The 144,179-nt window shown below is 36.2% G+C and overlaps 2 protein-coding genes across 7 annotated transcripts in view; both read left to right on the top strand.

Annotated features, from left to right (window-relative positions):
• Window positions 1–24,315, top strand: part of LOC149807403 (uncharacterized) — a 74,142-nt gene extending 49,827 nt beyond the window's left edge. For both annotated transcript variants that reach the window (XM_089966401.1, XM_089966405.1), the window contains exons 7-12: window positions 3,404–3,538; window positions 5,350–5,487; window positions 6,868–7,005; window positions 9,088–9,222; window positions 12,467–12,604; window positions 20,818–24,315. In XM_089966401.1, the coding sequence (XP_089822527.1) occupies window positions 3,404–3,538; window positions 5,350–5,487; window positions 6,868–7,005; window positions 9,088–9,222; window positions 12,467–12,604; window positions 20,818–21,062 (929 nt within the window). In that variant the 3' untranslated portion in view covers window positions 21,063–24,315. The remainder of the gene's footprint in view (window positions 1–3,403; window positions 3,539–5,349; window positions 5,488–6,867; window positions 7,006–9,087; window positions 9,223–12,466; window positions 12,605–20,817) is intronic.
• An 8,434-nt stretch (window positions 24,316–32,749) lies between these two features.
• LOC149807402 (neutral amino acid transporter 9-like) lies at window positions 32,750–140,013 on the top strand. Of its 5 annotated transcripts, XM_089966362.1 has the most exons (15): window positions 32,751–32,942; window positions 47,743–47,820; window positions 49,525–49,663; window positions 74,996–75,081; window positions 78,192–78,255; window positions 90,988–91,081; window positions 98,293–98,460; window positions 100,272–100,313; window positions 105,435–105,701; window positions 107,640–107,747; window positions 108,243–108,349; window positions 125,275–125,379; window positions 125,932–126,080; window positions 131,823–131,912; window positions 134,123–140,013. In XM_089966362.1, exons 1-15 carry the CDS (start codon window positions 32,860–32,862, stop codon window positions 134,298–134,300), a joined length of 1,758 nt encoding a protein of 585 aa, XP_089822488.1. In that variant the 5' UTR covers window positions 32,751–32,859; the 3' UTR covers window positions 134,301–140,013. The 5 variants fall into 5 exon arrangements, with proteins under 5 accessions (XP_089822502.1, XP_089822510.1, XP_089822497.1 ...); XM_089966376.1 differs by lacking the exon at window positions 98,293–98,460 and having other exon boundaries at window positions 32,750–32,942; XM_089966384.1 differs by lacking the exon at window positions 105,435–105,701 and having other exon boundaries at window positions 32,750–32,942.
• Window positions 140,014–144,179: the final 4,166 nt, after the last annotated feature.

Below are 144,179 nucleotides of genomic sequence, written 5' to 3'. Positions count from 1 at the left end.
TCAACACGGACGACAGTCATCTCCCAGGAACCCACTGGGTAGCCGTCTACTTTCCTCAAGAAGGATGTGTGGAATATTTCGATTCGTACGGATTGCCCCCTTTGGAAGACGATATCATCGACTTTATGAGAAGAAATGCTCAGACCACCCGATTCAATAATGTGAAATTACAAGGCACAGATTCCTTGGTGTGTGGACAGTACTGTGTGTATTTTCTGCATCATCGTAGCCTGGGCTATTCCTTAGAACATTTAGTGACTCATTTTGATCCTCGTTCTTCTTCTAGAAACGATGTGAAAGTAGATCGATGGTTTTGTGACCATTATGCTTAACTTTTGTCTCAAGCTAGGAAACGTAGTGTCCATCAATGGCCTAATGACTTCCAACAGTGGAAATCACAATTTCATTCACAACGTTGTCAGCCCTGTTTAAAGTAGACTGTGAATTGAGAAAAAATGTTTGTCATTTTTGAAAAAATTGTTTGATGTTATAATGTTGGATTATTGTTTAAAATGTTTGAGTTGTTGTTTAGTGTTAAGTGATTTTTGAATAAAAAATGTTGTGTTTTGAAAAAAAATGCCTTTGTCTTTTGTTTAGCTATAAGAATGTTTGATTGATGCTCTTTGATTTCTCTCTATCCCTCTCATGACACTCACTGAACGTTGCGACTCGAAAACCGTCTGGGGGATGTTTTCCTTCACGTCCGCGCTTTGACTTTAAGAACCGGGGTTGTTTCCAGTCTAACCATCCATTGTTGACTCATCCTCCTACGAAGATATGCTCCAAACTAGCTAAGCTCAACGAAGCCTACGTGAATTTGCATAGGGTCAGACACAGTCTGATACCGAAGCCAGAAGAAATAGAGAATGTGAGAATGCTAAAAGTCACTGAAGACCTGATAGAAGAGCTCTTCAGAGAAGAAGTGAACAGGGAGAAAGAAGAATGGACAGAGAAGTACAGACTTCAGAGACAGCAGCAACAGCAGCAACAACAACAACAACAGCAGCAGCAACCTGAAGCTGACAGCGGCTTTGTCGATTGCCGTATCGACACCAAAGAGTTCTTCTTATCTTTCCGAAGAAGCAGACCTATCGCCAGAAAGTCTATCCTCAGAGGACATCGCATTCTTAGAAACTAAAAAAGATTGCCATAGCAAACAAACCCCCCCCCCAAAACAGCCCTTTTCAGGGCTACCCCAATACTCTAGAAAAGAAATAACCATCAATTTGCCAATGTGTATAGGTAGAGTAGTGTGAATATAAACACTAACTCTTTTTTTAAAAAATGTGAGGGTATGTGTTTGTGTGTTTGTGTGTTTGTGTTTGTAAGTGCTCACGTACGTTGGTATGGATAGTAGATTAAAATGATGTCTTTTTTGGTGTTTGAGGTGTAGATTTGGGGTTAGATTGGATTGCTTTGCGTATGTGGATAGTCTATTGAAGTGGTTAATAACAAAAAATTTTTAGAATAGTAATGGGTAGCATAAAAAGTGAGTGAGTGTTTCTTTTAGGTCCGCGCGTTGTTTTTTGGTCATGATCTAGGTAAGATCAATTTTATGTTTTTAGGGGGATGTTTTCCATCACGTCCGCGCTTTCAGTATAAATTGAAACTCGCTCGGCAGTCTAGCTACCCTTGTTGATTGATCAACACCACCAGAAGAATGAATGCCAGAATTGTGAAACTGCTAGAACTCCAGATGCACGTGGAATATGCCAGGCGCATAGTAAATGAACTATCCGCGGAAGCCATAGTAGAAGAGGCAAGAATAAAGAAGGAAGAGGAGGAGAGAAGAGAGAGGGAAGAGGAGGAAAAGAAAATAGGAGAGAGGATGACTTACAAGATACCAGAGACAGAGGATTGGGGTGCTGAAGCCAATCATCCCGCCTCTGCACTCCCAAGAAAAAAGGTGAAAGGAGACTGGGGAAGAAGATGCGTGTGTGGCGCCAGGCCAGGAAGGTGCCATCATTAGATAGGTGCATCTGGAGTTCAACAAAAAAAAAAAAACCAACAGCTCTTTTCAGGGCTACCCAATACTCTAGAAAAAAATAACCATCAATTTGCCAGTGTGTGTAGGTAGAGTAGTGTGAATATAAACACTAACTCTTTTTTTTCATAGTGCGAGGGTATGTGTTTGTGTGTTAGTGTTTGTAAGAGCTCAGGTATGTTTGTGTGAATAGTAGATTATGGGTTTCTTAGCGTATGTGGAGAGTATAGTTTGGGTTTTATTATATGAAATGAGAAAGTAGGGGGATGTTTTCCTTCACGTCCGCGCGTTGTTTGGTCATAATCTAGGTAAGATCAATTTTATGTTTTTAGGGGGGATGTTTTCATTCACGTCCGCGCTTTTCGTATAAGAACCCACAGTATTCGTCGTTCAAACCATTCTACAAAGAAGATGGCTTCGAACCAACTTGACAAAATGCAAACATTACAAGACGTTTTAGACAATTTAGGAATGATGGAGCAGATGTTAGTAAGACTCAATGAAGACCACTATTCCTATAGTCCCCATCGACTAAAGATGGAAATTAATAACTTAAGAAAAGTAAAGGACATGATAAGTGGTGTCATGAAAGAGATAAAGGAGGAGAAGGAGGATGAAGAGGAAAGGATAAGAATACGAAAATGGAATGAAAAAATTGAAAAAGAAGAAGAAAATGAGAAGAGGAAGAAAGAAGAGGAGCAAGAGAAGAAGAAAGAAGAGGAGGAGAAAAAAAAAGAAAGAAAAGAAGAGAAAGAGTGTAGGAGAGAAAATAAGAAGTTGATTGAGAAAAAGAAGAAATTAGAAGCAGAAGAAGAAAAACCAAAGGCCCTTTCCAGGGCCACGCATATTTCTCGAAAAGAGAATGACTTTTCAATTGCCTACCCCATTTTTTAATTTTTTTAAAAAAAAAAAAAAAAAAAAAAATCCCATGTTCAATTCCCCTTGTCCCTAGACAAGCCCAAACTCTATTCCCCCATGTTAACTTCCCTTGTCGCTAAACAGACCCACACTATAGTTCCATGTTAAATTCCCCTTGTCGGTAAAAGTGACCCACGATTTATTCCCATGTTAATTCCCCTTGTACATAAAGTGGCCCACGATTTTTCGCCATGTTAAATTTCCATTGTACGTAAAGTGGCCCGGGGGGGGGGGGTCTGTAATGCTAATTCCCATTGTACGTAAAGTGGCCCCTTTCACTACTTATAATTACCAAAGACACAATACAATTTCATACCGTGCCCAATTTTATAACAAATATGACCAATGCAAAATTCCATCTTGTTTAGGCAAGTCCCGACATTTCTCAATCACCGTTCAATTTTCATGGAAAAATGCCATACTTAGAAGAATTAACTACAGCTCCATTGATGCATACCTCGTCGAACAGAGAATGAAACATTGTTCAGTTTTCTTTCTCAGAGTGCCTTCATCGTTACGGACAAGATTGCAGAAACCGCTGTGGCCACTGTGCAGAAGGTGTTCCATGCGATACTGTGACGGGATTTTGTGCGGACGGCTGCGAACCAGGCTGGACAGGAATCCGTTGTGATCAACGTAATGATACTACTACCAATACTATTAATAATAATAATAATAATAATAATAATAATAATAATAATAATAATAATAAAAGCCAAAAACTTGGATGATGATAATGATTATGATAGATGACAATGAAGGATTGCCCACAACGATGGTGTTAGAGGTGGAAATCCCTTTGAACCAAAGATAACGTGTTCATTGTGTTCATGTGACAAATGTGAAGACAAAAGACTTGAAGATTTTGGATTGAGCCTATCAAACCATCAAACTTTTCCCTATTGTGAAGAAAAGTTGACTCCAGTTTACATATACTGTAACCAATCAGAGATAAATTATTTTCGTCAATTAAAAGGAATCAATAGTTTTTCGAGTATCCATCTTCAAAGAAGTAACTGCAATATATGCATCTATCTATGTATCTATCTATGTATCTATGTATCTAGGATATAGAACGATCTCCTGGCAAGTTTTCTTCATTGTCACATTTATATAGTACACAGAGAAAGCCAGTTTCTTCTTGTACACCAATTTCCCCCGTTCTGAACCAAATCCATGTTGCAACAAAAAGAGATTCTATGACTCTTCTTCTGTTTGATCGAAAATACATGTAAATAGACGCAGAATATGTCTAGCAAAGGAAGAATGGATTCGTTCCTACGTCATGATTAATGTAAATGAATTTGTTTTTCGTCACGAATTAGTAGCACGTTTATATCTGCGATAAAGGATGCTTGTTGTTAAATAGAAAGTAAACATTCGGATTTCCGATGGTTAAATACGAAATGTTTTTCAAAGAGTATCCACTGCTACAATTCGAATTCTTCATTAAGATGCATCTACAAAAATGAACGCACGTTCTGACATAATCCAACCTGTTGCAACTGGTTTGGAGTGACAGATTGTGCGGTTCACGAGAATTCAGTTTGCACATGCTACTTGAAAACTGCTGCTTGTGTTATGTATGCTCTATCGGAACTGCCACATGAGCAGCCGACAAATGTAGCTTAAGATGGGGGCACAAAGAAATGAAAGTGCATATGGTCTCCAGCAATCGGCGTAGAGACACATGTGCATATGAATATGTTAAAATTATTATCAATCCGGTATAAATCTTGTGGAGTAGTGAGGCTTAGTAAATGAGGGATGCCCTTTTAAATGTAGCACCAAAGTGATGGATAAAGCAAGAACAAAGATCACACAACGCTTTGTGAGGTTTACACATTTACACGAAAGAACTGGAACCAAACATGCTTACCTTCAGGTTTAAGTTAGGCGCACTGTTGAAATTTGTAGACAGTGATTAATTTGACACACTGTGAAACAATTCCCATTTGCACATGCGGGCTTTGAATCAGAATAGGCCCTATTAGCACTGAAACATGTTGCAAGGAGCAACATACAGAGGAATTCGTTGTACGATGTGTCCCGTGACGACGTACAGCTGAAAAAGATTTTAGACTTTTAAAATAGCACGGTTCATATTAAAAATATATATTTAAAAAATGAAAAGTTTCAGATATATAAAAAAACAACTGATTTTGTATTTTTTGTGTTTGATTTTACAAAATTTTGCGCTTATTGTTTAGCATGTTTGTTTCACTTTGTTCGGGAGTGGGTGTGGGTGTGTCTAAATTTGCTTAGCACTCTGTTGTCAGGATTGTGTTGAAATGCCATGAAACTCCTATGTGTGGTGTACATATATATATATATATATATATATATATATATATATATATATATATATATATATATATATATATATATATATATATATATATATATATATATATATATATATATATATATATATATTCCATCTGCAGCCTGCGAGAACGGGACGTATGGTGAGAATTGTGTTGGTAAATGTGGACATTGCCGCCAAGATGAAGCTTGTAACACTGTGTCTGGCAGTTGCCGCTTGGGTTGCGAAGCAGGTTACATGGACAACAGGTGTGACATAGGTAAAGTTGGATGTAGGAATTCAAATGTGACATAGTTTGATAATTTTTGAGAGTAGTATCGTCCGTGGTCACGTCTTTGTTACACATGTTTGATATAAATACAATACGTCTCTAACATGGCAAATGCAATGAAATAAAAACTGGAATGGAGTGAGATTGAACAATATATATATATATATATATATATATATATATATATATATATATATATATATATATATATATATATATATATATATATATATATATATATATCTCTGTGTGTGTGTGTGTGTGCAATAATTATAATAAATGAATATTGTTTGGTTTGGCCTGGCTTTGGGTTTTGTTGGTTTAACCGCCATTTTATTAGCATATAATAGGCTATACACGGCGGCCAGAGGAAGAACCCAGAAACACCCGGGAAGAAACAGCAACCAACGGGAAGCTAATGGGGAACTTTCGTTTATTTCTACATTAACCACATGAAGAAGCAGAAAATAAATTGAAAGTTAAGTACGATAATTCGGTAAAAGAGTTTATGGATCCACTGATAAAAAGAAAAGACGAAGAAGATTAGCGATCTTTCATTATTCTATCCCCAGAAACTGAAAAGGTTAAACATAATGATATATTTATCTGTTCAGAATAATTGTCAAAATCAATGGTAGAATTTACATGGGATACAATCAGATTCTGCCTATTATACCCATATTCTAATCTTAGCTACAAAATATTCCCAAACAATTGTTCCTTTTATCTTCTTTCTTTTATGTATTCTCATTATTTATGAATCCCTTAGTTATTCATTTTTATGCTTTATATTATATTTTCTTGATTTAATGCTAATATTAAATTAAGAGACTCTTCACTTTGACTATTCAGAAATTTAACAAATATTTTCATCAAACTCCATTATCATCCGCGAAATATTCAAACAAATTTAAAATTTCATACCGTCAGAAAAGAACGTTTTCAACGATTGGCTTTATTTCTAATCTTCTAATTTATGAAATAAAAACAAGTTTAATCTTAAGTTCTGCGGATACGTTAAAAACGGTAAGTAAGCTCATTTCTACTATAGTTTATTGACATTTGTTCAGTTATAAATTTCGAAATATTTATAACTCAAAGTATTTTAACACTCGGGTTTCCTTGTAGTCATCCTAAATGTTATTTTGTTTTGTTTCTCGCATATAGCGTGGGACAAACTCAACTTTTTCGATAACATTATGAAGAGACTAGTCAATGGGATTTATATTTGCAGTGTTAAATATATCCCAAGTACGAACGAGACTAGAAAATATGTGGAATAAAAGTGTTGACAGAATAATAAAGGGGCATTTTTATTAGAAAATCTCTGGGGCAAGTTTCTTATCTTTTTCTTTTTCCTTTCAACAGTCTGTCCTCACGGTACATATGGCGAGGACTGCGTTTTCGAATGCGGGCACTGTGTACACGGGACAATATGCGACAAAGTGCACGGGTTTTGTCCTGCAGGATGTCACTTCGGCTGGGAAGGGGTCTTTTGCTCACAGAGTGAGTATGCATTGATTCTTGTGTTCAACATTTCTAGCAATTGCACGCTATTCTAACACACACACACACACATACATGTATGTATATATATATATATATATATATATATATATATATATATATATATATATATATATATATATATATATATATATATATATATATATATAAAGTTCATGAAAGTTAAGAGCTCGCTCTTCACCTGTGTGCTTCCGGATTCAATCCTCAATTACCACATGCAAATATATGCTATCTCCAGTATCCCCCAAGTCAAAGACCTCATCACTTACTCCAAATTATGTGCCGTCTAAAACGCATTATTCTTAGAGCGTATTGTGCAACACCGATACAGTTTTCGAAGTGGTTGTTAATAATCTCGCCACAGGGTAATGCGAATGATTTTTTTTTTTATACTTAACCAGTCCGAGTTGGCTTTTTGACGTGTTTATTTCCAAAGATGATCCTCTCGTTTATCTGTCAGACGTTCTACAATGTCATGTGTTTATTTGCCAAATGGTTTTGTAAATGATCTTTTTCTTTTCAAGCAAGGCGCACGAGAAAATGTACAATCGAGCATATGATTTGTACAGAAATAATTTAAATCACAGTGCTTACATTTGTACGTGGATGGGTGTTCCTTTCTGTTGACCTTAATTTATTCACCTGCTTACAAAAGACGAATTTTTTTGTTATAAGCAATTACTGCATTTTTTTTGCATTGTATTGCCAACAGTTTTACATATTATCATAATCTATCAGTGGCACTTCAAGGGTTTTATCTGGAACATAAGGGGTTGGTTGTTAAGGCAATTACACAAGTATTAAAACATAGTTACCACTGATGCAACTTGCATACAACAGGCAGACAGAGATAGGTGGACGCACATGCTAACTTACATGTACCAAAGAAAATTAAAAATTAGGGTTGCAATTCTTACTTCAAGACCTGAAGCTCATGTTTATTTTCATACGGGTAACTTTACGTTTGGGTGTATATTTCAGACTAACTGCTCTGATTTCGTTGAAATGAAACTACTTATTTGTCTGGGGTTTTTTTTGGTGCAGCCTCAAACATATTTTACTAATCGCACTGAAATAGTTCAGAATTCACTTATACTAAAAAGAAGTGTATTGAGCATGAAGTGTGTCAGATTGCAATTCTAAGTACGTGTTTCACATCGTTGTAATAATGTTTAAGTTATTACATTTCACACAAATTTTTTAATATTTATTGAGATATAAAGTAAATTCCCGACACATGTAAAAAGGACAGCGATCTGACGAATACTAGTATTTAGGTATCAACGATGGGATCCTCTTAAGGATGTCATGTACGTCCTTCTTTAATAAAGGGTGACACATTTTTGTCCGTATCTCAAAAATTTGAGTTCGTTCTTCTATGAAACAAAATAAAATTGTTATGTAAAGCTTGACAGTCATTTCTCTCTCACAGAGATAGATAGATAGATAGATAGATAGATAGATAGATAGATAGATAGATAGATACATAGATAGATAGATACATAGATAGATAGATAGATAGATAGATAGATACTGAATTTCATTGTTCTGTAAAGATCGACAGCCATTTCTCTCTCACATAGATAGATAGATAGATAGATAGATAGATAGATAGATAGATAGATAGATACCGAATTTCATTCTCGTTTTCATGCATCTTAATTAAGGCGACGCGTTAAAATTACTCTCTACATTTACGCAGATGTTTTCAGTAGTTATTATTGGATTAATGTCTTGTCTTGTGACGTTTAGTTCTTGGTTCCATTTATAGTGTTGTTTGTTTTTCTTCCCATAACCATTTTATGAATAGCAACGATTCCTATTCTCTGTGAATCAATACTGTTTGGTATTTGTCATACTTTATATAAGACATATCCATCTGCAAGCAGCATAGATCAGAAAATGTTGATGGATAATGCGTCAGCTGGTGAGGTTATACTTTGCTCGCTTGAAATCGTAAGTACACAAAACAGCAATGACCAGCACATTATGCGACAAATATGGGCCTACGCTGTTAACAATTGTGTACGCACGAGTATATACGGTATACTTTTCACACAGCATGTCTCCCAGGGCGTTATGGAAGGAACTGTCATGCCGAGTGTACTGGATGTCTAGAGGGCATTTGTCATCCAGAGACGGGGAAATGTTCCAAAGGATGTACATCTGGAAGATCGGGACACAGCTGTGATGATGGTAGGTTGTCTCCCTTACTAGCGTAAAGGCGTGCAGCCTATACAGCGATCATTCCTATGCAGAGACAATTATTTCTATGCAGCGACAAGCAGAGGCGTAGCTGGGGGGGGGGGGGGGGGGGGCAGGGGGGTACATATGTCCCCGGGCGCCAAGGTACAGGGGCGCCAAAATGAGGCTTACAACGTTACATTATAATAAGTAAACAAGGGTAATATTCAAAAATGTGATTAAACGGGGAGGGGGCTGGGGCACCAATTTTATAGTTCGTCCCCGGGCGCAAAATATCATAGCTACGCCTCTGGTGACAAGTATTCCTACGCAGCGATAGGTAATATTATTATGCAGAGATAAATATTCTAATACTGAGACAAGTATTCCTATGTAGAGATAACTATTCATATGCAGATATAAATATTCCTTTGCAGAGGTGAATATTCATTAATTGACAAAAATAAAAAGTTTGACCAAGTATTAGCTTTCCAAAAATATTGAAGGCTCCGCTTAATATAACTCCTTGTGTGATTTGGGAAGAAGAAAGGTAAGGGCATAGGGAATGGAGAAGTATGTTAGGTAATCTAAGTGATTTATATTTTCTATCAAGCCACAAAACCCAGAACGATGCTAAAAGATTTAATTTTGTTTCTTCATCCACTGGCAGATATTTATACTAATTTTGGCGCCACTAGCAACCGACTTGTTATTTAAATAATCGATGTGTTTAAAAAAAATTAAAACCGAGGTGTCAACAGACACATCTGATAGCATACATACGTGCATTTTTGACGGTGGACCATTACCACAGTTTTTCCAACTTGGGAGTTTCACACACGTGTGCCCCTTCCCTACCCCAAGTAAACGTCCCACGAGGCGAGACATGCAAGACGATAACTTCATCAATGTACTGCACAGCAGATGTTTCCAGTTTCAAATTTATGTGTCTAGAAAAGATATTGCAAACTGAGGTACAGGAGGGAATTGTAATGTTTTTTTTTTATTCTTCTAATTTCTGTTTTAAATTAAGTTACATGGTCTTATAAATTGATTTGAAATGTTACGTGAGACCTGTAATTGGACAGGTTATTTATAACGTAATCTGCCTTCCTTGCATGTGCGTTTAATGTTATATGTCTAACGATTTGCGATTACACCTATTACCAAAGTTTCCGATGCATATCCTGTGGATTTAATTGGACTATGATGCAAGGGACGTTCTTAAATTTTCCAGTGCAACGTAGATTGACATCACAATCTCGTAAATATGCGTGTCAGTACATAAGCTTAGTTAGGTTGCACAAAATGTGAAAATTTCGTTGACTGACGTGAGGTAATATTTTAGTTGTACGCATGTACGTAAAATTAACCGAAATTTATGAAGAAATTAATATACTGCCTGCCTTTACGCAGAACAAACATCGTGTAGAATCCACTTTTGCGCCATTTCAACTACGTTTCTTGCCGATAGAAGTAGTGTCACAATAGCGATTTGTGATCGGCAGGCCGATTACGGTTCCTTACCCCATAACCCCTTCTAATACCCATGATCTTTCCCCACTCGGGAGTTTTGCATACACGTGTGCCCCTCCCTACCCGAAGTGACCGTCCTATGAGGCGTTATTGTGAGCGGGCAAGCCGATTGATATATACAAGCAAAATATTTGACAGATTTTATTGAATAGAAATCAGTCATCTGTTTTTGGCCCCAGCGCCTTTGTTCCGTACCTATCCATTTGAACTAGCAGAGTCTCAAACTCAGCAATGCCAATCTTTTTATCTAAAGTAGCCACCAAGTATAGTTCACTGATAATTTTGAGATTACTTTGTGCCGCCGCAAGAAGTTCTGAATAGAGACGTATTCGTTAATGCAGCGGTAACGAAATTATTTGTCCAGCACCACTTGCATTGGTTACTATGGATATAGCCCCAACAGAATATCTGATTGATGTTCCTGTAATGGTTGCTGTAGTTCCAATTACAGCAACACAATGGCGTATCGTGCCCATCGTTTCGCACGGTATATATGGTTCTACAGTAAACTCTGGTGGATTGTATTTGGTTGTGCAACCAATCAGCATAAAATAAATTTCACCTATGATTATAATTTCCAAACTGTGAGCAGTATTTAGAAAATAAACGTTGTTATTACCACGCTTCAGAAACCGAGGAATCCAATCCAATGGCTTTTGCTGCTTAAACATAATCATTATACGTATCAAATCGCTATTATAACACTACTATGGAAGATTTATATAGATCTGTTAGTACCTGAATAGTTGTTTGATGAATGGTTGGCTTTTGATCATCGAAAAAATGTGCCTTTAATGTATCTATAATGTTCAGTTTCATTGGTGAGAGATAATGGTTAATATAATAATATTTACTTTTTTAAATAAAAGATCTATAGATCTAACCTAAATTTTCTGGGTGTCAAAAGAGGTAGGTTTGTTATAAACTGTGATGACATATGTGGATGCTGTAAGGACGGAGAGGCGTGTGACCCTATTACGGGGAACTGCCCAACCGGATGTATTTTTGGTTTTAGTGTCATTGTTTAACAGGTTAGCATTGCATATTTGTTAAACTTTGCTCACCTCAAAAGAATGGAACACTGTTTGCATTTACCAAGTACCCACCCAAGTAATGAAATTTTTACCGTAACGTGGAAAATTGTATCTGGTTTAACAGTTAACTTTCAAAAAAATGTTCTTGCAATAAAAAGCTGCGCATACGATTATTTCGGCTTTTCAAAGTAACTGTTTCCCAATAGCGCAAGCGCAATATATTTGACTAGCTGATTGTTCATATTAACACCAAAAAGTAAATTTATACAATCACTTTTGTAGATGTAACAATATAGGCCTTGATTCTTTCAGAAATGGAATTTTTAAATATTGATTCTTATTTTTCTTGAATTACACTCTCGTATCAAATGTCGCCTCATGCTGCTCAACTTAAATTAGAATGTCAAATGAAGTCGAATCTTCTCATGCACTCAGCTCATATTGTCAAACGACGCCTTTCCATTCCTCACTCCAATGCTTTATTCCGGCCGCAGTATTTCCTTTGAAAATTAAAAGTGGATCAATTCAGCAACAACATCATATCACAATTTGCTTTATGTCTCCACATATACGAATGCAAGACATTATGCAAGACACAATGTTCATGCCATTTCTTGTCCTTAAGAAACTTGAGGCTACTTAGCAATTAAAAATACAGTATGCATTATTCCATTCACGTTTTATAGGATGTGACGAGGGATTTTACGGTCCAAACTGCACGAAAAAGTGCGGAATTTGTAAGAAGGGAACAGTGTGTGATTCAGCAACTGGATTATGCCCAGATGGTTGTGTCGACGGTTACAGTGGCGACAGATGTATGCAAGGTGACACGCTTGCTCCCTCTTTATTAACATTGTTTAGGAACATTGATTCATCGTAAGTCACGGTTTATACTTTCATATGCAGTGTACTTAATTTTGGTTTGTATACCTTTTCAACATATCAGATGTGTGTGTTTGTGATTAGGTTATTTAACGTAGCTTTAAAAAAAATCAGTCATATCCTTACGATGTCTGCAGTGTGGCAGTTTATAGTGATGTCTAACAGACATGTAGCATGATATCCCACCCAGTCACATTATCCTGACACCAGGCCGACTGGTCCGAGCACAAACCTCTTAATGCTGAGCGCCTATTGAGGTAGTACTATTTTTGTAAGTCTTTGGTATGACTCGGCCGGGGTTCGAACCCACGACCTGCCGCTTCCGAGGCGGACGTTCTAACCACCAGGACACCGGAGCGGTCCATATCAGATGTTAATCCCAATTGAAGTTTGACCTGTTCCCCAAACTATGGCAGCAATGACCATGAGTGTGGGAATAAAGTCGCTCGCGATACGACTAGAATGCCTTGGGGGCAGTTGTAATTCAGTTAAAGTTAAATATAGTGGCTAATTTTCATGTAAAACAAGACCTGAAAATAAAGTGGAATGTTATGGGAAAAAAACTCTAAAATGATTTAGAAGAGTCTACACGAAAATAATAATTTCATGGAAATTTCAACACAAATTATAGCGACCTATATTGGTTTCTTCTTCGAATATAATATCCAGTCATAATACCTTAAGAAACTACCACTACGTCGCGCATCTAGCCCTCTCAGACACTACTTTTAGCTAAAGGGAACGAAAAGTTGTCTGCCGACTCTTGTGACGGTCGGGCTGAGTGATCTCCCATTACCTATAAGACTTTGCGAACTGGCGGCAATATGTAAGGATATGTCAGTTATTACTTCCGTTCGTGCGCAACTGCACGTTCTTTTCACAAGAGACCTCACCATCCATTTTCATCTTGGAAGCATACCTGTTTCAGTTCGAGTAGTCCTTTCACTGAAATGAAACCATGCCCCATCTCTATTTCCTACTTTTCTTTTTCACACTTTTGTCGACATTTGTTCATATTTGTTACACCCACACCCACAGATATATATATACATATATATATATCTTTATAACAGCCCTTCGTCACTTGCACGGGCGGCCATTATATTCCCACTGGATAGGTCTGGGCTGCATTAATTACGTGTGCAAGTTTCTTATACTTTTCAAAACACAGGCAGTCTTAGCGTACGGACACCACGCTTTAATTTTATATCTGTCCACGACATCCTTGACCTCTCCGACTGGTAGGATTGGCTTAAATTCGACTGTTATCACATTTTTCTGGGTAACTTTCTTTTGATCATCTCTGCTTCGTATTGATATTCATACAAGACAGGTGCAGGCATATCGTTCTATATTTATTACCATTATACTCTCTTTACGGTTCGTTGACATTAGACTGCCGGTTTTCACTTACTTGGCCAACGCTAAGATTTAGATCACATAAATAATACCTACAATGTGGCAGGGGTAGGCCCCTCATGTTTATATTTCTGCTCATTATTCTTACAGGTTTGAACTATGGGCAAAGCACAGAAATGGACTTCAAAAGATGATGACGTCATTAGTCTGCAAGCTGACCCATCATCCATACAGGATTTTTTGCATGTAAAGCAACTCAACCTCTCTTCCTTCAGCCATGAAGCGTCGGAAATCTACAAGATCAGAAAGTGCACCTCGGCACATAAGTTATCTCCTCAAGACCCAATGTTACTACCGATTCCTATCGGATCTGCCTCTATTTCTCTTTTGGAACAACAAGGGAAAGAGCTTTACAAACAGCCATCGCTTTCCTCTCATTCTACATATATACAGAGAAGTTTCATGGATCAAGCATCCTGTCATCTATCCCAACATTCTGAGTCGGATGATACTCCTTCCACACGCACGGCTATTTCCGTTGTGACCGGCCAATGCCATATTCGAGTGATCAGGAGCGGAAACAACATCCTCTTTTTAGGGTTCAATCACACAACAGCCCTTATCCAAGTTCGTCGAAACAGACCTACGTAGACATAAATCCTTCTCTGGACTCCCTTCCTGCACGTTGCCGCGTTTGGCTCCTCGGACTTCTACCCTTCTCATTGACTGTCTGAACGTCACGGCTTCTAATTCGGGACGTACTGAGAGTTTCGTGGACGGCAGATCTCATCACTCTTCAGAATCACCTCGTACACCTAAGGACGATGATGCTTGTTCTCAATGAATAGCATCGATGCTGGACTATACGATGTCACATGAATATTCAGCCTTCTGGGCCTCCATTGAGAAAGTATTCTGCCTTTTATCCCCGGAGTTTTGCCCACACCAACACCAAACTGGACTAGAGTCCCAGTTTCTGTTGATCATATGACAAAGAAGGAGGAGTCTGCCTTCAAATTACTACCGCAATCAGGGAGAGTTACAGACATTCTGAGCTGTCTTCACCAATTGCAGGATCTCAGCATTAACAGACTTTTCTTCACACAAAACACCATCCACCTCACTTGCATCGGCATTTCTACCGTTGTCACACCTCAGCCTTTCACTTGGAAACCCCAACATTAGACTGGGATGTCCAAACCACACTCCATACGTATGGACCGAGTAGCCATCAACGATACTCAACAGTCAGTGCGCAATATCGCTGCCATGGGGTCTCTAATGGACTTTGTTTCCATGGCGATTTTTTAATAAGCAGAACATAGCCTCTCTCATCCTACTCCAACTTCTACAGGACATGCATCGGAGTCGATATCACGCATGGCCCGTGTTTTAAATAGGGCAGCACAACACCCCTTGGCCAATGCCGTCATCGCCACTATTAATCTACATTTGGCTGAACTGGACTCTGTACTCACAGCATCCACCTTTCTAACGAACCTTCATGAAGCCAGACACAACCTTTATTATCCAACCTTTTGTTCAACAGCCACATTGAAGAGGGTTGTAAACTGGCTACCAAAGAAACATATTTACCTAACCCACCACCACAGCGTCGTTACCGAGATACTCCGGGAAATCAGGAACGGGATCCAAGAGCCACCGTTAGGACACAAACTTCCGGAAAACTGTCCTACCATAGATTCACTAAGCGTAAGCTACAACCATGGCAAATCAAAGCTAATAAGACACAGAGGGGAGCCTTTCATTCGTCTGAGTGTTTCTCCTCTCGACAGCCTCCTCCCCCTATAAAATGACGCCGTCTCCAATCCGCCTATTTCCAGACATTCCGGTAGGAGGAAAGGCTTATTTTCTTCGCTACCGAATGGGACAAAAATTTCGGAACGACACCTGGACTCGGCAAGTGGTTCACGAGCGACTAATGTTTCTCACTCCTCCACCGCAGTCCAGAGTTCCGATTTGACGTCCCATTGGATCCACTCTAAGCCACCACATAACCACATGTAATAGACAATCTTCTTCTGAAAACGGCATTAGAACGAGTTCGAAACACACACTCACTCTCCGGGACTCTTCTTGGTTCCAAATGCAAACGGCACTCTGCACCCTGTCATCGACCTCAACGCAATCACTTCATTCACTCTCCTTGGTTCTCAATGAAAACAACAAATGCCATCAAAGAGGGAGACTTTGTCATCAGTGTGGACTTGAAAGACGCTTACCTCCATGTCCTTATTCACCAGTCTTTCAGGAAGTTTTCGCGGTTCGCCTACAACGACGTGGCATACCCATCCAGGGCTCTACCATTAGGTCTCAATATCATACCCTGGGTCTTCACTCGTCTCAAGACTCAAGTCATGGCGCATGTCCGGACCATTTATACGGCCGCAACATCAAGTTACCTGGACGACATCCTATAAAAACATCAGGTGATTTCTATTATACATCATGACATGATAACCCTTGTCACATCATTTACCAATCTGGGCTTTCTCGTCAAAGAGAACATATCTGACGTAGTACCCTCCCAAGATTTTGTTCATCTAGGTATCGAATTTAATAGAATGAAAATGAAAACCCCCAACATGGTGGCTTCTTCACTCTTGAGGAGAACCTATCAGCACGGGAATTCCTTCACCCCCTCTCCCGGTTTACTCAAATTGAGAGCTAACCTCCTCGTGCTAGGTCGTCTTTTTATGCGCCTTTTACAAATGCTTCTTCTGTCTCAATGGAGACCCAAAGTGTGCCCACTGGACCAACATATAACTTTTAGCTCGCTACTGAGGCACCATCTCCAGCTTGGACGTCTGTATATCAATCGTCTGGAAATGATGGCCATTGTGAAAGCTTTTTGTTGGTTGCAGGAACACCTCTCTGGCAAGGAAGTCTTGATTCTATTCGACAACTCTGCAGTAGTGACTTATCTCAAACGACACAGAGGAACCAAGCCCCCAGACATATGCATCGTGGTGTGGGACTTTTTAAACTGGAGTTGTCAACAACAAATCCACATACATGTTCGTCATATACCCGGATGCCTTAACGTTCTAACCGACAAGTTGTCACGAAACAATCAACTGATTCAGACGGAACGGTCTTTTCATCCTACGTTTTTCACCAAGATCTATACCCGATGGGACCGACCATTGGTAGACCTTTTTGCAGCAAGGTGAAATACCAAACTCTCAACGGTTATCTCTCCCGTCCTGGATTCAAAAGTATGGGTAGTCGATGCCCTATCTTTGGACTGAAACAAGCTGAACGCATACGCCTACCCTCCAAAATCATTGATTCCGAACGTGAAACAGAAAGCAGAGAAATCAGCCTGTTTTCTCATCCTCATTGCACCACTCAGATGGAGAAGTCGTGGATCAACAACCTCATTAATCTTGCACTGGAAACCCCGCGGAAGATTAAGGTCTTTCATCATCTACTCAAACAACCATGGCGGCAGTTGTTTCATCCCTGCCCGGAGATCCTGAACCTGTACGTCTGGATCATATCAAACAGGCCCTCAGACTTAGTTCTCACAACCAGTCGTGGAGAGAATCGCTCAGGTGCGACGACCCTCCACTCTAAAATCGTATGAAGGTAAATGATTTTCATCCAGTGGTGCGCAACCGAATATATTTTAGTTCTCCAGGCGTCGATATCGCAGATAGCTAATTTCGTCATCTGGCTGTTCGAAGAAATAAAATTAACTCGAGTACTATCAAAGGCTACCGCTACACGATATGTGACACCTTTCGTCATCATGGGCGCGAAGATATTGGACAAAACATGGACTTACTCGCAAACCTTTAGCATACACTAGTTAAAACATTAACTCTCTGCCCCAATTGGAAACTATCTTTGGTATTAACCTGGCTGAACAAGACCTCCTTTAAACCAATTGCAAGGGCAACCCTGGCGCACCTTTCCTACAAGAACTGCTTCCTCTTGGCCTTAACGACGGCAGGTAGAATTAGCGAAATACATGCCCTGTCCGCAGACCCTAATTACCTGCAGTTCCGACAAGATGGGTCAGTCTTACTCATGACAGCTTCCTCATTCTGTCTGGTTCATCTCAATATCTACTCCAGAAACTTCAAAATGTTCAAAACACAGCTGCTCGGATCGTACTTAGAGTACCACGATCAGAGCACACCTCCCCGCTGCTCTCTACCCTACACTGGCTATCCATTCGATCCAGAATCAAACACAAAATTTGTTTTCTGTGCTACGTTTCACTGACGAACTCTAGTCCAACATACCTATCCGACCTCACCCATGTGTACACACCAGCAAGATACTGACACTCCTCTTCTGACAATCGTATACTCATTATTCCCACTTTGAAAATAAAGTCATATGGACATCGTTCTTTTGCATACCAGGGCCCAGCAACGTGGAATGAATTGCCCACTGAACTTAGACACAAAGACACAGTGATCCCATTCAAGAGTGCTCTCAAAACTCACTTAGTTCTACTGCAAGGACAAACTTAAAGACCTAATAATGTTTCCTACCTTACATATTCTCGGCATGTTTTTTATGTTTTCTAATTTCATGGTGTTTGTTTTTGTAATCATATCATTATACATGTTTTTTTATTATCTTATAGGTGTTGTCTAATGTTGGAAAGCGCTTAGAGCTTCTAAAGATTAGGCGCTATACAAAGTCCTCATTATTATTATTTTTATTATTATTATTCATCGGTAAGAACCGTCTCCCTTCCACGGGTAACCAGACTTTTGTCATGAAACCTCTGTCTCTCCTTGGCACATCAACTGAAGGCCACTTACAAGACCCAGTCAGATCTTTGAAGTGGTACCCTAATCGAACAGAGCCGGTGCGTCGAGGGAGATCGCGCCTATTTCTGCCTCTTTAGTCAGGACAAGGCGATGTATCAACTCAGACTGTCTCATCCTGGATCAAGTTGGTTATTCGCTCAGTGTACAAAGAAATTATCCCGGTTCAAATGAATTTATTTCGCATCTTAGCTCATGAGATAAGGGCAGTTGCCACCAGAACATCATTTGAACGAAAATGTTTTCTAAGCGATATCATTCAGGCTGTGGGATGGAGATTGAAGTCCACATTCTCTAGCTTTTATCTCCGAGATCTGTAATCTAAGTGCACGATCTGTTAGGGCCTATCTCCGTAGCTCAGCAGGTCACACTTCCTGGTCGATCAACATCTTCTGAAAGACGCGGATTCACGACTTCCAATGGATATGAGGAGGTACATTTTTTTCCCATTTGAAGCTGCGCCCGACAGGTGGAGTCTTCTCCAGTTATGTTACATATAACCTGTTTCTCTTACCTTAGGGGACCGAATTTTATTTCCGGGGTAAGGGGATGTACCTCCCTACACCTCTTACCTATTCTCATATGGTATTATGATTGGGTAATGTATTTGAAGAAGAAACACTCTCCCATCCTCCCCGCAGTTACATCCATAGGGATCGTGTGCCTACCGCTCCAGAAATTACTGAATATCCGTAAACATCACCGCCAAGTCTTATAGGTTAGAGGAGATCACTTTGTCCGACCGCCACTTGCGTCATTAGACAACTTTTAGTTCCCTTTAGCTAGTATCTGGGAGGGCTGGATTTGCGAGATAGTGGTAGTTCTTTTAATTTATTATGATTGGGTAAGTATTTTCGAAGAAACGTATTTTACTAAGAAAAAAATTGGTTTATATTGTATAATCTCCGTCAGTTCTGGCAATACCCATCCATGTGTTAGTAACAATAACCCGACCGTATGGATGCTAATGATCCAAATTTGTTATCTACCTAAATCCACAGAATATCCTCCACAATGTCAATTTGTGATTCATACTGCATCTAGATGAAATAATCGAAACTAAATTTCTATAAATTAAATTAAACAATCGCTATTTCTCTACACTTAAAATAAACGTTAAATAAAATCTTGCTAGTTCGAAAGGTAGTATTTCTTCATACTATGGGTCGGCTTACTAGTTCGAAAGGTAGTATTTCTTCATACTATGGGCCAGCTTACTAGTTCCAAAAGGCGCCCCGAGTGACCGAGTGGTCTAAAGCGCTCTCCTTTACGGATCGCTGCCATCTCACCTCTGTCTGCGTGGGTTCGAGTCTCGGATTCGGCTAATGTGGGTATGTGAGAGAGCTTGCCAGTAGCTGCTCGTGGGTCGGTGGTTCTTTCCGGGTTCCTCCACCATTAATACTGGCCGCCATGTATAGCCTCTCGTGTGCTGGAAAATGGTGTTAAACCCTACAACAAGCCTATCGTGGCTGAAAAATGGCATTAAACCCTACAACAACAACAACAACTATTTCCGAAAGTAGTATTTCTTCATACTTGGGCTGGCTTACTAGTTCGAAAGGTAATATTTCTTCATACTATGGGTCGGCTTACTAGTTCGAACGGTAGTATTTCTTCATATTATGGGTTGGCTAACTAGTTGCCAACTTTGTTTTCAGTTAAACACCATATAAACTATACCACGTTCTCATCGGTTGGAACAACAAAAGAAAAAAGAATCTTTGTTTTCTTTTAATACAGATCGTTAACATTATTTAAGGGCAGTCGTACATTAGCCCTTATCATTATCTTTCAATATACCTATCAGTACTATTTACCTAAGAATTAAAGCATGTCCTTCACATCATTAGTGAACAGCTAGCTGTACAAGGTGATGCACTCCTCTTCTGTGTTCTGTTCTTTGTTATTTGCCTGTTTCTTCTCTGTAAAAATAATACAAATCGAACACCGCATTAATTTATATTTCATATTTTATCACTTAATAGGTCATCTAATAGGTCACGTGTTCAGCGACGATTCCGGACCTCAGGTTAAGATATTCTTAGGAGTCACCATTGGTGTTGTTGGCACGATGATGACGTTAGTGATCACATGCCTAGTTCTCATATGGCAGAGAGAAAGACTTCCGAAGAAACACCCGCCAAAACAGCATAAGACATCTACTCCCGTTAAAGAAAACAGCAGGTCTATTGGTGACACTGAATTTGGAGACGATGTTGTGATTGTGTGAAAATATCCACGCCCATTCTAATGGAACGGATTGTTTTTACATTTTCCTACATGATTGGCGGACTCAGACCCTCAATAATCTCGTTAATTTGACACAGAAATGGCTGATTGGTACATTTAAAGAGAACCCTGTAAGTCGAGACGTGCACTGAGTTGTCAGCCAAGCATTCATGTGAAAGGCTGATCACTTTAGATGGTGTAGGTAGACAGGTATCTTGACTCTTGAAGTGCGTCAATAAACATGGTATCTTTCTGCAGTCCAATGCTGTGTTGAGAGCTAGACAAGAAGCAAGACATGCCATCTTTGAGGGATCTAAGAATTCTTGTCAGTTTTGTGTACTGTAAAAGTAACACTGATGAATTTTGCACATCTGATTTAAATTCCTGCAAACTTATTCTGTAGAGAATTAAGTTATTAAAGATTTGTTATTGTCTATTACTTGAATATTCCAAACATGGTATAACGTAAATACGTACTAAACTGAACCGTGCCAAAATGCGTTTGGATTGTTCACGGTTCTTCATGTGAACAAAGATTATGATGAAGCGCATTTTATGACCTTTTAATAAATCATGTAAAGAAGAATGTGACTTTGCGATATAGTTTGGCAACGTATAATTAGGTTACGCGTGTGTTTAACTAATTTCCTGTGCGTACATAATCGTGAGTAATTTAAGAAAGTTACATTTCATGAGAGTGTTGGTAACTGATTTTTAATATACATACCGGTGCGCATTTATAAATACAGGAAACAAGCAAGAGATATAAAAATTCCTGCTTTCTCCGCATGTCTGTCGCTAATATAATCTAAATCGTCATCATAGATGCAGTACAATCTGATTAAAATCAGATCTCCACTGTCCTGGGTGAAGTTCTGATAAAGACCACTTTGAGGTCATCTTATGGTGACCTCTGTGCTAGCCAATGGAAATGAAGGTTTAAGAAATTTGAAAGTGAATCAAATCGATAGGCACACACTAAAACTCTTCAGCTATAGCACCCGGTCTCTTAAAACATATAACGCTTCATCTGATTGGCTGATCAAATTAGCGCCTATGATAATAACATAGCATGACCCCTAAGCGGCCGCTGTCATATCTTCACGAAGGACAGTGGAGATCTGATTTTAATCAGATTGGGATGCTGCAAACACTGATAAAGAGCATGGAAAACAAACAAACAAGAAAGGTCTAAAGGGAAGTTAATATCGCCCAACGATGCAGTATTTCAAAACACAACTGCGAAAATAAATAATAAATATTACTAAACAGTTACCGCATTTTGAAGTTAGAAATCAAACATTTATTTCTGACATCATTATACACAAACAGGAAACAAACCCGTTGACCGAATCAACATAAACTGTTAAAATATAGTTGAAGTAATAAATGCGCCCTTGCAAAGAATAATCAGTAAATCGGTTGAAACCAGTATGTTCTCTGCGCAGTAGAAAGTAGATCATGTCATACTTTTTTTTCACAAGAAAGGAGATAAAATTATATCATCTAATTACAAATTTCTCAAATGAGCTGTATTTTCAAGGGTTATGAACAATTCAGATACTTTTTTTTTCACGAACATGATTTTGATGTACAGATATAACTCTGGATTTCTCCAGGCCGTTCAACAACTTGTTAGCTAGTTTAACTTTATCACAAAACATGTTCTTCTCTTGATTCGAATGAAATTACGTGGTTACCGTTCCTTGATGTCAATAAAGATTTTGATAGCGAATGGAGTAAATGGTTGGTTTATAAGTTTCAGAAATGTGGAATTGTCGGTAAACATCTATCAAGGCTCAGATGCTACTTATCAGTGAGTTTTCTACAGAAATTAAAATCATACAAATGTTGAGTAACTGCTGGTGTTTACCAATATTCACTGCTAGGGCCTTTACTATTCCATTTTTATGTCAATGATATAGCAAACAACCTCATCCCGTTTGCGATGTTATTTGCTGATGATATTTTTCTTGCCACTTCATGTACAGACCCTTTACAAGTATAAAGGGAATCGAAAACCTTAATGCACAGGCAAACAGCATGCTTACTACTTTTAAGACTTCGAGAATATACATGTATTATCGCAAGCAAGCGTATCGACTTTACTTATCGGAAGTTTTCTTATCATACCATGCATTTGCCTCATGTTAAAAGTTATAGACACTTCGAACTAACGTTATCCTCTGACGCCAAATGGACTCATGAAATTAGTATGATATACAGAATGTATCTAAATATCTATGTTATGTTTGACTAGAAACTCTTTAAGCAGCGCAGGTAGTTTTGACCAAACAATATATACTTTTCATATGTTCAGTTTTAGAATATGTTTCTCATGTCTGCTTTTGAACTGGAGTATTGGACATATTGAGAAAAAATTTAATTGTAAGCTGCACCCATTTATTGCTAAAGAGAGTCTCATTATGCAGAAACTGGTTGGTAAACTCTTGCACAAAGACGGAAGCAGAGGTTATATATATTGCATTTGATTATAAGAATTCAAGTACTTAACTAAAGCAACCTTCTATTATAAAGGAGATATGTGGCATCTCATTGTCATCTATGTAACTGCCAATGCATCACACCTGTCTCTACTAGACTTTGGTTTTTCTCCTTCTCAGAAGTCCTTTCTCCCAAATACGGTTTGCCTTTTTGGCTCTTTCCCTGAAAATATCCGAAAACTCTTAATCTTTCTATATTTATATAATTCACCTAACGGGCCACTGCCAAATTATGGCATAGATAATCGTCACCTTAATATTCTACATACTAAATTTGGACACTCAGATCCCATCATTACAGAGATTAACTTTTCCGTGTGAACATGTAATTATGATAAAGAAGATGCTGGAAACGGCTTTTTCTATAGCCCCTTATTTAACACTCATATATATTTTGGTTTATCTTTTAAAACATAATTTGTGTTAAACTGGATTGCAATTTGAATGTTGAAGTCGAACTAAGAAAAGAAAAATTCTGTAATATTCCTAAATGTTCAGAAATATATAAACTCAGCTTGAGTTTCTAATGCTTACATCCTAAGCAATAAATTTCTAAATAAAACATATAGACAAACGTGACTATATTCAGTGTAATGTATCATCTCTCATTGATTGCTGGTTTAATAAACAACACAACTACATGTTTATTCCCGTTTCCTTTGGAATGTTTTGTGTCATTTAATATAAAAAATCTGTTACCTTGTTTTCTCGGATGTGCTTGACTTTTTCGAAATAAATGTCATCTTTGAACATTTTTTTGCGTGTTTTGGAAATGTACATTGATGAGTTGGACAACTAGTGTCCAGTCTCATATTGTTCCATTAAACGAGCAGCAGAGAAGGCGAACAGACCACTTGCTGGAAGGTCCATTTTTGAAAACTAAGGCTTCCTACGAAAAAATGGAGAAAAATAAGGGGGGGGGGATGAAGATATCACTGCCGGAGGGTCTATTTTTGAAAACTAAGGCGTCCTACGAAGACGAAAAAAGGTCAATAACGTCAAACTGTTTTTTTTGTTTGTTTTTTAGAAATTTTGTTTACCCGTCAGGACGCTTATTTGTGGTCGCGCCTCCTCTGCTGCTATAATTAGATCAACCAAAATTTTTATCAAGACCTACACGATATCTTGTTCTAGGATCGTGTAAATGTATTGTTATAAATCCGTGTGGTGTAGATTGTGCTTTTGAGAAGGAATTTCTAAATCTAATTATGTCCTTATCTCCGCTGCACCAAGTTTGATGAATATTTCTTAGAGTATGTATATCAACTCCTTTAAATACAACTAAAATTTTACAGCTCGCACAATGATTATTTTGGTGTTGTTTCAGCATCATTATAAATTCAGCATCAAGGTCAAAGTCGCGCTTATTTTTTTGTCACGCTGTTTATAACTAATTTTTTTATAAATATATCATTATCAATAACATCGCCAGTGGTTTCTGTAATGTCTATAATAACCCTCCGCAATTTAGATATTTTTCTAACTCTAGACACTGAGAGATAAACTAAATTTGACCATTCGATACGATCATCGACGATCCAAACTCGCGTATCAGAAATAATTAACCCCTGAGATGAATGAATCGTCATTGCGTATCTTAGCGTCCATGGAGTTTTGTCAATAGATAACGCACTCTCAACAACATTGACAGGAACTTAAACAATATCATTTAGCACAAGATTTTGTTTCTCTGACGATCCTGGTAAATCAACGTCGATATTTTACCGTCGCGTATCAACCAGTCGATAACATAATGGTAGATTTGAGAAATGTTCTTTCTGTAACATAAATAATTGTTGTTGAAGTGTATCACGAACTATCTTTCTACTTGCCACTATCAAATCATCTGGTCTCCACAAATTCCAAAAATTGCTAATACGGGTTTCTGAAATTATATTACGCATTATTTCACACTGAACATTATTCGATTGTAGTCTGATTAATTTCTTAAACTCTCTTAATTCTGGATCAAGAGATCTATGATCATCAGCTATTTCTTCATAATAGTCTACAAAATTCTTTAACCATTTATGTGGAGACAATCCAACAAAAGGTGGCGGTTGACCATGATAGCCGTACATTATTACGCATTATTTTTTGTCAATAACCAATCAAGAAATGTTTTTAATGTTTCTAACGACACTGTTCATATTTCATCCCAAACGATAATGTTTGGAATGTATTTCTCTTCCATTCGATCAGAAGTCCATATATCTCCCTACCATCGAATGAATTTATGATAAGTGCATGATTTAATATTTCTTTCTCTCATTTCTCTTGCGAGTCTGTGTGTTAAAACGATCATATCAAAATTCCGAAATAGTTCAATCACACGAGTTGTTTTACCAGAACAATCACACGAGATGTTTTACCAGAACTTCCAGGCCCATTGAGATAAACTGTTTTATGTCTAGCTACGGGATTATACATTGACGGTGCAGATGATAGCTTTAATGTCTGATAGTTTCTGCAATAAATATATTTAATCGAAATATCTGCGGATTCAGAGTAATCAAGTATATTTTCTTCTTTTATTCTCCATTCACCCCAAGATGCATAAGTGCCGATATTTAATTTTTCCAACAATCCTGAATTTTTTTATTGATATAAATCGAATCTGTAGTAATTCTGACAACAAACTTAGAAACTCTATTTATCATCGATAATAGATTTATCGAAACGTACGCGAGCATTCAAGATCTGATACAAGCAAATCCAGTCAAGTCAAAATCTGGTAATGGTCCGTTTAAGGATAGTCTGCTCATCTCGTGTGTGGGATGACCAAATCGCTCAAAAAACTTTTAACACTCTCCCATACCAATAAAACTTCAGGGATAACATGCAGCCCATATCAACCGAAATAACATCTTTATGATCGTATTTACTATTCCATAATCCATCGTATCTGTATTCGACACAACTCGATATAATACAATTGAGAAAATCATACCGAGTTGGTTTCCACGAATTTTTCTCTCTAGCAAAATGGACCGCAACTGTCGAACAGTAACACAGTTACTGAGTAATTGTTCAGTATCATCGATATATTTTAATGCAAGATTTTTCATTTTTGTGCGAAGATAATCTGTTCGATAAATCTCACAATTATGTCGTACAATCTGATCAAATTCACTTTTTTCTTCGTTGCAGATATTTCCATATGGTTTAATCAATTCATCGTCGTTTTCAGACATCTGAAATAACCAAACTGATACAGGATCGCTTTTACTTATTTCATTAATAAAATCAAATATATAATCGTTATAAAATTTAACAGTTCGATTTTGTGGAAATATTGTTACTGCATTAGTCTCCGCATGCGCATTACGATCAATAATTTCAATCGAAGCTCCTTTTGATTTATATTTCGATTCGTACAAAATCTCTTCGGTTATCGTTTAGTTTCTTTTCTAGCTGAGCGACATCTTTGATAGACGCTCCTTAACTATTTCTCTCCACTCGTTTATTATTGTACGTCTTTTATCCGTTAGACCGTTTCCACGAATCGAAACGGTAAAATGTTCCGTTACTCGTTGGGCTACACAATTTAGTTTTGACAATTTCATCGGTTTTAGATTATTAACGCTGGGTTTAACATTAATCGGATAAATTCCATAAATAACTGCTGTTTCAGGATACGCTCTTTCATAATACGGTTTATCAATACCAGTCAACATTCCAGGTTTGGAATTTTTACTCAGTATGCAATTGTTTTTATTATGAAGGACAGGGTCATATTTGTCACGGATAATCCAATTAATAGTGTCTGTTTCTGCTAATACAAAAAAAAATGTACTTTAAAAAGATATTTTCGATTGCCGAGATAATTAATGATAGTTGCCGCTCGTTTGTCGTTCATCGTAGCATCGACACCATCGGTGATTTTGAATGTTGACCACACATAAGATGCGCCGTCTTTGCTAAATTCTTTCTTGGCGTCGCGAATTTTATTAATCAAAGTTTTGTTCTTCGGATCGACCAGAGATTTTATTGGTAAGTCAGGGGACATTCTGTCAAGATTAAATTTATTTTTAGAAGGCTTGATCGTAGATAATCTCTCAAATTCGTTCATATTTATAATTAAGACAAATATTTAAATTGAAATTGAAGTTTTGTGTTAATATCAACGAGTTTTACGTTAACAGTCAATAGGGTGCCAAAGAAATCATCTGCGATTTCATTAAGTTTTTGAAAGTATCTACGAAGTCCAGAGAGGTTCATAATATCAGCGAGTTCATCTTTAATCGAGTAATTTGCCAATTTAATGTCATCTTTTTTTCTTGTCCTTAGTGGTACCACTAAGAGAAGATCTTCCGTAAATATCGACCATTATACTTTAAGATCTGCTTAAAACGACGCGGTTACTTGTATAATTATGCATGACTTTATGAGGAGCATCGGGAGATTTTGATATAGCATCGAGTACACTAATTACTTCACGACCACATACTGGCGGATCAGTTAGTGTTTGTGTTGGTAATGTTGAATACCAAACTGGAATGTTTCTGGCGTATTTTAAAAATTCTATTAACGGAGAATGGCCTGTATGATTTGAAATAAGTGGAGCCACGCAAGCCCTGAATTATTATCAAGATTTGTAATTCCCCTCTAAATAATGTTTGGTTGTTTTGGCAATTGGTCATGCATAATAACACCTCTGAAATTTTTTATATTTAATTTTTTAGCAGCATCAAGTAAATCAAAGTTAGACATTGGACGGATTAACGACGTGTTCCTGGAAGTCTCAAACCATTTCCATGCCGATAAGGGGTTCCTGGTAATCTTAAACCCCTTCCCTTTTTTATATCCCTGTCATGTTGCTGTCTTTAATGCCATTCCAGCGGCGGTTCCAACAGCACCAAGTGCAGCTGCTTTTGCTACAGCTGGGAATGCAGCGGTTATTAATGCTGGTATAGCTGCAAGAAGTGGAAATAAACCACCTGTTTTAATTGAGTTTTTAATAGCGCTCGGAGAAAGATGAAATTGAACTCCGGGTTTTGATTCTAAAGCCTTATTAAAATGTTTAAGTTGAGTCTTTGTTAATGATAATTTGTTTGGTCCACCACTAGAAATTGTATCCTTTTTAGTGATATTTTTATTCCGCATTTACTCGCAAGTTTTTGTTGTAACTTTTTCACCTGACCGGAAGTCAGAGTGGCATTAACGTGACTATACGACATTTTTATAATACGATAAGTGATTTAATTACATGTTGTCTACTGGTGCGTCAATAACTCGCAATCTTCCACCAGCACCTTCAAGTAACATTGATTTATCTGAAAGAATAACTGCAATTGCTCTGTAAGCACCATGAATAATTGGTGAACCAATTACAGCAACAGGAGAGTGTGTTACTTGAGTTCGAAAGCGAATATCAACGACAGATAGTCTAGATAAATCAAGATGCTCCAGCGAAAAGTAACAAATCGGATACAGCGTCTTAAAATCGAATTGTGATATTTGCAACCATGTGTCTATGTTTTGATCACGTCCCATAAATGTCATTAATCGATGATATGCACGCGCTACATGATTTTGATCAAATTTTAACAATATATCCTCAGCTGGTTCTTGATGCCTTTTTATCCATAAAGAAACTTCATTAACTCCAAGTTTTTCAAGTATCATATGACTACGTGTTCGTGAATTTATTCGCGCAAAATCTGGAAAAGAAAACAAATATATGTCTTGGTGCTGAAACACCCTGCTGTGATGATATGTGCCATGTAAATAAATCATTAACACTAGTTTGAACACTGTCTGTGGTCACTCTCAACCATGATAGTAATGATTTACCACCTGAATCCAGTAGCCTTTCTTACAAGTGCAACTGTATGTCTAGTTCCAAAGACAACTTTTCTAAAATTTCTGCAAAATCCAAAAATATGTGACAGTGGAATTACGCATGAAAATCTTCTACGAACATCTTTCAGCATTGATCGTCGAGATAAAAATGCTATGTTGTAATCTTGATTAGCACTATTAACCACCGTCCACACATCAGCGTCGGCGTTGTCGGCAAAATTTCTTGGTCGTCTTATAGTATACTGTTTGCTCTCAGGAAAGTCTGTGCCGTCTTTGTAGAACATCATTGTCAGGTCAGCTGATCTTGTGTAATCATCAGAATATCTTGCTAGACCTATTATCGTTGTGGCAACGTCAACGTCCTTCTGAATTGATTCAATATTTCTTCCGTCGATGATATACGTGGCACTGTCAAATAACGCCATGATACCGTTGTTGACAAAACCAACTCTATTCATTATTCATTATTCATTATCATCTGCATTTATAATTTCACCTTCTACCTCAATAAATGCTTCAGCGAGTAAGAACTATCTGCTTGTATCTTGAACTTGTAATTCAACTCGCCCACGCTGATTTGGTTGTCGTGCGTCATAAGAATAAAATTGATAATCGCGTATAGATTCATCTTTAAGAACCGGTGCATCTATATCGAACGCTGGATCGGATACACGTTTGAACATTTTATTATAATTGTTATCATCTAACACGAACACCACTTCCTGCTACCAAACTTGAAGCTATATTTTTTTGCTTCACCAGCCAACTCTGATAGTTTCTGGTTTGCGGCTTGATTTATTATTTTACTGACATTTGCAGGCATAACTTCAGTGCTGGCCAGTTTCACTGGTGTTTGTAGTTTTTTTTAGAACTAATAGAGCTTGTCTATCCATGATTGTCGAGAATGCTTTACCGGCAAGATTACCGATGCCTTTATCACGAACAGCCTCAATAGCCTTCATCCCTAATTGTTTTTACAATCGGTATTGCTTTTGGAACTATCCTTTTAAATAGACCTTGAACAACATCCCCAAGTCCATATCCGTAAATGGCTTTGTAAGTTGGTAATAGTGAGTTCACTACCCTGACCATTGCACGTCCACGTTGTGCATTGTGTACAATCATTTTTTAAATGACATGTTGATAAATTTTCTTTCGTCGTTTTTTATTCTTTTTGTTCTTTCATTTCTTGCTGTTTTCGCTTTTCATATTCAATATGCACATCGTCTACCGCCTTGATGTAGTCTATATACGATACACTCTTTGTGTGGGTTCGACCTTTCCCACTTTTAATGTTATAAAACACATAAGCCCAGTGTTGTATACTGGAAATATATTTTCCATATATTGGTCTCAACATTTGTTTTTCTCATTTCAGACTGTGAAACAACAAGAGCTGGAAAATCATTTGCATCGGTTTTATCGATTAATTTTAAAGCATCTTCAGTAAATTTATTACGCATTTCTTCGACTATTTCTTCATCAGTTTTTTTCTCTCTTTAGTAATAGGTTTTGCTGGTAGAGGCATTCGACCAGGAAGATCTTGTAAAAGTCTTGATGTTTCTTCAGTTTTTTCAGCTATTTTTTCAAGCTGAGGAAGAAGGGGTTTAGTTGTTTCAGTAACAGGTTTGAATAATTGCTGAGAACTTTCTGCAAAATCCACCTGAGATTCCTGACGTTCTTGAAGTTTTTGTCTAAGAGAATCACGAACAGGCAAAAACTTTTTGATTGCTTCCAATCTTTCTCTAGCTAATCTAGCTGTATAAGGTTCAGCATCAGGTGCCATTATTGATACAGAAATAATGATCTAATTATAGCAGCAGAGGAGGCGCGACCACAAATAAGTGCCCCGACGAGTAAACAAAGTTTTTTTAAAAAAAAATCAACAGTTCGACGTTATTGACCTTTTATCGTTTTCGTAGGAAGCCTTAGTTTTTAAAAATAGACCTTCCGGCAGTGGTATCTTCACACTCCTTTTTTTTTCTTCATGTTTTCGTAGGAAGCCTTAGTTTTCAAAAATGGACCTTCGAACAAGTGGTCTGATCGCCTCCTCTGCTGCTAAACGAAATGTAATGTTTCAAACAATTAGCATTATTTTCCTTCTTGAGATAATGTGAGATTGGTTTTGACAATACTTTAAAATAGAAAATACAGACTTTTACAGTATATGGTGTGAAATAAGGATGAAAAGTTCAAAGAAACTGTGGACAGCTATGTAACAGAAGAAGCCGAATTTTACCTTGTCCCGAGCGTCCAGCAGGTGGATTTGTAAAGCGATCGACGGTGTTGAGTTTTGAAAATGAAAATAACGCTGTTTGTGGATGGTTCGGTTAATACGTGGTCAGGTGTTGAGTTTGGAAAAAACGGATTTATCATATTCTTGGGTTTGGATTGTTATTCGTTTATCCTGTTTTGTCTGTGAAGGGACGAGGGTATTGGTTTGTGAAACATTAAATGAATCTGTTTCTTGCTATGTTAATTGTTTTGAAAGTTTCGAACGTATTGATCAATGTTGGTTCATTTACAAGGCATTGCTTGGATTTTGAAGTGAAAATATCGGTATTCATATCAAGTTCATATAGTACAGGAAATAGACAACATTATATCTTATCAATTCATTGGGAATATTTTTCATTAAATTAAATTATTCATTTAATATATATGCATCTTTACAAAAATAATTTCCAGATCTAATTTCACAACTTTTGTTTTAAATTTACGTAAAACTAACGACAAGAGGGAAAACTGTTATTACCACGTGCTTTAATTTCTGCATCTTCGTCTAAAACTTCGCAAATAAAATTAAAACCTATTGTTTTCCATCAAGTATATTAAATTACACTGTTTACATATTTAAGAGTAACATATTTAGTTGTGGTGTTAGTGTCAATGAATTTGTCACCATAGCAAACTGGATACCCCCCCCCCAAAAAAGAACCAATTCTCCTTCTTTACTTTGTACGTCATCAATGTACTCATAAACTAACCCCGGGGGATCAGGTATTTATATCGCTTCTCATCATCTTGCAATTTCTCTGGGAAGGGGTCAATACCTCGGTTTTCCAAGAAAAGATCTATCCTACGGTGGGTGTTGTACAACATAGCCCTCGAAATTCAAAATGGACACACTATGTAGGGTTGTATTGTTCGACGTGCATTTCCAGCTTGTCAGACATAGGGTTTGGTCTGGAAGTACGCTCTACATATTGCTGAAAGGACCATTTGAGGTGAAAATATCGGTATTCATATCTAGTCTGGTTCCCTGCTTAGTATGCTCCTTGCATTGCACTCCGATATATAGTCTGGTTCCCTATTTAGTATGCTCCCTTCGTTGCACTCCGCTTAAGTAGAAACCAGACTAGAACGCAACGGAAAACCTTCGTCACATTCCGAGTGGGGAGTTTTGTGGGTCATTTGTTTACTTCCTGCGCTATAGGGAGGTTACTTGCACTTGAAACTGAAATTAAGTAATACTGGGTTATATTTTAAATGGAACGATCTGCAGGAGCCGGTGCTAATGAAAAATCTCCTCTTCTTTCATCAACAGGTGACCATGAGAGCGCTAATACGAGGTAAACATTTAAGTATTCACATCTCCTTGTCCTGAAACATTTCACATCTGTCGAACATGTACAGTAATGGTTCACCATCTTATGACTCAAAACTTTAAATTATGTGCCTCCCCTCCCCATCCCCGTGTGTTGAATGGGTTTTTGTACCTTTGTCACAATTGGAAAAATGCCTACTTATTTAAGAAATATTGAATTAAAATCAAAACGTTAAAAACAGGGCCAAATTGTCAACAAAACTCCAGTTATCTTGTTATGTTACTGCTGCAGTTGAGAAATATAGTTGCCGTTGGTGGCACAGGGGCTCGTATCGGTGCTTACAATTGACCTGTCATACATGTACTATATAATAACTGGCACGTGGGGTCGTATTGGTACTTAAAATTGACCTGTCATACATGTACTATATAATAACTAGCTATTATATAGTACATGTATGACAGGTTAATTTTAAGCACCGAAACGAGCCATTGTGGTTAGTGGTATGGTATGAAAGTAAACTAAAAGTTCCAGAAATGTTACTTAAAGGCTGCACATTTATTAAAGTATTTAAACATTATGTTTATAAATTTCATTAAGATCTATGCCTGATTTGTAAGACATAGAGCTATTAAATAATTATTTGTGATTATTACTTGGCTTATTTGTAGTTAACCCCTACCAATGAAAACTTTAATTTCTAGATTGCATCTTTTACGAATTTGAATGGATGAGATGGCCCTTTTCTTGCTTTTATACTACTTATCAAAGAACCCACACTGAAACAAAATTTGTTTGTTTGACAGTGCACCTGTAATGTGCACCCACACATTAGATAAGTTTTTGAACAGGGTTCTCACGCTATTGGGAAAAAGTTGGGAGAAATGATAATTTTTTTCCCAACCGTGAAAAGTCCTTGAATTTTGCAAATATTGACGAAAGTCTGGAAAAAACGGGGAATTTTACTCCACAACTTGATGGCCGAAACAATTACATAACTGAGTTGTAACTGAACTCATCATGAGTTAAATTTAGTTCTAACCAGAATATTAGGAGGTTGCAGTATGGATCATTTGGGTGCTTACCATAAATAAATTTGTTGAGACAATCCAAACGCTTAGTGGATTAGATTTGTCTGGTAGACTTTTTGTTTCACAGACAGTTTGATATCTGTATATTTTTTCATATGGAAGGTATGAAAACCAGTCTAGAATCACAAGAGGCAGACATGGTGGCATTAAAGCAGAGCCGCTTTGCAGATGGGCTAGCAAACTTAAATGTTGTTAAATCGCGTGAAACCTGCATGAAATCATTATGAAAATTATTTATTTTCTCACAAATTACGAGTATTAAAATCATTATGTCTTTAATCTGCTGAAACACAGTAAAACTAATCTGTTGATGAAATTTGAGCTGGTACTATTGGATTCGATTGCTAGTCTCACGAGCATACAGAATCCCCCAACCGTCATTTTCACATTTTGTAGAAAAAATTTAAATCAAAGTCGTATACTGGTTGTAATAAAAATACAAAAACAAAAGAGCACAAAATTCTCTTTTATTATTCCGAGACCAACTTCCGGAGTTTTGTTGTATCACGTGACTACCATGTTGACATGTGCTCTCTCACGCAGGGAGCATACGAAGCAGGGAACTAGACAACTCTGCTTGATGAATCAGACTGGCAAAGTTCCTTGTAGTTGTACTTGAAATAAATGTGTTGAGAATTATGTTCTTTCTGGTTTTTACAAAAAGTATCTGACTTTCATTTAATTAATTGACAATTGGACAATGACATTAAAAAGAAGTTTGTTGTTGATATCGTGTGACTATTGGACTTCCGATGTCATTGTTTGAGAGTCGTGAAGTCATGTGACTATTAATGCAAATGGCGAGTACCGGGTCAGGTTTCATCTATGCCAAGTTTCGTCTAGTTTATCAATGGATTGAAGACATAATGATTTTAATACTTGCCAATTTTGAGAAAATAAATAATTTTCCTATTGATTTCATGCAAGTATAAGTCGATATAACACAGTTTAAATTTGTTAGGTCACCTGGTAAGCTATGTTACGGTGGCGGCAGATTCCAATTTTTTTAATATGTAATTGCTCTGAACCCACAGTCCATCCTGAATGTCCAAATGTGAAAAATGGGGTTGGAATATTCGGAGGAAACCTGGATTAGAAAAATGTTGAATCTCTGAGCTGAACTTTGGTGCGAATCTGTTACAGTGACATGTAGCTTGAAGCATTGGTTTCAGATCTTAAATAGAATGCAGGTGAAATGGGAAATTGTCGTACCTTGTATTATATATTAAGAAACGATAAGAGCCCATGTATCAATACAGGTTTTGTGACTGGTTTATTGAACTACAAGAAGACAAGTTGATTTACAGAAAATTCAGTCCTTGTTTACATATATAATTTTGAAGGTCTATTGTCAAAATTTAAATCAACCCTTTTGTAAATGTCTTTAAATGATGGAATTTTTAACCAAATCATCTTAAGGAGTTTAGGTTGGTTGAAAAATCTTGTTTGAGATTATATTGGCACACATAAATTAAGGGTTAAATTTTTTTTGTTACAAAATAAGATTCTAATACTTTGTATTTATTAGTTTTTTTTCTTCATACTGTGATAGGAAATGTTTACTTCATATAACATGCACATATATTGGCATTATTATTGCTCTAGAACTGTTTGGAATTAATGGTTTGAAAGGAAACAAAATAATTTATGCTCATTATGTTGTTTCCACGTAGCAACATAATGCAGGTCAGCAAAGTAAAGTTAGAATTTGTATTCTGTACATTGAAATGGTTTTAAATGCCAATTTATAGGAATATAGTCAAATTTGTTTCATGTGACTCATTTTGTTGTTTTGTACATGATTATCTTTTCTGACATATATGTTTTGGAGAGTCTTGACAGAGAAACATCTTCAGATTCGGAAAATGCATGTTTTATAATCCAAAATGTTCTTTAATTCCACTCAGTAATGTTCATATGTTAACCTTGAAAAAATTAATTTCATCCTGGAAAAGACCTGGAAATTTATATTTAGAAAAGCGTATTTTTAAGTGATGAACATAAGTCCTACTACCAGTTCTGCTTGCAATGATTAAATTGTAAAGCTGATGATTTGTTGGCATTATGCTCGGCAAAACTTTATCATTAGTCATTAATGAGTAAATAGATTGGATTGGTCTTGTTATGGATTGAATGGGACTTGACCGCCTATTTAAATTTTCACATGTAAGGGAAATTTAAGATGTCTTTTTCCTATAAATAGAGCATTTCTGCTAAGTTCATGAGTACATGTTTACTTATGGATCATGTGGTACCTGATGACAGTGGTTTTTAGAAATGCTCCAGTGATGTAGTAATATGCATGAAGTAATACTAGGAAGTCTTACTGATGTATATTGCTGTTTCAAAGGTATTAATGTCTGTCCAGATGTAAGAATGCAAACAGTTGAGCTCCTCTCACAGAGGAAAGGAGAGATCTTTGCATATTTTTAGAGATATTCATGAAGAATGGAAAGTGCCTGTGTGCTGTTCTTATGCTTTGGGAGCACCTGCACTGTTGTAACGTTGTGATTCCAACATTATGCATATTATCTCAAAAATTATTGGTGAATGCAGCTGGTATAATTATTATGGTACAGTTTTGTTAATCTGACAAAGAAATTAACTCATTAAAAAACGTATATGTATTTTCATCCCTGTTAGATGTACGGATTGGAGTTTGTTGATGTTTTGGGGTTTAACACCATTTCTCAGTGCAGGGTTGGCTATACATGGCAGAATTTATAACTGGTGGATGAAGATTGGATTTTGAATTAGACCTATATTCCATAAAATTTTCGCAGTACCAAGATTTAATCTACATTGATAGGTTTTTATTGACTGTTGGTGGCTTGCGTACAAGTCAGATCTAACTAAATGCTCATGCAGGTCAGGGTCTTTGCAGCATGTTAGAAGTTGCCAGTAGATCAAATAAGATAATCCCTGACTTGCATGTACATTATATTATGGCAGATGAGGTTTTATGTAGTTTGCACTTGAATTTGAGTATGTATGGTATTTATCACCACTCTGGAGAAATTGGAATATTGGTATACATTCTCTTTGTCCTTCTGTTTGTCAGTGCCTTATCTCTGCTAGCTCAGTCTAAAATGCCAGGAGGATATTCACCAAATTTAGCAAATAATTTACCCAATTATAAACAATCTGCTGCAGAAGTTAACAAAATGTCTGGTTCCATCTTTGGAGTGCCCAGGGGTGAGACCAAAAGCAAATGGTAGATTATAAAAATTTAGTTTATAGTAACAGTCTTGTAATAATTTTGGATATCTTCAGTTATAATAGGAAGACACATATTTAATGGATTTTGGGTATAATTTATCACATTTATCCTTGCATAGTTTCTGCCTGCTCAAACTGTACATGTATTTGCATGGAGAATTTGCAGATGTCATTTGAGGGAAAACGTGACTACAACTGCAACACTAAAACAAAACCAACACGTGCTATGTCTTACATTGTCGGTCTAGGGACAATGCTATGTTGAGGAATTTGCGACATGGATCGTATGGTCTAAGTTGTTTTCTGACTTGACACGTATTTGTGAAAATACAGAAGAAAATAGCAAAGCAGATACTACTTAACCACTGCCTAAAATTGCTTCAAATACATAGACGAATAAATAAACTTTAGATTTGCATCGTGTCAATGGACTGTTGTAATGAAGCTATATTAAAGTGAGAGATTACTGTACGAAAATCTCTCCTTCTAAAACTAGATGCACTCAGGTCTGTTGAAGAATGGTTTAGTTCATATACTGACTACAAATGATCCATGTGTAATTTTATGCATTTTAGTGTGTTATGTATGAATAGTTACAGTAATGTTTTATCCGCAACAAAGAAATGAGGATGAATAGTATAATCTGAAGACACATGCATTTACCCTCATGTTTATGGTACAGGGCTTGTTTCAAACACTTTGAAATCCTTGAAAGTGCCATTATTGTGAACTTTTAGACATAAATAATTAAAAGAATTTTAAAAATTGATAGTTGATTAAGCATTTTTACTAACTGGAAAATACAGTAATATAATCTTGTTACTCAGTTAAAATTTGTTACAATGTAGCTTCTCTTCTCTTTTTGAGTCATATGGCCAAAATAACTCAGAAAATTGTCTACTTGAAAATAAAATATTGCTTAAATCCAAAGTTAAATGCAAATATTAATACTGGGAAATAGAGGGCTTAATTCAAATAAGAGAACATATAAGCATGCGTATGTATGTGTATATATATATATATATATATATATATATATATATATATATATATATATATTGCGTTTCTTGCTTTGTGTCCACTTCTCCCTGTTGAGCTCTCACTTTTGACCCCTGGAGGGGACTGGAACTTTTGCTGGTGGGACTCCTATTTTTACCAAAATGGGAGTCCTGGACTCCTAGTTTTAAAATCCTAGCGAGACCTCTGTTTGTTTTTCTGAGCTTTTTATCACTCTAGAGGTTGTATTTCTGATTTGATTTTATTTGAATTTGGAAGCTATGTTTTTGTCTTTAGGATTTTGGATGAATTCAGAAATGAGTGAGATGATTGCATGCTAATGAGGTTATATTACATCTGATAGGTTGTGCTTGTTACCCATCCGAAAGCCATATTTATGATGCTATTTTGATAAAGCTTGCAATATATATTTGATAATGATGATGATCAGCACACTAATAAGATAATCTTGCATCTGACTGGCTGAGCTAGTTACCATCACTGGGGGGAGGGGGGCATATTTCTGATCCAGTTTTGACAAACAGAATATGTGATTATGTCCTTAAGATCTCTGACAGTTTAAATAATGAGTGACAGATTTTAATTAAATCTAGACTATATCCTTGTATCATTAATATCTTGGATGGTGTTGATCATGATCAAGATTCACACATTTTAAGGATGTGTTCTTGCATTTGATTGCCAGAGCTGTTTACCACACTGGAAACATTTGTTTGTGATCTGATTTTTATCAGACTTCAAATATACGTTTCAGTAATGAGATCAATGGATATGAATGAGGTGATCTTGTATTAGATTATTTTGCTTCTTCCCACACTTGAAACCATATTTATGATCTGTTATGTTTGCATATTAATTTTGTCTTCATCTTTAGAAAGTTCTTGTTTTCTTGATGTAATATATGGTAAAACAAAAATCATACCAAGCAGGAGCAGTGTATCCCCCAGGGGTGTAAAATTTGGGTTAAAGATAAAAAATGTGGGGGTAAAAAATGTACTGACAAATTTTAATCTGACCCATACTTTATCAGCTTGAAATGGGATATTGCAGCTTGCACAACATACTCTCTCTCTATCTCTCAACATACAAATAAACCAACAACATGCACAATTAACAAACAAATGCATTGTCCATTCAAATGATAATTTTATTAGTTCATTTTTCTTTTTGTTTAAAGTCATTCTTTTAAAAGTCTCCTTATAATCTTTTTGAAGCAATGTTATAGACCAACACATTACATGTAAGTCAATACAAAAAGCCAAATAAATCTTTTTAACCAAATGGCAGTTAATTTACTGCCTGTCATAAAATATGTGCTATCTTCGGATTCATTGTACTTGGTCTTAGAACATATTTATCCAAAAATCAATGAGGCTAATGATTCATCTTCTTTCTAATAAGTTACACTTGAACTTAAAAGATCTTTCTATTATTGCAGCAAAGTTAAAAACCAACAAAATCTGCAATGACCCCCGACTTTGTAATCCAGATAACGCATTTGTCTCTGCAAGATTACTGATTTCTTTGTTGTGAAAGAGTTTCTTGGGTTATAATGTGTTCTCCAGATATCTTTTGGCAAATGAGGGCAGATTTTTAAAAATTCTTAAACCTTTCAGGAAAGGATTATTTAATTTTGCAGTCTTCGCAATCACATGATCAGAAATCACACCAATAATCGTAATGGATGTCATAATTCAAGGGAATTATTTCCTTCATTTTTCATTAAAGTTAGATTTATTTGGCTATTTGTATTGACTTATATGTAATGTGTTGGACTATAATATTGCTTCAAAAAGATTATAAGGAGAGTAACCGTTACTCTTTTGTGTTCTGCTTCTTTCACTTTCTCTGCTAATGATTTTTAGTGCACGACGTTTTAATCTGGAGATCAATTTCTAGTGCAACAAGCATTGAAGTTAAACATCTAGACAACATCTTAGGTCTCACTGGACAGTTTATCTGGTGAATTTTCATCCGACAATGACCTATTGCAGAAAAATGAGAATAATTTTACCCTGAAGATACAAATAAAAACAAACTAATGTTTTTTGTTGAAAGCATGCATTTTAGATTTTGACTGCGGCAACCAGGTTAATTCCTTAATCAACTGGTGGCTTTTATGCCGAATCAACACTGCCACTATCCCCTCTTTTATACATTCATTTTTGACAGCAAAGAGCTATTTTTAATATTTTCCTGTGACAAGGCAGCTAAAAGAATCAGTATGTGTCTTATGCATAAATAATGTTCACTAGTACTATAACAAATTAGCATACTTTTCATCACCCCTCAGCAATCTCAATTTTTAGATATTTACCTCTGTAGCAGACATACATAAATACATAAGCCAAGTTGGCTGTTCATTTGCAGCCCAAGTTATGCATTTGATCTCCAGTGCTAGTCTAACTGTGACAGGCAGTCACCAAACAAACCAACCCATTTTCAAGCCTAACTCAAAGTAAATCTAAACCACATTACAGATTTAGCTTCTACGTGAATTTTTAAATGCTAGGCTTATCATAACTAGGCTCATGCCTTCTATCTTAGCTCGATGGAAATTGTGTGAAAGGGGAAGCTACTCCATCATAACATTGCCTATGCTAGTCTGGTTCCCTGTTTCATATGCTCCCTGCATTGCACTCCCCTATACGAATAGAGGTGTGCAACGCATGGAGCAAACAAAGCAGGGAACCAGTCTATGCCTATGCTCGAAGTATACATGATCGAAGTATACATGATGCCATCCCTCATCCAAAGCATTGGATATTAAATAAATCCTGTTCGCATTATGTAAATCCTTTGTTTCAAAAAAATGCATGGCAACAAAATGTGTGCTTCAGTTTTCTCCAGCATGTGTCCCTGATGCACATATGTGTGTAAAGGGAAACACTACATTAGTGTAAAACTTAAATCACAACAAGGTCCACATGAAGTATACAAGATACATGAACCATTGCCCCAAGTGCCTTATCACTGAAACCTTTTCACAAGTGAAAACAGCTCATATAAAAGGTAGCCAGTTGAAATGTTGGAAACAGGAAGTAAACAATGCGACAATACAATTTTTCTCAAAACTGACTGGCTGTGAAGAAAAAATGTTCATTATTAATTACTTTTCCAAATTCTGGGTGTTGCAGGCCACGGGAAATAACTCCATGGGTTGCAAGTTTGAGACCCTTGATATAAAGTTTGGAAGGTAGTTTTCATAGGATGTGTTTTTACATTACATCATGAACCTGCTCATTAAAATGGTCAGTTATTAAGTTATGTAAGACTGGTGAGCAATATCATGCCTAATTTGGCCTCTTGTTATATATTTGACATTATATGCCCTGCCAGGGACTCCAGGTCAGATGCCCCAAAAATATATCCACTTTGCAGATAGTTGTCACATGGGCAACATTTATATAAAGTTTGGTGAATTTCCACCCAGAGGTTTTGAGGAGTTGTGGTTATAGACAGGCAGATAATGGACAGATGGATAATAGACAAATGTATAATGGACGGATGGATAATGGATGGGCCAATAATAGACAAATGGATAATTTGATAATGGACAGATGGAAATGGACAGGCCAATAATGAACAGATGGAAATAGACAGGCCAATAATAGACAAATGGATAATGGACAGGCTAACAATAGACAGGCTGACAGGGAGGGTATCACAGTATCCCTCTGATAAAAACATTCTCAAAATAATATCATTTGTCAAACAGTGAAATTCCATTCTGTGTTTTCATTTTGATGGGCATTTATTGAACAATATTCTATAATGATATCATCTGATGGGTGGTGTTCAGTTTATTAAAAGTTTTGTTGTTGTTTTAGGGTTTAATGCCTTTTTTCAACACAGTATACACTATACATGGCAGCCAGTATAAATGGTGGAGGAAGAACCCTGGAAAGAACCACCCACCCATGAGAAGCTACTGGCAAGCTTTCTCACATGCCCACATTGGCCGAATCTGAGACCTGAACCCATAAAAGTTTTGTAATGGAATTTCAAAAAATCTTTTATCAGCGAAATGTACAATACTGACAAACATTTTCTTTGCAGTTGAACCAGGTTTACAGGTGAGCCAGTACATGGATAAAATATATTGCTTCACTAAGTAGCTCATGTGATGTGTAATTTACATGAATTTAATAGTCATATGATGCATGAAAATGCAAGGGTAAGCATAAAAAACTACTTTGACATTGTAAGATTTATATAATTTTACTGAAAGAAGGCTGTCTTGAAATAGTAAGTCTATAGATGCTAGTGTTGCTTGACTAAACTGTAGTCTCTTTGAGTACAAACCTGGCCTTGCTTTTTGAGTATGTGTGAAAAGTGACTGCAATGCAGAATTTTCATGAGAAAAAATTGTCTCCAGTTTAGCAAGATAACTAAACTATACTGTGTTTTGCTCTAAAAAAATCAGTGTGCACCTTGATGATATTACCAGTGAGCAAGTTGAACATTTAATGTGACAAATATGCTGAATTTACTTAAATTCAAAAATATATATTGTTGTCTGATGAACTGAAATTTGTACAAAATGGTTTAATATTAAATTAGAAAGTTTTTTTGCACAAATAAGACTGAACATGCACTACAAAAATTAATGTAATTTGTCACTATATGAAATATGATATGTTGATGGTTAATACATTATGAAATTATAGTTACATAATCAAAGGAAAACCTGGACAGATTATAGAACTTGAATGCTGGTTGTTAGTCATCTTTTTCTGCTAAAGCAACACATGGATTTAGAGTTTGGTTTTTAAAGGCATGTGATGCTCAAACATTTATTTTATATATTATTGTTATAAGATTAATGTTGTTGTTCTAGGGTTTAACACCATTTTTCAGCACAAGATATGATATACATGGCGGCCAGTATAACTGGTGGAGGAAGAACCCTGGAAAACCCAGGGAAGAACCACCGACCCTGGTTATGTTGCTGTTGTTGTGGGGTTTAATGCCATTTTTCAGCACACGATAGGCTATCTATGGCGGCCAGTATGAATGGTGGTGGAAGAACCGGGAAAACCCCTTGAAGAACCACCGACCCACGAGAGGCTACTGGCAAGCTTTCTCACATACCCACATTGGTCGAATCCTACACTCGAACCCACGCAGACAGAGGTGAGATGGCAGTAATCCGTAATGGAGAGCGCTTTAGACCACTTGGCTACTCGGGGCCCCGACCCACGGTTATAAGATTGAATAAGTATGGTATGTAGTCTTGCATACTCTGTTTAATTCACTCTGGTACAGAGACTTTAGCTAACTTGTATAATGTTAAGTTGTATTACGTTATACAGTAGATCTTGAGATACCATATGTATTCACTTATGAGTCCAACTGCAGACTGCATTGACCCAGATCTGCTGTCGCATAATGTGCTGGCAGATCTGGGTCTATGTAGTTTATTAGGAGCAAACAAGAGAACAAACAACATAGACCCTGATCTTCAAGTGCATTATATTACTGCAGATCAGGATCTTTGTTGCTTGCAGTTGGACTGTACCTGTAAGCAAGTATATATGGTATCCAAGCCCTGACAAGACTGTCATTACTCTATGCAATATATATTAGAAGTTTTGCCGAGTCTCAATTTTATTTTGTATTTTTGTTCATTTTTAGGGGTGAGGGTGGGGTTTAATTTACATCCAGATATGAGTATTGAATGCAATTTATAACCCAATACTAGGACTAAACCTGGAAGTCCTAAACTCTTTTACTCCTGGAACCAAGGAGTCCCCAGACTGTTTCATTGAGTCCCTGGCATAAACTTGAGAGTCCCTTACTTAATTTTTACAAAGAATGAAAAGGAACATGAAAAAAAAATATATAATCATTATTGTAATACAAATTTGGGTTCATTTCTATGACGTTTAGAAGATAATATTGAAAACATGCTATTTTGATTAAAAAATTCTAGTTTTGGGTTGCAACAGGTATATAAAAATTATGACTCAAAATACTGATTATTTATGATTTAAGAAATCATCTTTTGAGAACATTCTCAGTACATGTATTAGGGAAGCGTTCACAACTCAAAATTTCTTTTCTTAATTTCTGAGCCCACATGGGAGGGGTGGGTGTGGGTTTTTCACTGTGGACAAGTATATCTTATGTAGAGGTTAAAGATGCAAGTGATACAGTGGTCCCTCACTATAACACTAATGAGCAGAGCCATACAAGTATTCCATGTTATGTAAGTGAGATGGCTTTATACTGACGTATTTTTTTAATTCATAATGGGATCATTGACTGTAAACCATGATATACTGAGGCACTTTTAATATAAAATTTACCTTTATACCCAAAATGGCTCCAGAAACATTGCCTATGTCATATGAGGGAGCATGTTTTTAATATCAGAACTACATTTATCCTCAGTCTTGGGCCTATGACATCACCCATGGTAAATGAGAGACCATGCTGTACGGAGGCACACTTATAATGAGGGACTCAAATAACACAAAATGAGGGTCTTTACAAACATGTGTCCTTAGTTTGGAGGTGTCTGCTCTTTGCAGTTGAACCACATTTTTGCCCCTTCTCCAAAAAAAGTTCTTTATAAAAGGTGAGGTCTTATGTGACAGGAGCAGAATGTTATTGTCAGACAGCTTGGTCTTTCTTGAAGGAGTCTCTAAAGAGGTGAACTTCTCATAGATATGTTAGACTTACCCCATTTCCCCATCTTGTTTGGGAGGATGCTATTTGACAGACTGCTGTTATTATAGCTCTACCATTTACCATAATGACCCATCCTAAGACTGCCGTTCTTATAGCTCTACCATTTACCATAGTGACCCATCCTATTTGACAGACTGCTGTTATTATAGCTCTACCATTTACCATAATGACCCATCCTATTTGACAGACTGCTGTTCTTATAGCTCTACCATCTACCATAATGACCCATCCTATTTGACAGACTGCTGTTATTATAGCTCTACCATTTACCTTAATGACCCATCCTATTTGACAGACTGCTGTTATTATAGCTCTACCATTTACCATAATGACCCATCCTATTTGACAGACTGCTGTTATTATAGCTCTACCATTTACCATAGTGACTCATTCTATTTGACAGACTGCTGTTATTATAGCTCTACCATTTACCATAATGACCCATCCTATTTGACAGACTGCTGTTATTATAGCTCTACCATTTACCTTAATGACCCATCCTATTTGACAGACTGCTGTTCTTATAGCTCCACCATCTACCATAATGACCCATCCTATTTGACAGACTGCTGTTGCTTTCACCATTGATAGATAGAAAATAAAGTTATACACATTTGATCATGAAATCATGGAAAAATGAAAACATTAACAAGGGAAAAAACCTGTCACCATATTAAAGTATTGATTTCAGATTCTCAAATGATTAAAATGTGTCTTTTAATTTATATTTTTCCTATCATTCTAGTAATTTCCTGTTTTATATTTTTAATTTTTCAAGAATCTGAAAAGCTGATATGCAACAGTGTATATTTTGCTCCAGACATATTTTTGAAAAAGACAAAGTATCAGTAAATATAATTCATTGAAATATTGTAAGAATGAATTAAACAAAAAAATCACTGGAATGATTGCAATCAGCTAAGAATAGAGTAGAGCAATAAAATGAGGAAAAACAATCACTATTCAGTAATTTTTCCACATGCATATTCCATGCATAAGAAAATTGTTTGAAGCAAAATGCTTGATGGCTACTATTGATTTTAAGGCCCTCAGTTATAGTTGCTTCTCATTATTCATTGGATGTTTAAATTCTTTTCTATGACATATCTAATGTTAAAACAGAATAAAAATATAATTATCATGAAAATAATTACCTTGCAATATGAGCATGGTTTTATTAAATAAATCAATTATTGACAACTGTTTTGTCACTAACTTGTTATATTTTCATACAGAAAATATAGAAGTTAATTTTTTTAAAATCCTGCTTGTAATAATTTTTCACTCAAGAATGCAAAAACTAATTCATAGTAAATCAACCTAATGGGGAAATTTTTTCTTCTATTTTCACTCCTGAAGACACAAAAACATACATTCTTAATTAAAAGAGTTTTCTTTTTTTCATTGTCACTCTTTATAACCAACATTCTGAAGCAGATTTTAGCAAGGAACTCTCACCACTTTGTTGAATGAAATAAATATCTGCAGTTTTTTAAGTATAAAATTCAAGCAAAGAAAATTTTCCTATTATTACAGATCAAGGAATGAATGAATTTTGAACATGCCTACCATTTTAGCACTGAAATCCGGTATTGAAATATAAAAATTCCTTGTTTGCCTAAAAATTTCATTAACAAAACCCTACCTATCTGCATGTATATACTTTTAAGAAAAAACTACTTGTGTTATTTGACAAACAGTGAGTCATTTAACATCATGACATGTGCCTCATTTTCCAGCATATTTTGTTATTTTTATCGGTTAAATCATTGATCATGGATATAATTCTTATATTTGATGTCCAAGTGTAAATTGTCATTTTCAATAGTTTACCTTGTTACATTGCTTTAACAGCCTGTTACAGCCAATCATCTGGTTTTGCATCCCAATTTTACTTTACCAAATATCATTGCAGACTATCACTAGTTTTCATTTGGAAGAACTTTACAATTTGCTGAATGTTCATTAATAAACAAATTTTAGCTTGTGTTTTTATAAGAAGACATAGTAATTGTGTTATACTGACATTAAGATAGCTGGAATTATTTGTTTTAGTCTGATGATAATAATTTTGCATTGTCCTGTAATATTGGGAGAAAAAATTAACTGGAATCAAAATTTCCTGAGTTAATTGCTAAAATTATGAAATTTGCTTGAATTTCAAACATTTTTATTGGGACAAGGGTCAATAATCTCTCCTGAGAAAAAAATCCTTGATAGTTACTATGTAATTCAACATCAGTGACATGATTAGGAATGGTCTGTACATTTACACAGCATTTGTAGAATTTTGATTTAGTATTCCTTCCATGAATAACCTATAAAAAATGTCTGACATTCTTCTTTCCAGCAGAGTTTAGTCAGTCAGTCAGCATTTGGTTTATTATGATGTTGCAGAGTGAAAAAAATAAGTGATTTGTAAAATAGAAAAGAAAATAATTGATCTTTAAAGTTCCACATCTTTCAGGTACTTGAATACCATGAAACTCTGTCGATCTGTTTATTCAGATGTCTTGGTATCCATACAACAGTCGCTGGGAATGGGTTTTCTTCATTATTCTACCAAACAAATCTTTCATCCAGATTTTTAGCTTATCTGTAAGAGAGGGATTGGAACAAGTGTTTCAGTGGGTTTTCACTATTTTTCTGAATATTTTTTTTATATTGCAGCCATAGACCTTTCAGAATCAAAGGAGATCAAATTAAGATGAGAGGAGTTCATATTTTGGTAAAAGATATAAAGTTGCATTATGGTATACACATATATCAAAGGCTGATGTAGTGTTGTTTTTAATTTATAGCAAAAGTCTGTCCCCTTCCAATGAGACAAGGCAAGCAAGCAACCCAGACACAAGAAGAAATGGTGGACATGTCTCAAGGTACATATCAAGTGTGCATGTAATGGCTGTGATTGTTTGATCACATAGAAACCTTATTTAATTTTTGGTTTTGTGAATATATACAGTGATAAGCACATATGCATTAAAATTTACATGTAAATTTTAAAATATTATTCATTCTACAGTTGATTTTCTACTTGCTTCTTTGGGATTTTGCTTTGCTGAGTAATGAATATTTTTCAGTTCACAATTTATTAAAAAAATAGAGGATTAACACCATAAAGACACTGTTGTGCTAAAGTGCTGTTAAATGTTGCTACATACATATTTAAAGAAAAGAGGGAATCTTGGTTTTGGCAGACTATATTTTAGTGATTGTTGATCTGGACAAATTATAATATTTAAGTTGCTAAATTGTGACATGTTTTATTTTTGTCTTCTTACTTTCTTACTCCTGTATAACAAAAAATTACACCACTGCTTAAAATTCCTACTTTACATGATAGTAATTTTCTAAGGCATGTTCCTTTAAGGTCTGTTCCTGCCATTATTTTATTACAATCAAATGTGCCTTAGCAGATATCTCCATATAACAGGCACCTACTCATTAAAAACAGTATTTTATGGTCCATGGAATGTTCCCAGTAGACATGTTGAACAGTATGATTGTAGGCATTGGCTACATATACCCATGGGCCAGTTTCTTAGTGTGACGGCGGCTAACAGAATAGACCCATGGGCCAGTTTTACTAAACATCTCACTATTTCTTCCTGAAGCTGAGATCACCTTCGGATAGGTGCATCTGATTTTCCAGTACCATTGTAAGAGGAGTGCCACCATTGGTTGCCTTGTCTAAGGGCAGGTCCAGAATTTTGGCCCCATCTGTCTCTGAGATTTTTCTTATTGCTAGGTTGGTAACAGTGCTTTCTTTGCCAGAACATTCAGCATGCATTAACGATTATGATACATTCATAACATCTTGAATATTCTATCAAGAATTCTTGTCATTACTCTGAGGAAATTTTGAAGAGTTCCTCAAATTGGAGAAATTCCTCAGTTCATTTTTTATAGATTAAAAATGTTTAAGCAAGTTAAAAATTATTTTTTATCATTTCCACTATCTTTACCTCTGACAAAAATATCAGTATGTAAGATAATGTAAAATCTCAATTTCTGCAGGAATTTTGAGTTCATGTGATCTTTATGTAAAGGACAGTCATACAAGAATTTCCAGATGGATCCCTGATTGTGTCCTGTAGGTATGGGTGTCTTTATTTAGTCTTATAAACATGTAAGGCTCCCCTGAAATATGTGTTTCCTATTGCACTGGTTTTAAATTTAAGGTAGATAGGTCATTTTTAACATATATTATAATGATAAATATATATAATGTACTGAGCACTTCAAGTACTAGGTTGAACTGACTCAGATGCCCACATGACTTTCTGAAATTTTGTTTTAAATATATATTTTTTAAAATTTAAGCATTATAAATACTATAATGATATATAATGTACAAAATGCTTCAAGTACTGAGCTAAACCAGCTCAGGTATATGTACACAATTAAGTTTTGGAATTTTTATTTTTTAACCCTGGGGGAAAAAGTGGTAGGATTAGCAGCAGAAAACAGGGACAGTCGGTCGACGACTTAGAAACACACATATTTTGTTTTTTGGCTTACGGTAGTCTTAAATGTATAATAATTTCTCTGAAAAAATGTTTATGAAATATTTTCCACAGACAGCCACTGAGTTATCACTCCATCAATAGTGGTTATTCTGTGCAGAGCGATGGTGAAGAGGACTCTTTGCAGACATCAGCTATCATCAGCAGATACAAGTACTACAATCGACTAGCACCACATCAAGAGAGTCCCCTGGTGGGTATATACAAAAATAAATTATTTATTGTACAGTATTTCCACATTCTTTATTTAAATGTATTTTCAATGCTTGAAAAGTGTATATATATATATATATATATATATATATATATATATATATATATATATATATATATATATATATATATATATAATATTAAGAGAAAGCAGGAGCCTGCAAAAATATTGGGACATTTACACATTACTAACATGATAATCTTAGTTTGCTATCAAACATAATTTTAATAACTAATATCAGGAAATAGCAGTATTTCCCTCAATATAATCCTTGATATATGCACAAAACATGATATATACTTTGAATGAAATATATAGCATATGGATATATCCAGTCCATTAGACTGAGATGTATTCGTTCATATACAATAGCAAAGTGAGCTCTATCCCTGGATGCTGTTTTGTATTTATTACATTACAATGTCTTTCACATGATCCAGATATTTGTAGCTCTTCTTGTGTCAATACAACTCGGAACAAAACTAGAACTTATGAAATTTTAATTCATACATCAAAGAATATTGTTATGTGGATATCAGTGAATAGTTTGGCTTGGTTTTGTGCGGTTTAGCATCACTTTGTACCACTTGACAGGCCATACAGTATATACATGTATTTGATGGATGAGGGAACCTGTGAAGAAACCCATAGGAAACTAATGGCATGTTTTTACACACACCCGCATAGACTTGAAATCGCAAAGACATGAGATGTGTGAATGATCTATAGAGGCAAGCACCTTAGACCACTTAGCCAACTCAGGGCCTTAAGTCATTGAACACACTTAAATAGCTCTAGTGTGGGTGTGCAGTACAGAATGAACAGCCATATTAATGAAATTTCAACCAAGTAAAATTAAATGACTTCATTATAATTAAATTTCAGGTCTAATGAAGACCCTCCTTGGAATCCAAAAGATACACACATATTTTTATCACCTGACATATAACATTCTCCCAGCTATAAAAAGCATAAACTTGGATCTGTCATCAAATCATGTATAACATTTACCCAGCTGTAAACACCATAAACTTGGATCTGTCATCAAATCATTTGTAACATTCACCCAGCTGTAAACACCATAAACTTGGATCTGTCATCAAATCATGAATAACATTCACCCAGCTGTAATCAGCATAAACTTTGATCTGTTATCAAATCATGTATAACATTTCCCCAGCTGTAAACAGCTGTTACATATATCTGATTTAATTTATATTTATTTTAATTTTATTGTTTGCTTGTCAGATGTTTAAAAAAATTAATTCTGTTACATGCTGTTATAATATAATCTTCTTTATGTGATTTGGAAATTTTTTCAGAAAATCTGTTTGACCTGACTCTAATTGTAAACACCTAATGCTGACTTAATTCCTGACCTTAATTCAAAATTAATAACAGCCATGTGAACAAGTTCTTTTTTTGTTTATTTTTATTGTGGGAATAATAAGGGTGAGATTGAGGCTGTATTGGATATGTGACCCTAGACTTGTAAATAGTTTTAGTGAAGTAAACAACTTCTTTAAATTTTATTGTTACAGTAAAATGATTGGTTTTTGTCAGGGTCATGCTGGGAGTACATGATGTAAACATGATCATGTGACCCTTGTACGGGTACCTATTCTGCATCTCTAATTACTGTATAACCATTGTTTTAGGGAAATAATCTCAGTCTGGACTTAAAACACTTGATTTTTTTTTAATTTTAAAAGATTGATTCATTTCTCTGGAAATATTTTAGTACTCATACAGAATTCTTGGACAGAGACATTTCTTAAAAATTTTATTCGAATTTCCATCACCATAGTGTTATTTCTTGTGTTTCTACAAGGAAGTGTAGACAACAGCACTGTACAGAATACATCATACATCATCGCCATCCATCTTTGATTCATTAGAACATTTCATTACTGGGACTTTTAAAATTTAATCGTGGATTATTCTTGGATTATTTTAGGATTTGATTCTTAAAACCCTAAGTTCTTATCTTTTCATTTTTTTATAGTGTTTTCCAGGGAAATAAATTATTTGTAAAGTTTTTCAAAGCTTTTTGTTTTCACTCTTTCTTTTGTTACTGTTTATTGGAGCCTAAACACGTAACATAAGACAGCATAAACTTGGATCTGTGATGAACTCATAAATAGCATTCACCCAGCTGTTAGCACCATAAACACAGGTCTGTCATCAGCTCATGTATAACATTCACCTGGCTGTAAACAGCATAAACTTGGATCTGTCATCAGCTCATGGGTACCATTCTCCCAACTGTAAACATTATAACCCAAGAGATGTCATTGCATAATGTCTTGACAGATCAAGGACAAAACTGTTTTTCTCTACTTTATATATTTAAGCAAACCAATTAGTCAGAAAATTGTTGCCACATTCACACCAGCCAATATTTACACAAAAGACTGCAGACACTTGAATGGAGAACGTGAACCTACACATTTTTTAACAAGCACATGGAAAAGAAGCAAAAGGACACCAAATATGGCTGTGGCATAGTATGTCATAGCACATTCCAGGAAAGCATGGGTCTTCGATAGGACTAACAATGACATGAATAATGCCCCAGTACAGCAGTAAATAGTTTTATTTTCGTATTGATATTTTCCTAGATAGACATAGAAGTTTTTAGGAACACTTTATTTACTAGACAGGGGATAACTATTTTATTTACACACTTGTTTAGACAGATTTAGTTCTTGGTTTAAATGAAGTTGGAAATTCTGCGTAGAATAGAAATAAAAAGATATATTTTCAGAAAAACATCATAAGATGTTGTAATGGAATATTTTTTTATGAAGATGAGTGTACAGTATATATACACAATCAAAATAACAGAAATATATTTTAAAGAATTATTTTATTTTATTTTCTACATCTGAATCAAGATTTCTTGAGAATGACACATGTTTAATAAACCTCTTTGACTGCTGATATAAATATGATATATATAGTTCATTTATTTTATAACTGCTGTTATTATTCCCATATTTCATACAATGATTATTGAGGATGCAGATATTTTGTTGTATGTTTAGAATACGAATAGATCAAACTTTGTGTCGTGTCTTGCATTTCCAATTTTGTCAGTGCAATCATCTGTTCTTGACATTGGAAATGAATCTCTTGGTGACACTGTTGACTTTTCTATAGTCAGTATACATGCATAATGTATTATCTGGTTCAACACAAGAATACATGGTGAACTTTAGTTACTTTTACTTGGTTCAGTAAAATCATTCTTCTACAAACATTTAAGTTCTTTTCTTTCTTTTTTTAACTGTTCCTGCTTGAAAGGATTCATCCTGTAAGGATGTTCTTTCACATGTATATAATCTGCTATCTCAAAATCATGGTAGATTTTATTTGTGTTGGAACATCAGGAAACAAGTTCTCATATTCACATAGTAGTTGTTTTAGCTTCTTCTGGTTGTAGATGTGAAAGTTTGTAGTCCAGATTGTTTAATATTTCTGAAGATTGGTTAGACTAAAGAAACTACTGTCAGATTGTATTCCATCATTTATGTCCTCACTTTGTGGGATAAGTACAACTAAATTGACTGAATGACTAAATGGGCTATCTCTATCAACTTACTCCTTAAATATATTTATCTGACAAAGTTGTTTCTGTTTCTGCCTCCCAGGAGTATTAATGATGAAATTTAAGTCATTTACTTTCTTTTTAATAGTATATGACTATGAAATTTAGCCTGAAGAGGATTTTGAGGTATGAACAATAGAGCCAAAACTCTTATCACCCGGCTGAAAACTCCTTTCCTTTGAATTTCTGTCATACCTTAATTTCATTTTTGATGTAGTAGAGTGAAGGTTATTTCTTCCTACTTCATGAACCTTTGACAACTCATATTTGAAATCAAAGACATAATCAAGAAGATTAATCTTGGAATATTCATTTGAAAGAAGTTTCTCTTTTAATAAATTAAATGGTCCACAGACAGTATGTCCAAAAACTAGTTCAAAATGACTCAAATCCAGTGTTTCTTGAACTGATTCCATAAGAGCAAACAATAGTAAATAAACACGCTCATCTCAATCTTTTCCTGTATCTAAGCAACATGACTGAATCTTATTCTTCAAAGACTTATGAAATCTTTCCAAAGCACCTTGACTTTCAGGGTGATAGGCAGAAGATTAAACTGTTTGATGCCTAATTCATGCATAACTTGTTGAAAAATTATAGAAATAAAATTTGACCCATGATTAGACTGGATAGATTTATGAAGGCCAAAAAGTGTTAAAAAGACTTTATCAAAGCTTAGACTTTGGTTTTATTTTTAATATTTCTCAAAGGAATTTGCCTCTGGAAATCTTGTGGACGAATACATTATGGTCAACAAAAGTATTGTTTGCCTGACATCAGTTTTAAATTTTGTCAAATAACAGTAATTCAGAATCTTGTGATCCATCTTATTGGCTCCTAAACGACCAGCCAAACAGTTAGACTAAGAATTTTGTTAATATTTATATGATGATGGAACAACAATTTGATAGCTCACTGACTACTCATCATCTGTTTGTACTTCTGGCTGGTGTCTTCATTTTCTCATAAGGATCTCATTTTTCTCAAAATAACAAACTGGTACTTGTTTGGCTTCAGTTGCTAATAGCCCTCTGAAACAAACAGGGGAGTTAAGGATCTTTATTGTGTCCAACATTTAGTGATTTTCTTTTGTCACCGTGATTAGCTTAGAGAGAATGAACAGTAAAAAGAGGACCACTGTGATTAAAATGTTTAATGATCAATACTTGGAAGAAAGGTGATCTCATCAAAAGCCAGACCTAATGTGTCAGCTGAATGAATAATTTCCTGATCAACTTCATTCTCTTTGCCATTTTCAGATAACTGCACAAGCATGATATAAATCGTTTATTTCAGTAGGATCAACTCTTGTCAGTCACAAGTGGATTAACCACAACCTTATTTCCAGTTAGGTCATTGCCTAATAATAAACAAATACTTTAAAAAGATAAAGAAGTCACTGCTCAAGCAGTCATGGGTCCTGAGACTAAGTCTGATTCCAGATTGACACAATGGAGAGGAACATTAACAAAACTGCACTCTACTCATTGAATAAGAACACTTTCACTACAACAGTGGTTCCCAAGCTTTTCAAGTAGAGGGCCATATCTACTAATTTTGGTAATTAAGCAGGCCACAACGTTATAAAATTATAAATGTTTATCAGTGTTTATAAAATTATAGAAGTCATGTAATATCATTCTTAAATTTATTAACTTTCAGCAACCAAATTCTAAAACTTTAAAAGCAGTCAGTGTCAGTCCTACACTACAGTCATTTTTGGTTTTAAATCAAATCTGCAGATTAAGCAAACCGGTTTACCACTACGACTAGGCACAAACATAAATTTCTCTGTCCAATCTGTGTTGAATTCACAACAAGCAATGTCCTCACATTTTTGCTTATTAGCATTGTTTGATTCTATGTTATCCTCGTTCATGCTTATCGGCTTTAACAGTAAACTTTTATTTGAAAAATCTAATTTCAACACCAAAATGCAGACTGCTGAACAGTTGTAACAGATGACATCATGGTGTCTTGTGCACTCTGATTGGTCGACAAGGCTGGGAAAAGGGAATTTCCAAATGTTTCGTTCGCTAACTCAGCGGATGCATTCAATAATTATATCCGAGCACAACAACCACATGCAGAGTGAATTATTGAACACTGACGGAGCTCCGAGTGCTCAACCAAAATGACAGACTTCTTAGAAATGACATTCTAGACTCTAGAATACTGTAGATCGCGCATTATTGCAACTTTCGTCTAGTTATTTTTTATTTATTTGAACGTCAAGAAATTTGTGAAATTATTAAAATACATTATAGTAAATATAGAGGCCTCATGGGCCACTTTCTGAGAGTTGACGGGCCACAAGTTGTCTGCTGGCCGTGGTTTGGGAACCTCTGCACTAAAGAAAACTTATCAGACAAAAGCAAAGTACATGATAAGACCCTGAGAAGCTTTTGTGGCCCTTAATATTTTAAAAGGGATAGGTTTGACAGAGTCACCTGTAAGTGATATAGAACCTTTTGACTTGTATGGTTCATATTTATCAATAATAAAGTCAGAGTGGTGTTTGTTTGGCCCAACAAATGTAATGCTTTCAGTATATGACAATGACCTTGACCTCTTAGAAATAAGAACATTTGGAATAGCTCAGTTTTTATTATGTTGCTTATTTTACAATCTGTAGCAAGAGAAAAGGATTTCTGATCAGTACTATCAAAAGTTTTTGATTTCTAGAATTTCTGCCAAATTGAGATTTGGAAGTACTCGTATGAGACAGAGATGATTTTTTTTAAAGAAAAATTCACTGAGAGGCAAATTTATTAGGAAATGAAACTTTATGAGTCAAAGAATAATTAATAACTGTGTGGGTAGCTTTTTGGTTGAACACCACCTATCAAATAGAATTTCTTTTTCCCTAGCTAGTTTGATGTAAGTTTGTCCAGTTTCGTTTTTTTATAGTTCCTAAACTTTTTTCGATATGCCTCAGGTACCAATTCATAACCTGTTGTGATACATTCCTTAACCACATTGTAATCAGCACCTTGTTGTACTGACAAGCGTAGACATAACAAGCTTTGCCAATAAGTACAGTTTGTAATAACGAAGTCCATCACTCTCTTGGCCGTTTCAAGTTTTGAGCAAAAGTGGGTACTAACCTAATATTTCTTGTAACATCAAAACATGAACATGTGTGTAATGGGGGGGGGGCTGTCAGTGCTAATTATTTTAATCTATTTTGCATTTCTCTTTCTTCTTACTCTCTCACTGCATTTGCCTTTCTCTCTCTCTCTTTCTCTCTCTCTCTCTCTCTCTTTGCATTTACCTTTCCTTTTCTCACTGCATTTGCCTTTCTCTCTCTCTCTCTCTCTTCCTTTTCCACATTCTGAATTTGCATTTCTATTATCATTTCTTTCAGAAGCTTAAATTTTGTTAATTTCATTGCCATCTTTTTTTTAACTGTAATTCCTTTAATTTCTTCTCAAAATCATAGACAGATTTACTATTCAAACCAAATTTCCTAACAAATACTGAACCAAAATATTCTTTATCTCTTGTTTTGTTAAAGATGCTTTTGCTTCAGAAAGATCCTAATTTCTGAAAGCTCAAGCAACTTTTTCTTTTTCAGAGACTCTAACTGTACCTGGGTATAATTTAAAACTAAGTTCTCCATTTTAGATTAAATTTTAAAAGCTTGCTGGTATCACTAAAGATTTCACAAAACTAAAACCTTTACCAGGGACAATAAAAATTCCAAAACAAAGTCCAATTAATTTTTGGATTCAGTTTTTTAATATATGTGAAATGTTTTAAAGAAGTTCAGATCCTAATGGGCACCTGATTTCTGTTATGACTCTATATGGTTTTAAACTTAGTAACAGAAAGAAGGCTTATAAAAAAAATATTGGATAGCCCATCATCTGGTGTCCCTCCCTGTCAAGATTGCGCCCCTTTCATCTTTTAAGTGAGATGCCTTTTGGGCTGTGTCCCAAAAGTTACATGTAATTTGTAAGAAACCCTGAATTTGCTGACAAAACGCAATATTTTAATTTTCAAATTGATGAAGGACAAATTATTATTACTCAGCCCCAGTTGTGGCTCCATTTGTATGTCCCTCCACTTGATGAAGATCATGTGCCTAATTGTACCAACAATTATAAACTTTGTCTGCAAAGTGAAGCACATGACCTGTGAATGAGTAACAGTACTGTTAATATTCTTGATATTTCACTGGTTGCCTATAATTAGCACTTACTTGTACTGCATGAATAATAAGATGTCCCTTGTTCATGCTGACTTGGTAATGCATTTCTGGTTAAATATATCGAGCAGTACATTTCTGGTTAAATATATTGAGCAGTACATCTCTGGTTAAATATATCGAGGTGTACATTTCTGGTTAAATATATCAAGCAGTAGATCTCTGTTAAATATATCAAGCAGTGCATCACTGGTTAAATATACTGAGCAGTACATCTCTGGTTAAATACATAGCGTGTTTTTCCCCCTGAATGATTTGAGATCATTAGATTATATTTTAATCCATTAGTTCAAAGAGTTGGTAGCCACTATTGCTTTGATATGGAGTGAGTTTTTTTCTCCAGTTGTGACACATCCACAGTACTACCACATGAACTGATTATGAAACTTGACTCAACTGTTTCTACTCGTTGATATATAAAAAAGATCAAAGCCTCTTTGACTGAATTTCTGGTTTCAACTTTGATAATAACTACTCTGGTGGCCTAAGTGGTTAGAGCATCTGCCTTGGATGCAGGAGTTTGCAGGTTTGAACCCCGGTGAGTCATATCAAAGACTTATAAAATGGTTCAAGCAGCTGCCTTGTCTGGCACTCAGTATTAAGATGTTAATGTTAGGACTGGTTGGTCTGGTGTCAGGATAATGTGACTGGGTGGGACATGATGCTACTTGTCTGTGGCATGAAGCCCTAGTGATAGGCATCACTGTAAACTGCCACATTGCAGACATTGTAGTGATATGACTGCATTTTTGCATGTGGTGAATTTTTAAAAAAAAAGATCAGATAAAAGGGAAAATAAAATGTTAGCATTCAAACTTTTGAGAACTCTTAATTTATTTATTTTAGAAAATGAACATGTATATGTATTGTATTAGTTATTGATCAGCATGCTTGTGGAGAATCAGCTTTTATTATTGACATTAATTAAAAGTGGAAACGTAATTTGTCAGCCTGCTCTATTTCCCATAGTAGTTATGATTTTTTAAATGATATATGATGGGATTGATAACATCCTCTGAAAATGGATGTTTTTATTTTAATGAACTAAAGCCAGGTGCCAGTGCCAATGCATTCAGTATATTCAATATATGGTGCATCCTCTTTTTGATATTATAATACATGATCTAAGTGGTAGATCTCCCAGTGATAACCCTGTTGATGAATGTCACCTCATTTATTTATATCTGGCATGGCTGGCAACTTATAAATTTAAGTTTTAAACCAGTTATTCTGCATTGCTATCTTAAGTTCAGTGAGGCATGCAGAAAAAAATAAATGTGTCTTATTTAACAACCAAACCTTGTGACTTTGTATGAGACAATCTGTTTGCTTTTTACAGACCTTGGATCAATACAAGGTAGTCCCTGTCTTTTCAGTTCTACATTACATACATGCACAATGTACTGTTTTTTGAACCCAAAACACATGATTATCCATTGTGTCTGTATATAGCATACTGGTCCTGCGTTCAAACTGAGAACCCATGTTACAAAAAAAACCCAGCATTTTTACATAAAGAGCAGGTAATGCTTTAGGAGCCAACAGTAGGAATTACACCATTGTCTTAGGTACATACTTCTTACCAACCAAGAGTATTTGCAGAAGGCAACTGATAGAGTATTATTCCAGTTGGCCCTCATTATTTTGAATATTTTCACACACTGGCAATTAAATACTCAGTTACATGTTATATTAGTCTCACTATTCATATTATTTGTAACAGGTTACAAGTCGGAATTAGTTGCATGATTAGCAAAGTAACAGTGTATTACCTCATTTCTAACTTAAAGAGAATCTTATAAAATGAGCCTTGGTGAGCAAATGAAATCATTAAACCACTTTTATACATTTTGTTTGAATTAAAGCAAATACTAGGTTCTACTTATCACATTATGAAACACATTTTTTAGCTCTAGTGGTCATAGACCAAAAGAGCTTATGTGGTGATCTGTTGTTTGTGTGTGTGCGTGTGTGATTTGGATTTTTAACGTAGCTTTAACAATGTTTCATATTGCTACAATGTCGGGGGTATCATGCCATCATGTCCCACCCAGTCACATTATCCTGAAACCAGGCCTATCAGTCCTAACACTAATCTCTTAATGCTGAGTGCCAAGCGAGGCAGCTGCTAGTACCATTTTTGTAAGTCTTTGGTATGACTTGGCCGGGAATCGAATCCATGACCTCCTGCATCTGATGCAGATGCTCTAACCACTAGGCCACCGGAGCAGTCATCTGTGCATGCTTTAGTACAAATTTGTTATTGCAGTGCCCCCTAAACTGCATGGAGAATTGTCTTGAAACTTTACACACATTCATACCATGGTCTAGTTGATCCTAAATGAAATGGTCATGTGTGGAAATCCAGTATGGCTACCATGGCAGCCATATTAAACAATATCATGTTTTCTTTACTCTTCATGAATGGATGGTCATATTAATATGGGGATTTCACAGCAAGGCTTCTTGCATTGTCTAGTTGGTCCTAAATGAAAATGGTGATAATCTGATGCCCTGTATTGCCACCAGTCTGATGACCAATATGACCACCGTGACAAGCATTTTAAAAATCATGTTATTGCTACTTCTCCTGAATGGATGGTCATATCGACATGGGATTTTCGCTAAAAGACATCTTGCAATATTTATTTGTCATGAAAAAGAAGATTTCTTATAAAGTTTCAGTAATTGCAATAACAGTAATGTGAAAGTACATGATAAAGTCAACTGAAAGTAGACAAGATGATGGGAAATCAATAGCATATTTACAGTTTGCTGCAAACAAGTTGCAGAGCATTCTGTTATGAAAACTGATTTGATCTATATAATTATTTCATACTGACAAATTTCACTCACCAAAATAACCTTTCTTTGTGTATGTGGTAAATGGCATCAATGATCTTTAACCTGAGCAAATTTGAATTTTTAAAATACTCCATCAGCTATTATTTTGTGGACAATCAGTGATGGTTCCATTTTCAACTTTCATTTATAAGGAATGATCTTTATTTGAAGATAAAAGTAAGAGTGGCATGAAAGAAATACCAACCATAAATATTTTGTAATTGTTATCATTTGGACACTTAGCTATGTAAAGATAACAGTTTTTCAAAGAGTTAGATATGCCTAATGTTTCACATGCGATCCATAATTAAGTTGTGAAATTTCATGAAATTTTGATGACAGAAACATAGAAGTATTAAAGATTGTAACATGAACAGGTTATATAACCAAAATATTCATTGATTCTCCAGTTTTGGAAAACAGTTTTAGTCTACTCAGGTACCATAATGGTAGGAATGTACATGCCCTGCTTTGTTGTTCATGAATCCAGTACACTTTGAACACAATTGGCTGTATCTTGAGAAAGAAATGGGAGCTAATTGCCTTTTCCAAGGACACGCCTGGTGGCCAACCCAGGCTCTCTGAAACATGTGACTCATGTGATGATCACAATATTGCTAGCATGCTCCAGTTATTATCCAGTTAACATTTTGTGAAGTTTGCATATCTCAGTTTTATGTCTACACTAAGGGTTTGCTCTTAATGCCTGGAAGATTTTCCTGCCTGTAAATGAAGGGAAAAAAAATGGAGTGTGTGGAATTGGAACCTTTACTGAAAAAAGTGTTAAGTTAAGATAGGGATACAAGTTGCAGATTTCTGTTAATTCTTTTTGCAAGATAAGATAGATAAATGCAAATTTTTCATTGGTATTTGAGATGTATCTTTCGTGCAGTAATTTCAAAGTATGAGTAAAATAAATAATTTACGCACTGGAATAAGAAGGTTTAATGTTTTTCAAAGAACACATGAACAAATACACTCATTTTTAGATGAACATAGCTGGGAAGTTATAGGAAAAAATCCATTGCAATAGGTGAAAACTGGGACATAAATACAAATACAAGAATATACGTTGTAATCCAAATGAAATCAGAATTTTTATAGAATTATTTAAGAGATTTTGGAATAATGTGATTGGTACACACAAGAAAACATGGCTTTTGTCGATATTGTTATGTATATTTGATTTAATTTAATTGTTTGTTTGTTAGTTTTAATTTTTTTTATTCCATTACATGCTAATTGTAATATAATTGTATTTTACTGGATTTGATATTTTCCAGAAATTCACTTTAGTTTTTCAAAAACCTAATATTCAAATTTTGTATCAAATTCTGACTTAATTCCTGACCTTGATTCAGAATTAGTAAACAGTTTTTTTAATTTTTTAAAAATTTATTCTTTGTGTGAAATTTAGAGTGAAATTGAGGCTGTACTGGGAGTACGTGACTTTAAACATGTAGAAATTCTGGTTTTATCGGTATGTTGATCCTTATCCAGGCATCTGTTTTGTGCAGTAGCAGGGTTTACTAGTGATGTGATTTTAGTTGGGCTTTTTAACACTTAGACATCAAGGTGTTTATTTTGTTGTGACAAGTCTGAGTTGAAATTCTTTTTTATGGAATTATTAATTCTTTTCCATGGGAATATTGAAGTGCTCATACAGAATTCTTGGATAAAGACATTTATTAAAATTTCATTCGGAATTCAAACACTGGAATATTAATTTCTGTGGTTCAACAAAGAACTGTTGACACTTCAGTACTATACTGACGACAATATATGTCATCACCTTCCATTTTGGATTTTCGTCATGACTTGAACGCAAATTCATTAAAAGATTTTGTTACTAGGACTTCTAATTTTTAATTCTTGGGTTATTCTTGGATTATTTTTGGGTTTGAGTCTTAAAACCATAAGTTCTTTTCATCATTTTTACCTTGTTTTTCTAGGGAAATAAATTATTTGTTAAATTTTACAAAGCATGTTGTCTTCACTTTTTCTTGTTACTGTTTATGAAAGCCTAAACACGTAACAAAGAAATTGTGTTGCTAGTCCTTGGATTTATGAATTTTGACTAAAATATTTCAGAAAAATTCAACACAAAATGGTCCAGCTTATTTTTTTGTAGTTTTAGAATTTTTGCCAATAAGCCTCATGGACTAACTCATAACCCATTAAGATACATTCCTTAACCAGATCATAATCAGTACTTTGCTTTAGTGACAGTGAATAGTAAATATCACTAGCTTACTATCAGTAAGTACACATTGTAATAATAGAGTCCAATGCTCCCTTGGTCATTTCAAATTTTCTGCAATTTTTTCAAAATGAGTGAAATATTTGTGTACTTAGTTTTCTCTGAAAGGGGGCACTAACCTAATATTCAAGTAAGATTAAAACTTGAATTTGTATCCAAAGTGGGAATGTGCTTTTCACTTGCCAGCCCTTTTTCTTTAATTCTAAATTGATATCCCCTATTTTCCTTCTCTCTTTGCATTTGTATCTGTCTCTATCTCACTCTTCTCTTTCTCCAGTTGGAACTGTATTTGTTTCTCTTCTTTCTCTAACTGCATTTGTTCTTTTTGTAACCGCATCTGTTTTTATTGTAACTGCATTTGTCTTTCTCTCTCTTTCTCTTTCTTCCTTATCTATTTACATTTGTTTTTCTTTCTGTATAACATTTGTTCTTTTTCTCCGTTTGTTTTTCTTCTTTATCTTTTTGAAGTTCCAGCTTCCTTAACTCTAATTCCATCTTGTATTTTAATTTTAATTCCTTTACTTTTATGTCAGAGTCTGATACAGACTTACTGATCGAAACCAAAGCACTTTTATCCAAAACACTCTTTTCTGTCAAATACTGGGCCAAAATATTTTTTATTTCTTGCTTCGTTAAGGAAGTTTTTGCCTCAGAAAGATCATATTTTCTGGCACGTTGAATCAATTTATCTTTTTCAAACAGTCCAACTGTTTCTGGGTAGGATTTGAAAGAAAGATTTTCACTTTTGATGACATTGTAATAAAGCTTGCTGATTTCACTAAAGATTTTTAAAATGTAAAATAATACTTGGGATTTAACAATTTAAAAAAACTATTGGAATTTAAATTAAAAAAAACAAAGTTTTCTGAAAATTTTTTTTCCAAAATTCATATATTCAAAGGATGAGCAACCCCAGTTTTCTTGTTACATGTTTAGGCTTTTACAAAGTGTAGCAAGAAAAACAACAAACTGTGTAAAATTTAACAAATAATTTAAGTCCCTAAAAAAACAAGGTAAAAATGAGAAAAAGAACTTAGTTTTATGAATCAAATCCAAAATTAATTTAAGAATTAAAAAATAGAAGTCCTGGTAACAAAAAGTCCTAATGAAACTAAATTTGAATCCCAATGAAATCCATAATGGAAGATGATGATGTCTGTTTTAACCTGTGAAGTGCTGCAGTGTCAACAGTCTCTTGTTGAATCACAGAAAATATTATATAATTTTTGAATTCTGTATAACTCTCGATAAATGTCTTTGTCCAAGAATTAATTTAGAGCACTAGTATTTCCAGGGAAAATGATCTTGAAATCCAAATAATTTGAAGAAAATAAAATAATTAGCACAAAAGTGGTCACAACACTTTAACTTCTCAAGTGTTAAGGCAAAAATAACTTATTTCTCAAAACTTCAGTAATAAATATAACTACCATGTAAAACAGATGCATGGATGTGGGTCAGTCCTCTGGAAAAACCTAATTGATAAATGTTGTATAATACGTAGGCCAAGTATGGCCTTGAATCTACTTTATGAATGTTACTCTGGGAAAGAATATAATTTTTTTTTTTTAAAGTTGTTTACTACTAACTATCACTGGTTCTGAATCAAGGCCAGGAACTAGGTCAGCATTAGATACAATGTTTCTTGTTTCTTTAAAGTTGTTTATGTCAAAAATATTTAAAAAATCAGTTAGAACTGAACTCTATTCCAGTAAATAACGTTACATTACAATAGCAAATAATGGAATAGGAAAATTTAAAACTTACAAACAAACAATTAAATTAAATCAAATTTAAATTAAATAAAATGTACATAACAATGTGTGTGTGTATGTGTGTGTATGTGTGTGTGTGTGTATATATATATATATATATATATATATATATATATATATATATATATATATATATATATATATTTTAAAAAAAGACAAGTTAATAAGGAAATATACATATATGACCTTGTTACAACAGTGTAGGATATTTGCATTACTTAAATGATTGGAAGGTTCAGGCAGCTGGCATCTTAATAATGTATAATGAATCACTATGATACATGCACAGATGAAGTGGTATACTTGGAACATGAAGTTTCTGTTCATTGTGGGATAAGCATTAAATAAATACTATCTTGAATTACAGTTTTTGCAAACAAAATACTGTCAACTATCATTTGCATCTGTTCTGTTAAATGTAGTTTCCTTATATTTTCAATAATTATAAAGTCCCCCATTGATTCCATTCAATTGGTTATAATGACCCTCAGAATACTGATGCCTTCTTATACCCAAAGATTAACCATGAATTCCATTCATTTGATTATAAAGACTCTCAGAATACTGCTGCCCTGAAATACCATAAGAATGACCGTGGATTCCATTCAGTTGGTTAAAATTTGTTTTGTAATTTATTTCACTTCATTTGTGGTCTTAGCTACTGAGGAATATATATTATGTGATTTCTCATCATTAAATACCATAGTTTTGTGTTTATTTACATAATGATGACACCTTTTTTTGTTAGAACATACCTAAGTTTAAGGTGACAGTACATAACTTGGGTCACTTTAATGACTTCAGGGAACACTATTATGACGAGATAGCAATGTATTTTGTTGCAATGAAATTTTGCTGGTCTAACTCCTAAAACTGTTCATATAATTTTCATTTTCATGATAATAAAAAGTATTTTCACAGTATTTCACATTTCAGTTGTGTCAGTAAAGTAAAATGTATGCTATTGAAATTGTATTTGATTATGTAAATAAAAATAAATTGCAAAGTAAAACATAAATGAAAGACAATGTATTTAAGTTGGATCATTACTGTTGAAACCAATTAAAAAAGCTGCAGCTTGTGTTCCTAAATAGTATCAATACCTATCAAATACCAATCACTGAATTTATTTATGAAAATCTGGAAACAAAATAGAATAGACTCCATGCTAAATTTCTATTTGCTATTTCATTTCATTTTCCCCTTTATCTTTTCAGTTTTTGTATGTTGCATATCAAGATAACACCTTTTTCATTGCCAAATGTAAATGAAATTAATTGTTAGAATATTATGTTACAATTTTGGACAATCTTATGAGCAGAAATTAATTTCTATGAATTTGCTCGTTAAATCATAATATAATTATCTCCATTATTATATTGATGATTGGTATTTGGTAGTCACAGCATTTGGTAGTCATCACAATGGTGGGGTAAATGTTCCAACTTCCTCACATCCATTGGATGAAAAGGTAAATAATATATTATTATAGCTTAATAGACGACAAAGTTACAAGAATTATTAAATTATTATTCCTTCTTTTTCATTGGTATTATTTTTCAGGTGGATTTGATGGTTGCAAGAGTCAATAAATGAAAAGCCCAAAATGAACAATGATTTGTCTAGTATTAAGACAATAAAACCTCCTTTTTATGTTACTGGCATTCATCTATGAACTTCGGTGCCAGTGAAAATGCCACTTTTTTTTAATATAAAACAACAAAAATGTATAACTTCAAAAATACCATATATTTAAGGATCTGGGGAAGTTTCTGCATGGTTTAATTTTCAGTTTTCATAACTTAGTTACATATCATGAAAATATAACGTCACTTAATAACAAATTAGAAAGACTAGAAAATGATGAGAAAAAATGCAGATATTTACAAGAAAAACAGTTTGAAAATATTGAATAATGCATAAATTTCACTATATGTTAAGTTTAATTCATGGTACAGAAGTGTCATCTTACAGAATACTTCTTTATACAGTACTCCCTCAGTATAATGTCCCCCAGTTTAAGTTAGTTCCTTTATAAGATAGGTATGGTGGTAGATGTCATTTCATTATTTAATGGTAATACCATGTATTAAATACCTCAGTATAAGGTAACCTCACCTTTAAGGCAGTCCACTTTTATGCCTCCCATGAATAGTAAGTAATATAGTGAGGGAGTGCTGCAATTTGTCGTTGCAAATTTTCCTCAAAGCTTTACAAAAACTAGTCAAAATACATTTTATTATATAAAACCCTGAACATTGAGACATACATGAAAGAAAAATGATATCCCAGTAGAGTTGCTAAAATTTATATATTCCAGCTGAATGGATCAGTCATTTCTTAGCCAATATTAAATAATCAAATTTAAATAAAGATTATAGTTTATAGGGTATTTTATAATACAACTAAAGTCCAAACTTTGGAGGATCAGTGTGTTCAAGAGTTAAAATATATACATGTACATGTACAAGTACTGGTATGTCAGTATTGGACAAGAATAAGAGAAATAAAGTAGATTCTGTTAATGATCGGTTCTATATATCACGTACTTATATCCTACTTAATACATGACGAAGTTAAAAGAATTATTAAATTATTATTCCTTCTTTTTCATTGGCATTATTTTTATGCATACTTACATCCATATTTAAGAATTTCTATCAATGACCAATGTATTAAGAAAAGGTCCTTACTATTTTCAGTAGAATGTAGATTAAACTGAAATGCCATTAATATCATTGTCCTTTTTGTACATCGAAACCATCTGAAATTGGTCTTTACAGTAAAATAATACATACCAGTATCCTTCCTAGGGAGCTAAATAAGGATGAAATGTTGACCACTATTGTTAGCTCCAGCTCACAGACAAGAAGAGATTATAGGATGGCCTGTTGATTGTCATCTGTCATCATTTGATGTCCATCAATCAATTAGCACAAACTTGTTATTGCTACGCCTTCTAAACTACTTGGTAGATTGCCTTTGAACTATACACACTCATTTGATAAATTAAGCTGATTGTATTGAACCTCACTAGTGCCTTAGTGCTCATATAATGCAACATTGTTCATGTGACTGATAAGTCTTGAGAACATAAGAAATGGAAGCCTCAATGTCTTACAGGGTGGGAAGTACCAATTGTGGGCATGTGACAACTAAAGCACTTACAGGCTTCATGAAATTACAATCAAATGTTGACTTAGTAAGTCTTGTTTAATTTATCAACTTCGCTTCCCCCATAAGTACCTCATGATCACATGAGATTTCAGAGAGAGGCTTCCATTTATGGAAAATATTAACACAGAAAACCATATTGTACATTACATCAGCATTATGAAGTTCTGGACGCTGACAAGCCTTTTTTTATATACTGAATTCGTTCTTGTCTGTAACAGATTTATCATAGAATTTCCTGAAAGTACAGGCATCAGCTCAACCAGCTGCCTTCATGATTGTGCCTAATTGTGTGCTTTTAGCACTGGCAGCAGAAAGAGATGCAACCCTAGTGCTATGAGCCAGAAACACCAATGTACCAATCCAGATTTTTTCATATCAGTCTTTTCCAGATTGATATACATGTAGTTCCTTTGGAAACATTTCTGTATGGCGATTGTGTGTTTCAGAAATTTGAAAACTTTATTGGTCCATTTGCGGATAACATTGCAAACAACTTAAAACTTACAATATTGCATAGTATGGATACAATTCAAATACAAAGAGCACCAAACTCAGTTAGATTGTTTCAGCAAGGAAGGAATGTGTATTTGTACAGTATTAGCACCAAAATTAATGCCATTTGTTTGCATAAGATGATGTATCTGACACATCTGTTCTGTTCTCCAGTGGTATTAGTGGTTAGTGCATCTGCCTCAGATGCAGGAGATAGTGGCTTTGAACCCCGTCAGAATCATACCAAAGACTGAAAAATGGGTACTAGCAGCATTAAGAGGTTAGTGTTAGGACTGGTCAACCTGGTGTCAGGATAATGTGACTGGGTGGGACATGATGCTACATGTCTGTGGCATGATGCCTCAGTGCAAGACATCACTATAAACTGTCACATTGCAGACATCATAGCTATATGACTGAAAATTGTTAAAACTACATTAAGAATCCAAATCACAACACACACACACATGCACACTGTAAATAAGGAAAACAGTATAGCTAACATCATACTAAGTTCCTTCAAGGACAACTAGCTGCACATTGCACACACAAGACTACTTTGGGAATGAAGGCTTCACAATGAACAGTTCTCAAATAAAACTCTTTCGTAAAACATTATTGCTTAAAGTGGATTGAGAAGTAAGAATAACTAATGAAATTGCAGATCTAGCTGTAGTTACAGACTGAAACCTAAACATCTGTCTGTTAGTTAAAAATCTCTATAAAAATGTCACAGGTGTGTCAAGTTGATTTATCTGTCTTTTATTTGAAAATAGCATCAACTCTTGGAGTTGAGCCCAGCACTGTATTTTAGTTAATGTTCTACATGAATTATTGTGATGGAGGCAGCCCTGTCTGATAATCCTTGACTGTTAGCTCTCCTGATGAGTGAAAAATTCACTGAACTAAAGGATGACAATTTTAAAATGTTTATGACAAAATCCCGGACTGAATCCAGAGGTAATTCCCATTGGTTTTCCTTTGGTTTTTTAGCAGTTCAGTTACCCTTAAAGTTGGGACCAGTATTTGCAGTTTTTTGCATTGAAAGGTCTGCATTCATTGTCCGTTTGGACATACCATTCCATACCTCAGTGTTCACTCTGGGCACTTTTAAATTGTCACATTTTCCTTATCCAGTATACTTCTTCTCCAAAGGTTTATCTTTGGCAGGAGGTAACACTGAACACAAACCTTTATTCACAAATTCAGCTAGTTTTCCATTCAAATTTGGACCTCCTTTTTGCTGCCTCAACAAGGAAGTTTTGACCTCCACAAACAAATCTTCATCACTTTAACTTCTTTGGAGTCCCTATCATAATTAGCCATGCAACAACATCTACATTGACATCTGAGTCCATCTACCCTTCTTTGTGCTCCAAGTCGAAAGCCTTGTCAAACTGACCCAAGTGTGACATATCTGCAGAAGCCGCAGCTGATGTGGTCGGCATTTGTGTCTTGCTAACAAGGCTGGCCATTATTTCTTCCATTTTGATAAATCGTGCATGCATTTGTTGACACCACATCTGTATTTTGTACCCACAGCTGATATTACATTGTGAGCTCTTTTTTCCAGAGCAGCCTTATTTGTGCTTTGGGCAGAAGTCACTTGACTTGTGCAAGGAGAGCCAGACAGTGACATCGTGTCTTGATGGAGCTGAAATGGCTGACTTAAGTTTGCCTGTCCAAGCTAGCCATTGTACCTGTGGTTGTTTTTGCTGATGGCAAACAAGCTCATTTCCCTATCAAAACTGTGGTGGAAGATGTGCCAAAATTATTCATAATGTTATCCTTTAATTTATGACAATTTTTTGAGTATTTCACTCATTAAGCCTGCCCCTTCTGGGCTATGGATTGGGCAGTCTGCACCTACCTATGTCTGAAACTATGCAGTCCATTGAAATTTGCAGAATTTGGAAAGTGGTCAGCAGCACTTTGCCTTAGCAAAGTAGCTGCCAAAAAATTGCTCATGATAGAAAAGGACTGATAATTGCAACATTTTTATGTAGAAAATCATATTAAGCTGTATATTTGGCTTTTGTTTCTTTAACATTTGCTTTCAAACTGATCGCATCAGTATAACCAGGGTTCTGATCAGTCACATGACCAAAGAGATTCTCATGGGATCACAAGCACTTGTGGGGAAATTGAAATCATCCTAAGGTTTTAGTTGGTCCTAAATGAAAATGGTCTCTCAGACATTAGGTATGACCTCCTGCAGCCATCTTGAAAATCTTTTGGTTGCTTCTCCTCATGAATAATAATACTGACATAGGTTTTGCACTGGTAGACTTCTTATGACGTCTGATTGGTCCTAAAAAGCACAATAATATAGCCTCAAATGTCTTTGAATAAATTCACTATAATTCCATTTTAATTGCAGCAATTACTTATCCTGTCACTATTGCTTAGCTATCTATTTTCATGCCAAAAATATACCATCTGTATGATGTGAAGACATCCTCCCAGGCTGGAGAAAAAGTCATTTTGACCTTTTGCACACCACTCTGCTGCAGGCCATGTGCAGAAGGTAGATTTGCCTATATGTTTTTCTGTTCATGGATGCCATGCTGTATAGAAGTCTGAAGCTGTTGTGACCGAGAAATTAATGCCTGTGGACAACTAATATACCACAGTTAGCAGTCTCTAATCACTACAGTGTTTATAATTCTCAGTGTTGCTACTGCCCGCTTGTTTTTAAAAACCCTATTGTAGTGTTTTGTTTTCCCACTTAGAACTGTGTTCTTTGTGGGAATTCAGAAGCTACCTGTCTACCACACCTTAATCTTTACTTTAAATATTAAATGAATGGTACAGGTAAGTCCCTATATTCTGGGAGCAATAACAGGCCCTGCTCAAATGCTGAGGACATGGTTTCCTGTATGCTTTTATTTTAACAACTTGATAAAATAAGTTATATCTTTGTACAATGCTTGTGTTGACATTCATGTATTTGCATGTTGCCTCAATGAACAAATAATAAACAACCCTGATTCCTCTAGGACCAGTTTTTCACTACCATTTGCTGTGGTGGATGAATTGAGACAGATTCCTGATGGGGCTTCCCATGCATGTACCTGATCCCCATTCCTATCTGTTCAAAGAGGCATCAGGTTCAGGCTGGGGAGCCCATTTAGAGCTGGAGGGCATAATTCTCCATGCTTCCTGCGTTCAGGCTGAATTATCTCTCCACATCAACAACCTAGAAATGAAAGCCGTATTTCTAGCATTTCTAGCGTTCACCTGATGTTTCATGGTCTCCTCAGACAACACATCCATCGTAGTCTACCTATGACGTCAAGGAGGCAGACATGCCCCTTCACTTTGTGTGGAGGTCTGCCAACCTGGTTTTCTTGCCAAAAAAATCAGGTACCTTCAGTAGCCCCCTTAACCATAGAGATTCCCAGTCTCAGTAAATATATATGTATGCGCAGGGGATGATCAAGATAGATTTTAATGCCCCGTGCATGCTCTTCGCTTCTATCTTAAGGTCTCCAAAGCAAAGAGAAAGGGTAGGAAACGTCCTTTTCTCCCTATTAAGTGCTCCGTAGACATTTCAGCTATCACTGTCTCCTGGTGGATATTCAAGACAATCAGATGAGCATATGAGTCTCTCACTGAATGAGTCCTCACCTTTATGAAACTTAACTCGTTTGGCCCGTGGAGAGGTTTTTATTGTTTTCGCCTGAATTGCGAGCAGGAAAGACATTTTGGGAACAATTTTTGAATACATCATAATACATCAGCTTTCAACAGATTATCCTTAAGACTAATGCCTAGTTGTATTAGAAACATCGTTTTCCATTGGTTATTTTGCTTGCGCATAAATAGAAGGGTAAAAATTGGATTTTTTTTTTTTTTTTTTGGCATAATGGACCCATCATTTTCATATGGAGACCACTCTTTATTCCAAATGCCCCCCTTATCCTAGTTTTTGCAAAGGTTCACCTGTCTGTGTGCAGACCAAAATGTCTAAAATCCTGACACAAAATCGCATTCTGACCATGAGTGAATTTTGGGTGAGAAAAAAAAACGGGTCCAAAAATTTAGGTTTTTCCCTCTGTGTTTTGTAGTGCAACTAGAACTTCCAGATTATTTGGTATCATTGTAGAGCTATATCTGTCTGCTCTTTTGTAATACCACCCGCTTTGGTGTATCTTGAATGACCTTGATGCTGCAGAGCTCAGAAATAGGGTACAGCCTCATCACGCCTACAGGCATGATTGGGGCTGAATGAGTTAAAGCCCATGAGGTTTGAGCCATTGCTACTTCATGGGCCTGCTTTAATCATTCCTCTCTGGAAGACTTTATGAAAGCAGCCTTTTGGTGCTCCCATAATATCTTTTCCTCCTTTTACCTCTGCTCATTAGCACAACAGAGCACAGGCATTTTTTTCTCTGGGTTCCATTGTTACAGCACAGCATGTTGCTCAGAGAGACATGAATATTCTGTAGAAGCCGACCTCTCCTTCTGCCGTGAATACATTTAATTTCTCTGTTTTTGATCAGTTTGACATCAGCCTACCCACCTTACTGACGAATTCAGCTAAGCAATAGCAACAGGATAAGTAACTGCTGCTATTAAAATGTAGTTTGGGGGGGTAAAACTAATTTTAATTATGCAATACTTACCTGTTGCTATTGCCAGATACCCTCCTCCTACCCTGCTCTGATATCTTGCGTAATTGTCATCTATGAAAATATGACATATAGGTACGTCTACATTGTGCGCATGGCCTGCAGCAGAATGGTGTGCAAAAGGTCAAAGGGTCATACTGACTTTTTCTCCAGTCTGGGACTATGTATTCCCATCATATGGACAGTATATTTTCGACATGAAAACATTTAGTTAAGCAATATTGACAGGTAAGTATTGCATAATTAAAATTAGTTTACCCCCTCCAACAAAACATAATAATAATTTTGTCCAAAGATAAATATTGAGCACTTTGTAATTCAAGTGAATAGTATTTTGAATAAATAAATCCAGCCAAATTAAAACATGAACAAGACTGTTTCCATATAATATGTTATGGCAGAAATGAATAATCCTTATGTAAACAAGTTTATATAGCCCTCAACCTGACATAGGTCGCAATTACCATTTTCTGGAAATACTCTGTCAACTTAATGGAAAATTTCTAAGGTCAGCAACAAGACTATATCTTTAACTCAAACCTAATAATTATAATCATAGAGAAATATTAGCTATCTATGGTGTCTGTAAAGTTTTAAAATGATGTTGATCTGACATTCAATATGGCAGCAGTGAAAGTCATCTTGAAATCTAGTTATCATATCTCATGAATTGATGGTCATATTAATATAGGATTATCTACTAAAGAATTTGATTGATGTCTTGTTGATTTTAAATGAAAATTGTGCATATCTTATATCTTGCATTCAATATGGCCACTAAAGTGGCTAACTTGAAAGAGTTGTTATTGCTTACTAATATCAGAGACTCTGAATTTGAAAAGAAGAAGTGGTTTTAGTTTAGATTCATGTAAACTCTTTTTAGCCAGATCATCAGTCCCTTCAAGGGACTTTTGTTGATATAGGTACACATCAAAATTTTTAATAGTCCCTAGTTATGGCATAGAATTTTGAATCAGTTGTTTCCATGTGTATGTCATAATTTGAACTCTGTTTTGTGGAATATTTTATTCTTCTTTCTTTCTCAGCTTGAGACATTGCAAGATACTTTTCACAATACACTGGCAATATACTTTTCACAATAAACTGGCAATATATGTTAACTTGAAGTTATTCATTTATGTAATAGACATTGCTAATAATTGTAAAAGCTTGTTTATGTTTGTAAATTAATGAAACTGAATGAGTAATTTTGAAAAAAAATATTTATTTAATAATGACTATGTGGACTGTAGTGTCCGATTAAACTTATAATAAGTTTAAAAATACAGTACCTACCTCCATATATGTATAAATTTCAGCTGTGGGCACATGTTTTGAAAAGATATCATCGTTTGCAAATTTAAATATGTATATTAATTTTAATTTTTTTTTAGATTTCATCAAATAAAGTTCCTATTTTTCATAATACATTATTTGTATTCTTTTAATTATGAGTAGTTTTTTGTAGAAAGAAAAAAGTAAAATAGATTTTAAATTGTTTTGGTTTTTATCATATATGAGTTATGATGAAATGTAAGCTGAACAAATCTGTAATAATAATAGCAACAACATCAACAATAATGATAATAATAATGAGAATAAACCTTAGAATAATAATCATCAGCTTTGATAATTTTAGTTTTTAATCACGTCCATAAATAATGTAATTTGTTATCAATATGCATATATTTATGTTTTTTTAATGAATTTGTTCAATAAAGAAACAATTTTCAAACTTCTTATTATGCATTTTTTTTTAATTTAAAGGCATATTTTATCCTTTTTTCAATTTTTGGGAAATAGAAGGTGTTGCAAATATTGGATGCAGATGATGCATTGTTTACAGGAACTAGGAAAAAACCATGAGCATGGCTCATTGTTTACATTGGAAACATTCATATGGTTTGAAATCTGAACAAGATGATAGTGTTAGGGACTCCCTGGTGAAGTTGTGTCAGAAATTAGAAATTATTGATTGAAATGACTAAGTTTTGTGCATTTGTTACATATATATCCTTGAGTCTTGAAGTTTTAAAATTGGAAGGGGAGTACAAACTGTCAGGAGGGTTGGTGAAGACTATAATGGTTTCTTTGTGGGTGGGTTGCTAGCTTGGTTGTCTGGCAATCGAGTATGGTTGTGAATACTATTCAGTCCTATGCAGACTATCATTATTCATAGTGTGGGTACAGTCCACTTAGAATGGACTCTATAATTTCTGACTCATCATTGTATCATGCCTTGCACATGGAAGTGAGAAATGAGATGTATGATTTACTTCAGTATATATGTGTTTTTCTTTTTATTGCAGCAAATGCCAGACCATGTTGTCCCTGTAATATTTAATGTTTCTCACCCTCTCAGTGCCCTGGGTCAGCAGAACAGCTTTATCACAGTGTAAGTGTGTACAGGTGAAGCAGAAATTTGATATAATAAAATTACAGGCCTGCACAGACACTGTTTTTAACAAGGGCATGTCTAAAGGTTTTGCAGACATGTGAGTGGGCTGGAAATGATGCAATACTGCCTCATCATAATGATGTATATGGAAGCCATATGGGATACTGCCTTATAGTGAGACTGCCTTATAAGGAAGTACATGATATAGTACTCCCTCATCATATTGTTGTCTATGGAAGTTATATGGTTTACTGCCTTATAGTGAAACCACCTTTCAATGAAATATGTAACACTTTGCTCATTATTATGCTATACATGGGAGCCATATCATACTTATAGTGAAACCATCTTATAATGATATAGTACTCCCTCATAATAATGCTGTACAGGGGAGCCATATGGTATTTATAGGTTACTGCATTTGTATGGGAAAATATGAACGAGTTTTTTGGATGGAATACTGCAAGACCTTGGGAGTGTAGTATATTCATCTGACAAAACGAGTTCATATTTTCCCATACAAATGCAGTAACCTTTTATTATATGCTTATTTTTTTATTCTACCTAAGGCTTAATTATATAAATAAAATACACCACAAGAAACAACGTAAATGAATGTATGCTGTATTCAAAACTAAATACACAAGCACATATTTATCGTTACACAACTACAACATTATTACTGTGCACATAACTCTGCCCAGATAAATTTGAACTTAGTCGCGTGCTCTAAATAACTTTTTAAAGAAAATGGCATGTCCAGTTAAAATTAAAATTTGGAGTCATATTGTGAATGAATGCACATTGCAACAACTTTTCCATTTGATCTGGAATGAATAGATTTTGGTATTTATTTCGATTCTTTGAAATTTCATGATTATGGACTGGATTTGTGTGTGACAATTCCACATGAAATATACATGGGATTGAAGAAGCTAGGGAGAAGCTTGTTGACATCTGCAAATGTGTTTCTGTCATTGAATATTTGAAATCATAATGTGGGAAAAATATGAAGTCTTTCAATTGCAATTATCAAAAAGATGCTACGGAATTTAATGCTTATTTCATTTTGAGTGCAGTAAGGAGGATGTAATTGTACTTATCATCGAAATTACAGTACAATTTTGAAATGTGTAATCAAGATTGAGAACCTATGACATGGCTCATATAATTCGGATTTGCAGAACTAATAAAGTACATTTTGAGGAAATTCAGGATGTAAAACTGTAAGTATATTTTTTTGCTATTCTTATCACCAGCTAAAGAAGACAGTATATGACTTGTCACTTGTATATGATTTGTAAGGACCTGTTCTTGCATCTGTTGTATACTGTAGCTAGCCTAAATCCAAAACATTGTATCAATGTGGAATGTGCAGCTGATAGTTGCAGTCCATGAAACATTCTGTTTTAGTTCATTCAGAAACAAATTTAAACAACCACAGCGTAAAGCACCTCTTACGTGAGTGTACATGATTTGTTTACAAATCAAAAGTGCTGGCATCTGCGTCCATTGTTTGTTTACAATAGAAAGTAGTTCCTTTATGCACGTGAATGCTATATGTGTATTGGTGTGCGGGTTCAGTATCGGGTAATACTGCATGATTCTGACAATGTAAAGTTAACGGGGGTAAAAATGAGCACATAATAAACTCCCTTATAGAGAAACTGTTTTATAATAAAGTACATGATATATTACTCCCTCATAATAATGCTGTACAGGGGAGCCATATGGTACACTACCTTATAGTGAAATTTTCTCCCTCATAATAATGCTGTACAGGAGAGCCATATGGTATACTCCCTTATAGTGAAACTGTTTTGTAATAAAGTACATGATACATTACTCCCTCATAATAATGCTGTACAGGGGAGCCTTATGGTATACTTCCTTATAGTGAAACTTGTACAGTAAAGTTCATGATACATTACTCCCTCATAATAATGCTGTACAGGGGAGCCATATGGTATACTTCCTTATAGTGAAACTTTTATAATAAAGTACACGATACATTACTCCCTCATAATAATGCTGTACAGGAGAGCCATATGGTATACTCCCTTATAGTGAAACTTTTATAATAAAGTACATGATACATTACTCCCTCATAATAATGCTGCACATAGGAGCCTTATGATACTCAGTGCTTCCTTTTAGTGAAATTATCATAATAATAATAATAATAATAATAATAATAATAAAATTGTCATATAATGATAAAGTAGAAGATACATATATCAATAATAATAATAGTAATAATAATAATAATAATAATTAAAAAATTGTCATATAATAATAAAGTAGATGATACATATAGTTTTACAAGCACTTAATGAAATTTGATTCATAATGATACCTATCAGCAACCATGCTATAGTGAGGGGCCTTGTAATGAAGGAGGACTATATGAACACAAATTCATCCTTATTATATTACAGTAATGATTTTCATATAAGTACATAATAAGTATACAAACATTTGGCAATGGTTTCTTACCTGCAACATTTGTGCAGCTCGATTTGAAATATAGTGTACATGTCTAAACTTGCATAAACTGTCCATTTTCATGATGATTCCATGCTTCATTTACATCTTTACATTTTGACAAAATCCAGATATATCAGCTGTTAATTGTTTATGTATCTGTACCTTACATGTATTTTTATGCAACATCTGCATTGAATAACTTAATAGCAAATCAGGTAATATGCTGTTTTATACAATGTATGATTTCAGGTACATAATGCAAACACAACAAATTTGTTTATTATATTAATCCCAATTTTACATTACATGTCAAATTCATTTTTATCAATTGGCAAATGTGAAGATTTATCCATGAAATAGGAATAAAGCAATTTTTAAAAGAGATGAATTGACAAAATATTTGTTGCTGTTAATTGTTTTGTAATGTTTATGGACTACACTTCTGCTTGTTAAACAGGATGACAGGGTTTGGGGCTGAAATTTGTTTATTGTTATAAGACTTTCAAACTAATGTTCTTCTACCTGTGAAAAAAATGATCACTATTTCTCAGCTGTTCCAAGTTTTGCTTATGTAAAGATGTTGGGCTCTTAAACTAATTAACAGTACTTTTTCCTCTCAGATTTTCACTATGGAACACCATGATGGGGACTTCTCTACTTAGCATGCCCTGGGCCATTAAACAGGTAAGATTTTTTTCCCATAAGGAAATTTAGCTCATTAAAATGTAATTTATCTTTGAATCAACAGCAGATTTGAATAACATAATTCAACCTTTAACACATTAACCCCTGGAGATTTTTGTCATTTTCGTCTGAAAATTGAGTAGGAAACAAATTTTGAAAGCTATTTCTGAATAGACTCGAAAACAACAAATCCCCAGTCATCTTTCAATAACATACTGCCTAGTTGTGTTAGAAGCATACTTTTTCTATGGTTATTTGACTCGCGTATGAGCAGAAGGGTAAAAGTTGGATTTTTATTTTTATTTTTTATTTTTTTGTGCTAAATGGAGCCATTATTTTTGTATGGAGACCAATCTTTATTCCAAATGCCCATCTAATCGTACTTTTTGCAAGGGCTCATCTGTCTGTTTACAGTTCATACTGGTTTGCCTTAGATCTGAGACCGAAAAGTCTAAAATCCAGGCGCAAAAGGAGTTTTTTAAATCTGTATTTTGTAGTGCAACTAGATGTTCCAAATTATTTGGTATCATTGTAGAGCTACATCTGTCTGCCTTTCTATAATACCACCCACTTTAGTGTATCATGCATGACCATGACGCTACAGAGCTTGGCTGTAGGCTACTACCTCCTGCCCTGTTAAGTCGTCGCTAGGGGTTAATCTGTTAAGACACAGGTGACTTGCAACAGTTTGTGGCATCAAGGAAGCTGGAATACCTGAAGACAACTACCATCATCACCACAAAATCTTGAATACCTGAAGAAAATCACCATGGAAGCTGAAAACCTGAAGAAAACTCGTGACCATTGAATGTGGAATTCCTGAAGAAAACCACCATTATCACCAGGAAAGCTTGAATACCTGAATAAAACCAACATCATCGTCATAGATGCTTGAATACCTGATCCACTATCAAATATGGTTGACATTGCCAAAATTAGAAACACCTGTTTGTCTTTTATCAGCAATTGTTATTTTCAACTTCTTCATGAATACCTCCTGACCAGATTTCAATCAAACATGGCATCCAGCATCCTGGCATAAAGACCTTTCATGCTTGTACTATGATGTTACATGCCATATAATACCATTATAAAAATATATAAGCATTTTTACGTGACTTCTCCAAAACCAACTTTGGGAAGTTGCATTGGCATTATTTTCATTTTGGACTACCTAGATATAGGCAGATGTGTTTTAATGAAAGCCCCATGTTGATATGACCATCCTTTCAAGAAGAGTAGTGTTAATAAGATTTTCAGGCTGGCTGTCATTTATCAGTATCTGTTTAGAGGCAGTAGTCATAAGATTTTCAAACTGGCTACCATGGCAGCTATATTGTAGGTCTGATCTGTACCAGTATAAATAAAAGCCAACTCCATATCATATGAAGTCTTTTAGTGAGGATCCCAGATTGCTACAACTATCAAATGTGGAGAAGCAAGATTTAAAAAGTAGCCAAAAAATTTTAAGTTTGATTAGCATCATTATCATTTAGGACCAATCAGATGTTATAAATAGTCTGAATGGATGCCCAAAGAGAAACATTTTCATTAGGGAGCAACTAGACATCATAAGAAGTCTTTTAGTGAAAACCTCATGTCTATACAATCATCCATTCTGAAGGAGTAGCATTAACAAGCTTTTATATATGGATGCCATGTGGTTATGCTGGATTTCAGATTGGCACCATTTTGATATCATAAGAAGTCTTGTATTAAAATCCTATGAGTGTCTGCTCTGGAGGAGTAGCAGTAGCAAGTCATGGAAGCCATATTAAATATCTGAGGAGCACCATTTTCTTTTAGAATGAACTAGTTGTCAGAAGTCTTTTTGTAAAAATCCGATGTCAGTATTACCATCCAGTAAGGAGTAGTAGAGTTAACATTTGCAAGCTGGCCACCATAGCAGCCATATTGAATGTCAGATCAGCGTAATTTTAATTTAGGAGCAGCTGGACAAAAATGTGATGTAAATAAGAACATTAATTAAGGAGGAGTAGCATTACAAAAAATTTCTAGCTGGACACATTTGAGGACGGATTGGATGTCAGATTAGCACAATTTTAATTTAGAATCAGCTATGAATCACAAGAAATCTTTTGGTGAGAACTCCATGTCAATGTAACTATTAAGGAGGAGTAACAGTTACAAGATTTTGAAAATGGAGACCATGGTGATCGTTTTGGATAGCAGATGAGAAACATTTTCATTTGAGACTGCTTAGAAGTCTTTTAATGAAAATCCCATGTTGCTTTGACCAAGTTAGGGAGCTGTAGTCAAGATGGCACTTCAGCAGTCATATTTTCATTTAGGAGTAACTAGATCTTGGACTGAGTGTGTGGAATGTTTTATGGCAGACAGCAGGCTGTAATATAGGGTCGTCTGGTCTATGACCAGTAGATTCAAATAGACAGACTTACCATGAATTTGTGGAAATTCTTTGTGGTCAGTATAGCATCAGTCCCTTCAAAGGACTATTGTGTGGTATAATTGAGGTAGCATCAGTCCCTTCAAAGGACTATTGTGTAGTATAATTGGGGTAGCATCAGTCCCTTAAAAGGACTATTGTGTAGTATAATGGGGGTAGCATCAGTCCCTTAAAGGACTATTGTGTAGTATAATTGGGGTAGCATCAGTCCCTTCAAAGGGCTGTTGTGTAGTATAATGGGGGTAGCATCAGTCCCTTAAAGGACTATTGTGTAGTATAATTGTGGTAGCATCAGTCCCTTCAAAGGACAATTGTGTAGTATAATGGGGGTAGCATAAGTCCCTTAAAGGACTATTGTGTAGTATAATGGGGGTAGCATCAGTCCCTTCAAAGGACTCATCATTGGCGACTCAGTCTCGAAAGACCATGCGAATAGCGCCCTTGGGGTGTTGTCTGTCTCTGTTGGCACCATCTGCTGTGACTGTGCAGACCTATACGTGAGTGACAGTCCCTATTGCAATTGATGCAGTTATACTGGGAAGTCTGTGTTACTGTGGTTGCTGCCGTGTTCTTCTTTCTCTTACGTTTCTCCGCTGCCAGTTGGCCTCTCCTGGCATCAGCTACTGATATGCCATTGTTTACCATCAGTCTCCAGGTGCCTCGGTCCTCGGCCAGCTCTTCCCAGCCATCGGGTGAAATGTTGCATGCCTTCATGTCCCTTTTGCATACATCCTTGAAACGGAGTGAGGGGCGGCCAACTCTTCTCATGCCAGTGGCCAGCTGTCCATATAGGATATCCTTTGGCAGCGTTCCATCCTCCATGCGTCGGACGTGTCCCGGCCATCGAAGGCGGCGTTTGCTCAACAGGGAGTACATGCTGGGGGTACTTGCATGCTGCAGGATCTCGCTGTGTGGAACACGGTCTTGCCAGCTGATTTTCAGGATGTGTTTTAGGCACCGTATATGGAAGGAGTTGAGCCGGCGTTCTTGCCTCATGTAGGTACTCCAGGTCTCACTTCCATATAGATGGGTGCTGAGAATGCAGGCCTGGTAGACTCGGACCTTGGTGTGCTCTGTCAGCGCGTTGTTTTCCCACACCCTCTTCGTTAATCGAGCCATGATGGTGTTTGCCTTTCCAAGCCTTCTGTCCAGCTCCATATCAATCGAGAGAGTGTTGCTGATGGTTGACACCAGGTAGGTAAAGTTGTTGACTTCTTCCAGGGTGACACCGTTGATTTTGATGGAAGGGGCAATGGTGGTATCTTGCACGCTGACATTTGTTTTTTCCAAGCTGATGGTGAGACCAAACTGCATGCAGGCATCAGCAAAATGGTCTCCCAGTCTCTGGAGGGCTTCCTCGGTGTGGGTCACAGCTCTCACTTTGGTCTTTGAGCGCAGTCGTGCCAGGTTGAACAGCCTCCCGTCGGACCTGGTGTGTAGATATATGCCATCCGTGGACGTGTCGAAGGCGTAGGACAGGAGCAGGGAGAAGAAGATCCCAAAAAGTGTTGGTGCCAGCACGCAGCCCTGCTTCACGCCGCTGTTAATTGGGAAGGAAGTTGAGGAGGATCCATCATACAGGACTGTTCCCTTCATATCTGCATGGAAAGAAACTATCATGCTGAGGAGTTTTGGGGGGCAACCGATCTTACTCAGAAGTTCAAAAAGGCCCTTCCTGCTGGCCAAGTCAAAGGCCTTGGTGAGGTTGATGAACATCATGTAGAGTGGTTGACCTTGCTCTCTGCTCTTCTCTTGGAGTTGTCGTAGGGAGAAGATCATGTCTGTCGTTGACCTGCCTGCTCTGAAGCCGCACTGAGATTCCAGGTACACACGGTCCGCCAGCAACTGCAGCCTGTTGAGTAAGATGCAGGCGTACACTTTACCAATGATACTCAAGAGCGAGATCCCTCTGTAATTATTACAGTCACTGTGGTCGCCCTTGTTTTTGTAAAGGGTCACAATTGTGGCATCATGCATGTCTTGGGGGACTACTCCTTCCTCCCAGTAGAGGCAAAGTAGCTCATGCAGTGGTTTAATCAATGTTGGTTTTCCATGTTTGATAGCTTCGGGCGGGATGCTGTCACTACCAGGTGCTTTGTCGTTTGGGAGGGAGTCGATTGCTTTGCTGAGCTCCTCTAAGGTTGGCACTTTGTCGAGCTCTTCCATGATGGGCAGATTCTTTATGCTGCTGAGGGCTGCATCGGTGACTGACGTTACTCGGGAGTATAGTTCTGAGTAGTGCTCCACCCATCTGGCCATCTGTTGCCCACAGTCTGTGATCTTCTCTCCCATCAGAGATTTCAGGGGAGTGACCCCTTTCACCGTAGGGCCTAGAGCCTTCTTGATGCCACTGTACATGCCTTGGATGTGTCCGGACTCGGCACTGCGCTGGATCCCTTCACACAGTTGTTGCCAGTACTCGTTCGCACACTGTCTAGCAGTGTGTTGGGTGTTACTTCGGGCATTTCTGAGAGCAGCAAGCGTCTGTTCATTAGGGCATTTTTTGTAAGCTATGAAGGCTTTTCGTTTCTCCATGATTTGTGGTTCCATCCTTGATAGGTGTGCGTTGAACCAGTCCTGGCTGGGTCGTTCCTTCTTGCCAAACGTTGACATAGCTGTACTGTAGATGGCATCCTTCATGGCATTCCACTTGGCTGTAGCGTCGTGCTCAGGCAGGTCCTGGAGAGCCTTGTCCAGGGCAGACACATACTCCTCCACTTTGGCGGGGACTGACATCTGCGTGGTGTTTATGCGAGGACGTCCTTTTGGTTTTGAGTGGTGTAGTGTGTGTGGCTGTAGTCGTACTCTGCTGCTCACGAGGGCATGGTCGGAGTCGCAGTCTGCACTGTGGTAGGTTCTGGTGGAGAGGACACTGTTAAGGGCAGAGCGCCTGGTGATGACCAAGTCGAGTTGGTGCCAGTGATGAGATCTATGGTGTTTTCATGACACTTTGTGTTGTGGCTTGCACTTGAAGAAGGAGTTTGTGACGCACAGGCCATGGTAGGTGCATAGCTCCAGCAGTCTCTGACCGTTTTCGTTGATCTTTCCAGTGCCTTGATATCCGAGGCAGATAGGCCAGGACTCATGGTCCGCACCTACTTTGGCATTAAAGTCGCCGAGGAGGAATAGTGGTTCATTTTTGGGGCATCCTTTGATCTGTTCATCCAGCTGCCCATAGAACTGATCCTTTGTGTCTTCTGACGACGTGAGGGTTGGGGCGTAGACACTGATGATGTTGACAGGACCTGAAGCAGTGGTGACATGGATGGACAAGAGACGCTCAGTGCCCCCTGTGGGAGGTTCAATCGAGGCCAGGAGATTGTTTTTGATGGCGAAGCCCACCCCATGCTGGCGGGGCTCTTCAGGTTCTCGACCCTTCCAGAAGAAGGTGTAGTTTTCCTCTCTGAGGGAGCCACTAGAGGCGAGCCTGGTTTCCTGGAGGGCAGCTATGCTGATATTTAGTCTGGTGAGTTCTCTATCGATGATGGCCGTCTTTCTGGTGTCGTCCACTTCTCTGAGGTCGTTGGAGATGCCTGTACACATGGTGCACACATTCCAGCTTGTAAATCGAAGAGCTGGAGTCTTCTTTATTGGTTTCTTGTTTCTTTTGTCTGGTGTGGAATTACCGTCTGCTTGTCATGCTGAACAACACACTGAGCTCCAGACACCCACTGGAGCAGGCAGACGATGGCGGGTCAACACCTTATTGACCGGGGGCTGCCCGGCTTGAGGCGGGCGATAGTTGGCCAGTGGGACACGATGATCCCTCTCACCGTCAAAGCTGACCCTTGGCGCCCCTTCCTTACGCCAATCGGGTGGGACTTATAACCCGTAAACTGTCAGCTTCTGTGTTGTTTCCTCACTCTGTAGCGAGACTGGAGTGTCCTCTCCAGGGCGCAAGCCTGGGCGTGGAGTATGGAGATCCTGTGCTGCCCAGACGTCAGGATCCCCCTCTCGTCCTTGCTGGTGGGGTCCAAAGGAATGCTGAGCATGACATTTGGCACCAGTTTGGATGCAGGAGCTGCCGGAAGGAAGTCGTAGTCGACCCCCAGCCGCCTTAGGGGCTCCACTCCGGATTTTCTGTCTGGGTTTACTCCCGTAGCCTTTCCTTCTCCCAAAGAAATCCATAAGGCAGTGGAGCCAGAATCCAATGGATGGGACTTGGTAGGTTTTGAATCAGAGTTTCCTTCTCCTAGATGAACTGCCTGACAAGGCTAACGAGCTTCATCTGCCCGGGTTTGGAGTCAGAGTTTCCCTTCTCTTAGACTGGTTGCCTGCCAAGGCTAATGAGCCCAGTCTGCCCACCCAGTTATACCACCGGGCACTCGGTCGCGTCACACAGCAGGCTGTGTTAAAACAGGGGGCCCCGCATGAAGGTGCTGCTGTGGACACAATAGTGTAGGAGAGGCCATAAGCAAGTAACCTCCTGCCCCACAAAGCGAGACAGTGGTCCTGCGGCGATCACTACACCTGGGAAGGAGAGGCTATGAGAGACGCTTCACTTTCCTTTGGCAAGCGGGACATCAGGCCCAGGCCTCGCACACCCCCCCTTCAAAGGACTATTGTGTAGAATAATGGGGGTAGCATCAGTCCCTTCAAAGGACTATTGTGTAGTATAATTGGGGTATTTCTATTCAAAACAAAGAATAAAGGAGGCATAAGGACCTTTTTGAAGTGTAATTACTTGACATAGATTATAAATCATTATATATGTTTACTCTTTGGACCCATTTCCTATTGTTCATAAGTGAGATTTATTGTTACTATTTAGATTTTTAGGTCAGATCTTTTCTAAAGTGCATTTTATTATTTTCATTTATTTGTAATTAATGTTTTTAAAATCTTATATTGGCACATAGCTATTGGTTCAAGCAGTGAAAAGAAATCACTTGAAGACATAGGTTGGTGTGAATTTTGTTGTGCTGCCCTTAATTGAACATCTATCACCAATTAAAGGTCATTAAATGGAAGAGGTGCCCAGTCACAAATTGTCCATAAGATAACATTTGAAGCTGAAGGTCATAGATTCTTCATATAAAATACACAAAGAAAGGGTACCATATGTACTCACTTAAGTTAAGTTCAACTGCAGGCTGCACAGACCCAGATCTGCCATTGCATAATGCATTGGCAGATCTGAATCTGTGCAATTTGTCTGAAATAATCAGTAAAACAAGCAACATACAGCCTGATCTACAGGCACATTATGCTATGGCAGATCAGGATCTATGTTGTTTGCAGTCTGATTTGTCTTATAAAGGAGTGTATATGGTATGTTGGTGAATGAATATTGTTAGTATGATACTAGTTTTCCATAACAAGAATGCTTAGTGGCAGATTTATGACAGGTCGTTATTAGTTACTTATTTTCCGATGTTGTATGCTTTTCATTTTCTTTAATGGGGCTGTTATTGCAATAAAATCATTTGATAAAAGACAGAAGTCACAACCATGTCATTTTATGTCTAATCTCTCCCAGAGTTCATAGTGCTATGATACGCCATTGTAAATAAGGACATCATATCAGTGATGTCATAACGTAATATTCAAGTAATTTCGAGCTGTGCAGTCAGCATAGATTTTACATAAAGTAGAGGCAAGTTACCTCAGGTTGTGAAGTAAGCATAGATTTTGCAAAAAGCAGAGACTTGTAATTCATTATTGGAATAACATTTATATCCATATGTACACTGACCACTCTTCTTGGAACATAACTTACCCCCTCACCCCAAAACTATCACTCCAGCCCCAAACCTGACTCCTTTCTGTCTGAGAAATGTCCCATGACAGTCAGGAAGTTGGTAAGTATGAAACAGGTTCATATAATCTGCATGTCAAAGTAGGGAACAGTTTGGAGATGGTTGGTAAAGAGAGAAAATGAGTGGAGGGGACATACAGAAATATTGTTACAAGTCAGGGTCTTTACTTGACTGGTGTCAAACCCTGGCACGATTTCCGCTAGAAGTCATAAGTTTACCCCCAATTTCCAAAGATTTCCATACAACCTCTATACAATTTTTTTACTCTAATCAATGCAAGACCAAAGATCTCACATCCTGCCAAATATCTGTCAACCACACATCTGCATGATTTCTCTTCATTAGGTTTTTGTACCACCAGCAGTTCATGCTGTAGAAACTATACAACTATCCCTTAACACAGGGAACTATTTTAACTATGCCACCTTAGGCCATTTTCTCATTGGTTTCCAGGCATATTTCACCAGTACAACTGCATCACATTTGCCACCATAGTGACATAAATTGCATCTGCCGAGTCCCTTCTTATCAATTCCATTGTGTAATTTACCGGTTTCCTACCATAAGTACTGCCACTACAGTCACACCACCCATGTGCACCACTATATTTTATTAGGGACTTTGCTATTCCAGGGACACTCATTCGGTTTTAACCTGAATTCACTACTAGTGAACCATGGCATCATGGAAACTCACTAACACTTTACTCCGTGACATTTTCTCCTAGTAACTGGCTAATTATTCCAGGGCAAAGGAATATTTCTATTGCACTGAGTTCCAATAATCAGACAATAACCACAAAAATCTAAGAATTCCTTAAAACGGGGCGCTATAACCAAATGTGCATACTCCAAATTTATTACATTACCTCCACCTTTAGAAAGATCACTCAGCCTCCCAAGACCTTAGCGCACCTGCACACAATATAATTTTTGACTCAGTCTCGGTCAGCTGAGCCTATGTTCTTACAACTAACTCACCACTAATGGACCAGTGCTACAGTGACTGAACATAGCCATAAGAGAACCCACACCCTTACAGGAAATGTTTGGAACACCATCACATAAACAATTCAACTGTACTATGGTGTGCAATACCGTTATTTCATGCTGCTAATTAATTAACATGTGCTATGAATTGTCCTTCAGAACTTCCCAGATGGACACTTTTCCATACAAGCAGACATTTCAACTATGCATGATTGAAACCACATTGGACCATTATGATTGCCAAGATGGTAGCAAATTTGTAAAAAAATACACTGTACAAAGCAATTTCCAACTGGCAAGTCACTAGCAGGTCAATAACAATAAACACAGGAACCTTTCTGTGTACAGTGAGGTTAGAGAATGTGTTCTTCAGAGAATAACACGTCTCTTACGAACCTAAAAAACAATTCAACCATGACTTAAACACCCAACTGGCGCGACACACATTGTCATCCATAGACAAACACTAGATATGACACTGCATCAAATAGCTGTTCATCACAAGTACTTACTCTACAGGGACAGAAAAAAAAGTCCACTAACCTCCAAACAATCATACATAATACCACCACTTCCCTTATCAATTTAGCTCTGCTTTACTCACAGCACAAACCAAACAAATATACCTAATTTACCAAACTCTGGTTCCAGGCAGCAGACAACTTCTAAAACTGTTCTGATCCAACATTGCACACATTTAATTAAAAACAACTTATTCATAAGAACATAAAAAAATAGACATCTGTCATCACATAATCAACTCACTAGAATCACACTATTTACACAGCCGATGGACGCAGATCGATTTGATTTTAACTGCGTGGCTTTTGTATCTCAACCCGTTTGATGCTTTGTCCTTACCCAACCAAATATAATAATCATGGGAAATGATTATTACACACCCATTCCAATTTGTTTTTATCACCAGTCAGTGTTACAAGCACATGAAATAACTGAACTCAGTGTCAAATAATGTCTGTAACTTAATACAACACAGTGGCATTTCTTTTCCATGCCCTTCTTCATTGCATTAAATTGGTCCTTTGAGCCATAATTAGATATGGCGATATGTCTTCTTCCCTCTCGATTTCATCATGTATTTCTTCCTGGCTATTGGTGCGTTTATGTTCACTCTCAGGTTGCACCAACCATGGTTTTAGTTGGTTGAAGTGAACAATCTGAGTCGCCTTATGATTGCTCCTTGCAGTCAGGTATGTAACATCTGTTACTTTCTTAACAATCCACCATGGTCCAGTCCATTTGACCTGTAGTTTAGGTGATTTCCCTTTCCTTGTTAGGGTATGGTGCAACCACACCAGGTCACCATCACTGAAAGACTAACCGTGAACCATGAGATCATAAGCAACTTTCTGATGTCGAATAATGGTGCCTTTTTGTTCTTGTGCATCCTCGTTGGCTCCCCAAATTGCTTTTCTATAATCCAACACAAATCAAGGCAGATTCTTTGGGATCTCATCTGGTGTTTTGCCAGCTAGATGATCCGTAGGGAGAATCACTCTCTACCCAGCATCAGCTTGTTCGGGTGAATCCAGAGGAAGTGTGCTCAGATGCAAGATAGGCCATGCTCCTAAGAGAAAGTTATTGGTCCCAGTTTTCTGGTTTATCATCCATGTATGCTGCTAGCATCTGGCATAAAGTTCTGTTATACCATTCCACCATTCCATTACATTGTGGATGATAGGGAGATGTTTGCATCTTCTTAATCCCTAATATTACAGTTCTATGAATATGGCACTTTCAACCTGTCGGCCTTGGTCAGATAACAGTACATGAGGCACGCCAAATCTGCAAATAAAATTATCCAGAAATGCTTTTGCAACCATGGTGGCTTCAATATTAGGCAGATGCACTGCCTTAGTCCACTTAGTGAAATGATCTCCAGTTACAAGGATGTATGCATTTCCTTCCTCTATCTTTGTAAGAGGTCCCAAAAAATATCGAGGGCTACCAGCTCTCCTGCCTCCCCAGTTTTGTTCAGTGCTTCTGCTCGGGACTTTTGTGCTGAGTGCAAACAGAGCACATCACACAGTAGTCACGAATATCATCTCTCATACCAGGCTAATAGTAATGTTGGTACACTTTACTGAGGGTTTTATTGACACCTAAATGTTCCCCGGCGGCTCAATCATGGCATTGCTTTAGGACTTTTCACCGCCATCTGTATGGTATGGCAGTGAAACCTTTAACTGGCTTGACGGAACAATTTTGCCAAACTCACACAAGCATCTTGTCTGACATCTCAAATAATTTGTATGCCCCCATAACACCTTAACGTCAGCACTATTCCCAGATACTTCTTCCCAAGCAGGGCATTGCCATGCCTCAGCCCAACTAATAACTCATGATAAAGTAGCATCTTGTCTCTGTATGTCTCCAAAATGTATTCCATTGCTGCCACCAGAACTTTTCTTGTTACAAGCCAGGGGTCTTTACTTGACTGAGTGATGTCAAATCCTGGCGCGATTCCAGCTAGAAGACATAAGATTACCCCAAATTTCCAAAGACTTCCATACAACTTCAGTTGTAAATTAGAAAACTTGATGTGTCTGTTCTATGCATAAATTTTACTCTAATCAAAGCAAGACCACAAATCTCACAACCTGCCAGATATTTATCAACCGCACATCTGCATGGTTTCTCTTCATTAGTTTTCCATACTGCCAGCAGTTCACGCCATAGAAACTATACAACTATCCCTTAACACAGGGAACTATTTTAACTATGCCACCATAAGCCAGTAAAACTATGGTTTCCAGGCACGTTTCGCCAGTACAACTGCATCACATTTGCCACCATGGCAACATAAATGGTATCTGCTGAGTCCCTTCTTATTGATTCCATTGTGTAATTTACCGGTTTCCTACCATAAATACTGCCACTGCAGTCACACCACCAATGTACACCACTAGATTTTATTAGGGTCTTTGTTATTCCAGGGACACTCATTCGGTTTTGACCTGAATTCGCTACTAGTGAACCATGGCATCATGGAAACTCACTAACACTTTACTCCATGACATTTGCAGCTAGTAATTGGCTAATTATTTTGGGCAAAGGAATATTTCTATTGCACCAAATTCCAATAATCAGACAAGTAATCACAAAAATCTAAGAATTCCTTAAAACAGGGCATAATAACCAAATGTGCATACTCAGATTTATTACATTATGTATGTGTTAGAATAAGCCATTAAAAGCATGCTGACAATTATGCCACTTATTGAACTGGTTGAATATTCATTTATGTTTTCTTGTTTGTTTCTCTGTAAATGTGATATACATATTTTCTTTGTGCCACTAACTGTTCTTCTTTATCATCAACTTACACTTAATCATTATTCAAAAGACCAGTCATTTTTGAAAACTTCATATATGATATACCATTAATGTATTTTGGCTTCAGTTTTCATTTCAAGAAAGAGGGATTCATATAAGTGTTCTGTGCTTGCTTTCCAATCCAAGTTTAATTTACTTGTATGTTTTTTGATCAGTGATTAAACAAAGAAATACAATTTAAACTGATGTACTATTACAGGCTGGTTTCATAAATGGCATCGCATTACTGGTTTTCATGGCTGGCCTCATGTTTTATACCAGTTACAGGATCCTCAAGTGTGTAGAGGGGCAGAGTAAGTAGCATATTGTTATTCTACCTTACTTTTTTGTGACTGATTTTCCCAGTTTTTTCCTAAATTTCCTTGTTTTGAAGAGCTTTCCAAGTAGTTCCTATTACGTTTTTTTTCAAGCATATTAATTATCAAATCACCATAAATTTTGTAAACATTTCAAAAAGGAGTTGCCAGTTAGCATGTTATCTAGGCAATCATCAGAGAAAATGAGAGAGAGAGAGAGGAGTATTTTAAAAATAAGTAGTTCCATCTCATATGGAACATACATTTAAATTGCAAATACATATCTTCATTAAGCCTTTGCTTTATAGATTTACAGATTTATCATGGAGAAATAAGAGAAGCCATCAACCCATAGAGCATGGTGAAATGTCATGTTGGCAACAAAGGGTTACATTAAAATATGATGGTATTTCCCATGCACAGTTTTAGAGAACTGCAGTTTATTCTTAAGGAGTTATTGTTGAAAAGATTGGACTTAGAAAATGAAATCTGATGTATTTATTTTCTCAGTCATCATCATTGGCAACTCGGTCTCGAAAGACCATGCGAATAGCGCCCTTGGGGTGTTGTCTGTCTCTGTTGGCATCGTCTGCTGTGGCTGTGCAGGCCTATACGTGAGTGACAGTCCCTACTGCAGTTGGTGCAGACATACTGGGAAGTCTGCATTACTGTGGTTGCTGTTGTGTTCTTCTTTCTCTTACGTTTCTCTGCCGCCAACTGGCCTCTCCTTGCATCAGCGACTGATAAGCCATTGTTTACCATCAGTCTCCAGGTGCCTCGGTCCTCAGCCAGCTCTTCCCAGCCATCGGGTGAAATGTTGCATGCCTTCATGTCCCTCTTGCACACATCTTTGAAATGGAGTGAGGGGCGTCCGACTCTTCTCATGCCAGTGGCCAGCTGTCCATATAAGATGTCCTTTGGCAGCCTTCCATCCTCCATGCGTCGGATGTGACCCAGCCATCGAAGGCGGCATTTAATTAGCAGGGAGTACATGCTGGGGGTACTTGCACGCTGCAGGATCTCGCTGTGTGGAACACGGTCTTGCCAGCTGATTTTCAGGATGCGTTTTAGGCACCGTATATGGAAGGAGTTGAGCCGGCATTCTTGCCTCATGTAGGTACTCCACGTCTCACTTCCATATAGAAGGGTGCTGAGAACGCAGGCCTGATAGACTTAGACCGTTGTGTGCTCTGTCAGCGCGTTGTTTTCCCAAACCCTCTTTGTTAATTGAGCCATGATGGTGTTTGCCTTTCCAAGCCTTCTGTCCAGCTCCATATCAATTGAGAGAGTGTTGCTGATGGTTGACCCTAGGTAGGTAAAGTTGTTGACTGCTTCCAGAGTGACACCGTTGATTTTGATGGAAGGGGCAATGGTGGTATCTTGCACGCTGACATTTGTTTTTTCCAAGCTGATTGTGAGACCAAACTGCGTGCAGGCAACAGCAAAACGGTCTCCCAGTCTCTGGAGGGCTTCCTCGGTGTGGGCCACAAAAGCTGCATCATCTGCAAAAAGCATCTCCCTGATGAGCACAGCTCTCACTTTGGTCTTTGAGCGCAGTCGTGCTAGGTTGAACAGCCTCCCATCAGACCTGGTGTGTAGATATATGCCATCCGTGGACGTGTCGAAGGTGTAGGACAGGAGCAGGGAGAAGAAGATCCCAAAAAGTGTTGGTGCCAGCACGCAGCCCTGCTTCACACCACTGTTAATTGGGAAGGAAGTTGAGGAGGATCCATCATACAGGACTGTTCCCTTCATATCTGCATGGAAAGAGATTATCATGCTGAGGAGTTTTGGGGGGCAACCGATCTTACTCAGAAGTTCAAAAAGGCCCTTCCTGCTGACCAAGTCAAAGGCCTTGGTGAGGTTGATGAACATCATGTAGAGTGGTTGACCTTGCTCTCTGCTCTTCTCTTGGAGTTGTCATAGGGAGAAGATCATGTCTGTCGTTGACCTGCCTGCTCTGAAGCCGCACTGTGATTCCGGGTACACACGGTCTGCCAGAAACTGCAGCCTGTTGAGTAAGATGCAGGCGTACACTTTACCAACAATACTCAAGAGCGAGATCCCTCTGTAATTATTACAGTCACTGTGGTCGCCCTTGTTTTTGTAAAGGGTCACAACTGTGGCATCACGCATGTCTTGGGGGACTACTCCTTCCTCCCAGCAGCGGCAAAGTAGCTCGTGCAGTGGTTTAATCAGCGCTGGTTTTCCACGTTTGGTAGCTTCGGGCGGGATGCTGTCACTACCTGGTGCTTTGTCGTTTGGAAGGCAGTCGATTGCTTTGCTGAGCTCCTCTAAGGTTGGCACTTTGTCGAGCTCTTCCATGATGGGCAGATTCTTTATGCTGCTGAGGGCTGCATCAGTGACTGACGTTTCTCCGGAGTATAGTTCTGAGTAGTGCTCCACCCATCTGGCCATCTGTTGCCCACGGTCTGTGATCTTCTCTCCCATCAGGGATTTCAGGGGAGCGACCCCTTTCACTGTAGGGCCTAGAGCCTTCTTGATGCCACTGTACATGCCTTGGATGTGTCCGGACTCGGCACTGCGCTGGATCCCTTCACACAGTTGTTGCCAGTACTCGTTCGCACACTGTCTAGCAATGCATTGGGTGTTACTTCGGGCACTTCTGAGAGCAGCAAACGTCCGTTCATTAGGGCATTTTTTGTAAGCTATGAAGGCTTTTCGTTTCTCCTCGATTTGTGGTTCCATCCTTGATAGGTGTGCATTGAACCAGTCCTGGCTGGGTCGTTCCTTCTTGCCAAACGTTGACATAGCTGTATTGTAGATGGCACCCTTCATGGCGTTCCACTTGGCTGTAGCGTCATACTCAGGCAGGTCCTGGAGAGCCTTGTTCAGGGCAGACACATACTCCTCCACCTTGGCAGGGACTGACATCTGTGCAGTGTTTATGCGAGGACGTCCTTTTGGTTTTGAGCGGTGTAGCGTGTGTGGCTGTAGTCACACTCTGCTGCTCACAAGGGCATGGTCGGAGTCACAGTCTGCACTGTGGTAGGTTCTGGTGGAGAGGACGCTGTTAAGGGCAGAGCGCCTGGTGATGACCAAGTCGAGTTGGTGCCAGTGATGAGATCTGGGGTGATACACTTTGTGTTGTGGCTTACACTTGAAGAAGGTGTTTGTGATGCACAGGCCATGGTAGGTGCATAGCTCCAGCAGTCTCTGGCCGTTTTCGTTGGTCTTTCCAGTGCCATGATATCCGAGGCAGGTTTTCCAGGACTCGTGGTCCGCACCTACTCTGGCATTAAAGTCGCCGAGGAGGAATAGTGGTTCATTTTTGGGGCATCCTTTGATCTGTTCGTCCAGCTGCCCATAGAACTGATCCTTCACGTCTTCTGATGATGTGAGGGTTGGGGCGTAGACACTGATGATGTTGACAGGACCTGAAGTAGTGGTGAGGCGGATGGACAAGAGACGCTCAGTGCCCCCTGTGGGAGGTTCAACCGAGGCCAGGAGATTGTTTTTGATGGCAAAGCCCACTCCGTGCTGACGGGGCTCCTCAGGTTCTTGACCCTTCCAGAAGAAGGTGTAGTTTTCCTCTCTGAGGGAGCCACTAGAGGCGAGCCTGGTTTCCTGGAGGGCAGCTATGCTGATATTTAGTCTGGTGAGTTCTCTATCGATGATGGCCGTCTTTCTGGTGTCGTCCACTTCTCTGAGGTCGTCAGAGATGCCTGTACACATGGTGCGCACATTCCAGCTTGCAAATCGAAGAGCTGCAGTCTTCTTTATTGGTTTCTTGTTTCTTTTGTCTGGTGTGGAATTACCGTCTGCTTGTCATGCTGAACAACACACTGAGCTCCAGACACCCACTGGAGCAGGCAGACGATGGCGGGTCAACACCTTATTGACCGGGGGCTGCCCGGCTTGAGGCGGGCGATAGTTGGCCAGTGGGACACGATGATCCCTTCCACCGTCAAAGCTGACCCTTGGCGCCCCTTCCCTACGCCAATCGGGTGGGACTTATAACCCGTAAACTGTCAGCTTCTGTGTTGTTTCCTCACTCTGTAGCGAGACTGGAGTGTCCTCTCCAGGGCGCAAGCCTGGGCGTGGAGTATGGAGATCCTGTGCTGCCCAGACGTCAGGATCCCCCTCTCGTCCTTGCTGGTGGGGTCCAAAGGAATGCTGAGCATGACATTTGGCACCAGTTTGGATGCAGGAGCTGCCGGAAGGAGGTCGTAGTTGACCCTCAGCCGCCTTAGGGGCTCCACTCCTGTTTGTTCTGTCTGGGTTTACTCCCATAGCCTTTCCTTCTCCTGAAGATATCCACAAGGCAGTGGAGCCATAATCCAATGGATGGGACTTGGTAGGTTTTGAATCAGAGTTTCCTTCTCCTAGATGAACTGCCTGACAAGGCTAACGAGCTTCATCTGCCCGGGTTTGGGGTCAGAGTTTCCCTTCTCTTAGACTGGTTGCCTGCCAAGGCTAATGAGCCCAGTCTGCCTATCCAGTTATACCGCCGGGTACTCGGTCGCGCCACACAGCAGGCTGTGTTAAAACAGGGGGCACCGCGTGAAGGTGCTGCTGTGGACACAATAGTGTAGGAGAGGCCATATGCAAGTAACCTCCCGCCCCGCAGAGCGAGACAGTGGTCCTGCGGCGATCACTACACCTGGGAAGGAGAGGCTACGAGAGACGCTTCACTTTCCTTTGGCAAGCGGGACGTCAGGCCCAGGCCATGCACCCCCCAATATAGTATGGCTTAGTTTGGCTTAAATATTAGCAAAGGTAGAAAATATGCCAATATCTGCATTTGAATGCACAGTAGTTTTTATCATTCTACCTAATATTTGTCATCATTTGTTTTATCTTGATCTGTTGATGACAATATATTGACTAATTTTATTTTAAATTTAGCCATTTCTCTTTCTTAAATTTGCAACGGATCAGTGTTCATTTCACAAGCTGTTGCATATTCCCTTGCACTATAATCCTCAACTGATATGTCACTTCTGCATATTGCCTTACACTATAATCCTCAACTGATATGTCACTTCTGCATATTGCCTTACACTATAATCCTCAACTGATATGTCACTTCTGCATATTCCCTTGCATTATAATCCTCAACTGATATGTCACTTCTTCATATTGCCTTACACTATAATCCTCAACTGATATGTCACTTCTGCATATTGCCTTACACTATAATCCTCAACTGATATGTCACTTCTACATATGTATCAGGGCAAGCAGTATCTGTACCAACTTTTGTGAATAATAGAAACATACTTATCTTAGATTACTGGAATATTTTGGTTGAACAGTAGAGTAATAGTCCTTTGTACGGACTCTTGTTATTAAAACATTTTGCTCCATGAACTTCATCATAGATGAAAATAGTGCAGATCTGACCTCCATTATGACAAGTGTGTTCATGGGTTGGTTTAATGGCACTTTTAACATTATTGGATATATCATGCCAAGGAAATGGCAGCTATGTGCCTGTCCCAAGAACATACCATGGCAGTTGACTCAGGTTGACTTGGATTGGTGTCCTTGGACTATGAGTCTAATGCTCTACCAACTGAGCTTCTATAGCTTTTTGCTACTTAAGTGAATAACTTGTCGATCTTAATACACCACTCCCTCGATAACTCACCCCCAGATAACTCGTGATCCCGCTTATAATGTGGTGTCTGGCGTGGCTCTTGATTTTTTTCTAAAGAAAATATATTTTAAATATCTTTAAAATATGCTGAATGTGAAAATATTACGATGAGAATTGATAAATAAAACCGTGATAATCTCTCGTTTTATCATTGAAAATGGTGATTAATGCCTGTAAAGATAGAATCAATATTGTGAAATTTGCAAGTCCTTAATAAGATATTCTATATTATGTAAGTTTTTTTAATGATAAATAGTTGTCAATACACTTATTAATTGAGTATTCAACACTATAACGTACCAACACACCCACCCCCTTTTGCCTTTATGTTGATCCCTTTATTGGTTTTGGCTTTTTTATAGGCCCCTTGATAACTCACGCCTCACTTATAGTGCGGTTGATGTTTTTGGACCCCGATGTGCATGAGTTATTGAGGGAGAGGTGTACTGGTCTTGCTACTAGATTTAAAAGACTTTTCTTATTACATGAAATTGGTCCTAATTGATGAAGATATGACCTCCAAAACATGTACTAAGACAAAAAATATGTTTCCTAATGCACAGGCTTTAAAATTAGGGTGGGTAAGTTTTAAAATATATATATATAAATGCAATAAACTGACAGTGAACAGTGCAAAACTAGTATTTAGCTAGCCTGAGTGCTTTTGACTCTTTAATGAGTCTTTTTCAAAGGCAGATACAAAATATAGACAGTACAAACAAATAAAACAGAAAAACGGTTATGTTTTTGAAATTTTACATGGCTGTTTCTACAGGAGTTCAACCTTTTAACTCTATTATGTGTCAGCTAGTTTATTTCAGCTTGTTGCTGACACTGGCCTAATGGATTTTTAGCAGGCTTTGTATTTAGTTGCACTTATACAAACATCTTGATATCAAGTTAACACTCTGATATTGATTTAAAGCTCAATTGTTGTTTCTCAGATTTCTGTCTGTATGGGCTTGTGCACATCAGAATACAAGTAAGTATGATACTTGGGTTGTGGATTTCTCGGAAAGGTTTGACAGATATAGTGCCACTTGACTTCATTGGATATAACTTGGGCTTTTGAACTATATTGGCTTGTGAATACAATAATTCAAAAAAGAGTAATTTTGAATTTTAACCTCTTGACATTAGAGGTAAGTTCTTTGATTTTCTATCCTTGACATCACACTCTAGGTCAAAGGACATGACTAAGGCTTTTGTACTGCACATATCTGTAAACATTTTGACTGAAATATATAAGAAAATATTTTGTTACTATTTTGTAATCTTGGACTTTGTGAAGGATATCTCATATGGTTTCAGTACTTTGCAATTAAAAGGAATGCAAAGGGTGAAGAAATGTTCTCATGGATTCTCACCTATTCTTTTTGGTCAGTTGAGCATTAGTCCTTTGGATGGACCCTTGTTACAATATAGCAAAGTGATATATTACGTTGTTTTTCAGTAGGAAGGTACTATCTGCTGTACATTTTTAAATATTTTAAAATTAACAACAGAAAGATGAATTGTGAGTTTGTAATCATCTGTATCATATGACTGATTGTGTTAACATGTGTAACCAGAATATTTTCTTCAGCTCTGGATGGGCAGTTGGTAGAATTTTCTGATGTCTGCAGGCGTTTACTTGGACGAGGTGCTGAGGGTGTAGCTGTTCTGTCATCACTTCTGGTCCTTTTAGGAGGGATAATTATCTACTGGATTCTAATGTCAAATTTCTTATACAACATAATCAGTTTTATATATCGTAAGTTTTCAACTAGTTTTCAACTGATCTATCTACTAAGGAAATAATGCATTATATGAATAGTCCGTTTGGTTTATTAAACATGTCATTTTTATATGAATGCTGATGTCTTTTTTATGTGCCTTCCATAAGGCAGAGCATATCATATTATAATGTTGTCTGTCATCTGTCCATCCATCTGTCGAAATGTTGTTTCTGCACAATAACTCCAATTTTATACCATTTATTGTTAATAAACTTTGTGGTTGGCTTGCATTTGAGGAAGGGAAGTACACAATAACCTGTCTGTCATCTACAGTTATTAAACTGTGTGGATATCAAAGACTTCTATAAATGATACTAAAGCTGCTTCACTAGGACCTCAGCATTAAGTGTTTGGACTGGTTGACTTGGTGTCAGGATGATGGGATGGGTGGGACATCATGCTACATGTCTGTGGCAAGATGCCCCAGTGCTAGACATCGCTATAAACTGCCACATTGCAGACATCATAGTGATATGACTGAAAAATTGTTAAAGCTACGTCAAAAATCCGAATCACACACACACACACAAACTGTGTGGATGGCATGCACTAGGGATAGAGAAGAACATTATGAGGTCAAAAGGTCGCATGTTATGGTGACTTTGATTCAAGAAAAATGGTTTCTGCAGAATAACATTAATTCTACATGACATATCTTTACAAAACTTTGTGGATGGCATACACTTTGGTTATGGAAATCTCATATGATTTTGGGTGGAAAGGTCAAAAGTAAGGGTCACTGACTGAAAGAAGAAAACAAAATATTTCCACACAATATCACTGACCTGTAACCCAACTATGTGGATGGCTTGCACATGGGGTAAGTGAAAATCCTAGGGACACTGTGACAGAAAGTAGAAAAGTTGTTTCAGCATATAAAGTATCTACCTAGAGGACTATTACACATGAGGTGTGCATATAGTGTGCTATTTACAGTACTCTTATTCTGTATTTTTACAATTTCCTTTGTTTAAAACAAATTTGATCATTGTGTAAAGCAGTAAAGAAGAAATACAAATATAATATGCATAGAAAATGATGTGATTTCATATGCCTGTCATGCATGCAGAACTACCTGTTCTTAAGTTAAAAAATGACACTCATTAACCCTGACCATTCCAGTGGCCTAAGTGGTTAGAATGTCTGTCTCGGATGTGGAAGGTCACAGGCTCAAACCCCTGCCAAGTCATACCAAAGACTTATAAAAATGGTACTATCAGCTGGCTTGCTTATTGCTCAGCATTAAGAGGTTAGTCTTTGGACTGGTCTAGTCTGGTGTCAACAAAATGTGACTGGGTGAGACTTGATGCTGCATGATGCCCCAATGCTAGACATCACTATAAACTGCCACACAGCAGACATCATAGCAATATGACTAAAATTGTTAAAGCTATGTTAAAAAGCTAATTCACACTTATACATACACACTCAATACCAAATATATCAATAGCTTTTAATTTCATTAGCTTGAATATTAAAGAAAGATAAAGCTTATGCAGTCATCCTAATATTGGCATCATCATATACAGTAGCTAAATTGCCCTTGTATTATACTGAACACTACACCATCCATGTGCAATTCCTCTGTTGTGAGTTTTCATTTTTTAAGCACACTGAACATTTAGAACAAACATTTTATATTCAGATATAGTGCAATTTAAGTTTGTAATCATCAGTTGAATCATACCTCATAAAGAACATTGATACAAATGAAATTCTTCCATCGTATCAAATACGTTTTTCCTTGATCTCTCATTGTACAGTTGTTTTTCATCTAATATTTCAGGCTATGCCACTGATGGTGCATCAAATTCAAAGGATGATAATGGTAAGTTGTATTTCAGAGAATTATCAAATTGTCCTTCCCCTTGCAATAGCAATTAGGTAATACTTTAATTGAGCCATATATAATCTTTATGCATACAGTTAAAAACATATTCTGAGGAAGTATTGTTTTTTCAATTGGTATAGTTAAATACCGTTTACTGTAATCATTTACAGTAAATATTATTATGGTTAATTAGCAAGTATGGTAAATTATACTACTCATTGCAAATATATTATGCATTTTTTAATGCAATTAAATCATAGATATGTGGCATCAAATTTGAATGAATGACTAATTGGTATTATTTATATTATAGTGTATGTATAATGTACATGCATCCGTTTTTTTTGATATGCCTGCCATAAGGAAGAACACATTATGTTATCATGTTACCAATTTCATTTCTGCACAATAACTTGGGTTCAACACTGTCTACAGGTAACCTTTGTGGATTACTTGCACTATGGGGATAAGGAAAAAAAACTTTAATTTTGAAGTCATGGTCACTGTGACCTGAAGAAGAAAATTTTTTTTATATGCTTGGCTATGTCCATATTTTAACTTGCTTGTTCACTATTTTACCTGTTTCTTTTTTCTCCTTCCTTTTTTGTCATTAAAAAAATCAGACAGGTTTTACATATATTGTAAAATGGTACAAATATAAAATTCTAATTATGATAGTTATAAGATTATCTTATATTAAGAAGTGTGTGTATATATATATATATATATATATATATATATATATATATATATATATATATATATATATATATATCACAGTATTCATTTCTTCTCTGGGGAAGTAAACAGAAAGAAAAATAACTAAATTTGCAGTGTGCCTATTTTGTTCAGATAAGTTGTGGACCTGATAAAAAACAAAGACAGCAAGCAGGATTTTTTGGGGTGAGAAGGATCATCATCCTTATATGATCTCTGTTTTAGTCCATGTGGAAATTTAGTGCACTGATGCTCCAATACTCTGAAATGTCAGACTTTTTTCATACCATATATACTCGCGTATAAGCCCGTTCGCGTATAACCGACCCCCCCAAACTGAATTGGTAAAACTGTTATAAAGTGCATGACCTGCATATAAGCCAACCCATAATTTCTAGACTACCGGTACATCACAAGATGCACAAAGTGAGTTCTGAATCCGTTTATTTAGTCAAATCACATTATTAAATAAAATGAAAGTAAGAAAGCTAATTTATATGTTGAAATAAAAACAATTCTAAAGTGTTAAGTCTTAATGGAAATTTAATTAATCTTCATTCTAAAATCATGAATTATAAAAGTTCTATCACTTTTAGAATCCTTCAAAATCTGGCTGTGTAGCAGACTCGCCAAACAGTTCACGAAACTCGGCTTCTGTTACGGGCGTGCTTTCGTCATATACGTCGTCATAGTCATCATGGTCATCCGATAGTGTGTCATTCTCCTTCTCGCTCTCCTCATCATTGTCGGATTGAAATATAGCTTCATCCTCTGTTCCATCCATGGCATTGCTGATACAGCACTTCCTGAATGATTTTGCAATCATTTCCGATGGAATTGAGTCCCATGCTTCTTTTACCCACTTGGCGACCAAATTGATGTCCGGCCTCATTAAATTCCCGCCTTTTGTCATTTTCACAGCCCCTGAACAAACCCATTCTGCCCACATCTTTCGTAACTTGTCCTTAAAAGGTTTGTTAAGGCAGACATCAAGAGGTTGTAACACTGACGTTAAACCTCCTGGTATCACAGCCAGTGTTGTTTTCATTTTCTTTGCGGCCTGTTTTACTTCATCGGCCTTGTGTGCACGAAACATATCCCATACAAGCATTGAAGGTTTCCGAAGAATTGTACCTGGTCTCTTGTTCATACTTTCTCCAACCATTCAATTGTTCCACTTTCGTCCATCCATCCCTTTTGCTGTGCACGAACGATGACACCACCAGGAAATTTCATGCTTTTCAGCAGCGTCTTCCTTTTAAAAATGATGACAGGAGGAAGCTTTGATCCATCAGCTAAACAGGCCAATACAACCGTGAAATGCGTTTTTTCATGGCCGGTCGTTTTTATCAGAACAGTTTTCTCACCAACAGCATTGACTGTTTTATTGCTTGGTAAGTCAAAGGTCATAGGCGTCTCATCCATATTTCCAATTTGTGATAGTTCAAATGAGCACTCCTTTCTGTGTTTAATGATGAACTGCTGAAATGATAAAATTTTTTCTTCCAAGTCTTTTGGTAGCTTTTGTGCTATCTTCGTTCTCTGCCTGAGGCAGAAACCATTCCGGTTCATAAAATGAGAACACCAGCTGGCTAATGCAACAAATTTTGAATCTGCCAACTTATATTTATCATTTTTCGCCATCTGCATAGCACGTAGACGAATTTCAGTTCATGTGACAATGTATCCATTTTGTCGACGTTCACTTACAAAATCACTGAGTTCTTTCTCCAATTCAGGGAAAGAGGCAATCCCAGTCCGATGAGCCTTCTTGGATTTTGGCATTTCTTTTAATGCTGCTTTGCTTTTCCGCCATTCCCATACTTGCTTCTCGTTCACAAAAAATTTGCGTGCTGCGGCACAGTTGTTATTTGCTTCTGCATATTCAATAACTTTAAGTTTGAATGCTGCATCATAAGCAGAACGCTTTCTTTTACTTCCAACACTATTCATTTTATCTGATTGAATTGAATATAAACTTCTAGAGAGATTAAACTGAAATAATTTCTTATAGTGGTAGTATACTATTTATATACCTTATCCTGTAATTATTTCCAAGTGTGGCTGGTTATCAATTTGCATTTGATAATTATTTGTCATTGTTGTTTATTTGTGTGTTTTTTTTAAACTACCGGTAGTGTGATTCAATTGATCAAAATATGATTGGTTTCAGCGTGGACATTATTCAAGTATTTTGACAGTTTATAACTTTGAGCAGAAACCATGTCCACTACCATATCTCTTTAAACAATACATCTAAGTAGTATATAAACTGTGGCTGCCGATTACTTCTAAAACACCTGTCAAAGAAATCCCACAAATTATATTGTTTTACAAATATTCATGCTGACTCGTATATTGCCTTGTTATTTACCCTTCCTAAGCATGTGCGCAACAAACCCCATGGAACCTCTCGCTATTGTTCCTTTAAGACTATCGTACATGTATTTCTACTCTTGATCAAAATGTTTGTCGTATATACCTTCAGTATCGTAATTCTTTTATTTTTTTACGTAGATTCTTTTCATATTTACACTGAAATAAGCTAGTGTGCATTTGTACGATACTGTAGAGTTTAATGATTACTGAGCTGAGGGTTAAATACTTGATTGGAGATTACTAATATGGCGGTTCGTTAGGAAAATACACGTACCACCGTGGCTCAAATAACACGTATGGCTGCATTTTCTGGTGGATGGACATCTGTCAAATAGACGTCAAGTACGTTAAAACATGTTTTTCATTCATTATCCTACCACTTAAGTTAGAAAAAAATATTTGTTTCACTTCACGACAGCACAAATCTTATGAGCCATGTGGCATCATTAGGCATGTCATCTCATCTTCGGCGATCGACAGAAACAATGAATACTGGAAATCGAGGGAAAAAAGCGTTAAAAATTTCAGACTTGGACCTTGGCCCGCAGATAAGCTGAACCCCCTTCTTCCAGGCCTTATTTTTTCCCTAAATTTTTTGGCTTATACGAGAGTATATACGGGTAACTGTATCAGAATTTTAAAAAAAAAAATTTGCTATGCACAGAACCTGTTACCTTTACAAGAGTGCACAATTTCTTCACTTGTGGTACTAACATGTGTTGCCTAGCATCATGAAATATTTTTAACAAATACTTTGAACATGGTTATCACAGGTTTGAGTCCATGTACAGGCAGAGATTTTATCAAAATCTTTGTGGTGTAAATGCCCAGAACCTAGGGTTCTAAAGAGATGTACTTTTACAAATTGCTACAAAAGTCTTGGCTGGAATGTTTGAGCCCATATAAAGGCAGAAATTTTATCAAAGCCTTATTGAAAATTCCAAAATCAATAACAATAAGAAGTATTGGTTGCCTTAAACCTTGGTAGCAGGTAGCAAGATTTTACTTTATCCTCCAAGCAAATTTGTGTACAGATATTATTAAAATGACTGGATAAAATTTTTAAAAAAACCTCACCTACTTTCTTACATTTATTTAAGATTTTCCAGCACACATATTTAACTCCAACTACATTTCAGAATTAAAAGATCTCACCTTAATACAAATCTTATAAATATACAGCTCTGCCACATTATAGTCCCTTTCATAATGTAATTCGGTTTTATAACATGGTAACTCCATGGACTCAAAATTATAAAACTCAGATGCCAACAAAATATTTTTACATTTTCAACATCCATAAACTCAAACATTTATGTCAAAACCATGGTACTTAAATTTGACATCGCTAGAACATGTTTTTACGATCTGCCTTTGTTTCTTTTTTATCACTGTAACCACTGTTGTATTCAGTCAATTTCAGATATTGTATTCCTAACGGGCTGTAGCATGATTAAAATAACCTTTGTCTCTAATGACCCACACTCATAATTGGCCTATGTTGGTAACAGTAGACAGAAAGCCAAAATTGCTTCTGGTACTAAAAGCCATTACAACATGTAGACACCTAACTGAGCACCTTGAGATCTAAGACATTGCAGTCACAAATCCTTCCTTTGATCTGTTTCCATCAATGTGTTAATAAACAGTATCCTTCAGTATGCTTGTTTGCTTTATTTGTCATGCAAACCTTGGGAATTTTGTTGCAATCTAATATATAAGTTATTTACATAATGTATCCCATAATAAGGTCCTTTAAACTGTTACATATCACTTAACTGTGAATTCAGATAGTGGGAACTCTGTTTTCTTATTACCCAATAATAAAGTCATTTGGATTTATGATTGAATGAAGACAACATTTTGTTATTGCTTAATACTGAAATCAGTTGGAGAATGTTGCAGATGCTATGGATGTGTGAAGAGAACTTCTGCATTAAAACAAGATGTTAGAAGATGATGTTGAACACAAAGACATCCTCAGTTAGGTCCAAATGTAATCAGCTTATCCTAATTTTTCAGATGCTCTCTGTCGTGGTCCGACAGGTGGTGGTGGAAGTAACAATAGCATCAGTAATGTCAGCAATTCCCTGTTACCATCATTCACTTCATCTGTGTCATCAGGAAGCTTATGGCTGCACAATGCATACCAAGATGGCAACCAGCAACATCCTCTGTTTGCTAAAATCTGGGATGAATATTACACTGTACCTTTCTTCCTTATTTTGATACTAGTACCACTCATCAACTTCAAGTCTCCAACATTTTTTACAAAGTTTAATGCTTTAGGTTAGTATGCATCTGTCAACGTTTACAAGCACATTTGAGTATTGTGATCTTTAAAGGATTTTCTTGACTGTATAACACCACTTTAACCCTTTTCCTCATAGAGCATAGTGACAAAGTGCAGCGTGCTATAAATAGAACACCTGTTACCTAGTCGACAGCATGCGCATAGGCTTGCCTGTGAACTGTTAAGCAATGTAGTGTATGTTACATTTAACAGCAGTTTTAACCATTTTCCATTTTTGGTACACATCTATTATATGTGGAAAAATTTAAGAGTAAAGTCCGATTGTTATGGCTGTGTAATTATTTTTCATGGAAGAATTTTGTATGTGCTTTAAAATCGAGAGAGAACTCATTCACTGTCATGTCAGTGAGGCTGCTTGACCAGCCGTAGCTGCCATTTCCGATACTCAAAATTTACAAGGTTTTCGTGTGTGTCTACATCACTAAGTCATCTGAATTTGATAATTTATAAAAACTAATTGCTGCCTACATCAATATCAGAGCCTTTACCTAAGTTATTGAATCTTTCATGGTTGTGATTCTAATCGTGAAAATTTCTTACGTACTGAATGAAATCCGTGACCGCCATTTAGGAGAGTGGAGATTACGACCCAGTTACTTTAAATAGCAGATATCAACCAGTGCATAAATAGCGACCACGTGATTTGACGTAATTGTCATTCGCAGAAATGAATGTAGCATCTAATAGGGGGGTTTTCCCTGAAGGTGGTGCTACAAAAACCAGCTCCAAATGGCTGATGTTTACAGCAGGCATCAAAAGGCGCTTCCATGCGAATCTTGTAGAGGCGTCAAAAGGCGCTTCCATGCGAATGGAGTAGAAGCATCCAAAGACGCTTGCATGAGGTAAAGGGTTAATCCAAAGAAATTTTTGCCTCGTTCCAAAATACAGCAAGATTTGATTTTTAGAAGTCTTATTCTATCTACAATGAGCAGGGCCCTGATAATTCAAACAAATACAACACGAAGTAGTGGAAATGGTACATTAGACATCTGTTATAAACATTTGGCAAATCAGGTCTCTGTGAAGACGTTTTACTGTTGGCCACCAGCCAACACTGAAAATGCAGCTAATCTTCTTAATCTGAATACAATTAGAGGTGGGGCAGGTGGAAATGAGTACAATCAATATATAAATGAATTTTTTTCTTTTCACAGGAAGGAGTATAAATGATTTTAAAGTTTTGGAACAGAAGTGCCTACAAACATATAATTTAAAGAAATTCTGATGAAATAATAAATTGCCAACTGTACTTTGATGTTATATTTACATTATGGTTTGTAAGATCGATAATTTAAAATATGATAAAAAGCAGCAAAATTAATTCTGTAAATAAATAAATGCTTGTAATTACTCTAGGACATCTTCTGGGTAATGCTTTCACCTAAAAATGGAGCTAACCTTGAACTGCCATCATCATCATTATTGTTTTCTTCCCATCAGGGGCACAGTGTTAGGTTTGTCCAGCTGTACCTTATATGCACACACACACATGCATGCATGCACTCGCATGCCTGTACAAATATATATTATTTTGTGTGTAGCCATATTAACACAGGTTAACATGTACCTGTGGTTTTCTTGTCACACTCCAGTGTATTTTGCTTAGAGTTATCCCCCTTTACGCAACTAGTCCTGCATAATTTTTAAGAATAGTCTTGAAATTTGGCAGACACTAATGACATCAGGCCAATATGTACATAATCTCACCTTTTTGGTTTGTGCCTCAGCTAAAAAAGAGATAGATTTGTGTGTGTGTTTTTTCTTAATATACTGGTGAATACCATAAACTTTGTACAAGAATGATGCTTTCTTTTCTCCATGACAATGTCATACACTATTGCATGTGTGTGTTCTTCATACACTGGCAAATACCATAAATGTTCTGCATGAATGTTTTATATTTTTTTCTTCAGGTACAGTTTCTGTAGGCTACCTGATTTGTTTTGTTGCTATTAACATGTACAGGTGGGGATTTCACCTAGACTTTTCAGCACAACCATCCAGTCCTCAATACATTGCGCGTAAGTTTCATATTGACTCAGAATAATTAAGCTGTCCATGTCACTAAAAGACCATACAACAGACTTGACAATATTGAACTAAATATCTCATTTACTTGATTTAGACATGATTTCTTTTGAATGCTAAGTTGAAAAACCCTTTGGTAGAATTAAAATATCTTCATTATTGGTTGGGATATAGGATATTCATGTTAACATTGAAGTCCCCTACACTTAAAAATAAGATTCCATAATCATCAAGATGTGCACACTATTAAACTTGTTGGAAAATGTCAAAGTCAGTAAAGGATCAGCATGTGATATTTTTATAATTATGTATGAAAATATGTTGCTTTTTCTAAATTTATGACAGAAAATAGGTTAGCTTATTCCTTTCATACTGTATTTGGAGATAAATAATTTTTTAACTTGCATGTGATTTGCATCAGAATGACTGCCAACAACATAATAAAATGCTTAACAAATGATAACAAAAGAAAATATAATTTTTTGCAGAGTTTAAGGGAACATTCCCTGCTCTTACTGGAATTGCTGCCCTGGCATATTTTGTACAGAATTGTGTGGTATCCATCTTGAGAAATCAAAAATATCCAGAGAATAATGTAAGTAATATTACAATCCTTGATAACACATGTGAATAATGTCCTGAATATGTACATAAACTATTCTATTCCAGCAACTCACCTACAGATGGTCATCCATGCCAAGTTTTTTGTCTAATCTGCATAAGTATGGTGAGATGTAGGTATTCACATGGAACTCTGCATACATTTTCATCCTGAGGTCAGCCATCTTTAATTTTTTTAAATTCTGCTCTGTTTGAAGGGATGTTTGTATTTATATGACACATCAGACACTTTTTAGCTTCATAATTGTAAAAATGGCTGCAGACTTGGCCATCTTAAAAAACTTGTTGTCCTCACTCTTTTTAATTGGATGGTCATCTTTACATAAAGTTTTGACTAAAGGACCTTTTATGACATGTATAACTTTGATCATTATTTATTGATCATGGCTTATGAATATCATAACGGTGACAATTGTATTAAATTTTGATGAAACAAAATACTTTATTATTTCACAGCACTACTGTAAATGAGTTTGGTGATTTACTTCAGGGTCAAGGCCAAAAGTCACTTCTTAGATTTTTGTGCCTCACTGAGCTTGTGAACACAGTGATGTGTACATATACAAGTGTAATTTTGATCAGATGTCTTATTTAATTGTGTTTCATTACAATGATAATCAGCAGAATGACATTGATTTCAACGTAAGTTATCCATGATCATGACTTGGATTTGTATTAGTAATGATTTTGGCAAATGCTGTGACAAGCAAGGATAAATTTATTTTCAAGTATAAATTTATTTTTCAGGATAAAATTATTTTCAAGTATATTTAGAGAATCTTTTTTGGGGTTTGCACCAAGACAATGATATCCCAGTCATTGGGAAACATTTGTTTCCCCTTGTGAGGAAACAGATAATGTAACCATCCAAGAGGGATTTTCTTGTCTTGGTACAAAATTTATATGATAGGCACCAGTACGAAACAGTACAATACTGGGAACAGTTCTTACTAAGTGTGTAGTGACTGAGAAGATTTCTAATTCATGACATTCCTAGAAACTAATATTTTCTGTCCTGGAAATATGGCAAGTGTTGCAGCAGCGGTGGGGGGGGGGCGAACAAGCTCTAATTGGTTCACCTGTATTTCACCAAAATACGACTTCCTGGGGGATCGCAAAATCGTAAAAAAAATTAGATATTCAGAAGACAGCTCCATCGATGACAAATTGGTTTACCTGTTATCGCTGATAGGTTTTTTTTTTCTTCGATGCAACTTAAGGAAAAATGCGCGATTGTCGGTGACGCATTGAGAGCGTCGCCCTCCCTGCTGCTATGAATTAAAAATTGCTATACCAAATGGTGCATTTGGAATCTTACACAGCTAGACTAGCTAGAGAGCGAGAAGAAGCACTTAAGAAATATATCCCTGTAAAAGAGGAGTTCAAAAAAATGTGCAATCGCGGCAGGAAGCGGCAAGTTGAGTATGCAGCGGAAACGGAACAGTTGTTTAAACCTTTTACTGCGGTTACTGGAGAGGTTTTAACTGCTATTACGGGACCTAAGGGGGAACCAGGTGAGAAACAAGAAAGTCTTATTCAGGTATTAAAAGAAACTGCTGAAAAAATAGCTGCCGTGCAACCTCGACTCGGTGAGATACCTAAAGGTAGACAAACTGAAGTTACTGATGCGAAAAAAACCTGCATTTGAACCAATAAAGGAAAATATTAGACTGATTGCAAAATTTAAGGAGGATTTTGTCAAAGATATCATAAATACTGAAATAGAAAAGTTGCCTGAAAAAATATTACCTGGTATACTTGATAAATCTAGTATCTTAAAACCTGGTTTTGAAAAAGTAAATGACACTAATCTTTGAAAATGGATATATCGCATACATAAAAACAGAAAACAAACCAGTGGTAATGAATACAAAGATTTTGATCTAAATGTAAGTAGACTTAAGCAAGAGGATGCGAAACGACAACACACGGAGACAACAAAAGAAGATAAACCTGACAACGGTGCTACTGGCAGTGGTTTAGAGAAAGTGGTTTTATTCCCTGCCCTGATAGTATCGTCAATGATGTTTCGCGATTAGAAGTCCTCATGGGAGGAAAGCGAGCCGGAAATAACTCTCCGGAAATAATTAATGAAGCAGCTGATATTTGTCAGCGATTATTTCAAGGTGGTGTCATGGATGTTAGTATATACTGAGAACTCGTTGATGAGCTCGTTGATGATTACAGCGATTAAACAATAGTAAATAGCATAACATGGTCATATATAACAGACATACACCCATGCAGATCAGAGCAGTAAACTCACAATTACCAATCTATAGAGCAACTTACGGAGACGGACTTGGTGATGTGACTCAAAGATTATTTGCAGAGTTAGCACCAAAATTTGGTCCTCTTGCAAAACAATTATCGATGAAAGCCATTAACGTGGTTGCCGAGAAAGCTCCTGGTACAATTGTTAGTGCTGCTAATAAGGCACTTTTGGCAATCAAAGAAAGACTAGCACGGTTAATAAGACGAAAATCACCACCAGTGAAATTACCAAGCACCGAAATTAAGGCCGCAGATGTCAGTAAGGTAATAAATCAAGCTGCAAATCAGAGACTAGCAGCGTTAATAAATCAGGAATCTGATGCACAAAAAAATATAACAGCGAATTTGATAGCAGGAAGTGGACTTCGTGTGCGACGATGATAATCACCATTTGGAGAAATACGCAACTGTATAAAATGTTCAAATACATATCTGACCCAGCATTTAACATAGATGAGCCGGTCGAGCAAGACAACTCAGTGCGTGATTGTCAATTTTATTCCAATGATGCAGTCAAACCAGATCAACGGGGGCGTATCGAACTTCAAGTTCATGATACAAGTAGATATTTTCTACCCCATGAAGCTTTTACTGAAGTAGAAGGTAAACTTATAAAGGCGGATGGTACTAATTTGCAACACACTGAGCAATGTTTTCAGGACTCAGCAGGAGTTTTTCGTGTAACTCATATCTTTGGATTTTGCAGAGATTTTAGAAGGGTCGTCTTTGGAGCTAGACACACAGTTGTGCTTAACAGAAAAGAAAGTGATAATGATGCGATTTGGCGAGGAGATGGTGTTGATAATGATCTTAATGCTGGCAGAGTAGATATAACAAAACTTTCACTGTGGATGCCGGTATTAACTCCGTCGATCACGGAAGAACCACGATTACTCTCTTTTATGAATCAAGGTGGCAAATCATTGCTATCGTGGTTAACAGTGACTACAGACTCCATCAAAGTTCCATCAGAGGTTTATTTACTTGGCATATAGCATCACAGCAAGGTGTTTCTGCGCCACAACATATTTTTATTGTGCTTCAAGATAAAACCCGATTTAATAACCAGACACAATCCCATATGATATTTGACAAACTTGGCATTACTGATGTTTCGTTGAGAATAAACGGACAACAAGAACCATCCGAAGATATATCATTAAATTTTGACAGTAATCATGTGGCGCGCGCATATAATTGTTGGTTGATGTTTTTGGCGCGTAACACGAATATAGATACTGGGACGCAAATATCACAGTTTGATTTTACAAATCTGTATCCGATTTATTACTTTCCACTGGAGCATCTTGATTTATCCAAGCAATCTGTCGTTGATATACACTTCTGAGCTCATATTAATAATCCGCCGGCTGTTGGTCTCGACCCTGGTTACAGAGCAATCGCGGTCATACTCAGTAACAAGGCAATGTTACTTGAAGGTATTAGTGGCCGAATGAGACTCGTTGATGCACCAGTGGAAAATATGTAAATTAAACATGTTAACAAAAATGGTAGACAATTAGATCAATCGCATTTATTATAAAATGTCATACAGTGACGTTAATGTCACTTTGACTCCTGGTCAGGCGAAAAAATTACAATAAAAAAACGCAAGTGTATGTGGGGCAACGATAACACTAAAACAAGATCAAATCGCTAGCGTTGACAAAAACAAGTTATCGCTGACTAAAACCCAACTAAAACATTTCAATAAAGCAAAACAAGCAAAAACCGGAGTTCAACTTGATTTCGCTCCAAAAGCTATCAAGGATGTGGTTAAAACCGGTGGAATATTTCCACTCCTTGCAGCAATACCAGCACTGATAGCTGCTGCTGACCCAGCTGTCGCAAAAGCAGCCGCGTTGGGAGCTGTTGGGACAGCTGCTGGAATGGCATTAAAGAAAGCAACTGGAAAAGGATATAAAAAAAAATGGAGCGGGTCTAAGACTTCCAGGAGCTCCACCTTCATGGTACCCAAAACGGTTTTAACACAGTATGAAGTGTTGCACACACCGATGTCAAATTTTGATTTGCTTGATGCTGTTAAACAACTTAAAATAAAAAAATTCAGAGGCGTCTTTATGCGAGATCAGTTACCGCAACAATTGAATAATCCAGAAACTGGAATTATTAATCTCGATAACAGCGGTGGTCCAGGAACTCACTGGGTTGCTTACGCGATTGATCCACGTGGAATTATCTATTTCGATTTGTATGGGTTAGCACCGCCAGTTGAACTCCTCAAATACACACGTAGAGTACGAAGTACTACAATTCCCATTCCAGTCTGGTATTCAATGCTACCAACACAAACACTAACCGATCCACCAATATGTGGTCGTGAGGTATTAAATGTTCTTGACGCGTTATCAAAATCAACCAAACCGCCTCACAAAGTCGTGCACGAGTATACCGCGGGCCGATTTAACATTTTAAACAATCCTTAAAGAATAATGGTAGATATTTATGGAAGATCTCTCATCGAAGCAAAGATAAAAAATGCGGTGATGTAGATTTATCAAAATATGCGACCAAAGATGACATCCACAATCTTTTATCGTTATGCGGGATAGACCCAGATGAGGTTGTTATTTTTCAGGACCGACATGGCAAGCTAAAAACCAGCAATATCAAATTGAATGACATAGTTCTCAGGGTTCTTGGAGCTGTCCCGGACAACATTCCTGTGTTTACTGACAGTGGAAAAATCAGAGACTCAAGTATATCGTTTACAACCATCAGAGACAAGATGAAAAAAGTTTTAGCGAATCACTTAAAAAATACCGGTGACATAATGACAGGTGAACTCAGCATGAACGGAAACAAGATAACAGTGTTAAGAGATCCAACATCCCCGGAAGATGCCTCAAACAAACAATATGTTGACGCGCATTTCGCAACCCTAGAAGCATTATTATCAAATCGCCTAAAAAACACTGGTGACACAATGACAGGTGAACTCAACATGAACGGAAATAAAATACTGGTGTTAGCGGATCCAACATCCGACAAAGATGGTGCAAACAAATTATACGTCGACAACGTAGACAATAAATTATCCACATTGAGGGCCGAATACGACGTTCACGTAAACGCGTTTTCAAGACTTTGTAGAAACCTTCAAAAAATTAATGAAACCGCAGAAGAATGTTTTGGTGATCTGCTCACCTTTGACATAAATCTTTCTGATATCAAAACCAACATTGACACTATCAAACAAACACAACAAGATATCGTAAGTGGGATTCCTGAAATTGTTAACACAACCAGTTTGATTAAAATCCCACCTGGAGTCATTCCCAGGCATTTTACCAACATAGTATACACGGTATCATCTGGATTTGCAACACGGTCTAAACAAAATAATACTATCAAATACACTGCAACAGCCACTGGCGTGTATAGGTTTTCTGTGTTCAGTGCTGCAAAATTTGAGATTTTCACAACATATCCCTGGCGACATTCCACCGACAGGTTTTCCAGGGTTGTGACTGTAATAATAAATAGCGGAACCGAAGAAGAGTTTATACTGGAAGCAGCCGATAAGACATTAAATGCAAAATCTTATTGGTGGTGTTTGGAATTTGTAGCTGAAACACCTCAATTGGTTACTGCGTAAAATAATAAATGACCCTAACAGCATCAACAACAACATTAGATGCGCAACAATATAGATACGATCAAGTACGCGAATGGCAATCAGAGTTAAAAACCCTCATCGACAAATACAGCCTAAAAGTAAAAAAATATAAACGACTAGCAGTCATCCTGGATGCGTTAGTATACTCAGTATCTGCGTTAGTTGCATCCACCAGAGTAGTATTATCAGCACTAACACCAGTAACAATCGCAGTAACGATATGCGTCTCTTCATCAACTGCCATCGCAGGGGTTTTTAATATAATCGCGAAAAAAATATCATCATACATGAGCACAAAATTGCACAATTATATCATACAACTAAACACAACAACAGCATACTCAAAATTATCGTCGTTGATATCATCAAGCATTGACGATACAACAATATCAGATTCCGAATTTGCTCTAATGGTTAAGATATACGAAGATTGCACCCGCCATTTAAAAACAACAAAGATAAATAATGACGGAATTATTTCCCGGGTATATCCTCCCCAACGAATTCAAAAAATCCGTCGATGATGTCATTGATGAATATTTTTTCACTACCACCAGCAACTACAGTAATACCTCGAACATTCGCGAGGTTAGGTTCCAGAACCAGTCGCGTATCAGGAGGAATCGCGAATGTTTGGTACGAGTCACTAAAAATGCTAATAAATGCTTATTTCTAGGGTTTAAACCCTAAATATGACCCAAATCATGCTCCCAAAGCACTTTAATTTCATTTAAAAGTTAGCTTAATACATTACCCTTAAAAAGAGAAATAAATGGTTGACGTAAAAATAGAGTACAGTATCGCCTAATGGGTATTTGCCACACTAGCGCATTTACAGTACGGTACATGTATACTAATATTACCCCTATACTAATTTATTGGTTGCCATTTTCTTTTGCACTCACAGTAAGGCAAAACCAAGTAAAGAATGGGACTGTAAACTTAATGACTGACGTTTTCTTTGTCATTGTCAGGAAGGTAAACTGGGTAAACTTCATGTCACAGAAGTCATATAACGAAGGTACAATTCAATAAAATAAAGAAAACATGTATGTAGAGGGTACCAATGACAATTTCGCGAATCCGTGAATTCGCGAATCCAGAAATGGGAATGCACGAGGTATTACTGTATTCTCCGGCACAACAATGACCCAGAAGGAACAGGAAGACATGTATCCCCGGAAATCATAAATATAACCCCTGTGGTCGCGGTCAGTCTTGTGTGTGATGTCATCGATGGCAGCTACAACACAGACATGACAGTATCAAATCAAGCCCAGCAAGGATTTGTTCTTTGTTCATTCACCCCGAAAGAACCACCTGGATATCTGATTGAGCAGGAGCCGATCAATCAGGTTTATTTAAGGTGTTATAATCCACTGTTATCAAGAATAAATTTCAAACTAACAGACCAATCTGGCCACCTTCTGGATTTAAGGCATGAAACACTACATATTTATCTACTTGTGAAATCCTAAGGATTTCTATTGTAAAGGTCTCATCCTAAGGATTTTGTCTTAAGACTTTTATCCTAAAGATTTCTATCGTAAAGATCTCATCCCATGATTTTCAAGGATTTCTATCCTAAAAATCTCATTCAAGAAAAAAAATTTGGACAGTGTGGATATTTCTTTTACTGTCGCCCAGAATTATAAGAAACTTATTTTTTCCTGACAGACCCTGATTTCTAATTAATCAAACAAGTATTATGTAATGTACCACCATATGAAAGTTTTCATAAATAACAAGCAAGCATTTGAAAACTACATCAAAGAGGTGTTTATGCAGTCCCCGGTCAGCACAGTTGATTTAGTTATTAATGTATTCGGTAATGAAGACTTTTTATTAATGCAGGGACAGTTAGATGAACTGCGGCAAAAACGTATTTGTATGATCACATGTGACAGAGATCAGATTTTAAATTACGCGCATTCCTGCATTAAATTTGATCGGCTTAAAGAAATATTATTAAACTCATCAGATGCAGGTCAGATTGATACAAGTGAAAATAACTCGTCAGATTGATGTAGGTAAAAGAAAATCAGATTGATGCAGGTCAGATTGATGTAGGTAAAAAAAAATCGGATTGATGTAGATAAAAAAAATATCAGATTGATGTAGGTAAAAAATATTTATTTTTTACTGTCAGTGCAACCAGACTGACATTCTACTTTCAATTTCATTTCCATATACCTGACTTCCATTTCCGAATCACCTTGATTTTATCAAGGGGTTTAACTCACGATCTGATATAATTTTTCTCAACTGTCTTGCATGAGTATGAATTACCTTCCTGGCTTCGTATTCTTCAGATAATGCCGATCTAATTTTTCGATTGCACAGCAGAGAGGGACAAATTCATCCAGTTGCTGTTCTTCTATTGTAGCTAGTGATTTATATAACTCTGTCTGGATTTTCTTTATAAATTTATACTGAGCAGGTAAAATATGCCGACCTTCCAATTTAACCTCATACAGTGCTTCAAAATCAGACATGATTTTTTTAGGATTTAATTCATCAGATATATTAATTCCATGTTCTTCTAATTTTTTAATAGCAACAATTACATCATTGATATTTTCGTAATTCATTATTTATATAATTATATATTTAAAATAAAAAATAAAAAAAATAAACAGTAGCTATGCTGAGCAGCTGTTGCGCAATCTCCCTGATGAAATCAAGGAGGAGGTAATTCCATCATTGACTTTTACACAATCGCTGTGGAGTTATCTCCGTTATCTGTATCTAACACCAATGGAATATAAGAGAACGAAATCCAGGCATTATGCGAGTATGAAAAGGCCAATTTGGTTATATTTTCTGCAACATATCATACCGCAGCGGTGTTAATACCAAAATATTTACCAGCCGCGTTCATTGACTGAAAAACCATCTCTTTGCCGGTCTCTTCATTGAAGGATTTAACTTGTGTGATAGCTTGCAAGTTAGACAATTTATTATTAAGTTTATTTCCGTCAATATGATCGATCACAAGACCATCTTCGATCTCTCCAGAGAAACACTTGTACACGAAACGATGACAGAGATATCTTTTCTTCCCGGCACCAAACATTAGATAACCAGTATTATTAACAATATCAACTTTTTTTTCAGCCTACAATGCCTAACTATTCCATCATGAGACGCTTCATAATCCTTGATGATAGGGTGTCTGACAAATTCCTGATTCATTTTATATAATAATGTATTTGTCTAATTTATAGTTTGTTTAATTTATAATTTGTCTGAAAACTTAGTTATATAATCGCTCTCACATTTCAGCGCATCATTATTATTTTTTTTGTTATACTATCTTTTAAGTTCCCTGAATCGCTTACTGCTGCTACTTGCGCACAGTTGTGTTTTACCCCTGACTCCAATACCACATCGCAGACACGGTATTGGTCCCAAACTCCCCCTTCGAATACTTTGGGAATGTTCCCCGCAAAATTCTTTTCTGCAGGATTTGTTACAAGGAGTTACAGATCCTACCTTGAGCCACTTGCACTGATTGGTTTGAGACATTATATATATATATATATATATATATATATATATATATATATATATTATTTCTTATTTAAATGTTTGTCTTAAATATAATATGGATGAGTTTGAGAGATTATCTGCAATCAAGCCCTGGAAAGCTTCTAGATTTGATCTTGACAGACTAACCCCTGACTCGCGGAGGCAAGCCCTGACTGGTCTGTTTGATATTATCAGAGATGCCAAAGAAGAATTTCGTAATGATGGAGCATCTCACGTGTGGTCTACATTCAAAATTATACGCAACATTGACAAAGTCAACGTCGATGAAGTCATTGATGCTACAATGAGTGATGCATGAGCGAAAATGATCATCGATTACCTCAATCAGAAATATCATTTCAGAATAAAGTTTATTGTGCAAGCAGATTCCGATACGTGGATTATTCATGATAAACGTGACCCTGTCCTTGCTAATGGAAAAACTGCTCTATTAAGTAAAGATTCCAAACCAGGAATGTTAACTGGGATTGATAAACCATATTACGCTCAAGCGTATCCTGTGACCGTGGTCATTTATGGAATCTATCAGCTAAATGATAGACCCAACATTAATGAACTTACCCCAATGTGATTTTCAAAGCAGAATTGTGTAGCCGAGTGAGTAATGGAACATTTTAAAAATGCGAAGCGTGGAAATGGTTTAACTGATCTGCGATGTGAAAAAATAAACAAATGGACTGAATCAGTTAAGGATACAGGAGCGTCAATAAATGATGTCGCTGAGTTATCAAGTAAATTAAAATTTCCAATGGTAGTAAAAACGTTAACGGGGGAGGTTTTATATGAATCAGTGAATAAGGGAAATGGAACACCAATTGAAATTAATGACCATAACGCTCATGCTTGGACTAACACAGTAACAATATTTCCACAAAATCGTGTTGTGAGATATTATTCGTCAGAGAGCTTTTGGAGTGGAATGTTCGATGCTATCAGCCGGATAAGCGAAAACGACCCCGTGTCAGTGTGGTTGTTTAAAAGTTCCGAATATGGCGAGTATGATCAATTTGTAAGACTTAACGGCGAATTATATCGTAAAGAATCTCTCCATGAAGAAATGAGAAAACTTGCACAGAGATGCACAGAAAATACTGAGCAATTATTAACTAATTGTTTTACAGTTCCGTCAGTTGCTGCCCATGCCAAGAGAGAGAGAAACTCATGGAGGCCAACACACGCTGAGTTCCTTGAAGATGTCCAGAATAGTTGTATCAAATACGGACACGGTGGTTTGTGGAACACCAAGTATAATATCAGCGAGATGATTTCCGTGGACATGATTATGTGTTATCCCGGAAGTTTTCTTGGGATGGGCGAATGTGCTGGATATTTTAAAAGATTTGGTCATCCTTGTCATGAGGTGGTAAGAGTATCAGTTAATGGTCCATTACCTGATTTTGATATGAGAGGATTTGCTCATGTAGTGTCGTTTGAATTCACTATGAATCTTCATGCTATTTGTTATGTTTGGTTTGGCAGACACTTCTCGGAGAAATGTTGGGTGCCAGTAGTGTTATTACGATATATGCTTGGCAGTAAAATATTGATATCATTGGTTGTCAGTGAAGCAATTATATCATATCGGCCGCAGACTTCAGTTTGGTTACCAACACCGGAGCGTATCAGTCTTGATGAAGTCATCGAAGAGTATGCACAGGAATATCCGGACCTGTCTGCAGATGTCATTGTTAATGATGCTCCTAACATTCTTAAGATTAAACTCAACAACAGTGAAAAAACAGCAAAGGATCTCGGTAGAAGAATAATAGGTAAATTTACTCAGGGTGGTGCATATGATCATAAACGGCATCACTCACAATTGATTATGGATGATGTTGAATTAGATTTTATAATTAATGATGCCACTGTGAGAAATATACTTTGTAATTGGGAAGATGCTTACTTGTCTGACGGAACATGGTTGGGCACAGTTGTTAGTTAAATCAATGGAGAATCACCTCAGTACACCCATTTAAGATCTTCGATGCTTGCTTATGTTTCTGTAAATTTGCTATCGATGATGAATAGATTTCCTGACACTGCAGTTAGAGTTGCAATGGATTCATTTTATATCAATAAAAGATATTCAGAATTACTGGCTCGTTTCACAAGCAATGATGAATCATGGAGTTCATAGAGAATAAAAAAGGAAATGTTACATTGTTATTGTGAATCTGCTGATGTTGTGGTTAAAGATAGTTATTGCAAATCAGAATTATCAGAAATGTTGTCGGCGCCGTCTGTGTGTGATCTAGTATCCAGACACAAAACCGTTTATTTGAATGGGCCGGGAGGTTCTGGTAAGACAACTCAAGTGATCGAATTATTTTGACAGAATTCAGATATGATTGTGCTAACACCAACACACAGACTTGCCAGGGAGATGAAACAACGTGGGGTTAATTCTTGTACTTATCACAGCATTTTCAAATACAGCAGTGGTGTGTGGACTCCAGATTGAATGGGAGAGAAATATATTCCAAGGATTAAATTTTGGGACGAAATATGTACGGTACCATTAGAAACATTAAAAACATTTCTCTATTGGTTATTAAAAAAAAATACAGCTGTGATAATGTGTGGCGATCACGGTCAGCCACCTCCGTTTGTTGGACCATCTCCACATGATTGGTTGAAGAATTTTGTTGATTGTTATGAAGTAGTGACTGATGATCACAGATCTCTCGATGCAGAATTAAAAGAATTTAAAACATTAATCAGACTACAACTGAATAAAATTCAATGTGAAATTATGCGCAAGGTGATTTCAGAAACTTCCTTGAACGACTTTTGGAAAACGTGGAAACCAAACGATTTGATAGTGGCAAGTAGAAAGATAGTCAGAGACACACTTCAACAACAGTTATTTCAATTACACAAGAAAAAATTTCCAACACTGCCAGTGCCATTGTGTTATAGACCAGCTGATACGCAGTTACAGAATATCGACGTTGATATACCAGGACAGTCAGGGAGGAAGCAGAATCTTGTGCGAATGATATTATTGCAGTTGATGTCAATGTTGTTGAAAATGCACTGCGCGCCGATAAATCCCCGTGGACATTAGGATACGCAATGACAATTCATTCATCTCAAGGACTATCTCTGATACAGTTGTTTGGATCATTGATGATCGAATTGAGTGGTCAAACTTGGTTTATTTGGCTGTATCCAGAGTCAGAAGAATATCTCAACTACGAAGGATTGTTTTGGATGAGTCAATGGCTGATGAAATTAATAATGAAAACAACAATGATATAATAAGAAAACAATTAACTGGTTACAAACAGAGTGACAAAAAAAATAATCAAGAATTTGACCTTGATGTTGAATTTATCATGACACTGAAACAACAGCAGAATAATCATTGTGCAAGCTGTAATTGTATAATGTTGTGGCAGTATTTGGATAAACATTCAAGACAATTTACCGTAGATAGAAAGGATAATCATCTTGGTCATACACGACAAAATATGATGCTGACCTGTCTTGAATGTAATCGACGTTGGGGTGCTAGTTAAGTGATCTGGGCGGTAATTGTGTGTCCTCGGGAATTACTTGTAATTGTTCATGTGTGAATCCACGTTGAGGAGCAGTCGAATCCAGCCTGTAGATTGCTGGTCTACCAGTAGATCTAGTTATGTTAGATATCTTGTGTGTCGTGATGCTCCAGATAGGATCAGTTGCTCTTTTTTTACCACCTTCAAGTTCACCTGGTTCATATAAATATCTCACAGTGACATCACCCAGTACTGGTTGTGCTGAAAAATCACGTCGTTGTGGTATATGTTTTTTGGTAATTGCGTTAGTAGGATTCATGTTGGTTGTTCGAGTAATTTCATTATTTAATGCAGCTATCACACTTGGTAATCTTGCAACCCATTCGCACGATCTCTTGTCCTGAATAAATTCCTTCGCGTATTGATATCCAAATAACCGCTCAGCAAGAGTTCAATTAAATCGCTCAACAATTGCCTAATCACGGTGAATTTCAGTATGTCCTTGTCTGATGGTGACATTATGTTGCTTCATCAGCGATGATACTGCACCCTGAAATTCTTTGCCAGGATCAGCTTGTAAGAGATGTGGCCATCGTAGACCACCTCGTTGATAAATTCGTTCAAAAGCAGAAGCAACCTCAGATGCTGTTTTAGTCGTTAACGGTTCTGCATCTTTGTATCTACTTGCAACATCAACTACAGTTAGCGCGTACTTGTATGTAATTTGACATCTTTGGATTTTAATAGTATCATGTGGCAGAAATAATATATCAGCCTGATGAACTTCATTAGGAACACTAACATCAAAATGTGCAAAGTGAATTTGTTTAGGCGGTGGTTGGTAAATTTGCCATATTGCCTGTTTGGATAACCAATTTTTAGCAGTATCGCGTGTAACTTTTGCTGCTTCAGCGAGTTTACTAATTGCTGCGCTACCCCTCCAGTATCCTCTTGGGGAATAATAAATTGACTCCATTATAATTAATTACCAGCACCTAGCACTAATTTACCTTTCATTGCGGATTTTAATAACCAACTAGCTAACCTCTCCTTGAAAGATTTATCAGTGATGGAATTTAACACGTGAATTAATTTCACATCCGCGAGATGCCTATCTTGTAGATTTTTACTTTTATAAGCTACATCATGAGCATGACATGCCAATGCGTTTATCGGATACTCACCTGATTTTGGTTGATCTTGGTCATCAAGTCTGATATTAAGTCTGGTTCCAGGACCACAGTAACTATATCCAGGGAGGTGTTTTTCTCCTGGGTATTTAGCCCACAGAGCTCCTTGCAACTTTGTTAATTTTGCTGCGATGTCACCCCCGTGTTGCTTTTTTTTAAACTTGATTTTGACTTTGACTTTGGTTTTGGTTTTGACTTTGGCTTTGGTTTTGGCTTTGACTTTGGTTTTGGTTTTGGCTTTGACTTTGGTTTTGGTTTTGGTTTTTCACCTGACTTGTCAGTGGAAATAAATTTAAATTTCTTTGTATCGCATTGCTCACATTTGCCTGTAACCGCAGATCTATTATTTTTTGTAGTAATGGTTGTTAGATCACTTGTTGGTGTGCGCGCCTTGCATTTCACACAATATAAATCCATATTTATTTTATATTATTCTAATGGAGATCACTGACTTTTCTGCTACAAGAAAACGAGAACCAGTTAAGCATCACGCAGCGCTACCAAATTCTATTCGAATGATTATCATTGGTCCATCTGGGAGTGGTAAGATGCACTTGTTACTTAATTTAATAATGAGGTGGATGAAATGGGATAAATTATATCTGGTGGCTCTATCTGTAGACGATCAGCGTTGCTATGATGTAATAAAAGATTTTAATCAAAGGGCAAAATCGTTAAATGAAAACGGTGATGATGTTGAATTTATTACTGATGTTAATGAAGCACCGAATGTTGATGATATTGATGGGTCAATTAACAATTTAGTTGTTTACGATGATTTAATGCTGGATAAGCAGTCCAATCCAGCTAGGATATTTTCCAGAGGTAGACACAAAAACACTGATATGATTTATGTAACTCAGCGGTATACACAGATCCCTAAAGTGATCAGGGATAACTGTAATATTCTTGCTGTGTTTAACGGAGTTGATACTCACACGTTACGAAATATTCATCAGACCTGGTGCAGCGGTGATATGGACATAAATAAGTTTAGAAATTTGTTTAGTCATGCTAAAATAACCCTGCACAGATTTGTAACAATAAATTTACACGATCCTTGAACACAGTATCGAATCGGGTTAGATAAAAATTTTAATTGAGCAACAGGGAGGGCGATGCTCTCAACGCGTCACCGACAATCGTGCATTTTTCCTTAAGTTGCATTGAAGAAAATAAAACCAATCAGCAATAACAGCTAAACCAATTTGTCATCGACGGACTTGTCTTCTGAATATCACATTTTTTTTTACGTTTTTGCGATCCCCCTGGAAATCGTATTTTGGCGAAATACAGGTGAACCAATTAGAGCTTGTTCGCCCCCCCTGCTGCTGTTGCTATTACTAGTGCAATGATACACTACATGAACGTCTTGTGGAATAGCATATGGACTGATGAAAGAACCACTCTGATTGGTATGTGGAATTTGTTTGCAATGTTTGGTTCCACTGTAGCTGGTTTTAGGGTGTTTGACAAAGTTTGAAGAATGCAGGTCTGACTTGACACATTCTTAATTGTTGCCATTCTTGCATTAGCTCTTGAGAGGGTTTGGATTTTTGTAGCCAGAGATGTGTGCATAGTCAGTGTGTCTGGAAAAGTGTTTTTTGTTCCAGTTCATTCCACCCAGCATCACAAATTGTTTCCTATCTGTAGCTCATTAAATTTTCAAGTTAGCATCATTAAATAAAGCTGAAAGTACCTGATTCATTTTGCATGAATTATTTAAAACTAATTAGCTACTTTTAGTTACATTTAATGATGCTTACCTGATAATTTACTGAATTACAGGTAGGATAAAATTCACCATGCTGTGTGGAATAAACTTGTTTCCAGCATAATCAAAATAGTTCTACTTCATGTGCATGAGTGCATCAGTCTTTCTCAAATGTTTTGTATGGTGTGTTATTAGAGTTGGAGAGACCTTAAGTTACTACATGGTGTGTTATTAGAGTTGGAGAGACCTTAAGTTACTACATGGTGTGTTATTAGAGTTGGAGAGACCTTAAGTTACTACATGGTGTGTTATTAGAGTTGGAGAGACCTTAAGTTACTACATGGTGCATTTATTTTTATTATATATGTGTTGTTGTTGTTTGCTTTTGTAACAACTGTCACTAACAAAAGAATTTTGTTATATATATTTTGTTATATATGTGTTGTTGTTGTTTGATTTTATAATGACTGTCACTAACAACAGAAGACAGCAAGGTTTTATTCTTTTTAAAAGTAGTTTCTAGCACATGGACACCATGACTAACATGACTGGACTGAGATAACCAGACCGAGATAACCAGACTGAGATAAGAAAGGTAAGGTTAGCAAAACAGCTAGATTTCTCTGTCGCATGGGTGACAAATTGATTTACAAAACAAATAGTAGTTATGGATTTTAACCAAACTTTGTATGTGGGGACATCTTGAACGTATCTAAGACAAGTTCATTAATATTCTATCCTTTATTTAAATTCAACGTCAGAGATTATCATTGCCATAAGAATTTTGTACTGCATGTATCTTGTGAACATGTTAACTCATTACTTTTTTTGCCTTATTTGGTATCTTGGTATTTCTCAAGAATGTTTGTATAGTTTTAATACTCACCAATTAAAAGATAAAAAGTAGGGAAGAAACAAATTTGTTGTGCACTTCAATAAAATATTTTTTAGTTAGTTGTAGATTTTTAAATTTGTTTAGAATAAACATCATATTTTTAGATGAACGTATTCCATGCATTTTTTCTCCAGGTGCGGGATCTGTTAATTGCCTATGTTTTGGTAGCCCTGACATATGTGTACATGGGTTTCATGTTCTATGCGGCTTATCCATTAGACAAGAACTGTATAGAAGATGTGAGTAGTATGACAATAACAATCAATCTTGTGTTGTTTGAATACATTTATGTCTGATAAGTACATGCAGTGGAATGTTAATTATCTGTTGATTGATTATTCATATTATTCACTCATATCTACTATCACAATGTCCCACAAAAATTTAAATTTCCAGCTAATTAAAGCAAAATATCAAGATGTTAATGTGCTGGATCAAATCATTGTCTCCTAATTAATAAAAGATTCAGAATTAGTAGAAATTATTCTTCACCAATATATTTCTTCAATCAGATTTGTATGTACATCAGATGACAGCAGAAGAGACAATTAAGTCATGAGTTACATGTATATTTGTATATCTGAGTCTCTGCAAAATTGATATATTTTTCTTGAATTACTTTATCAGTATAGCAAACATAGCCAAAAATATAGAATCTTACACAAATAGTCACATCAGTTAAATTTTATTTTAAAAGTGTCAACTGATTTGTATCTTTTGCAAACATTGGCATTCAAGTTATGCTAGGAATATTTTCAGGGAAAAGTTTTTAATTATGATTTTTTTTCCAGAATCTCCTAAATAACCTGAAGGATACCAACATAATTGCTTTCATAGCACGAATAGGACTGTTTTTCCAAATGATGTGTGTCTTTCCATTACTTTCCTTCATATTTAGGGTCCAGTTTATGCACACATTCTTTGGTACTCTGTGGCCTGGGTAAGATACACTTTCTTAGATTGTGCATTATTTAAGCAAAAGACATATGAGAAAATATGAACTTGTGGTTAAAAGAGTCAATTAAAGAATATTTGCATATTATTATTATTATAATAGCCCCCACCACTATAGAAGCAGGGACATAAAGTAATTGTTGTGTCTGTCCATGCATTTTTCATTCCATTTGGCATGCAATCTTGTTAGTGCAACTAGTCCTGCAGTTTTTGATGGATTACTGTGAAATTTATTTTGGATTAAAGTTAGGAACTTTATCGGTGCGTTGAAACATATGTCATTCTGTACAGTTTAGAAATCAACAAATATTCATGAGATTTCCATTTGTAAAAATACCATATCTGTCTACTAATAAATTTGACATTTTTTGCACTAATATGCTGGCCAACAAAGAGTGGTACTTTTGAACACAAACATTAATATCATTGAATTCTGGCTGTAAAGGTGGGACGCTGCTGGTTAGGGGATGGGGCATCCAAGAAGGACTACTGTACTACAGCTACTATATTGTAGCAGAAAATGTTATGGTAGAAAAAATTTCATATGCCTCAATGCATTCTGAAGGTTTAAAAAATGGATGGACTTAACATCAGAATTGTCGACTCTTGTCATTGAAAGTTGATTTTTTCTATTTGAATCATTAAGAAAATATCAGCTGTAATAGATTTTTCAGTGTCTAGCAGTTTTGAAGCTGACCTCCTGGTTTTCATTTCTCACCTTAAGATATGCAAGTTACTTTGTTACTCTGGTATATTTTGCAGGGTTAGCTGCACATATCCTTTGAAAGATTATTACTATTATATTTTCCTAACCTCTGGTACTATGTAGGTGTGAAAACTTGGAATGCATTAAATCTAGTCCTATCCATATGTATGTCTGTCTCCTAGTCATCCATTAGGTTACCTGTGCAACTGCATTACTACAGTTCTGGTCATAATGATATAACAGTGTCATTTTGGTCTGAACATAAAGGCACAAACAAATCTTTTTATAATACACAAAGACAGATGCTACACTCTGATCTTAGACAAAAGGCAGACAACAATTTTGTAATAGATAAAGGAAGGTGATCATATTCAACATTTAAGGAGCATAAATAAATCAGTTTGATTCATGTATTCCATTGATCTTTGTTTCAACCCAATATAAATTAGCAGCAATGATAATCTTCAATTATATGCTTACAAGATAGACAACTATAATTTTCAGAAATTACAGCACATTGATTAGGAAATCTTTTCTTAAGAACTGTAAATAATATAATTTGTATTTAGCAGACACTTGGGGGACTAACTCATCATGTCTGTTATAAACAGTTGTTCCCTTATTCAAGACTATTACAGTATAGAACAGTAAAAATGAAACTTTGGAAATCTGTCCTCTACAACAGGCTTAACTATTCTTGTTTTAAGTTAAACAATTCCTCATCATGGATTCAAGTCATGGAGACAGTCAGTTAGCCTGATGGCTGAAAAGTCTGTATGATTGAAGTCATGGAGACAGTCAATTAAGTCCTGGAGACACTAAGTCTATAAATATTTTATTAGTCTGGATGGGTGAAAAGTCTGATCAGAAATAAGTCTGGAGACACTCTGCTAGTCCAAATGGGTGAAACATATGTATCATCTAAGCCCAGGAGACACTCTGTTAGTTTTGATGGTTGAAAAATCTGTATGATATATGTCCTGAAGACATTATTATTCTAATTGTTGAAAAATCTGTATGATGTATGTCCTGGAGACACTATTATTCTGATTGTTGAAAAATCTGTATGATGTATGTCCTGAAGACACTGTTATTCTAATTGTTGAAAAATCTGTATGATGTATGTCTTGGAGACACTATTATTCTGATTGTTGAAAAATATGTGTGATCTAAGTCCTGGAGACACTCTGTTATTCTAATTGTTGAAAAATCTGTATGATGTATGTCTTGGAGACACTCTGTTATTCTGATTGTTGAAAAGTCTGTATGATGTATGTCTTGGAGACACTCTATTATTCTGATTGTTGAAAAATCTGTATGATGTATGCCCTGGAGACACTCTGTTATTCTAATTGTTGAAAAGTCTGTATGATGTATGTCTTGGAGAGACTCTATTATTCTGGTTGTTGAAAAGTCTCTATGATGTATGTCTTGGAGACACTCTATTATTCTGATTGTTGTAAAGTCTGTATGATGTATGTCTTGGAGACACTCTATTAATCTGATTGTTGAAAAATCTGTATGATGTATGTCCTGGAGATACTCTATTATTTTAATTGTTGTAAAGTCTGTATGATGTATGTCTTGGAGACACTATTATTTTAATGGATGAAAAATCTGTATGATGTATGTCTTGGAGACACTCTATTATTCTGATTGTTGAAAAATCTGTATGATGTATGTCTTGGAGACACTATTATTCTAATTGTTGAAAAATCTGTATGATGTATGTCTTGGAGACACTCTATTATTCTAATTGTTGAAAAATCTGTATGATGTATGTCTTGGAGACACTATTATTCTAATTGTTGAAAAATCTGTATGATGTATGTCTTGGAGACACTCTATTATTCTAATTGTTGAAAAATCTGTATGATGTATGTCTTGGAGACACTATTATTCTGATTGTTGAAAAATCTGTATGATGTATGTCTTGGAGACACTCTATTATTCTAATTGTTGAAAAATCTGTATGATGTATGTCTTGGAGACACTATTATTCTAATTGTTGAAAAATCTGTATGATGTATGTCTTGGAGACACTCTATTATTCTAATTGTTGAAAAATCTGTATGATGTATGTCTTGGAGACACTATTATTCTAATTGTTGAAAAATCTGTATGATGTATGTCTTGGAGACACTCTATTATTCTAATTGTTGAAAAATCTGTATGATGTATGTCTTGGAGACACTATTATTCTGATTGTTGAAAAATCTGTATGATGTATGTCTTGGAGACACTCTATTATTCTAATTGTTGAAAAATCTGTATGATGTATGTCTTGGAGACACTCTATTATTCTGATTGTTGAAAAATCTGTATGATGTATGTCTTGGAGACACTATTATTCTGATTGTTGAAAAATCTGTATGATGTATGTCCTGGAGACACTCTATTATTCTAATTGTTGAAAAGTCTGTATGATGTATGTCTTGGAGACACTCTATTATTCTAATTGTTGAAAAATCTGTATGATGTATGTCCTGGAGATACTCTATTATTTTAATTGTTGTAAAGTCTGTATGATGTATGTCTTGGAGACACTATTATTTTAATGGATGAAAAATCTGTATGATGTATGTCTTGGAGACACTCTATTATTCTAATTGTTGAAAAATCTGTATGATGTATGTCTTGGAGACACTATTATTCTGATTGTTGAAAAATCTGTATGATGTATGTCCTGGAGACACTCTATTATTCTGATTGTTGAAAAGTCTGTATGATGTATGTCTTGGAGACACTCTATTATTCTAATTGTTGAAAAATCTGTATGATGTATGTCTTGGAGACACTCTATTATTCTGATTGTTGAAAAATCTGTATGATGTATGTCCTGGAGACACTATTATTCAAATTGTTGAAAAATCTGTATGATGTATGTCCTGGAGACACTCTATTATTCTGATTGTTGAAAAATCTGTATGATGTATGTCCTGGAGACACTCTGTTATTCTAATTGTTGAAAAATCTGTATGATGTATGTCTTGGAGAGACTCTATTATTCTGATTGTTGAAAAATCTGTATGATGTATGTCCTGGAGACACTCTGTTATTCTGATTGTTGAAAAATCTGTATGATGTATGTCCTGGAGACACTATTATTCTGATTGTTGAAAAATCTGTATGATGTATGTCCTGGAGACACTATTATTCTGATTGTTGAAAAATCTGTATGATGTATGTCCTGGAGACACTCTATTATTCTAATTGTTGAAAAATCTGTATGATGTATGTCTTGGAGACACTCTATTATTCTGATTGTTGAAAAATCTGTATGATGTATGTCTTGGAGAGACTCTATTATTCTGATTGTTGAAAAATCTGTGTGATCTAAGTCCTGGAGACACTCTGTTATTCTAATTGTTGAAAAGTCTGTATGATGTATGTCTTGGAGAGACTCTATTATTCTATTTGTTGAAAAATCTGTATGATGTATGTCATGGAGACACTATTATTTTAATTGATGAAAAATCTGTATGATGTATGTCCTGGAGACACTATTGTTCTAATTGTTGAAAAATCTGTATGATGTATGTCTTGGAGACACTGTTATTTTAATTGATGAAAAATCTGTATGATGTAAGTCCTGGAGACACTCTGTTAATCTAATTGTTGAAAAATCTGTATGATGTATGTCCTGGAGACACTATTATTTTAATTGATGAAAAATCTGTATGATGTATGTCTTGGAGACACTCTATTATTCTGATTGTTGAAAAATCTGTGTGATCTAAGTCCTGGAGACACTATTATTCTAATTGTTGAAAAATCTGTATGATGTATGTCTTGGAGAGACTCTATTATTCTAATTGTTGAAAAGTCTGTATGATGTATGTCCTGGAGACACTATTATTCTAATTGTTGAAAAATCTGTATGATGTATGTCTTGGAGACACTCTGTTATTCTGATTGTTGAAAAATCTGTGTGATCTAAGTCCTGGAGACACTCTGTTATTCTAATTGTTGAAAAGTCTGTATGATGTATGTCTTGGAGAGACTCTATTATTCTAATTGTTGAAAAATCTGTGTGATCTAAGTCCTGGAGACACTATTATTCTAATTGTTGAAAAATCTGTATGATATATGTCCTGGAGACACTCTATTATTCCAATTGTTGAAAAATCTGTATGATGTATAATCCTGGAGACACTATTATTTTAATTGATGAAAAAGCTGTATGATGTATGTCCAGGAGACACTCTATTATTCTAATTGTTGAAAAATCTGTATGATGTATGTCATGGAGTCACTATTATTCTAATTGTTGAAAAATCTGTATGATGTATGTCCTGGAGACACTCTGTTATTCTAATTGTTGAAAAATATGTATGATGTATGTCCTGGAGACACTATTATTTTAATTGATGAAAAATCTGTATGATGTATGTCTTGGAGACACTCTATTATTCTGATTGTTGAAAAATCTGTATGATGTATGTCCTGGAGACACTATTATTTGTATAGATTTGCGAACATATTACATACTCATTTAATCTTAAATGATTGATGTTGTGTTGATAAACTTGTTCAACCTGTATTTTGGCATCACACAAACTGATTGGAAATGTTTTGGTATGCTATCCCCCTTTTGGCATTCTTTGTTGTGCCAAATCAAATTTTTACAACTTCTATCTGCTTTGAATTCTGTTCACACTGTATTGCAACAAATATTTATAAAGCATAAAAGAGAGAGTATATACAAATACAAAACCACATCTGTGTTTTATTCCAAGTCAGGTTAAAACACTCTTTTGGTATGGCATATATATATATATGTGTATGGACCTAACGGCCTTGATGTATTCATATACTATTTTTAACTCATTCTTTCCACTGATTCAGAACAAAATGCGTATGTAGTTTTGTGTGTATAAGCTATGTTTTACCATATTGTGATACTGACAAATACAGTAGAGGATATAATCTCAGTTTTGCGTTTTTGGGGATTCAATCCATACAAAGATTTAACTTTTTTGAAAATTGCTGTGTATGCTTCAGTTTATGTTTTCTTTTCAGACTCAAGTACGTGCTTCTTTTAAACCTGATCCTTGTGGCAATATCAGTTGTGTTTGCTATTTTTCTGCCTCATATAGGAAAAATTATTGGGTACGTGTGTTTTTATATGAATGGACTAATTGTGTCTTTGAAAGACTGAAGCCTCTGTAAAGCTTCTAGTTGAGCTAAAATATAATTTTTAAAAAAATCAGTTGAAGTTTAAGTTTTATCCTATCCCAATATCATATTTTCATAGACAACACAAAGCATAATAGTCTGTATTCAGAACTGCACTCACAGAACACATTGACAGATTTCTTTATTTTTCTGATAAATGTAGACTTTTATATTATCTTGCTACAGTTTTTCTGATAATGTTGGAATTTTTATTTGCAGCTGATAAAGTCAAAGTAATAATAAATAACACTCTTGTTTTACATTGTAAATATGGCAGTTTGTATTGTTGAAAAATGAGTTTAGGAATACATCAGTTTCCTCACAAATAAAACAATTTTATTTATATGAACATTTCTTGATGTTATGACTTTATTCAAATAATAAATACCTTGCTTTGTGTTCAGTGACAAAATTTTTGTAGTTGCAGACCAAACAGTAGAACATATGTTTGTATAAAAGTCTTAATTTTTGAAGAAGAAAACTATTTGTTTTATAAACGTTTTGTGAAAATATGATAAGCTGCACATTTTTTGCTTTACCTATGTAATATGAAACTGTGGCAGGTGTATACATTGTTTGTTTTGAATACTGGGTTTGTTTAGTAAGGTATACATTTTTTGTTTTGCTTATGTTAAATGAAATTTGAGCAGTTTTGCATTGTTTGTCTTACATGTTGGGTTTATTTTGGGAAATGGGATAAGGTGTACATTGTTTGTTTTACCTGTGTTATGTGAAACTGGGGACAGCTATACATTGTTTTACCTATGACTGCAAGCAAATGGCATATATCTTGATCTGCTGGTGAATTATGTGACAGCATGTCCAGTGTTGCCTCTGAGTCCATTTTTGCGTAATTAATGCAGGTTTATGAAAGCATGATGTAATATTTTTTACTTATGGACTATTTTTACTTTTCATCAACTTATCTTTTTATTTCTAAGGACTGTTACCATACTTATTAAAATCTTACAGGTATTTTTCTTTTTTTATTATTTAATAGGAAACAGAAGTCACAACCATGTTAATTTATATTAAGTGTTTCCATGAGTTAAAATACTTTGTTACACTTAAATATCAAGTGATGGCATATTGAAGAACAATTTGGCAGAAAGCATACTTGCATCAAAGTGTTTATGTTTTGTACATGCTAAAAAAATCATACTAACCATTTGCTCTTTTGACTCATGTCAGCTTGATGAATGGTTTCAGGTCCACTTAGTTCTCTTGTTCCATCAGTTGTAAATGTTAATGTTTAGAATTATTTGAATCTGTTTGCAGTGGATCACAAAATTTGAAGTTCACAATGAAATAAATGACTAAATAAGGAAAGGCATATCAGATTATTGTGATTTTATCAAATATTTTTGAGAATAGGACTCTTGGGTATCTTGAACATTTCATAAATAGGGGACCTTATAATAGTCCATCTGAAAATGATATTTATTGAATACATGTTACAAAATAATGTAATGCCACACATTTGTCTGCAGCTTTGTTCCATTTTTTGGGTATGAATATGAATGTCTTGATTATTGAACACAAGTTTACCAGCAGGTTAGACCCTGATCTGCCAGCCTGTTATGTAATTAAGGTCTGTGCTGTTCATTCTGGTGACAGTTTCAGTTGAACAGAGTACATCTTGATCTTCAAACCTGTTATATGACACCAGATCAAGGTCTGTGTTGTTCATTCTGCTGACTATTTCAGTTGAAGACAGTAGACATGGATATGTCACATGTTATGTGACAGCAGATCTAGGTCAGTGTTCATTCTGATATTTACATTTCTTATCAGCAGAGTAGATCTTGCTTTGCAAGCCTTTTATGTTATGTCTGTGTTATATATTGAACCAGTTATGACAAGTGAATACAGTAGACCCTGCTCTGCCAGCCTGTGGTATGATACCAGATCAGGGTCTGTGTTGTTCATTCTGCTGACTATTTCAATTGAACACAGTAGACCCTGCTCTGCCAGCCTGTTATGTGACAGCAGATCAGAGTTTGTTTTATTAATTCTGTTAATTATTTCAAGGGAACAGAGTTGACCATGATCAGCCAGTATGATATGTGAGAGCAATTCTGGGTTGAGGCTGTTCACAGTTGGGTGCTTATTACACTTTAGTAACTGTCATTTTTTCTTTTCAGATTTGTTGGGGCATTCTGTGGATTGTGTTATGCATTTGCACTGCCTTGCCTTGTGTACCTGAAGATTCGTCATGAAGAGAATACACTTACATGGCCAGTGCTTGTGTTCCACTCAGTACTTATTTTGATTGGCCTTGCAAACTTTGTTGGACAGTTTGTTATTTTGGGAGAGAGTTAAAGAAACTCATTAATACCTATTAGTACCCTTATAAATGGCTATGATGTCTCAACATGCTCGATTGTTTCATACATACATAAAGATTCATAAATGATACATGTACATGCATTTATTATATGCTCAAGGTTTTGTCAATCAACTTTACATTGTCCAATTCATACAGTATATCTTAATACTGCATGACATGTATGTCTAAAAATAGTATCATCTGTTGGGAATTAGTTTTGAGTGTAAAGAAACATGTACATTCCATGTAGCACATGCTGGGACTTTTGATTTATTAGATTTGTCTGTGGATGAACTGAACAAGCAGTTTGCTCCATTTGAAATTAGAGACAATAAAGTTGACAATGTGGAGAGTTCACTCAGTCATGAAAGAAACTTTCAACCATGCAAGCGACTGAATGTGATATATGCAATGTCTACAACAAACATGAGATATGCAGTATTGACAATACCGTCCTTCATCATTTAAACACTTATTTAGGAAAAATGTTAATAACTATGCACAAATCCAATGGTTCCGACTATGAGCTGTGCTCATAAGGGTCTATAAAAATAGTATAGAGAGGTATATTAAGACATACGGCTATCCTGTCTCCCTCAGATACATCCCATTTTATAAAGTCAGTCCAATCGCTAAATAACAAAAATGCAACGGAAGAAGGCAGGTTTTGGCTTAAAAGCAAGAGTCTCAGAGTGAATAAGCGAAGACAGTGTAGAAGCCTTACTTCCACAGGCAAAATGTGTTGTCACACCCCATTTGCTTTGCAGTTTTCCCCATTTTACTGGGTTTTTTTGAGCATTCATTTGGATTTATGGTACAAGTCATACAGGTCATGTAAATAGCTCTGGTCCCTCTGACAAACAGCATGCAAGTAATAGAGTATAAACTATTTCATCCATAACTGGTAATAACAATGGCAGTAAATATACACACTTTTTAAATCTTGAAATACTTTTTTAATCTTCAATTTCCTCAGAATGTACCTTCTTATTTATTTTTACTACTCAGAATTCCAAAGAGTGATGCACAGAATAAAATTGTTCTGCAATTTAGACTAACAAATCAGATTTCAAAGGAGAATTATTGCACTCGAAAACAAAATGAATTTGATATTCCTTTATGAATAATATTTAATTCTGTGTCTTCTTGAGTGTTTCAGTTACAGTAAAACCAGTCTTGAGAGACCACTGCTAAGACCACCTTTCTTGAGAGGCCAGATTCTCCTGGCACAAATTTATTGACTTTATAGTGTTATGATGTGTCATGAAAGACCATCTGCCTTGAGAGACCATTATTTGTTGGCATTAGGGTAGGTCTTTTTAAGACAGGTTCTACTGTAAAAGAATTTAGTATTTTTTTCCACCACATGATAACAAACTACAGGGGTAAAGTTCTCCATCATATGATAGAAATATAAATCCTGATTTATAGTGTGTCAAACAATTCCTTCTAAATTTTATGCTCAGCTCCTGAATTTTCATTTACAAAATAAAAAATTTAAAAATAGAAAAATTGTGCTGAGATAAAGGAAGCACATTTTTTTCTCTCTAAATTTATGAGAAATGTATGTATTAATGATTCAATGGATGTATGCTTCATATTAAAGAATCAGAATTTTGAATTGTTCCATTAAACTTTTCATGCAAAAATATTGTTTCAAAATTACTCCTTTTTTAGCTTTGTGGGGGCCTAACTCCCCTATATACCCTCCACCAGAGCTTTGCCCTGGACCCACCAGGGGGTATTGTGATTTTCCCCAGCTTTCACCCATGAAACTATCAATGACAGAACAGAAACACATGCTTGCGTCAAGGCCAGTCCATCTAGCCACAGTCGCATCACAAGGAATTGACCCAACTAATAACTATCACAACTGCTCTGATGGCCCAGTGGTTAGAGTGTCTGCCTTGGATGCGGGAGGTCGTGGGTTCAATCCCCAACTGAGTCATATCAAAGACTTACAAAAATGGTACTAACAGCTGCCTCGCTTGGCGCTAAACATTAAGAGGTTAGTGTTAGGACTGGTCGGCCTTGTTTCAGGATAATCTGACTGGGTGGGACATCATGCTACATATCTGCGGCATGATGCCCCAGTGCTAGACATCACTATAAACTGCCACACTGCAGACATCGTAGCAATATGACTGAATGACTGTTAAAGCTATGCTAAAAATCCAAGTCACACACACACACACACACACAATAACTATCGCAACTAGAAATGCAGAATTTAGTTGGATTGATGGAAAAACAAAATCCCTTTATTCCAGACCAGCTGGAAAAGTTGTTTCAAGGTGCTGTCATTCACAATATGACTCAAATTTTATTTGTAAGTATGAATAACTGAATGCATGATACACTACAAACTTCAAAGGTTGCTGGGTGGTGCTCTCTGTGCATGAATTCTGTTTCTGTATATTTGTGTGTTTACTTTGGTGTATTGCAGAAATGCAGTTATTTTGTTTCTTGTAGTGTTGTTTTTTTATTCAGCCTTAGGTCTAAAAAGCAAAATGAGTATATAATAAAAAAGTTACTATGTTGGCATAGTAAAAAAAAAGGAATTGGTCATTGTTTGGACTATTCTAGTTACTGTCCCTCCTTGCCTATTGAATAAATCAATAAGTAAGATTATTTTATTTTTTTAAATTTGTGGTAGCAGCGTGATGCTGCCTTCCACGCATGCTTCAGAAATTTAACAACAGGTCAACAGACAATAGAGATGCAGGTGTTCTGGTCTGATGACAGGGATTGTTACAGAAAATGTGACTATTCTGAATGATTTAATTCTGAGTGAAAAGAAGAGGAATTTTACTTACCATCCACATACAAATGTCACTGATCACTGCCATCTCACCTCTGTCTGTGTGGGTTCAAGTCTCTGGCTTGGCCAACGTGGATATGTGAGAAAGCTTGCCGGTAGCTTCTTGTGAGTCGGTGGTTCTTTCCGGGGTTTTTCCAGGTTCTTCCTCCACCATTAATACTGTCTGCCATGTATAGCCTATCTAGATCTGAAAAATGGCGTTAAACCCAATAACAACAACAACAACAAGAAATGTCAGTCTTTGTAAATATATTAACTACTAGCAAGCAGCCGAAAATCCAACAAAAGATAGATTATGAGAAAATGCTTTGTCCGGTTGATCTCTGTTACCAGAAATGTCAGCACAAAAAAAAGTGGATATCTCACAACATAAGTACTCATGTTAAATGTCAAGATAAGCAGATTATGATATAACAATGCACTGTTTTAAATAGTTTGTCAATATGGACAAAGAATTTGTTTATGTAACAATAGATAAATTTCATTGCATTTTATATCCAGTTTCTGGCTTCCTTTCATGGGGCCTCTGAATTTCTTCACTCCAATGGTTGTATATACAAGTTTAAACAGCCAACGTCACCAATAAAAATAAATCGCCAGATGGTATATTTTGCTGCCGATAAGGAAAAAAAGTTTCTGACATTGGCGAAACCTACCCGATCCCAGAATAAACTTTTTTACGTTATTTTTCATACTTTTAAGAAGAAAAAAATACTTTTTTGTGTACGAGAAAAATACATACAAAATTTCAGGAGCCACACCACAATCGTCTTGTAATATTCGTATGCGATCTCTTCCCCAAAATGATAATAAATTTTATACGATTTTTTTCATACTTGTAAGAAAGACTTTTTTCATGTACAAGAAAAATACATGTGTATGAAATTTTGGGAGCCACACCATGACCATGTTATATCTGAATTTGTGCTATAGCGGGGTCACAATGTATATAGAGGATATCTATGTTTTTGGAATAGATACGAGGAAATATTTAGTAAGTGAAGTGGATGCATTGTAATTGGTGAAGCTATGAGTGAAAATACAAAATGTTTCTACTTTAGGAGTAAAATATTCCCTTATATCTGCTAAATTCTTTTAGATTTTATTATACATTTTTGTGGCAGAAACCTTCTATTTACATGAATTTGTTTCTCCATTTTGTGTCAGTGCAATCAACAACTGCATTACTACAGTGATAAAAAGAAGTTCCAAACTTTTTACAATAATTTTAGGATATAACCTTTTGCAAATATTAGATTGTACAAATAATGCTTCAAATTGTTTATCCTGTCAAATTAATAACTTGTCATATGGAAATGAAGAGATTTTTATTTTCTTTAATGTATGTATGTGATTAACAGTGGACATTGATGGGATGGGGGTGCAGTAGAAATATGACAGAAAGGTCCAGCAGTTTTCAGAGAGCAGTATCATTATGACTGTGAGTTTAGTTGTCAAAAGTTTGGTTTCTATTTTTGTTTATTTCTGCATTCATATGAGTGTTTGTATTAGGAACCTTACAATCTAATTTGGTAATAGACACAGCACCCAAATTTTGATTGTCACTTAATTTTGTTTTGTGATTGACACTAAACAATGTCAACATGATTATGGTTGTGATGACAGCTAAAATTGCTATTTAAACAATTTTATTATTATATACAATGAAGACTGTTTTTTAAAAGATATGTAGCATTTGTCATCGAGTGTAACAGGACTGTAAGGATGACACAGGATATCAAATAGCATCAGGTCATGTACATTCTTTCACCAACAATTTGCATGATTCATGTGTAAGACTAATTCTAAAAAAAGATAATACCTGAAGCCTATGTTTTATTATTTGGGGTTCATTTTTAGGCATTGCTGATGGTACCTTCTTATAAATTACATAAATGTATACTTAAAGGTCAACAGTCTTCCTATATTTCTATTCATCCTGATGGGGAAAGAGAGAGAGAAGGAATAGAAGAAGAAAAAATGTTGTGGGCCTAAATATGGAAATACACTTTTTCTGAATAACATACATAAGGGCAGATATATTTCCTGAAACGAAAAATTTAAATTGTTCCAACGTGATATTGCCATTGTGCTGATAAAAGTTATATCACCAACGTGGCCATAACATTTTTCTCTTGCAGATATATTTCAGTATCTCATTATGAATTATATAATAGATAATTGTTTTTTCTCTGAAGGATCTAAAATTGTTTATTTGGGTTGTCATTATGAAGATATAACCTCAGGGTCCTTTTGTGTATGCATAGTTCCTGGTTTAATTTTGTCATTGTTATCACTGACTCCAAATCATGGATTTACCATGATTCTGATATATAAATATTAAAGTGAACTGGCCATCATAGTTTTTTAAAATTAAATTATATAATGCATTGTTAGAGTTTAATATTACAAGAATGAATTAGTTTGCAATAGAATCCAGTGAGAAGTTAGTTTTTTAATGTTTGTTCTAATGCAGTGCTGTTTGTGCCATTTATATATGCAGAATCCACCAGAATGTATATTTTACTTATTACTTATGCAGTCATTTTTATGCATTAATTGTATTAAAATCATAATTATATTTTATAAATAAAATATGCTTTACATTATTTACATTATTTTTATCTGCAACTTGAAGAACTTTTTTAAATAAATTCAAACTATGTAACTGTGAATAAATTAGAGGAAATTTTCATGTTGCTGCTTATTATCACATAAACTCTGTATACCATATATAGTTGTTTTCATATAAGTATGGTAGTGCCAGATATTAAAAGAATTGTATGTATTAAAAAATGTATTTAGAACATGAACAAATTAAAAGTTATTATTAAGAAGCATGTTTTTCTTTTGATATCACAGAGTAAACTCACTTAAATTCTCAATCTAGTTTTTATTTGATTTTTGGAATGTTGTTGCAAGGAAATGGTGGACAAAATGTTCACATTTCCATCCGTCTGTCTGTTCTTCTATTTGTCTCACATTTCAGTCTGCATGTAAATTTAAAGCAGTTTAAGATCAATGTGTGTGTGTGTGTGATTAGGATTTTTAACATAGCTTTAACAATTTTTCAGTCATATTGCTATGATGTCTGCATTGTGGCAGTTTATAGTAATGTCCAGCACTGATGCATCATGCCACAGACATGTAGCATGATGTCCCACCCAGTCACATTATCCTGTCACCAGGCCGACTAATTCTAACACTAACCTCGTAATGCTGAGTGCCAAGCGAGGTAGCTGTTAGTACCATTTTTGTAAGTCTTTGGTATGACTCAGCTGGGGATCAAACCCATGACCTCCCGCTTCTGTGATGGACGCTTTAACTACTAGGCCACCGGAGTGGTGTAAGATCAATGTATAAAACTTTTATGCTCATGTATCTTCACTAGAATGTGTGTCCTGACTTCAAGATAACAGTTTCATATGAGTATTTTAAAAGTTCTTACACTTTACTTTTCCCTATTTAAGAGCTATTTGAACAGAGTGGATATAAATTACTATACCAATCATTACTAACCCCAGTGCTGTGTCATAGCTGGGATCATGTCTTTATGGTAAAGTTGAGTGTTCAGTATTTTGAAGTTTTCTGTTATATTTTTTTTTTGTGATCAGTATCTTTTGAGCTGTTTGAGGTAAGAAGATGACCTTAAGAGACATGTTACAACTAGAAAGTGTGTTGTATACCGCATTTGGGTTTCTATCTTTAAAGGAGCACTGTAATTGGATAATTTTAAAAAAAATATAATTCTAGAAAACTCGAAAGTAGTGTTGTCTGTTAAAACAACTTTCTGACTCATAAAGTACACATCAAACATTTGTTCTTGCATAGATATTTATCTAAGTCAAACTTCCAGATTTGAAAAGTGGCAACAGAGGTTTTGAGTTCTATAAACATTGCACAGGAATAAGGTTTACATATCAAACTTAAGCTGTTAATATAGGCGCTTATGAATCCATATAAACATTGAAATTGGGAACAATGCACATCCCAGAAGAAGAAATGTGTTCTATGGAAAAATCCATATGAAGTTTGACCATCTTTAAACACAATTTTCAGCCTTATTAATTTCAACACAAACTTAATTTCAAACATTTTGACATTATGAATCAGAGAAAAATAAAAGGAAAGTACATTTTTTTTAAATGTATGCAGCAGTGCTCCTTTAATGTCATGTATCAAATTATGTTTTTGGTTTCTGCTTGTAATTCAAAAGCTTTATGAGGTACAGTGACAAACTTTGTTTCACTTATTTTTCTAAACTGATGGTATGTTCAAGATCATATCTTTAAGGCTGAGTCACTGAAATTTTTATCCCTTTTTATGACACCCACTGCAGTAGCAGAAGGGGAATGTTTTGCTGCTGTACATTTGTTTATCCACATGTCTGCATGTTTGTTCTGAAACTATTTTAGTACATTAGCAAGAAAAAATATTTTAAGTTAGAGCCACAAAATTTTGCATACTTTACCACGGCTGTAAAGAAATTACCCGACTTGATTTTTTGGTCATTACACGAATTTCAATAAATTTCTTTACATTTTTAAAACTTTTTAGCCCGACTTTTTATTTGACAAAACTTTTAGCAGCATGATTAAACAAAAACCATTCAAGAGAGACAAAATGCAATTATATAAGACATTTTTCTGTACCCACATGTAGATAACCCGATTAGTTTTTCAGGCCATTATGGCAGTTTTTTTTATATTTGTTACACATTTTCTCTTATCTGCTTATTGAACTTGGACATCTTTTTTTATGACAAAAAATGTTTACATGATTAAGCAATGACAAACCGGAGACAAATAATTGAACAGTTTTGCACGCCTATTTATTTTGTATCCAAATGTAAATAACTATTCAGATTTTCTGACCCTATACAGCCGTTTTCACTTTTTGTTTTTAAACATTTTTGGACTTTTTTAAATACAAAATTCTCCTCATAATTAATAAGCAAAATCCACCTGCCTGACCTGGTTAGATTTTTATTCTTTATTTGTTGTGCATTGGCGACAGATGCATTTTGCAAATACAGATCTAGTTCACGTCTACTGATCTAACACCCTATGAGACTGAGCCATGAAACCTTCCAAAGAACCCAACAGGTCTGTTTCAGAGCTCAGAGTTTATCATTGTACAGTTTTGATGACCTCACCTCAGGTGGTGCGAGACAAAAATTTAATTAATTTACTTTGTCTTGCTTTTGGGTATCAGCATCTGGTACAAACATCATCATTATAAATGCTACATTTTGTGTCACGTTTTTTACTCTCAAAAGGCTGTACAACAAATATCCACTGCTCAATATGTGAATAATAGTGTTTCAAGAACAAAATTAAGAATATCAGTTCTTTAGGCCTAATATTCTTCATCTTGCTATTTTCTCTTGCTACTTTGCTTTTTTATCAAAAATTATTAACTAGAAATGTGTCCATAAAACAAAGATGTCTCCGCCAATATGCTGTATTTAAAGGGACAGTTCTAAATTGAAGGGCCATTTTCCAAAATCAAAAGTGGACAAAACTCCGATAAATTTAGCCTGATAATGGTGAAAATGAAATTTGACCTACTTGTTATTAATGTGAAGACTGATGCTAACTTTGGTTTCAATCTTTAAAATTCTTCAAAAGCTCCTAAGCAGAAACAAAATTTTCAATGGATGGGTGAGGATGGGAAAAGACATGGCAGGAAAGACAGAATGATTAACCTCATTTTTGTTATTTGGAGAATTAAGAGCTAAATGCAGGATGTTTTCTGATGTATTGTAAGTAATAAAGGGAACAAAGATGCTCCATGATGGCTTTTGAGTCTTTGTTGAAAATCAGTCAACCTTTGGCAGAAGGTGGGTAAAATGGAAAGAAAGACTGATCCCCCCTGAAAAAAAGAAAAAAATTGTTTAAGCATTTCATTTTTTGGTCTTATTTAATTGGTATTGCCCTGTGCAAGATGTTTCAAGAAAAGTGTTTAAGGACAGCAGTTATATTTTTTGTTCTTGTCAAAATGCAGATATATGCCTTTTCTCCAAATGCTAGGAAACCACCAAGTAAAGACTACAAAAGTTCAACAATGCTTGGAAATCAGAGTTTGTGTGTGCAGTTGAGTAGCAAAGGTCATGAGTGTGCATTTTGTTTCATGTAAAGTAGATTCAAAGATAGTATATGGAGGAAGAAATTATATCAATAGGTATATGCAGACAACATTGCAATGGAGCAATGATTTTCCTGTAACAAACACATACACTTTGAAGGCCTTATTTGAGACTGGATGAAAGGTGGATCAACTGGGAATTGCAGAGACTTTGTGAATTTTTTGTGATTAGGATTATGTGTGATTAGGATTTTTAACGTAGCTTTAACAATTTTTCAATCATATCACTATGATGTCTGCAGTGTGGCAGTTTATAGTGATGTCTAGCACTGGGGCATCGTGTTGCAGACATGTAGCATGATGTCCCACCCAGTCAGATTATCCTGACACCAGACCAACCAGTCCTAACACTAACCTCTTAATGTCGAGCGCCTAGCGAGGCAGCTGTTAGTACCATTTTTGTAAGTCTTTGGTATGACTTGGCCAGGATTCGAACCCTTGACCTCCCATATCTATGACAGACACTCTAACCACTAGGCCACCTGAGTGGTCGAATATTTGTGGCAGAGAGCAATTTACCATTCATCATAGCAGATTATTTTAATTAACTGATTAAAATAGTGTTTCCAGATGCAGAGGTTGCACAGAAATGTTCAAATCAGCGTATAAAGACCACACACATTGCCACCGAGTTACTAGCTCCCAATGGGAACAACTTAAAATATGTGAAGTGGTCAGAAGTTCAGTGTCATGATTGATGAGTCAGATGATAAAATGTTGAATATTCTACTCCATGTGCATGATCAAATGTTATTTCTATCAGATTCCTTGGGATTCCAGCAGGCAACATTGGCAGAAGCAAATTAATCTGACCTCTGAACCAGATTTATATGTATTTCATTTTTATTTTTATATTTAGGGACATTCTGGACCAGAAAACTAACAATAGCCTGTTAAGTGTGAA

This window comes from Sinohyriopsis cumingii, chromosome 1, assembly GCF_028554795.1.
Source record: "Sinohyriopsis cumingii isolate HCF-2022 chromosome 1, ASM2855479v2, whole genome shotgun sequence".
Classification (NCBI taxonomy): Eukaryota; Metazoa; Mollusca; class Bivalvia; order Unionida; family Unionidae; genus Sinohyriopsis; species Sinohyriopsis cumingii.
Note: the sequence above shows the minus strand (reverse complement) of the source record. Positions and strands in the feature narration are given on the sequence as shown.

Bases quoted from the DNA above. Each gene is read 5' to 3' on its own strand.
- LOC149807402 (XM_089966362.1), top strand. From the start codon at position 32,860: ATGGAACGATCTGCAGGAGCCGGTGCTAATGAAAAATCTCCTCTTCTT. The intron at 98,461-100,271 runs GTAAGTTTTCAA...CTAATATTTCAG, and splicing joins CATAATCAGTTTTATATATC to GCTATGCCACTGATGGTGCA. The intron at 126,081-131,822 runs GTAAGATACACT...TTTTCTTTTCAG, and splicing joins TTTGGTACTCTGTGGCCTGG to ACTCAAGTACGTGCTTCTTT.